The sequence below is a fragment of the Tasmannia lanceolata genome, unplaced genomic scaffold, assembly GCF_043159265.1.
Source record: "Tasmannia lanceolata isolate RefF3 unplaced genomic scaffold, GAP_Taslan_0.1 ptg000008l, whole genome shotgun sequence".
Taxonomy (NCBI): Eukaryota; Viridiplantae; Streptophyta; class Magnoliopsida; order Canellales; family Winteraceae; genus Tasmannia; species Tasmannia lanceolata.
This window is the reverse complement of record NW_027518685.1, coordinates 5,760,131-5,864,217: the sequence shown is the minus strand read 5'-3', so window position 1 is coordinate 5,864,217 and position 104,087 is coordinate 5,760,131. Positions and strand designations below refer to the sequence as shown.

Here is a 104,087-nt window from a genome sequence, read left to right as displayed (position 1 = left end):
CATCTCGGTCTGTCTCGGAATCATTCCTAGAATGACCCAGAGTTTTACCAGGATAAATGGTGACCTTGAGAGCGACCGAGATGACCTCGATCCGACCCGGACGACATTGAGTTGACCATGCTGACCCCGAGTCAGAACGGCCGAGATGACAAAGACTTAGACGAGGATGATCCAAGTTTTTCTTGTTCCTCTTTCCTATTTTTCCGTTGTCTTACATTTTTCTAGCATTGATTCATCTTTTGTTCATTTTCCCCGTCATTTTCCGTTGCTTTCCATTTTTTGTGGTGTTAGACTCGTCTTTTTCCCCTTCTTCCTCTTCCTTTTTCCCTTATTATTCTTCATCCTCCTTTACCCTTATTCTAGCTCTTACTACTCCTCTTTTTTTTTCCCGTTTCTCTCTTATTTTTTCTTCATATTATTAATCCTCGTCTTCTTATGGTTATTTTGAGAACATTAGAAGAAATGCAAGGAGAAGAAGAAAACATTTCTTTGTGTTTTGTTTGCGCTCGAGAGCAAAATTGTCTTTTGAATTGTATGGCGCAACTTTTCAAGTACCTCAGTTTTTAGTGCCACTCACCAAATATTCCAGATCTTTTACTCAACCCTATCGCAAAAAGGCATCTCGTTGGTGGCTGTTGTATGAGAGACCAGCCATGCAGCCTTATGTTTCATGATGTTGTTTTATTTAACTAAGCGAAATGATATCTTCACAAATATTTAAGCAGCAGTCAACATTTTACTATATCAAGGTTTTAAATTACAGTTTCAGAATGCGTTTAGTTCCTCACTGGAAATTTCGAAATTTCGGATGAAACCCAACGAAATTGAATAAAATAATATTTTATCTTGTACAAAATTTCGATCGAAATTTTGGCTGAAATTTTGGAAAAATATTAATTAAATAAAAAATCTAGATTTTTTAAGAGATTTTCCTTAAATTTCGGACTGAAATTTGAGGGAGAATGAAATTTCAACCAAAATTTCAATCAAAATTTTGTAACGTTTCGACTTTACCCAATTTCAATTTCAGGGTTGGCCGAAAACCGAAATTTCGGTCGAAATTTAAAACCTTGTACTGTATTTCCAAGAAAGCTCTAACCAGCCAGCCCATTGAAAAAGAAAAGATATATGGGTTTGTGCAAGTATCAAAATATAGTTGTGTTGATTAAATTTCCCAAAAACATTCAACTCAGAAAAAAAGGTCAACCGGTCAATCCCTCTCTAGTTAGATGCCATTTTAGTAATTTTGTTTGTAACCAGGGTTATTTCATCCTCTCAAGTCACACCCTTTCAAAAATAAGCGTTTGTAGTACGCCCTCTCCACGTGTAGAGTAATTGCTCATTTATTTAACGATATCATAAGGTGCATTAATCACCATGGAGGCTAATCACGGCTCTACAATAGCTTATTATGCAAATGAAACCATTAACCTGGTGGGCCCTACGACTGCGCAAAACAGTAAGTCCCGGTCCAGCTATTCTCATCCACAAGGCCCCATAAATAATCATGTTCGTAACTATGAAATTCATGTTTGGCTGTCTCCAGCTAAAAAAATTGCATGATCAAGGCGGGGCCGAATTGACTTTTGATCAACGAACAGTAGCATACGTAGAGGTGGGACCGACAACTATGGTTGGATTGCAACGAACCTCTAGATCGACGGACAGGATCATCTAGTTCAGTCGCTTAACCCAAACGCTATTCACTTTCATTTATATAGAAATCCCACGTTTGTCAGAGCAGAGGTCGATTTTCCGTATCTGTTTCTTCTAGATGGAGTGGCATTTTCGAAAATTAGTAAGAAACCCTGGGCATTTCCTCCGCTGTGTCTCCTAATCTTTCTATATTCGAGGACCCGGACATAACAATGCCCGTATGTTTTTGCGGCCACCGTAGAGAAAAGAGAGGGAAAGGGGGGAAAATCGCTTCAAAGTCTTCTGCTATTTGAAGCAATCTCTTTCTAAAACCCTTTATTCCTCCAACCAAAAACTAGGGTTTCAAAACGCTCTTCCTTAATTCCCCTTCTTTCTCCTTTTCTCGATCCCTAACTCAGACTCTCCGTACATTTCCCTAGGGTTTTGAAGCTCCATTTCAAAGTAAAACCCTCTTTGTTCCATGGCGGCAGAAAAACTCAGAGACTTGAGCCAGCCGATCGATGTCCCTCTCCTCGATGCCACTGTTTCCGCGTTCTACGGCACTGGATCTAAAGACGAGGTGAGTTTTTGATTCTTTTCGTATCTGTTTCATCTCTGTTCTTTATATGTCTGAGTGAGTTCGAGATCTCTGTTTCTATTTCCTTCAAACGAAACTGCAAGGGATATATATATATTTTTTTTGTAGTTCTACCTAATCGGCGTTTTTTGGTGTTTTTTTTCATGTTTGTTTGGGGTTTCTTCACTTGGTTTCTACTTTTTGTTTTGAATGGTTTCTGCTATTTTAAAAACATTTTCATCTGAATTTACTTATTTTTTTATTGTTTTCCATTGTGAAGTTATTCTGGAGTGCATTTGCATTTATTAATCACTTACAATTCTTTGAACTGACTCCTCAAATCAGTGGTTTTGGAATCTTCTGTTGTATGCTTTGCTTTTTTTTTCCCCCCCTTTTTTGGAGATTTTCGGGTTGATTGATGGAGGGAGAGGGAATGTGATTCTGATTTGGGAAATAAACCATGCGAAATCTTTGGAAATGTAGCGATAGTACTACTCTTTGTTCGATAATACTTTGTGTTCTTTTCCAAGTGTAGAGAATTCCATTGGTGAATTTGTTTATATAGTGAAACTTTATTATTTTGTTTTCCAAATTATGAACTCTTTTAACTTTCAAGTTATCTGAAAGCTGAAAGCTTCGCATTTTGTCAATTTCAATGGTTGTTCGCATTTGCCATGTTTCTGTTGGCATTTGTGGTACTCTTTGGTTATTATGGTGGGTTGATCATGCCTTGTCTGTTTTTTTTTTTCTGAATGGCAAAAAAAAAAGTCTTCTTGTTCTGTCTTGTTTATGCAAACAATATTAACGTTTGGTACTCCTTTTCAATTCCTCGAAACATGTTCGTGGGATTGCATCAGCTAACAACTTTGGTACTTGTTTTATGGTAACAGAGGACAGCTGCAGACCAGATATTGCGCGAGTTGCAGAACAACCCAGATACATGGCTGCAAGTAGTTCACATTCTACAAAATTCACAGAACCTGAATACCAAGTTCTTTGCACTGCAGGTCAGTTTCCATGTTCCCTTTTGCTGAAATAGAAAAGTAGCTTATTTTTACCTGCCATACATTTAAACTAAATTTTCGACATTTATAATTTGGTTGTATCTTTCTGAAATGAACATGCTATTTTGATTTCTGAAAGTATTTTTGTTCATTTAGCTTTGCAAGAAATGCCTTTTCCCCCCTTTCCCTCTTTATTTATATACCCACATTTATTTAAAAACAAAAATCTCATATTGATTTCTCCAAAAAAGTCTAATAGAGCTACCCATAACCCTTTTCGCTCTAAGCAGAGATAAGGTGCCTGGGCCTGATGCCTTTTGCTTGGCTTTCTTTTAGTATTGTTGGGAAGAAGTGAAAAGTGATATATTCGACTTCTTCAAGCCTTTCTATGATGGGTTGGAGCTGGATAGGAGTACCGGTGCTACTTTCATTGACCTAATCCCAAAAATTAAGGGGCTCTCAATATATCAACTATAAGACCTTTCAGCTTCGTGGGATATTTATATATGGTATTGGCTAAAGTATTTTCGGATTGCCTGAAAAAGGTCCTTCCCAAGGTCATATCCAATACCCAATTAGCTTTCATCCAAGCTAGGCAATTCCTTTGACAGTTTAATTACTAATAAGATGGTGGGCTATTACAGGGGAAAAGAGGCATAGTGTGCAAATTGAATATGAAAAAAGCTTATGATAGGGTAAAATAGAGTTGTGTAGATTATCTAAAGGAGCAGATGAAATTCGGTGATCGATGGCGAGCATGGAATATGGATGATGAGATGTGTGTCTTGAGCTTGATTCTCTATTTTGTTAACTGGCTCTCGAAAAAGATTTTTCAAATCATCTCGAGGATTGAGGTAGGGAGATTCCCTCTCCTCCTTTTTATTCTTAGTAGTTGCTGAAACTCTTAGTAGAATGATTAATAAAGGCAAAAGGTGTGCTATCATAGAATGTTTAAGATTGGTATCCAAGGGGCGGGAGTATCCCGCCTTCGTTCACATATGGCACTCTATTCAGTGAGGTTGACGAGGGAAAAGTTATGAATCTTAAAGCCGTTCTTCGTTGTTACGAAGTGATGACAGGGCAAAGATCCAATTTTCAGAAGTGAAGGCTGCTCGCTGTTCACATTTTTGACATTGAGAGTGAGGATGGCAGACCTCATTGGGTTCTCATTGGATCACATTTTTTACAATGAAAGTGAGGATGGCAGACCTCCTTGGGTTCTCATTGGATCCTTTTCTAAGGATCTATCTGGGATTATTGTTATGTGAGAGGAGATACAGGAAGCTGGTTTGGGATCCGATTGTTGAAAGGGTGGATAGATGTCTAGCTACCTGGAATTGAGGTCTAGTGTTGCTGGGACCTGGGAGTTAGAATTACTCTCATCAAGGTGGTTTTTGCAAACATTACTATTTACTATCAGTCGCTTTTCAGATGTCCCATGTGTGTGGTTAACCAAATTGAGCAGATTCAGAGGAACTTCTTGTGGGTGGAATTGAGGACAAAAGAAAGTTTCATTTTGTTACTTAGGAGGTCTACAAACTTATCAAAGCTAGAGGCTTAGGCTTTTAGAGGCGAAGAGGTGTTAACAATGCTGTTCTTGGGAAGTGGTTATGGAGATTTGGGGAGGAGAGTCATCATCTTTGGACTAAAGTTATAGAGATCAAGTATGGTTCCTGCCCAGGAAGGTGGATCACTGATGACCGGTTCTAGAGCAGTGATATGACTGTGTGTAGGGTTATTCGAAGGCTAAAGATGAGGGGATGAGGTTCAGAATTTACACGGGATAAAATAAAAGTTTTGGCATTATAAATCTTGGGAAGGGATGGTGTTGGCTGTGGTGTTCCCTGATCCGTTTGCGATGGCTTCATAAAATGATGCTTTCGTCTAAGACTCTTGACTTTGTAACAAGTCATATGCTAATGGTAAAAAACTAATAGATCCCACATGCCCGTATGATGACCAACATTTTTTCCCCGGATAGAAAAGAAAGCCGCATCTGGGGTTTTAACGTGGAGAGCTTTTTTTTTTTGAATGATTTAACCTGGAAAACTTAGGAAGAAAAATGAGTGTTTTCATTTCCTCTCACAACCAAACAAAAGAAAGTTGTGGAAACTTGGAAAAGTATAAGTGGAAACACTTCTCTATCTGTTGTAATTTGATAGATTATTTAGACCTAGAAAGTAATGTTAAGCAGATTTTTTAGTTCAGCAGTGGAAATATTTTTCCAAATCTTTGATTTTAAGGATCCTCACTTTTTACCTGACAGAAGAATGTGGGACGTTATATGTGTATCCTTACTTTTATACGACAAAGGGATGTGGTTCTTTATCTATCTGAATCCTAGTATTTTTTGTTTATGGGTTCCACATTTGATCCTGATCCTTTATTTCGTCAGATACTGGTATCCAAGTAGGCATAGTTTTCCACAATTAGAAATGCATCTACTGACACACATAATATCTTGTAATTCCTGTGGTAGCTGATTCACTGCTTATTTGAAACTAAGATCTTATATTCTTAGTTGTTTTCCTTAAAATTCAAAAGCCACAATCAAAATGGAATTGTTTTGTATTTGAAATCCTATATAAAACATTTAAAAAGAGTGATGAATGCATGCATCTTAAAGTATGCAATTAAAAATGGAAAATTCGCTCGAGTCAGTGTACTTCCTTTTAGAACGTATGTGAGTTCAATACCTTTAGCTTGCATGAAGAATCTGTAAGCTTGCTATTCTTTTCTCATCTTTTCAACTGGGAATCTGTAACTTGAATATATATTTTTTTGAATGGTAATCTGTAACTTGAATTTTTCCCCTCATCTATGTTGAGATTCTGAATTTAGTGGATAATGGCTTGGATTTCAGTGTTACTATTCAAAAATAAAAATAAAAAATGGCTTGGATTTCATGCACAGGTCCTTGAAGGCGTCATCAAGTATCGGTGGAATGCTTTGCCAGTTGAACAACGAGATGGTATTAAAAATTATATATCTGATATTATTGTGCAGGTATTTATTGTAGACTTCATCTCTTTGTACTGTATACTTATTTTAATTTCTATTCTTTTACATTAACCATGCATCATATTGCTGATGCTTTTATCTTGTAAAGCTTTCAAGTAATGAAGTCTCTTTTCGTCGAGAAAGACTCTATGTCAACAAACTCAATATTATATTGGTACAGGTAATTCAAAATTCTACTGGTTCCATGTTCTGCAGTTTTTTTATTGGCCTTTTTCCGTTTTAGCACTTATGGCAAACTTTGCGAACTTGGGAAAATGAGCTTGTGATTTTGTCGGCCATTTTTAAATTTCCTGAGGCAATTTTTTGGTTATACCAGTAGTTGCTTGAACAGATATTGTTCCAGCTTCTGGCGTAGTTTTTGCGTGCCCCCCTTGGAACATTGGTCAATTTTGAGTTTAGGTAGCTAGGGGGCTACAGTTTTAAGTCTTCTTCCGGTGAAGTTGTTTCAGCAGATATTGTTCCAGCTTCTGGTGTAGTTCTTGGGTGCCCCCCTTGCAACATTGGCCAATTTTGAGTTTAAGTAGCTAGGGCTACAGTTTTAAGTTTACTTCCCGTGTTTCTACCCATTTTAACTAATCCATTTTTAGACTTCTGTGCTCTGTCAATTATGTTGACATTCAGCTTTAGATTTGATGAACTCTTAACTTGTGTTCGAGTATCATTTTCCCCCTTTTTGGAAGCAAGTTTTGTATGAAGTTTGATCTTTGCTTTTCAACATACAGGTTTTGAAGCATGAGTGGCCCACTAGATGGAGAACCTTTATTCCGGATCTTGTTTCAGCTGCAAAAAGTAGTGAAACAATATGTGAGAATTGCATGGCTATATTGAAGGTATTTTTTCCCTTGGTGTTCTTCATTTTTCCTTTGAATCTTATGCTTTGTGGCTATCTGGTTTGAATTATTATGAGGGGATAATGTAAAACATAAATTATCCAGCTGCTTAGTGAAGAAGTTTTTGATTTTTCAAGAGGAGAGATGACCCAGCAGAAGATAAAAGACCTGAAACAGTCGTTAAACAGGTAATTATGATGTTGTGAAATCCTCATGGATTATGCTATTTTTTGTTATTGGCTTGCTATGTAATAGTTAGTCCAGTGCCAAGTGCTGTGCCTGTTATTTTTCATTTTTGAAAGTACATTATATGGTTTTGTATTATAATTGCAGGAGCTGAAAAAAATTCATATTTTAAGTGCTTCTTTTGTCTCTTTGCCCTCCCCTTTTCTTATTGGTGGTACAAACCTAGATAGCTTTAATAAGTTGAGTGTCCTTGTGGCTAGGATTTGTTGGAGCCTTTTATTTATTGAATTTTAACCAAGTTACCTTTTATTTCTGAGACAATATGCAACTGAAAGGTGCGCTTCTAAATCTAGCTAGCTGTGAGCCATGAATATCTAAGAACTAAAGCATCTCTTTGTCACATAAAATGCTACGTGGGATTTTGATTTCCCTTGTTGCCATTGAGTGCTCTGGTCCCCCCTTTTTATAATGTATAGATAGATAAATATGTACATCCTCCAGAAGATGAGATGCCTGCCTTTTCTCTTAAAAACTTGCCCTTCTTGGCAAGAAAAAAACTCTCTGTTTCCTAACTTCTACCAGTGAATATTTTCATCCTAATTATGCAAGCATCATCATCATCATCATCATCATTATTATTATTATTATTATTTTTTGAATGATAGCATTATTATTTTTTAGATGTGGGAAACTTGTTCTCGCTCCTGGGTGCTTTCAATGTACCAACGGCATTTTCATTCTCTAAATTTCATTAACTCTATTAAGTTTAAATAGTAGCTGGCAAGATGATTCCAATGCCCTTTAAAGTGACATAATTTACACACCCAATTAATACCAATTTACATAACATCCTCTTCAAATTAGAAAGTGGAGGTTAATCGGATGAAGCTTGAAAGTTTTGTGCAAGTGGTAGTTGTGGTTATGCAATGAGACCTGATGTTTGATGCAAGAAGACATGGTTGTTGGGCATTGGTGTGGCCTTTCTGTCAAATTTTACTTAAATATGTTGCATGCATGCTACTTTAACTCTTTAAGCATACCGACAAATATGGTTGTGTTTGCTTAATCGATGAAAGTTGTTATTGCTTATTATTGCATTCTTGTGGTGATGATGTTAATGAACTTGGATAATTAGTTAATTTAATGTGTAATTGATTAATGATCGTCCATAGGCTATTCTGTTGCTCGCACAACGAGACCAACCCTGCTGAGCGAGATGAGGCTGATCATGCGTAAGTGATAAGCCACGTTGATTCCTCAAGAGATCATGAGGAATGAATACCCCATCCTATTAATATGCTAGGATGGGGTATACCCCAGTCAATGCCTCTGCTCAGAAGATAGAAGCCCCCCCGGGCTCAAGATCTCATATCAATCTTCGACTGTTGGGAAACAATTGGGGTGCGGCAGGAAGAAATGGAATTCGATAAGTATCAACTGGTCTTTCTAACTGCTGAGGACTTATGTTGTGTGGTGTGATTGGGCTGATACCTAGTTCGAGATTGCTTGTAGCTTTGTAGAATTACACTATGATGTGTGTATCACACCACATACTGTAGATCATTACCTACAGGGATGAGGTTGACCCCTGTTCTTGTTACCATACGAGGAGCCGGTCTTGTAGGTGGCCCTTGTGCCCTTAGGGACCCTTCACCTTTTGTTAGAAAGGTGAAGCTTGATGATCGTTACTTTGCAATGCTTACCTATGGTTGTGACAGATTTGACTGATTGCGGCATTGCTAGGAAACCTTCTAAACTGGTATAGAAATGACATGTGTGGTTGGGAGAGATTCCGTAATGTTATTTTATGACCTTTGCGGATCTGATTGTCGATCTGCGATTTTGATTAGATGGTCATGTCGCACACTTATGTTTACTTATCCCACCGTGCTGTTGAGTGTTTTATTGGAAATTTACAAACTGTTTTCTAAATATATTTATTTAGCTAAATATGTTTATATTTGGGAAAAAAGAAGTGTGTGAAACGTTTATTTACTTGATGAACTGATAAGTGATCAGTGTGTCCTGGAGTGGATGGAGGCTCTAAGCTATCAACTTGTGTGGGATTAGAATTGATTCATTAATTTCATTTCGATATGAATATCATGCGGGTCTAGGACAGGCTAGATGGAGTTGGGATGTTGCCGTGCTGCTCTCGGTGTTGTGAGGAATGAGGATGCTCCATTCTGCCAATCCAGACTTCTTCTCACATGTTTAGGTCTCAGAATGAGAGATCGGAGTTAGATGCTACTTGGGGGTTATTTGGGTTTAGTTTGTGCCATCAGTTTGATTAGAACGTAACGAATCATGCCATTATTTTGAATATGTTCAATATTCAGGGTATTTGTTCATTGGTGGAATACTTGTAATTATTGAGGAGAAGAAGGATTTATTCGTATAATGCCCTTGTAAGCCTAATGGTTTCCACCTTGGCATTCCCATCTTATTTTGATGATTCCAATACACAAGTGATTTATGATCACTAATGTGTTTGATTGTCTAAGTTGTAGATCACATTGGTGCTAAGACAACATTGCTTGGATTGAGGCCAAGAAGCACTCATTGGACCACTTCAGGAAGGCCAAAGACATCAAAATCCAAGACAAATGAAGACTTGAAGAATCCATTGAAGATCAAGTTATATTAGATTGTATTAAGATCCAATCTTAGTTTTAGATTTGAAAGGCATAATTAAGTAAATAAACACACACCCTAAAAATATAAGTGATTGTATTTGTGGAGGTCCAACACCTTGGAACCCTCATAGCAATCCCATCTTGGTGTTAAGTTGGAAGCCCAAAAACAGAAATGAAAATCTGCTCAGACATAGGCTTCTCGGAACTCCGAGAGTTTTTCTCGGAACTCCGAGAATTATTCTCGGAACTCCGAGAAATGGTCCAGTAGACATTTTTTCATCTTCTGTTTGAATTCCCGGAACTCCGAGAAATATTCTCGGAACTCCGAGAACACTGTAACGGTCATATTTTGAGCCGTTGGGAATTTTGCTGGAATTACCACAATGCCATTGAACGGTCATATTTTGGTTTTCCTATATATATGGGCATTCTAAACTTCCAAACCATCAATCCTAACACTCTTAAACTTCATTTGAACATCCAAAGAGTGAATCAAACTTGATTATGCCTCTCATCCTCTAAGATTAGGATTTGGATCCATAGGCTCAATTTGTACATCTTCTACATTTTGTAAACCCTTGTGAGGGATTGTTTTTTGTTCTTTCTCTCTTTTCAAGAACTTGTATTGGGCGAGTGTTCGGAGAAGCGTAGCCCACTCTCCGTGGTGAAGATCGCCACCAAGGTTAAAGGCGGTTGGAATTTGTAATCGGCACCGATCTTCGCCGAAGTTAAGAAGATCACATAGTGAAGCCATCAACGAGTTTGGTTGGTGGAGTGGAGTAGGCCTCACGTCTGGAGGACCGAACCACTTTAAATCTCGGGTGCAATCTCTCTTACTCTTGCTCTTTATTTTGCATTTGCACTTTAGATTTAACTTGCGTACTTGAATTTAATTGTTGATCTCTTAATTTCTAAAATTGGGTTTGAGTTTTCAAAAGAATTAAAACTTGTTATCAACCTAATTTCGTACTCCTCATAAGTTGCCGTACTCGGGACCACCCTTGGAATTTCAGCCCTCAATGTGTTGAGATTTTGGGAGTATAGTTGGAATTACAAATATTTTGAGTTTTAGCGACTAGGATCAGGGATTATTTCTTTTCTATAAATATGGGTTATGAGATTCATTCAAGAGATAACATACAACTAGAGAAAAACTCGTCTCTTCCTCTCCTTCTTCTTAAGCTCCCATTAACATTCAACTTTGACCTCGACTGTTCATCTTCATATGGCCTGAGATTTAACGGGTGTATCGCTACAAACACCCACAAAACCCCCTTGGAGTATCGATCATCTTTCACTCCATCCGATCGTGGTCTACTCGTGACTGTCTACTTGATTACACGCCTAGTTCAAAGCTCCCTTGGGGGGGGGGGGGGGGGATTTCAAAGTCCACTTCCGCCCAATGGATCAATGGTATTAGAGCTTCGTTTATTTTAATTGTGAAGTTCATCATCAGTGCTAGAAACGAGGAGGTTTCGACAACTCAAAATTGCATTGAGATTTTTTTGTGATTTTTTGGGATTTTAGAGATTTTCGGTGATAATTAATCCACCCCTATTTTGATAACAACACCTCTACGCGTCTTCCTATTTTTATCACTGGCCATTGTCCACGGATCGACAACATTCCACTGATTCGAACGGCCGATGGCAGATGATGTTCGGCCATTGTCTATTGAAGAAGAGAGGAGAGGAAAGACTTGATAAAAGATAAAAATGAGGGGGAAATAAAAACAAGCAAATTAAAAGACAACAGGAAATAGTGTCTCAAGTAGGACTCTCGGCCGAATCTTGAGCTGCCTGTTTCCGCCTACCAGAGGTTGATAAGTTAGTTGCCGTTTGTCGCGCAATCATCCCCATTGGTGCTGACCCACAGTGACCGGCTGATGTGGAAAACCAATAGCAAGAAGAACAACAAATTTGTTTTATCTTCCTTTTCGGCCACCGGCAATTTTGCCGGTTTTTCAGCCATTGACAACGGATCGTGACATCCCTCACCACCACTGGTCGTTTTGGCGGTTGTATTGCGACTGTGGTGCTGCATCAACAACATAGAGGTGATTTCAAGGAGTCGTTATGGGTCCTTTTACCATCGCGTTTTGGGCCGGAATCAGACCACTAAAGGCCAGCCGAATAGTGTTATGGAATCACCTGACTAGGGGCGATATGATCCCCGCCAGTTGCCAACAATTTCGTTGACTTAGCATATGTCTGCAATGCATCTCAAGGAAAAAAAATGTTGTTTTTTTTTTCTTTTGGCCGACGGTGATCATGCCTTTCATTGGCCGATGGATACTGCCCAGAAGGGGATCATGTCGCCCAGCCATGACTGATGATCCCACCTCGTCTTCGGCTATTTTCAGATGGCGGAATACAGCCGGTGGCAATGGCAGCCTGCAACACTCAGAAAATGGGCATTTTCTGGGTCATTTTCATCATCTTTTTAACCGGATTCCGGCTGCCAAGTTCCATTCGAGTAGAAGTCCAGTATCGCACACCCTTGCTAATCTAATCCTTGTTGGGATTGGTGTGTCGCAGTTGATGCCAGACTTTGTCTGACGAAGGACTCTTGATCTCAGTAACTTCATATGGAAGGAGATAGAGATTTTTGATAAAAGCCCACCGTTACCCTTTGATATATAAACGCATTTTAAACTAAAACAAATCTGGAAAGTCGTGTCATACACGGCAGTTGTATGAGAGTTAGTGTTTTGAATCACTCTAGGTTGGTTTTGATAATGGCACCAACATAAGTATTAAAACCTCCTATCTTGCAGCACTAAAATCACATGATTTTCACCCTTATAAAATGTGGTTTCATTTGTTTTTTGTTGTGCAGATGCCTTGTATTATGGCATTATACATGACCCTGACGGACTAATGTGTGCGACGCACACGGGGCCGAGCTACGCGGTCAGCTTGCTGATGGTGCTGGGGCAACGCGCCTTGAAAGGAAAATTTAATTTTCGTGTTTGACTAAAGGGTATTTTGATAAATTTCTCAGGGTTTTAAATTTCTGTCCTCACCGAAACCAAAATTTCGGCCGAAATTCGGTAAAGGGACTCAAAATGTCAGTTTTTTGGGCTGAAATTTTGTAAAGGAATAAAAAATTAATATTTTCTTTGAAATTTTGCCGAAATTTGGTAGGTTTCTGTCATTTCGGTTTTGGTGTTGACCGAAATCCACCGAAATTTAAGATTTCGGTCGAAATTTAAAAACTTGAAATTTCTTCATGTAGTGGCATTGATATATAAGCTACATGTTAGGGTTACAGGTTGAGATTTTTCTTTGTGTTTGCTTGGCCAAGAAGAAGAGAGTTTGTAACCCTAGACCTAAGTATTGGAAAATCTTCCCTCGTGGATGTAGGCACTAGGCACTGCCAAAATTCAGATCAGCGAGCTGCTGCACTCTTTGTAGGATGGAGGAGGAATCTTTGGATCATCTGTGATAGCAATGTCCATTCTCTTATAGCCTTTGGCAGGATACTATAAAACCTTTTGGCGTTTCATGGGTTTTCCAAAAGACTATGTAGAATGTCTTAATGCATTGGGTTGGGGGACCTTTTGAATGTGCGGGTCACTCTATGTTGAAGCTGGCCCCCTTATGTATTGATTTGACACATTTGGAAAGAGAGAAATGACAGGATTTTTAAAGAGAAGGAGAAGAAGTGGGGTCAAGTAGTTCTTGAGGTTAAATTAGACTCACATGATAGCATGGGCAAGAGAAAAGGTTGGACTTGGCTATTGTGTCAGAGACATTTTTAGAAATTGGAGTGCAGCTCTATGGGAAAAAAGTACAGACAAAATCTCTTCAAAGTGGAAACCACCTCGGTGGGTTGGGTCAAGTTGAATTTTGATGGAAGTACATTAGGCAACTCGGGTCATGCCGCTGGTATGGGAGGTTTGATTCGTGACTGGGCGTAGTTTTGATGTCCTTTTCAGGCCTGGTTGGTGTATGTGATGCGTATGAAGCTGAAATTAGGACCTTGCTTTGTGGTTTAAGATGGTATGCAGAGCATAACTTGGGCCCTCTTATCATTGTAGGAGACTCCTCGAATGCGTTGGCTTGGGCGTCAAACAAGAGTAGAGGGCCTAGCCGCCTAGGTAGCTTGAAGATACAGTTGCTGAGATAAGGGATTTGGTGTGCTTCATTGGCCCACAATTCCAGCACATGAGAAGATCAGCCAATGAGCAGGGTGATCGTTTGGCGAAGGAAGGGGTGGAGAAGACAAGCGCAGTGGTGGTCCAATGCCTTCCTCAAAAGGGTATTGGATTATCTGTTTCTGGCCTTTCTTTCTTGATATGACGTTGAATTTCTCTCTCCTTGATTGTGTTTTTACTTTCTTGGAGCTTGATGTCGAGTTCATTGTCTTTAATGGCCAGACTGGGTATTGTTCCCTGTTGTTATCAGTTTGACTAGGGATGTAATCGTTGGGGACAGCTTGTCCCCTTCTTGTACTTCTGTTTCTTTTGGAATAAAATCTGGTACCTTTCCAACAAAAAAGTATAATATCTGGTGAATCACCCTTCTTTGCTTTACCATTTATTTTTTCTGGGCATGATATTTTAGGTTCTGTAATTGGTTACTGTTTTTACATTAAATTTGTTTACAATATTATCATCTTATGGAAACTCCTATAATTCATTTTTCTAAATTGCAATATATTCTGATAACATAAATTGTGAGATGTGTTTTGTTCTGTTATATAATGTTGCTCAACAGTTTACTGTACCTGGCTTACAAAAGGGTCTCTTGATTTATTGACAGCGAGTTTCAACTCATTCACGAGTTATGCTTATATGTACTATCAGCATCACAAAGGACAGAGCTTATTCGGGCGACACTGGCAACACTGCATGCATTCCTATCATGGATTCCTCTGGGCTATATTTTTGAATCTCCATTGGTTCGTACTTTAACAAATTTAGGAATTTGTTGTCTTATTGGGTTAATAACACACACACACACATATATATATTTATAGATGCATATATGTTTTGTAGTCTGGATTTCCTATTTGTCAACACTATTTGGCTGTTTATGTTACGATGTCACACTAGTCTTATACATCTATTGCTGGATGTGATAGCTGGAAACACTCCTAAATTTCTTTCCGGCGGGGTCATATAGGAATCTTACTCTTCAGTGTTTAACAGAGGTAAGGATCTGTTCTTCGATTCTGTCGTATATTTTATTATCGTGCTACATGGATACTAAATATTCTACATTATACCACGTCATGCTATTCACAGGTTGCAGCCCTTCAATTTGGAGACTTCTATGATATGCAATATGTGAAGATGTATACTATTTTCATGGTTCAATTACAGGTACTTTGTGGTCCTTATATATTTAGATATGCCGATAGACCTATATCTGAACTTATTATGTTAGCTGGCTTTTATCTTTGCAACAAATCTTTTTCTGCCAATTATTGATTTCATCCTTGTTAAATTGCTGCTGTTTCTCTCTATTCCACCTTTGAATTAAATTCTGAAACTATGTTATTTGTTCTTTAGGGTATTCTCCCACCTGGAACAAATATTCCGGATGCTTATGCAAATGGCTCCAGTGAAGAGCAGGTAAGCCAGTAATTCCACAAAATTGATGCCTTGGTCAATGATTTATGTATGTTCATACCAAATCTCGGACATGCACTGATAGTTTCTTTTGCTTGTTTAGGCATTTATTCAGAACCTGGCACTATTTTTCACTTCATTTTACAAGGCAAGTTTCTTCTCTTAGTCACACAGGTTGAAATGCCTTAACGAACACATGCTTTAATAGTAATACCATGAAGTTTTATAATGACTTCATTTTTAAGTTTAATGTTGTGAAGTAATATGCATTTATCCCACATGTACATTGATTACCATTTTGGTTTCCCTGTTAACTGTCATTTATACTGTTTTTAGTTTGAATTGCATGTAAAACTGAGGAAATTGTGTGGCATCTCTGATAATTCTTTTCCTGCTGTAGTCTCATATTCGAGTCCTCGAATCTACTCCAGAGAATAGATCTGCTCTTTTGATGGGTCTTGAATATCTGATTAGTATTTCATATGTCGATGACACGGAAGTTTTCAAGGTTAGGACATTGTTATCTACTTGTCTTTGTTTCTGGTTAATTGATTTTTTGTAGATGGGGGAATGGTTTTTTTTTTTTCTTGAATGGGCAATGGTGTGCTTAATATTGGTTGTATTGAATGGATGGGCAGGTCTGCTTGGACTATTGGAATTCACTAGTCCTAGAACTGTTTGAGGCACACCATAACCTGGACAACCCCGCGGCTGCTGCAAGCATGATGGGTCTTCAGGTATTTTAGATTTGATGGTTTTTACTGCTATTACGGTATCGTCATTGACTAGAGCTTTATAATTTCATTTTCTTATGGCATTTCCTATTTATCCCTTTTGGGTTTCATTGGTTTCTTATTCACTGCCTTCTCAAGTGGTGGCTGGCATGCACGGACCGAACGAAATGTTCACACCGTCCCGTACAACTGTACCAAAGATTGTTTCTTCCTATTCCAGTCTATTTTTTTTGTTTCGTTCCTAAGGAGGACAAAATAGGACGAAATGCCTTTCTCCGGACTAAACCGATCGAGAAATCTAGAAAATTCTAGATTTGTAATTTTTTAATATTTTTTAATCCTTTTCCCATTTAGACTTATCTGGTGATAGTTTTATAGTTTTTTATAAGGCATTACCATTCAAACAAAAGTTGTTTATTGGGCATTTGATGTATTTTACCCTCCCAAATGCCCTAATTTCTTCACCATTTGAAAATTCTTTTCCCTCCCAAATGCCCTAGTTTACCCGACTTTGGCATATGGTACATTGGTGTTGGGTCAACAGAATAAAACGATTTGCATATTTTACATAAACTTTTTTCTAGTGGAGGTATTGCCTCTATTAAAACAACATCTAACTGGCGCTTCGACCGAAGCTAGAACATATAAAAAGGTTCCATTGAACATTAAATGGAGAGTTGAGAAGCTTTGGGAAGATGACAAAAAGAAAAATCTAGAAGAATATTGTTATGACAGAGATTAGTAATCCATATTTTACACCATTGGAAGCTGAAGGGGATGTTGTTGTTGGTATTAGTGGCCCCAGTTGCTAAATCGAGCATATGTGGGAAAAATCTCAAAAGGTAGTTCAAATAATTTTTTTGCACCACGAACGTCCATAGTGAAGAATTCTGATGCTTTATTTTTCATTTTTGATTCCATCGTTATATACATTGGTGCAGTAAATATTGTGCAATTTATAACTGTCAGTGAGCCTAATTACAAAGCTATATGGAATAAGTTGGAGATTAAATATGAAACTTCGTATTGGACCTCGTCTACGGCCTATTGGATAGATATTATGCTAGAAAACCTTGCCAATCTAGAAGAGTTCTCAATTGATGCTGACACAACATGTGGAGTTGTTGCACTAGACGAGGAATAAGCTTACAAATGTGATGTAGTTGTGTCGTCCCTTCTTGGACGAGTTTTGTGACACATTTGCTGACCATTCATGAGTCTTATGGTATATAAGAAAGCTCAGTAACAAATGTTTTTGTAGACGATTGTTATTCCAGTAGGCATATCAGTTATTCACTTAGTTGGTACATTATAAGTGCACTGCTCGTTAATGCTTTATTTTCAAACTATAAATTCATTCTCAATGTGGGTGAGCACTTGGTCATAGTATTTCATTTGGTAGATTGCCAAGAAAAACCTGACATCGTTTTTTTGTATAAGGCTATGGATTTGGCCAAGGAAGCCTTTAGAGAGAGGTTGAAGAATAGAAATTCAGAGTACATGAAGTTTCTGAAAATCGGAATTGAATCGTAAATCGTAACAGGATTCGAATCGTAACAGGAAAAAAGAAGTTTAGATTGGTGTTTTCCCTGTAGGATCTCTACTTTAGGCATTCTCAAAATTATGATTTGTTAATTTCTATTTCTCTGCAACATTTTTTTATTTGATGTTGGAATGCTGAGATAAGGAACTTCTATTACACTTCTTATGCAGTACACAATTTTTGGGCTTAACCATTCTGAACTAATCTTTTTGAATCTTCTGTACTGAACCTGTAGATGCCCTTGCTTTCTGGAATGGTTGATGGCATTGGTTCACAGCTTTCACAAAGGCGGCATTTATATTCTGCTCCAATGTCAAAATTAAGAATGCTCATGATCTGTCGTATGGCTAAGCCTGAAGAGGTTTTGATTGTGGAAGATGAAAATGGCAATATTGTGCGTGAAACTATGAAAGATAATGATGTCCTTGTACAGTACAAGGTGTGTTGTTCATTATTTGATGTTTCAGTTCCTGGAGCTTGTTATCTATATTGATCAATCAAAGCATTTAATTTCATTAGCGACTGCTTAATTTATGATATTTGCTTGTGAAGCAGTCTTTCCCTTGCCTTAATGGTTTCTGATGCCTGAACAAGTTCACATTACACTCTTTTGTTTTATTATAAAATGCATTACAATTTACACCATAGTTTGCAAGCTTATCTGCCTTAGAATCTGCATCCTTGTTTATTTTGCAGTGTTAGAAAACTAATACTTGAATGAAGGCTCCCTAATGTAAAACTGAGTCGACTCTGGCGTCTCAGTGATTGACACAGGCCGTTTTTTAATGCATCCAGTCAGTCAGAAGAGTTTTCTGATTGACCCGGTAGAGGCAAAGCCGAGTCGGCTTGTGTTAGTCAATTATTGACTCCAGGTGTTTTAAATATTGCTATTTTGTACGTGTCATCAATGTGACTTTCAATGTATCGGGCACAAGGAATTTAAACATTTTCTCCAAAATTTAAGATCTACATAGCTTAAACCAAAGATTTGAACTGTTTGCAGAATTTGATGTGGTTGGCTTTCCTATTAGGTGACTACAATGGGCTGAAAAGATCTAACGTTGATCACAAATGAAGGTCCTTCCTTGGTTCAATGTTAAGGAGAACACACAAGTTTAACTTTAAAAAACTGAATTATGAAGCGCCTTTTGTTAAAAATAGTTTTCGCTTGAATAGAGTTCATTCGTCGATGTTTTGTTCTCTAGGTTTGGATGTTCATCTGCTGTTGATTTTAATTTTATTTTTTGTTTGGTTATGCTGAAACATTTTGCAATGGTACAGATCATGAGGGAAACACTGATCTACTTGTCACACCTTGATCACGAGGATACTGAACAGCAGGTATGATCTTTACATTGACACTTTTTTTTTTTGTATGTAAACCGCAGTATTCCAGTTTAGCTTGGTGTTGCTTTGTCTAGAAATGTTTTTTTGAATAGCTGTCTCTACAAAGATATGCCTCACTCATTCTTCTGTGCGTGTTGTACTTTTGTTTTGAAACATGGAGCCATTTTTTTTTAATCATTGGAGAATTTAAGTAACAAATAAGTTGAACCAGATTATCTTGCAGTGTCTGTTGTTTTCTTTGTGTTTTTTTTTGAATGGCAAAGTTGGTTTTATGTGTAAGCTATAAATGATATTTTTTCTACAATCTTCCTGATTTGATGTGTCAAGGATGTTTGTATTTATTTGTGATTAACTTCAGATAGTTCTTGGATGTTTGTCTTGTCTGTGGTTAACTTCAGGATGGCTCTTGCGGCATCATTTGTAATTTTTAAGGCTTTCTCGTAGCATGAAGTGCGAAAATATTGAATAAATAGAAGGGAGAGTTGTTGGCATTTATGGAAAGAGGGGTGCAACTCGGGTTGGTTTGAGGCCAACCCGAACCCATTCCGAGTGACAATTTCACCTACTCGAACCTGACCCGACCTGAGCCTCAACCCGACCAAACCCGAATAAAATTTCTCAACCCGAACCTGACTCGAGTTGTTGAAAACAAAAGAAAAATCTGGAAAAGAAGCACGAAAATGAAGAAAAGAAGACATCAGGGACACTCAGATATTGTGGGAGAGAGTTCATTGTAGAGATAGGAGAAGAGGAAGGGGTGGTTCTCGTGATTTGATGCATGTGCTTTCACTAGCAAAACCCACGCCAGAAATCAACAGAAGTCCAAAACCATTTTCTAGTTTTGGATGTTGGTGAGTCTTAGGGGAGGGGAGAGACGAGAGAAGGAAGGTGGGTTGGGGAGATGGGATTGATGGGGAAAGCCTACACATGTTCGTATACCTCTAAAAGAAACCAAGAAAAAAACATTAAACAACAATGGAAGAAGACACATACGCTGCTTCTTCTACTCGAGGGACATAGGTGAGACGCAAACCCTTCCATTTTCACAACCTCTTTGCTCCACTGCCCATCCCTCACCTGCTTGATGCTGGCCGTCCTCTCTGTGTGAAGAAGACTGAATGCAGTGGCGTGTGTGTGCATATATATATATATATATATATATATATATATATATATATATAGAGAGAGAGAGAGAGAGAGAGAGAGAGAGAGAGAGAGAGAGAGAGAGAGAGAGAGAGAGAGAGAGAGAGAGAGATGTTTGCAAATATTATTTTCTTGGTTTTATTTGCATTTGGGTTTGCAAATATTCACCCTAAAACTCAATCGTTCATGCATTTGGGTCCTGCATTCCTCCCCGCGGTAGCAGCAGAACCCGGGATGGTATACAAAAAAGACAAGTTTTTTTTATATTATATTAGTAAATGAATTAGTCTTTCCACGGAGGTAAATCTTTGCCTGCTGATACCTTTCTCTGATTCCAGAACAAGATCATTTCATATCCATATAGGATATAGATATCAGGGGCGTCATGTACCAAATATTCCTTGACATAATTTTCTGATTGATTAGTCATAAGAAAATTCAGGGTTCAGCCTCTATTGCCAAAGCTGTAGATATAGGTATTTTGAGAATACGCCTCAATGACCAATGGTTAGCGATGGCTCTGATTGGTGGGAATAGGCAATAATTAAATCCCCATTTTAGTAAATGATGCAGAGATGCGTAGTGGCATTGATCCGCCAGAAGCTCGGCTAACTCTTAAAATGCAGCATTTTAAATTTTTTATTACTGTCTTTATATTGTGTCTGAGATTTGCTCTTTTACCCCTTCATTTTTATAACTGATCTTCTGGAATAACAGCATTTGCAAATATTGCTTTGTTATATGTTCACGCTTCTATCTGATGATGTTTGAATATTGTGTCTGAGATTTGTTCTTTTACTCCTTCATTTTTATAACTCATCTTCTGGAATAACAGCATTTGCAAATATTGCTTTGTTATATGTTCACGCTTCTATCTGATGATGTTTGAATTTATGACTCTGATATTTGTAACATGAATCAGTCAGGTTTCTATGATTTGGCTAACATAAATTATCTTTTGGCTATCAGATGTTGAAGAAGTTAAGTAAGCAATTGAATGGGGAAGATTGGACGTGGAACAACTTAAACACGTTATGCTGGGCGATAGGATCAATATCTGGGTCCATGATGGATGAGCAGGTATCCCGTTAGGCTTTGAGAATGGATACTCATAAACTATAGAAACCTGCTAGGAAGCCACGCCTGTTTCAGGGAACTCCCTAAGTCTCCTCCATATTGCAATACATATCCGTCACCAAGTTAGTACCTTATGTTTTCTTGACAAAATACCCGTCTGTGTTGATAAAATGAATAACCTGCCCATTCTTTTAGCCGCGTTTGTTGTTAAAATGAAGAACTTACCCCATCTTTGCTACACATGACAGCAGTTAAGAGGCTGCTGACAATCCTAAAAAAGCGTGTCATCTTATCATTTTCCTCAAACTTTCCTACACATGTTTCAACTAGTGACTAGCACTATTGACATATAATTTTTTCATTATTTGTTGGTTTGTCGCTCGTCAAACATATTTTTTGCGCCATTGATCATCTGATCTCTATAGTGGAGGCTATGTCTTGAAAATTGAAATCGGATCTTAACTCGTAATAGGGGTAGAATCGTATCGTAAGATTTATTCACACACACACACACACACACACACACACACACACACACATATATATATATATATATATATATATATATATATATATATTTGAAAATGATAGCCAAATTTATTAATGGAAAAGAAGACCGAGATGGTCAAATTACAAGGTAAGTAAGAGAATACATCACTACTCTAGAATCTACAAATATATTTGATTATGGCGGAAGAGAGTCGAAGAGAGCTAAAGACTGCTTGGAAACTCCCTCTCTAGCTAAACTATCGGCTACCTGATTTGCAGAGCGTTGAACATGATGAAACTCAACCTCTAAGAACCTCACCCAATGAAATTTTTCATCAAACCACCTATCAAATCTCCAGGGAGGATTTTGAGGACCTTTGAGCCAATTAATGACATTCAATGAAATCTCCTTCGACCACAACATTATTGTGGCGGTTCTTCATAACTAGCTCCAAACCCTGATATATTGCACACACCTCCGCCTTCGTAGCAGCCAGCAATCCAATTATTAAATGGAAAATCCAAGAGTTCCTCTTATTTATTTATAAAGGTGATTGCTATAGTGATATCATGGGTGAAATCTCTCCCTTATTCACATTTGTGCATGCCTATGACTAATGGGAAAGATGGAGGGATATTTGCAATAGTGCAGAGATTAAACAGAGAACCGTTCAAGAATGGTAGCCCCACCTCCTGGTTCCTTAAAGCTCAACTTTTATGGATCTAGCTTGGGGAATCCAGGTTTAGCAGGTGTTGGAGGCGCCTTATTCATATATTTGTTAGAAAAATATAAAAAATTTAAACAAATTAGAAACAATAAGAAAATTCCTAATTGTTTATTTCTCATCCAAATCCAATAAGCTATCATGATTATTCAATGTCATAATACGAATTGTTTGCTTATAGATGTGTTACATACTAATCATCCATTTTCCATCCAAACTCATGCTATTGGTTACTAATCATAAAATAATAAGATACAAATCAATATCAATTCTCATAGTCTTAAACATCAAATGAAAAATATTAATTATCAATTCACTTCTATGATGTTTCTCACTTGTTTCCTCTTTTACTTTCCCTGGTTGGAATCTTGTTTCAGAAGCTAAATTATTCCCGTTTCCAAAATTTAGTAGAAGCATGCTTCCATTACGCTTCCTATTTAGGTATTATTTTTTAAAAAGTTTTCGCCCTTTCTCTAATGTCAAAGGAGTGTATTTAAAACTTGAACCACTCTTTTTAGTTATATTCTAAATGAGTGTATTTAAACTTAAAAAAACTCAATTGTAAGTTTCAAATGAAACTTGTGAATTATTTTTCATAAACTTAATAAAATGAATAATAATCAAACTTGTAATTCATATCACACATGAAGCCCTCTCTAATTACTTGTAACCCTAGCCTCCATTATCCCCTCCTCCATTACCTATTATATTCCTATCTTTTTTTATGGGCTTTTCGTTCGCTTTCAATGAGGTTTTCTACGTTTCATATTCACTTCCGTGATGCATTTTACTTGTTTGCTCTTTACTTTCCCCATTGATTACTTCGTGTTTTTCGCTTCCCACGTTTTCTCTTTTTTTAGACCATTCTATTCATGCTTCTGCTTCCCCCATTGCTTCTCACATTCTCTTCATACTTTGGGAGCTATACTACGAACTGCAAACTGATTCTGAACAATATCGAACCAAGAACTGCACAAAGTTGGTAAAACATGTCAATGAGCTAGCGATACGGAGATGTAAAGATACCCTTCAGATAGTAGAACTCTGCACAAGGCCACTTGTTTAGTTGGTACGTCGGTGGGAGTGGGTAATTTGAAGAATGCACATTTTGAAGCAAAGTAGCTCTTATGCTCCATTGTGTAATTTGAAGAATACACATCTTGGAGCAATGGAGCTCTTGAGCTATGTTGTGTAAGGGCTCTTGAGATATCTGATTTCATCTCATTTTCCTTGGTATTGCGGTCCAGGTTATTAATTGCTTGATAGGTATTCATTTGCTTGATATATATATATATATATATATATATATATATATATATATATATATATATATAGTGATTTGACTAAATCTCATTCTCCATAATAATTTTTCCTGAATGATTGTTGTCCATAACCATTTCTTTCGTTCTCTTTTTTAATATTCTTATCTAAACCATGAGTGGAAATTTTGTGCAATTAAGTGTTCATTTTTGCGTTAATGACATTTGTGTTATCATTTCCTGGTGGTCTTTGCTTGTAATTTGGCAGGAAAATAGGTTTCTGGTGATGGTCATTCGCGACTTACTCAACTTATGTGAAATCACAAAAGGGAAAGATAACAAAGCTGTTATTGCAAGTAACATAATGTAAAAATTACTGCCATATTTTTTTTCATTTAACCTGTAATTTTATTCTCTTCTTTAATTATTTGCTGGCTGAATTGGCAGGTATGTTGTGGGACAGTATCCGAAGTTCTTAAGGGCCCATTGGAAGTTTTTAAAAACTGTTGTCAATAAGTTGTTCGAGTTCATGCATGAAACACATCCAGGGGTTCAGGTCAATTTTTTGTTTTTCAACTTGTTGCATAAAATGTATCACACTAGTCATATATGGTGCTATGATTTGACAATTTGTTGGATAGAAATTATGCATTTCTTTTATCATATATCGCGCTCATGGTAGTATTAATAAGAGGGCGAGCCTTGGTGCAACGGTAAGGTTGCTTCATTGTGACCTCACGGGTTCGAGTCACAGAAACAGCCTCTCTGCAAAGCAGGGGTAAGGCTGTTTACATCTAGCACTCCCCAGACCCTGCAATGGCGGGAGCCTTATGCACTGGGCTGCCCTTTATGGTAGTATTAATAAGCATGTTTCATCACATAGAACTGGTGATGTTGTTTGGATTGAATGTGCATCTTTAGGGATGTGTTTCTCATTTATGCCAATGCCGGTGAATGATTATTTTATTTGCTTGCTTGGGATAAAATATCTCCGTCCATGGTTTAAGAGTTAAGACACTCCAGAAATATTAGTGCTTACTACATGCCAGATACTTTCCGGTTGTATCTCGCATCTCTTAAATGGGAGTTGGGTGGTTGTCAATTTATTGTAAATGCCTTAGGCCCATCAACTTATGTATGAATGAAAAAAACCCTTTTGCTTGCGTAACTTTTAGGGAGTCCTTTTCTATCTTGGTGTTATGCCTTGATCAACCGTATGGTATGTTGACCTAGGTTAACTTAGCGAGATGATATTTCTATATTATTCTATCTCTTCTTCAATGGTATTTTTGAATCTTTTGTCATGTTTTCCTGTTCTTCTCGTATTTATTTATTCTCTGTTTTTTGTGATTCTTAGATTTAATTGTTCTTGTGAGATATGTTTTTATTTTATTTTATTTTGATCATAATAAAGTTTAGAAATACACCTTTAAAACCCTAGATTTGATTCGAATGGAATGAAGTTCCACTTCATCGAAAATCGGTCTTTTAGTTTCCTGGCTGTTAGTTCTGCATCATATGGGTATGTTAGTGGAGTTTGAGACATTGAGTTTTGCGAGCAATAAACCCTAAAAGGATAAGTTTGTGGATTTGGCATTATAATTTAATTTTAAAATGCTATAAGTTACCGGGTTATGTAATGATACGCCTCACAGACACACACACACACGCATATCTATATAATTGTAATTCAATGTTTTTTTTTTCTTATAAAAGCTTTGTAAAGAGAAGAGTTGTACTCAAACTTATGGCAAGTTTGGATTTGTGTAATATGCAAATTCATGAAAACCTCAGGGAAAAAATTGGAGATCCAGAAGGGTGACGTCCAAACCCGTGGAGTGTCACATGTGCAACACTGTCGAGACTGTTGTTTTACTCACATGTGTATATTAAGTACAATAAGAAAACAAAACCAAGACACCTTGAACTATGTTAAAAGGGCGTACATTAAATACAATAAGAAAATGAATCCAAGACACATTGAACTACGATAGAAGGATATGTCTTGATACATCCATAATTACAAGAATACGTAAGAACAGTTAACTGAACATATACCATACATAATTTTTTTAATGCAGCTAGAATATGCACAAGACCTGAAAAGGAAAATTCAAAAAGCCAAGTTAACTAGATGTACATCGTGAAGTGCATTTTACACTTATGAACAAGTAAGAGTAAAAGAAATGCCTCCAAAACTACTGAATTTAATACACAAGTACATGCATATAATATTACATGAAAGCCTAAGTACATGGATGCTTGTGACTATCAACCAAGGAAAATAAGAAAAGTAAAATTGCAATTGAAAAAGGATAAAAAGGTGGAAAAGGCCAGGAAAATGCACATACATCATGGAGTGCCACAGGCGTAACACTCTCGAGACTGGTGTTTTACTCACAAGCAAGCAATAAATATATCAGAAAGGAAAACCAGAACACATGAGAGTGTGACAAAAATGTAAGAAGTCTAAATACATCCATAGTTACAAAAATAGATAAAACAGTTAACAAAACAGATAACTCAACTCAACTCAACTAAGCCTTTGTCCCAAACTAGTTGGGTCGGCTAATGAATCAGTTAACAAAACAGATAACATACATAAATTACTGAAAGGAAATTTCCAACAAGCCAAACTAAAACAGATATACATGCATATTGCCAGAACTTTAGAAAAGCCTATGTACATGCATGTGTTGCTGTGCGTCAATTGTTTTCATTGCTCAATCTCATTTCATGTACTCCATTTGATTTGTGGATCGGAGGGGACTTCCTAGCATAATGAAATGGTTAAATGCTGATGCCAAACTTTTACTGAATTTCCAAAAAGTTCATCACATTTTCTCATGGTCCCAATGTGACATTTTATACGCTCATTGCAATGAATATCTCAAGTTATCTCTTTTGTTTTGGCACTACATTTTTTTCATTTTGCTTTTAACATTTTCTTTAGTTGTCATTTGGATGACGGCCAAGTTTTATGTGTGGCTTCTCCAAGTCACATATAACTCAACACCATATTGATATTTTTTGGACTAGAACTGACTTATTCAAGATAAACGTGCTTCCATAGTGACATTTTTTGGACTTGGACTGACTTTTCCAAGCCTCCAGGGCCTTACAATTTTGGTCAAGCCTTTTCTATTCATTTACAAAAAATTGGATCTTCTTGCCTTGGATATTGACTTGAATGGGTTTTTTATCCTTGACTTCAGGAATATCTTTCTTGCTTTAGTGCTCTTCTTTGGTTTAACTACTCTCATGTTACTTGCTTTATTGTTCACATGATTTAGTTTATGCATTTTTTTGAATGGTTTAGTTTATGCATTTATTGGCACTTATATATAATGGTAAACCTGTTTTTTTCTTCTTTTTTTTCCGCTTTCAGGATATGGCGTGTGATACATTTTTAAAAATTGTTCAAAAATGCAAGCGTAAATTTGTAATCACACAGGTAATGCTCCCCCTTTCTTTCTCTTGCTTCTTTTTTTTTTGTTTTCTTTATAGTTAAAATTGAAACTGATTTTTAATTAATATTTTATTTTTGGTAGTGGTTGCTACTTATGGATAGAGTAATGACTTCTAATACTTTTATGATGCTCAGATCTACTGTTGCTTTAGTATCCATTTATAGTTGTGTTCCATAATTTCATTTGTTATCCCTATAGCTTCTTGCTTCTGGCCTCTATGCTCAACTTCATGTGGCCTTTCCTTTGACTATGCAATAGTATAAGGAGCATGGGCTTTTTTTATTAACCTTTGGTAGGAACCTTCATGCGAGAATTGAAGGGAAGAGTAAATCGTAGATTGGGGTGATGATGAAAAAGTAGATGGAGGACTTTCTTCCTCACGATTATGCTTGTCTCATGTATGCATAAAAACTCAAATGTGATGCGAAACACGGCCACGAAAATTCTTGTCGACTCGGGCGAGTTCCTTGTCCTGTCAACCAGTTTTTTAACACTGGTATAAATGTTTGCAACATCTCTGATTGGGTGAGGGTACTTTTGATGCCTATCTGAAGTAATTTTGCCACTTTGTGGTGAGCTACGACTTGGAAAAGATTGACCAGCAGTTAGTGGCTTATTATCTTGGAGGCTTACAAATGAACATAGGACATCTTCAACCTGTTTAACATATTTTCTGTATCAGAAGCACACCAACGGGCCCTAATCCTAGAGAGAATTTTCAAAAAGGCAAGCCAATAGCTTGGTGTGAAGGTGGGATGGAGTGGAGGTGCACTTGTGGGCTTTGGGTCGGCAGCCATGTCTCTCCCTGAACAAGCCGGGGGCGTGCAACATGGCCCCCTTTTCAAGCAACCTTGAACGGCGATGACGGGGACAACCGGACTGAAGTGCTTCATTTGTGGGGACTCGAGGCATAGTGCTGCGGATAGTAGAAAAAATTTCTGCCGATCCGAGCAGCAATTGTTCATGGAGGAAGAAGAGTTTGACATTTCAGACGAGGTCGACCATTGCCCCTTTTTTTGACGTTTTGAGGATGATGATTCGTAGGAGTTGGTGCTATCGAGTGATGTTGGAGGTGCCCTAGTTTCTCTGGGAGCGTGTTTTACACCCAAGGAAGCCGGGGGTGACATGTACCTTCGAAAGCAAAATTTGTGCCGGGTAGCATAGTTACAAATATCTCAGATTTTTTATGAAAATATTATGTTATTTTGTGATTTTTTGATAAAACGACGAACTCTTGAAGTTTTTTTTTTCAAGATTCTTAAAAATGATAGAGATATCATATTTTATTTTTTACCTAATAATAATGGTGAAAATATCGCATTAAATTCATGATATTATTTGTGTTCCTAATTTTGTTTGTAAATTTTAAAATTTAAAATTTTCAAAATTTCTCGATATCAGCTCAAAAACAACTATAAAATTTGAAATATCACGTGATACACTTTTGCCGTGAAAAATATTTTTGTGTTTGTCAAATAGCGACCGATTCGGGAAATTGTGAGAAAATGTTGTATCTGAGGAGGGCTGTTACATAACTTCCGTTGAATATACAACACACGTGTACTAGCTAGCACGGCTCTGTAAGGGGCATGGTTTAACAATTTCGGAACAATGCCTTGTTTTTTTCTCATGGACAAAACTGTATGGATAGAGTGTGGTGTGTCGTAGTTGGTATGGATGCATATCACGCACTTTTGGGATGTCAATGGTTGTATGATGAGTATTGTGCAGTATGGAAGATGAAATACCTACTTCCTGTTCAACCAAATTTGAATCGTACTTGCGCCATTGAAGGAAGTTGGGCATAAATCATATGGAGGGTACTAGTTTACTTATGATGGCTAAGTTCACACAGACACCATGAAAGAGTCAGGAGTAGGTTTTGTTCTCTCCGGGAAAGTTGGAACCATTTGGTGTGAAATGCAAGTTCTTGTATGTGTTATCAGATGATTTGCCGATGGGTTTACCCTTGTGAGGAATATCCAACATCAGATAGATTTGGTGCTGGATGCAAGGTTACCTAGTTGAGGTCACTTTAGGATGAGCCATAAGGGCTCACAAAGAGCTCAATCAGCAAGTAAATGAGCTCTTAAAGAGGGGGTTTATACGAGAGTGCCTAGCCCTTTTGTAGTCCTTGCATTGTTGACACTGAAGAAAGATTGGCGTATGTAGGATGCGTGGACACTAGGGCAATCAATAAAATTACTCTGAAGTATCATTTCCCCATTCGACTCATGGCGTGTTGGACCAACTGTCATGGACTAATATATTTTGAATTTGGATTTGATGAGCAGATATCACCGGATTAGTATCAAGCCAGGGCACAAGTGGAAAACAGCCATGAAGAGGAGGAGGAGGAGGAGGAGGGAGAAGGAGAGGGGAGGGAGGCCTGTAGTCATGCTGTTTGAGCTTTTTTATTCCACTAGCATGTTTATGAGGGCCATGAATAACGTGCTTAGGCTGTTCAAGAGGCACTTTGTAGTAGTATATTTTAGGGGTGCAACTCGGGTCGGTTGGGTCGGGTTAAGACATCGGGTTGGGTTAGGGTTGGAAAAAATCAACCCGAATTGAAAATCGGGTTGGGGTGTCGCGCAACCCGACCCGACCCAACCCGAATTGGAAATTTCAAATTCCCATTCAGAAGTGCTGTTAATTCCAACATATACATATGATCCTAGCTTATATTAATATTACTGTATTCCATCTGATGAAGTTCTGTGTGTGTTTTTCTTTTTCAACATTGAAATAGTCTCCACAGTGCACAATGGACGGTTTGGATAATCCTATGGTGCGGGCGGCAGGCCATACCTTACTTTAATGAAGTGAGGAGTGTCATCATCAGAATATAGTAGTGCGGATAACATTTCCCTTTGTTAATTGTTAGTCCCTGTTTGTTTTGGATTTTGAGAACCGATTGTGAGTCAAAAACTGATTATTGGTGACTCACTATTGGTTCTCAAAATCCAAAAGAACCCGGCTTGAGTTGAGGTGCTCAACTGTTGGTACCATATCAAATTGGGTCAACTCGACCCAACCCAACCCGAATTCGATATTAGGTTGGGTCGGGTAGAGGAAATTGCAAATCGGGTTGGGTTGGGTTGAACCCAGGCAGGTTGGAAATCGGGTTGGGTTGGAAAAATGGGTTCCTCGGGTTGGGTTGGGTTGGCCTCAACCCGAGTTGCACCCCTAGTATATTTTGATGATATCCTTATCTACACTGCCAACCCAGTATCCTACTTTTTTTCCCGGTTTTGGTTGGTGGATTTTTTTTTTTTTTGGGGGGAGGGTGGGGATCGGGCTTGAAATATGGGCCTAAGCCTCACACGGTATCCCACTTGCCACATTTACGTGGTATTTTGTCCGTTCTGCGTAGGAAGTAGATATTTGCGGCATTGAAGAATTGCTACTTTATGCATGCGAGAGTGGTATTTCTGGGATATGAAATCTTGAGTGACGGTATTTCTGTGGACCACATGAAAATACAAAGTATATTGGAGTGGTCACTCCCTCAGAACATGCACTTGGCTCAAAGATTTTATTGCTTCGCTTCATTGTATCATCAATTCATCTTGCAGTTCATTACATAGTACTTGTTATACTCAATTTCAATCAACCTTTTTAAGGTTTATTGTGACACATCATATGTGGAGATAGAGGCAGTTCTTCGTCAAAGTAGTCAAGAAGTGAGAAATTAAACATGTCGAAATTGAAATGCATCATTTATGATGTGAAGTTTTATGTAGCGATATATAATGTCACCGCTCAGGCTTTGGCGAGATTCTCGTTGCACGGAGTTTGTCTTATATTCTGACTTCGGGGCACTGAAATACACCAACAATTAGCAGTGGCTTAATAGTCGGCAAGCTAAGTGGGCAAGTTATTTGCAAGAATTCTCATTTTTCCTAAAGCACAAGGCTGGCGAGCTGAATCAAGTCGTGGATCCCTTTGGCCGGAAGATTTCTTTAGTGACCACCATGCGAGCACAGATAGTACGTTTTGATGTTTTCCGTGATTTATACACATATGGTCCTCTCTTCTCTAAAACAGTGGAAGAGTTACAGGGCAGAAATCAGTTGATGATTTACTCTTTCGGGATACGAGGCCGTGCATTCCAGAGAGTTATCCATGGTTGAAGATAGCGAATGAATTGCATGGTGAAGGATATTCTGAGTGTGTCAAGGCCTTACAGTTGGTTACCACGTTGTACTTTTGGCCTCAGGTGCAGCGGGATGCATTCAGGTTTTTGGATCGTTGTCACATATTCCAGGTGCCCAAAGTTACAACAAGTGATGCTGGGTTATATTTACCCTTGCCAATTCCGGAGTTTTAGTGTTTCAACATCAATATGAGTTATGTTTTGGGGTAGTCATGTAGGGAGGGTCTAGATACAATATTTGTAGTGGTGGGCAATATATCCCATTTTTTTGCTTGTCGAAAGACGATGAATGCGTCATATTGCCCATTTTTTTTTAGAGATTTGTACCATTTGCTTGGAGTTCCCTATTCAATTGCCTTTGTGAAACAACTAGTTACTCCAAAAGCTTAAGCTGTTGGAGAAGGCTTTATTTATTCTTTTATACTTTTTTAACACTCCCCCTCACGTCCTCGTTCTTTGGGTAGACCATTACATGCGGATTTTTGACGTCAAGGAGGAACTCGGGACCTTTGGTCCGATACAATGTGAAAGAACCAGTTACTCCAAAAGCTTAAGCTGTTGGAGAAGGCTTTATTTATTCTTTTATACTTTAACATTTTAACAGCCTTTGACAGGGATTTCAAGTTCGTGAGTCACATTTGGCAGAGCTTGTTGAAGAATTTGGGTACATCACTCATTTTCAGTAGTGCACACCATCAATATACCAATGGGCAAACGGAGGCCGTTGACATGAGTTTGAGTACTGTGCCGTATAGTTTGGTGGGAAGTAGCCCGAAGTAGTGGGATGATGCATTTTTTCAGACTGAATTTTTCATTAACCATTCAGTCAATCAATCTATCTACGGAATTTCGCCCAATTGAAGAAATAATTGGGGAAAATTCGAGGTTTGCATTGGATTTTGCTTCTATATCACGCGGGCCGGCTAGGGTGAAAGCTGATGATGTGTTGAGCACATTGCGAGAAAGTCGTGAGATGGTGTTTTTGAAGCTACAAGAGCCATCCACAAAGTACAAAACGGCAACAGATAATCCTCATCTCATCATCGATGAGTCATCTTTGAGGTGGGGGACTTTGTTTGGGTCATTCTTACTGAATATCGGTTGCCTTTGGGAACACAACGAAAGTTGAGCCAGAGGAAGTTCGGTCCGTTTGAGATCACTCAGTTCATTAATGATGATGCCTACTGTGTGAAGTAAAATATGTATTCAATGTCAAGCACTTGGTACCATATCATGGTGACTTGACGAATGAAGTCCTCATGAATTCAAGGGTGAATTGTTCCCAACTCGGGAGTATGATGGAGTGTGGGTCATAGATTCATAGTAGATGATTATGCGGAGGAACATGATTTTTAGAAACAACCAAGTAGGAGCAAGAGGCTGCAGGGTCCATGACATTTAGGTGCCCACACATAGGAGAAAGCTATTTGGTCATAACTTTTGACCGAAATGTTGGATCATGGGGAATTTTATATTGATACAAGGCTACTTGAGACCTATGTCACAAATGTCGTTCTCGGGAATTTCTCGGCAAGGGAAAATCACGGGATATATTAATTTTTATTATTTTTTCGGGTTTATATCGGGAAATAAACCGTAAAAATAAAATTATGTAAAAAATATATAAAAATATTAAATTTAAGAAAAAAATATAAAATAAAAATATCGTAAAAATATTGGGATAATATCGCGATATTATCAGGATATTTGATAAAAACGAAAATATCGCTATATTCTTAAAATCTCGGGATTCATTTGGGATTTTGTCGTTTTATCAAAATGTCGCGATAAAAACGCTATATTTTGAAAATAGTGACATTGCTTGAGACGACTCAGACGAGGAATATAGTCATGACAGCTCTGCCATCATATGCCGTCTCGAGGCTGTGGTTGTCGATCCGACATTGTTTGATAAGAGCGTTTTACCTTTTAGCTTCTATGCATTATTTTATTTCTTAGTTATTGTTTATATCTGCTCGTAACCCGATTTTGTGGACATTTTAGAATAGGCTATTGATTTCAGCACAACTATGTTTTGATACATGCGCTCATGTATCTTGTCTTTTAGTATTTAATTGTGTGGAAAGTGTTTTTTGGGAACCGCATGTATACTAAAAGATAAGATACATGAGCGCATGTATCAACTATCAAAACATGTTTGTGCTAAAACCATTTCCCTTTAGAATATTGTTTTATGTACAATTTTTGGAGTGCTAGCCCACAACTTTTGGATTCTCTTTTTGTTTCTTTTGTATTGAAACTTTAGGTCGATCAGAGATCGTTTTGACATAGTTCTTAGTTGGATTCCTCCGTACTCAACATTGTTCCGGCATTCTCGCTTGCATCACAGTTGAGCTCGAGGCAGATATGACTACTTATCTATGTGTATTAGTGTATGCATTTATATTATGTACATGCATACATTTTCTTAAAAAAAGCTCTGGGAACTTTCCTTTTGTTCAACCAGGGAACAAATACTCTTTAAGGTCAAAGGAGTAATGTCCAACTGTTATGTATATATATAATCCAAGCGCTCTGTGTGTAATACATATTGACTAACTAAAATATTAGAATTCAGAGGTCTTCTTACTCTGATTCAACTAAGGCATGGAATATGTTGGGTATGACCTTAAAATAAACTTGTTGTTCGATTACTGTAGTTGACTTAATTGATTTTAAAGGTCAGGTAGCAAAGTTCTTTTTTACCTAATGTCACATGTGGCAGTCTTCTAGCCAATCATTATATATTGTGAATCAACTACGATCATCTTTGTTTTGGCAAACACAATTGTAATTTTTGTTCAATGAATATTCGCTGGGAGTTTCATATTGTAGATCTTGAATGTTCAGTAATTATTCAATTATTTTGCAGGTAGGGGAAAACGAACCGTTTGTATCTGAACTTTTATCTGGTCTTCCGGTAACTGTGGCAGATCTAGAGCCTCACCAGATTCATACATTTTATGAATCGGTACGTTGATAGTCTTTTGCCTTGAGATGTTTCTTTCGTGTATTTATTTAGGAAGCAAAGCAGTTAGGGTTGAGCCTGTAGCTCAGTTTTATGAGACTAATTGTCTCAGCATTGAGGGCACATGTTCAAATCCAACTTGCCTATCAAAAGAAAGTTAAGTTATGGGTCTGCATGTGTGTAGGTGGGCCATATGATTCAAGCAGAATCTGATCCTCAGAAGAGGGATGAGTATCTCCAGAGATTGATGGAACTTCCAAATCAGGTATTGAATTTTTCATTTTTTTAAAATTTTGTTTCATTAATGTCAGTAGGTAATTCCTGACATCTTTAACTTTTGAGCATATTTTTTGATGCAGAAATGGGCTGAAATTATTGGACAGGCACGCCTCAGTGTTGATTTTCTGAAGGATCAAGATGTAATCCGAACTGTACTTAACATATTGCAGGTATTACTGTCTAACCACTTGTATGATATGCTCTAAATTATCACAAAAAGATGTAAATGTTGAGGTCCATTCTGTCCCGCCTTTGAATAACAATAAACTCTAAAAATTCTTGCATCAAATCACATTGGACTTTATTGGATTTTCCTGTAAAAAAAACTGCTTGGTTTTTTTGTTCCATGAAATTTGCAATCTGCCACAGCCCCAAGCCCTATCCATTTTAAAATGGGTTAGACCTGTTTTAAAATCAATCCTACCTTTTGTTATTATCTGTTCGTTATACCTAGAAGGCTACAATAATGTGTCCCTGTACTTGATTTTGCAATCTCCTTCAACCCCATTTTTATTGCTATCTCAACCTATGATATCTAGATACCTCTGTGGGCCTAACTCAACGTACTCGACATGATATGACACTAATGCTCGTAGTAGATGCTTTTTGGATCCTTTTGGTGGTCATAGTAGTTGTGAATGTATCAGGCATATTCTATTCTCTTCAAGCTAATTCTCTTGCTTGCTGCTTGTTGATGTCACATATTTGCAAGTATGTTTTGCTATCTGAGCATTATAGATTCTATTTTGGATTGATTATTTATTCCGTCTTCTAAGCTAAATCTGGTTAAATTTGATGGAATTTTATTTCTGTATCACTTGGGGTCTTATGGTATGTTATGGGATACCCGTGTACTACATTTCGGAAAATGCCGGGCCGAAAGGCTTATACCATAGAGCCGACCGATGGAATATGATCATCTTTTGTGGTTGGGTCAATGCCAATTGGCCAATTGTATGTTCTTCTCTATATGCTGGTTGTAGGATTATAGGGTGTTGGCAAAAGGGGAAGTAGGTTGGGTGCTGGAAAAAGTAGATCGGTAGGGGTTATTTCAAAATTCTTGGGTGGTTCAAATTGGTTTAAAGTTCATAATCAATCTTGCAAGTCCTTCAAGGGAGAGGTGCCATCAGAATTGTTTTGTTTCAGCAATTAGTGTTCTTGGATTTGGGTCGAAATCGGATTTTTTGGGAAGTTTAATGAGAAAATTAGAAATCTTTTGAATCTAGTTTATTTTGGTATATCCTTCAATGGGAATTATAGGGTTATTTTGGATGTTATATATATATATATATATATATATATATATATATATATAAGTTAGCTAAATTTTCTTTTACCTCTTACAATTTGATAGGCCCATTTGCAACTCTCTTTTATTTTTTTCGTCTGCTCAGTGCATGAAATAATTTAACAAGAAACCATTATTGGTAGCTTACTCGGGTAGTAACACTGAAAGTCAGTCCCAACATGATTTTCTCTTGGGCTTGAAAAATACGGCAAACCCAATCCAGATGAGCAATAGTTAACCCAAATATCATAAACAAAAAAAGAACTCATCAATACTTCATAAGTAACATGAAAAAAGAATCCCATAATCACAATTGAGATAGATGAATAAGGCCCTGCTCTCCCCATAGGGTCATTGTGTTTTGTTGGACGACATGTATGAACAAGATTCTGACCATCGTTCATCTCCATGTTAGATGAAAGATTATTGTGAATCACCGTTCTTTATACTTAGAAGATGCCTAGAATTTTCTGGAATGTTTCTTTCCCTGCAACCCTTTGGGTAGTCTGGAAGGAAAGAAATGCTAGAAATTTCAAAGGTAAAGCTAAGAGTTCGTCATATTTATTTGTTAAAGCGATTGCTTTAACTATTTCATGGGTAAAGTCTCTTCATTCAAGTTTGTGCCTGCATATGATCTTTGGAAAAGATGGAGGGATATTTACATCAGTATTGAGAACAAAGTCAAACAGACGATTGTTCAAGATTGGGTTCCTCCTCCACCCGGTTTCTTAAAGCTTAACTTTGATGGATCTAGCTTTTGGAACCCTAGCCCAGCAGGAGTTGGGGGAGCTCTCAGGGATGAATACATTGAGGTCTAGGAAGCACGGGTACTCTCCCGGGGCTCCCGTACCCTACCCGACACTTATTGGGTGCGGGTACGTCTTGGGTACATACCCCAATTATTTTTTTTAAAAAAATCCCAATTTTGGTTGCTGGGTGCGTGTCAGGTGCGCACCCACGCGCACCCGACACCTCCTGCTTCTCTTATCTGGTTTAAATCCTTCCTGTGCTTCTTCTCTCTCCTCTCCTGTACTTAGTATTTACATGTAAAGTATTTAAGTAAATGTCTTTACTATTTTATTGTCCATCTTAAGATTTACATGTAAATAACGGAATACCTCCCATTTGGATTTATTAAAAATAGTTTCAAGACCCAAATCCAAAAGGAAAAATAAGTCAACTCTCCTGTTCTAGTACAAAATCTGAAGAAAAATGGTTGGGTCAAAATTCTAACTTTATTAACTTCCAAACGGTGGGATATTTTTCAAATTTTAAAAATTCATAAAATCTATCATGTCCAAACATTATTAAATTCCAAAAGTCCAGTATAAAAAATCTCATAATTTGGTCTCTAAAAATTATTCATCTTGTCAGGCACTGGTCAACACACTGGTGACAAACTTTTTTTCTCTAAGGAATGATGTATTGATGCCTCATGTTATGAAATATGGAACTTAATCAATTATGAAATGAAGAGTAATATTAGAATTTTCCATTTTGGTGATGTTATTGTTATTTGATTGCTCTCCAATTATTTTTTTTAATTTTTATAAATATATATTAAAATATTAAAAATATCCGAATGTACCCGCACCTTTTTTTTTTTTGGAAAATCGCGTACCCACGTACCCGTGTCGTGTCGTACCCGCACCCGTATCCGTGCTTCATAGATTGAGGTACTGTGCGCTTATGCGAGGCCTATTGGAACGGCGGATGCCTCGGAGGCTGAGGTGCGTGCAATATATCATGGTTTAGAGCTTGTCATGAGAAACCATATAGTTACAAGTAGTGGTAGAATGAGACTCATCTATGTCATCCGTTGGCTAAATGGATCTCATAAGCCTCCTTGGAGATTTGATTGGTTGTTTGATGAAATTTTTGATTGGATGAGGTCCTTGGAGGTTGGGTTTCTTCATGGTCGATCTGGGAATCAGGTGGCTGGTAGGTTAGCTAGAGATGGGATTTCCAAGGAATCTCTAGCTCTCTTCAATTCCCTTCCGTTGTGACCTTATTCATGTGCTTTATGTTATATTGTTTTATTCTCTTCCTATGGATGTATTTTGACCGTCTCGGTCCTATTTCTTAATAAAATTGGCTACCTTGTTTCAAAAAAAAAGATGCCTAGTCTTTTGATCACTTGATGCTCCACGATAACTTGATGCATATGATATCATATTTTATTTTTGATCTCTTCAACACAAGTTTAGTTTTTTCTAGTCATATAGCCGATCATTTCGGTGTTTGGCCTTTGCTCCATGGCTTATTTGAGGCAGAACTCTTTGGAGCCCTTTTTTTACCTGCAATGCTATGGCCCGTCTGTGGGGAAAGGTACAAGTGATTCTTTGAAGGCGTTACTATTCACAGCGTTTCGAGGCAAATCTTCTCGACGACGATCCTATGGGTGACAACCCCTCTGTGTTTCTAGGGATTATTATGACATCCATTCATGGTTCTTGGCCGGAAATTTGGGCGAGCAAGTGTCGTAAGCAACGTCATATCCCTAGGTGGTATCCTCTCCTTCCCGGGTTTTATAAGCTAAACGTTGATGGGTTGAGCCATAGTAATTTGGGCTCGATAGACAAACCACCCCCCCACCCACCCACAGAGAGAGAGAGAGAGAGAGAGAGAGAGAGAGAGAGAGAGAGAGAGAGAGAGAGAGAGAGAGAGAGAGAGAGAGAGAGAGAGAGAGAGAGAGAGAGACTCCTTTGGTGTGGTTAGGTGGGTCAGACTCGGATTGATCTTCTCTAATTGGTATATGTTAATATTTTGCTGTTGGTAGTTAAAAGACTCGGATTGATCATCAGGCAGGAAATCTTGCTAGTACATTTTCGTCCATGTTAGTGGAAGGAGAATAAGCATCGGCTATTGATTATTGAGATGTGCTTCCCCATCCACTTTTAAGGTAGTTACTTTGTTTATATCGCATCCATTTGCAAACTTCAGTCTAGGTGAGGTTTTGAGCCTTGGGAGTCCTTCAAAGAATTAGTTTATGCATTTTGTGCATTTGTTGTGTCCACATGAACTAGAGCTTGATCCATTACTTGAGGACCCTTTAGGGTATTATGGTTGACAAAATCATATTAAAGGGACTCTGGAAAATGTTATTTTTCGGGCTATGGATGTAGGCTGAGGGTAACTTGCTCTCTCTTGGCTTGAAATTTGTTTCAAATTTGTTGCTGGTTTCTTTCATAGTTGATTATTTCTATTGATTTCATCTTATTCTCTACTTCTTTCAGCTCCTTTTCAACTTTTTGGATGTGATAATCAATTTCTGCATTTACTTATTGATTAATGACATTGTTGACAGTCATTGATTTTATTGTTCCTTTTTCAAAACTGAACATAGTTAATGCTAAGGTTTTCTACTATACATTTTTATTCTATTCTCATCTCCTTCAGCCTGTTGTGTTGTGATATGCGCCATGCACGCTAAGAGATTGTAGGATTGCTTCATGTGTTTGTTGACATCTCTATTGGTTTATCAAATCTGCTGCCTTTTTGGGTGTGAAATTCAAGTGATACATGTTGCTGTTTGGCAGACAAACACCAGTGCAGCTTGCTCGCTTGGAACATACTTCTTATCACAAATATCCTTGATCTTTTTGGACATGCTTAATGTGTACAGGTATGAATTTTGGATAAAAAAATCGTAATAATTATCAGGTTTCTTATGTGTAGGCTTCAGGAATCCCCTTCTTTCTCTCTCTCTTTTTAATTAATTGGATTCTTGTTGGATACTTCGTACTTTTTTCATGACTGCCTGTTGCTTGCTACAGAATGTACAGCGAGCTTATATCAAATAGTATCGCAGGAGGGGGGCCATTTGCCTCTAAATCATCTTATGTAAAACTTCTGAGGTAGGCTCAAACTTTGGGAATTCCATTTTATTCTTGCCCCGTATGTCGACTACCTTTCAATGAGGTCATGAGAAAATGGAACTATCGTTGTAATATTGATACCATGTACCTGCAAACAGATCAGTTAAGCGGGAGACTCTCAAGCTAATTGAAACATTTGTGGACAAGGCTGAAGATCAACCACAAATTGGAAAACAGTTTGTTCCACCAATGATGGATCCTATTCTTGGTGACTATGCTAGGAATTTGCCTGATGCCAGGGAGTCTGAAGTTTTGTCACTTTTTGCCACAATTATAAACAAGTAAGTTTGGATTGTGCCACTTATCCCATCTTTTCTTTTGTTATAAATTAATTATCAGAAGAATGTAGAACTACATATGGCAATGCAACATGTCCATTATTGGAGTTGATCGTCTCTTAATTGATGCATCTTGAGTGCTAATTCATTGACAGGCTGCTTTTGTACTTGAGCGCAAAATATTCTTATATTACTCTATTTAGTTGCTGACTTGCGGTCAAACTCAGCCATCCACTCTTATTAGTAGGGGCACTTGTTATTGCTTTTATGCTTAAGTTGACGTGTCTTATATTCCCAAGCCGATCCCATTATTAACGATCTTTGGTCTTATGCAGTCATATGTGAACCCTTATTATGCTTGGTTAAAATAAATAGTTTGTTAAAATAAGTCTAGCCTTGTTTTGAACAACTATGAATGTCATCTAATCGATAGTTGTTTTAAACAAAGCATCAACTTCTTTTAACAAACAGTGGCCAGGTGAGGTACATTTTGTTAGAACCGTCGCATAATTTTTAAATGTCTGTTATATGAGGAAATGGTTTGTGTGCAGCTGCACAAACCATGGGGGGCCACATTTTTGGGGGGATCCAAAGCATTCATTTGGAAGGCGCTTCCATGGATAGGGTGTGTACCAAAAATCAGTCCTTTAGGATTATCCTAACCCTGCCATTTGTGGAGGGAAAAAATGGGCAGGAACATTGTCTGTCCATTTTCCCCTCCAACTTTGATTGGGTTAGGATGATCCTATAGGGCTGATTTTTGGTACACACCCTATCCATGGAAGGGCCTTCCAAATTAATGCTTTGGATCCCCCCAAAAATGTGGCCCCCACTATGGTTTGTGCAGCCATGCAGAGGTGGCTTATCTGTGCAGCTGCACATAAACCATTTCCTCCTGTTATATATGGTATAGTGCTTCATATTTTGGATCACTGAAATAGCACATTATGGTTATGGACCACTGAAATATCACTCGAGGAAGTTAGTTTCATAATTTATTGATGATTTTTGCATACTGACAGACAGGGGACACAGTCCAGTTTCTGCATATGTGCGTATTTCTCAATTGATATTGCTTATGGGATGCTTCCAATTCCTATTTCGTGAAACATCATTTCCTGTTTTATTCTTATTTCTTGAAACTCTTGGTTACAGGTATAAGGGTGCGATGACAGAGGATGTGCCTCACATATTTGAATCTGTCTTTGAATGCACACTTGAGGTGGGGATTGTAAGTTTTTGTTGTTTGGCAATATCTTCTCCACTTTTTCTAATTATGAAGGTGGAAAAAACAACCTTTCTGCAGATGATAACAAAGAACTTCGAAGATTATCCAGAGCATCGCCTCAAATTCTTTTCTTTATTACGTGCAATTGCAACGCATTGTTTCCATGCATTGTTTCATTTGTCAAGCCAGGTTAGTTTAGAACTTTGTCGGTGACATGTACACTTAGCTGCAGGCATAGATATTTTTCTGCATATTGAAAAATTTCACCATAAGCTCTATTCCCAGTTTTGTTATAGATACTTATATGTTTAACTGTCCCACCCCAGCAACTCAAGCTAGTCATGGATTCTATAAACTGGGCGTTCCGACACACTGAAAGGAATATTGCCGAAACTGGCCTCAACCTTTTATTGGAGATGCTTAAGAACTTTCAGGTCTGGATTGCTTTATTGTTTTGTGTGTTTTAATCAGAATGCCTTTTTCCTATTCTCTGATGTGGTCTTTTCGCAGGTCTCGGAGTTCTGTAATTTTTTCATGGAACTTACTTTCTCACAATTGTTCTCTGATGTGTTCTTTTCGCAGGTCTCGGAGTTCTGTAACCAGTTTCACAAGACTTACTTTCTCACAATTGTGCAAGAGATTTTTGCTGTCTTGACAGACACGTTTCACAAGCCCGGTTTCAAACTGCACGTGTTAGTGCTTCAGCACTTGTTCTGCCTGGTAATAGTGTGTTCCAGCCTTTTCTGTTGGGAAATGATATCAGCACAACCATATTTTGTTATATGCATTAATGCATCTTGTCTTTTAATTTTAATATTTAAAGGGCTGTCAAATGGGTGTTAGAGTTCCCAAAAAGCTCTTAAAATCCATTTATTCAAGAAAAAGATAAGCTAGGACCGTCCAATTATTAAAACATGGTTGTGCTGATATCATTTCCCTTTTTGTTATGCACCTGTTATTTAGTAATGAGGTTGCTGAAACTGGCTCGTTTTCAGGTGGATTCTGGGTCACTGACGGAACCTTTATGGGATGCGTCTACAGTTCCATATCCATATCCAAATAATGCAATTTTTGTTCGTGAGTACACTATAAAACTCTTGGGGACATCATTTCCCAACATGACAACGACAGAGGTAGCACTTCGATTTTCAAACCTGGTTTCCTTATTACCTTTCTTCTTTTCCTAATCTCTTTGTTGTTGGGGCTTTTGTAGGTGACTCAATTTGTCAATGGGCTTTTTGAGTCAAGAAATGACCTTTCAACATTCAAGGATCACATCCGTGACTTTCTTGTGCAGTCAAAAGAATTTTCAGCTCAGGTAACACGATTAATATAAAATAATGCCTCTACTTCTGAGATGGGCTTAGAAACATGCTAAATGATCTTCCCTTAAGTGATTCATTAGCTCTGTTCAAAATCCTATTCTGGTTGGTGGTGAAGGAAATTGTTGCTCTATTGTTGCCCATATCCTTGCTTCCTTGGAATGTTGATTCCTTCCTCTGAAGCTTTTATGCTCTTGCCTTGGTTAAGTCCTTTTTACAGAAGTTGAAGAAAGTCTTTTATTTAATTGTGCCACATGACAACCCGGACGTTTTATTTTTCCGATCTGGGAGTTTTCTGTGCTTCAGAGTTTCGAAGACATCGCCAAATTGTTTAGAAGTTTGGACAGCCCTACTCCCACAATGTCTTTACTAATAAGCACAGCCCTGAAACCCTTATCCAGTTTATTTACATTCCTTAGATTGGCTGAAGTTCTTCTGAATAATAAATAACTGCTAAAGCATTTTGTGAGCAAACATAACCGCTATATTTCCTGCTTGGCCAAATATTTTTTTGGTTTAACTGGTTGTGCCATTCGGCAATTCTGTCGGTATTCCAACATTGGTATTGTGAAATCTCTTGCTAGTTATTCATGTATGATCAGGTTACTTGCATAAAACAGCATTTGCTCAGTCTTTTATCGCTCTAATTCTTTCACAAATTTTGAATAAATGACTACTCATTGATCCCTGGAACAAAATTAACATTTTATTGTAACATAGTTTCAAAACTCCTCCACGTCATCGTTGACTCCCATGAGTCGACTTCCTTTTACCTTGGCCGTGTTCTTGTCCGGGAGTCGACTTCCTTTTACCTTGGCCGCGTTCTTGTCCAATTCTGTATTTTTTCTCTACAAAGTCCATCAAAAGTACTTTGACTCGTGAGTTATGACCGCGTCAACCGAGTCCTCAGCTGCATCAACTGAGTATTCGACTTTCATGCCGAGTCGACTAGGATTTTCTTTGGCCATGTTTTGACTCGCATTCATATTTTGAAACACTGATTGCAACCATATCCTTAGTGTGAGAATACTTTCTTTCTTTATTTTTTGAGCTTGTAAATTTGGTTTTGAGTGTTCAACCCTCACCTGCAGGACAACAAAGATCTGTATGCTGAAGAAGCTGCAGTTCAGAGAGAAAGAGAACGCCAGCGGATGCTAACCATTCCTGGGCTTATTGCCCCGAGTGAGCTACAGGATGAGATGGTGGATTCGTAATTGACATCCTCGGGATGCTAATCTTCATCTTCTTCAAAATCTCGGCAGCGCTTCAGAGTGATAACCAGATTTTCGATAGAGGTGACTAGATAATCACCCAAAATTTCTTCTATTTTTGTTAAATTGGAGGGTTGTAAAGACGCCACCTCGGTGCAAGAGCTCTCTGGTGATAGTTGCAGGATGATGCTGTTGTTGGTCGAAGTAGAGGACAGCTCTTCGTCTGGGTAGAAAATACTAATATAGGGATAGTGGGTCATTTTTGGGCGATCTGGGATCCGGCATGTTTGTGAGTTGGTGCTTCCCCAGGGGCCACTTAGAATGATGATGTGTGTAGTGTATTCTAACTTAGGTGGGGTTTACAGAAATGGGTTTAGTTTCTGTTTAAACCTGTATTGTATTTTTGTGAGGGTTGAAATAGCTTCATCCATTTTTTTTCTCTATATTTTTTGTTCTGTTTTATTTCGATTGACCAAATAGCGTGGTTGAAGAACAATGTGTGAGCGGTGGAAAATGATATGTAGACAGTTTCTGCGCTGAGACATGTACAAGTGAAAACTTGCCATCTTCAAATATTCAATTTCTTCAAGTGGTGGTCCTTTTTTTTTTAATGAAACTTGAAAATGTATTTACAAAAAGTTTAATGCTTGCAGGAAATTTTGTGGGTGTTACTGTTTGCGGATGGTGATTTTCTGCGTAGTGGGATGTAATTTCCCAATTTTGTACTTGTCTTTTGCTTAGTCTCTGTTTCTTTTGACGTAAAAATGGAGTTACAATATGTTTTATGCTCATTTTTACAACATAAAACAAATTTTACATCCAATTTTAATCTGAAAGAAACGTAGCCTCACTGAAAAGTGCTAAGAGGGAGGAATGATAAACTGAAGCTCGCCCATGCAAAAAGCTCTGGAAAACGGTGCCCCGTTGGATTGAAGTCTTGTGCCAGCTCTCTAGAAAACCGGATTTTTGGGGCAACCAGCAGGACAGGCAGGAAAAAAATAACTATATATGGTAGAAGTGGCTGGGGATTGTAAAATCCTCTCGTTTCCCCTTAACTTTCCATGGGAATGTCAATTTTTCTGGAAACCAAATTGAGCCTATTAGGAAATATTGTGGTCTTTGAGTAGTCCAAAAGTCCTATTGAAACTGGCTGGACTTCCACAAAAAAGGAAGTGCTCTTTAGGAAATTCTCAAACTCAAAAGTTCAAAGAGCTGCTTAACTCTGATATATGGAGAATAAAAGATAACTTTGAACAACAAGAGCCTAAGTTTTCACTATGGTGATAGCAAGCTGGTGGGGATGACTGGCTATCCTTGTTTTCATTTCGACCTTTATTCTTAGATGAGATATTACCAAAACAAAATTGATGAACAGGGAACAACATAATTTGAAGACAAAATTATCCAAGCGAGATAGCCAATCCCAGATTCAGCTTATCAAAAAAGGGAAAATTACATATACACTCTTTGTGGTTTGGCCATTTTCCGCTTTAAACCCAGTGGTTTGGAAGTTACCAAAGACTCAACTTCCTGACATTTTTAAGTAGACCCCCTCCGTTGACGGTCCGTTAGTTTAACCTGATGGAATGCTAAAACTAACGATGGTTAATATTTTGAGGACAAAAATACCCTTTATCACTAGTTTTAAGCTATTTGCAAAGGGATTAGGGTTATGCCATTTCCCAATGTCGCCGCCTCCACGTCCGGCTACCGCCATCTCCACAGACAATGAAACCCCACCCCATGGCTACATCAAACTCACATTTCAAGAAAAAAATTGATATATAAAAAAAAAACCCTAAAATATTAGGGTTTATGTTCAAATCATGATAATGATGTGAATGAAGACAAATAAAACTCCTAAATCGAGGGTTTATGTTTATAAATATACAAGGGTTTGCATCAAACCCTAATTTTCAGTTTTAAAGTATGAAAACCCTAATTTCAGCTGAGGAAGACGAGGGCATAACAGTCATTTCCTCATTTCCGTCCACTCCGTCATGTTAAAAAAACCCACGGAAAGTTAGGGGATGTCGTTGGTAACTTCCAAACCACAAGGTTTAAAGCTGAAAATGGCCAAACCACATGGGGGTGTATATGTGATTTTCCCATCAAGAAATTTCTAGCCCCGAGTTGAAAAAGCCTGACCCAAATATAACTGGGTAGGAAAGGGCAACCAGATCCAATTGTTGGCACTACAAAAGTTGTAAATGGGGTGTTGAAAATTCCCAGCCCAAAAAAGGTATACCAAAAAGTCAGAACCCCTTTCAGTGCCCACAGATAAAAGTAATTTGAAAAGATAATAGAGAATCTAAGTATGTTTATTATTAGGGTTGGAAAAGTTAGGAAGGCCCAACATTGGAGAAATTGCATCTCAAATATATAAAGGGCAGTGAAATGACATATCTGAACGAAAATATAAAGGATATGTTCATATATTAGAACCCTACACTCGGATCTAGGACGCTCCATTGGATTTTGTGGCTAAGTCGAGATCAAGATCCAAAACAATTCTAAACCTTATTACACAGATCCAACGGTCATGGTTCAGTTCTAGCTATATTTCCCAAATCCTGTCCATTGATGTTCTGATCGTTTAGATCAATCGGATTTCCATTAACATGGTTTTCCTTTTTGAAGGGGCCACCTATACAAATGACGGGTTGGAGTCATCATACACGTCCACGTGTAGGTTCAAGATCAAGTGGGCCCCAAGGTTTTACCACCAAATTGTGACCAAGTAAAAGGATATTTTGGCAGTGCCCAACTTCCTCTAATAAAATATCAAAAGAGACCCCGATATTCATCCACAATTTCTTAAACACCATTAAATGGACCTCTCTGTAATTCGTCCATCTCCATATCCCTTCTTCATATCCCCACAAAACTACGTCCACTGGGCTGAAACACCCCAATCTCACCTCTTCTCTGTTGACCTCCCTGGTAATTTCCGACTTTTCTCCTACCCTTATCTGGGTTTTGTACTTTTGTAATCCTTGCTAGCTATATTTTAATTTTGGTGTCCTTACAGGTGTGAGAAAAGAGGAGATTAGAGTAGAACTCGAGGATTCACACTACCTGATAATCCGAACAGAACGTGATGAGGAGTCAACAGAGGCCATGAGGAAATTCATGAGAAAATTTCGCCTTCCTGAGAGAGTGAATCTAGATGGTATTTCTGCCACATATGAAAACGGGGTTTTGACTGTTACCGTTCCAAGATCATTTGTTAGATGGAATCTCCGAATCAATTCTTCTGATTTGATTCACAGTAACGGAAATCTTTCTGCACGTGCTGCTTGAAATTCGTGTAACTCTTAAGTTTTTCTTGTGTTGGTATTTTAGAATTTTAATTAGCTGGTGTATCTATTTTGTGGGAGATTATGATTTGAAGAAAACCCATGTTACGGTTGTGCAGAGTTTCTCTACTAATTAATGGATTCTCTTTAATTTCAAGAAAACCCATTTGAAATCAAAGATAGAAGGAAAAGGATAGCCCTCTAGGAGGATGCATCAGGCTATCTCTACTCTCTGTCACTTCCTAACAAATGAAAAGGCTAACAGGTTTTTTATTTTTTCCAAATGACATTGATAGAGGCCACTAATAAGGAATCAGAGTATGCAGCAAGATTCAAGGCCTTTTTTTAGGCTGCAGAAAAGGACAAGGAAAAGTGGGGTCTCGTGTATTTTAGACCTTTCCTCTTAAAATATCTATGATTTCTCTTCCACTCTTTAAAGACAACATTATGATTCAATGAATCAGGCCTCCCTGCTACTTATGAATTATCTTTGATTTGATGCCACCTTTTCTCTTTCCTCTCACATACGGACACGGAATGGGTACTCTGATTCCTGGAAACGGAATGGAAAAAAATTAAAAGAAAAAAAAAGAGACTAGAGCAGAATCAGAATACCACCTCTTGGGGTGGAAAACAAGTTCCAGCATTTTTCATCTTTATTCTGCCAGGCATTTCCCCCCTATAATTCTTCCCCGGTGTCAATTCTACCCTATTTGGTTTTTTTTTTTTTTTATCTATTATTATACAATGGTGGCTAAACCAGTTTCAGATTTAAAACCAGTTTCAGATTTAGGAAAGCGTGCTCTTGAGGTTTTGCAAATTGCAAAGGACGGAGCGCGAAGGTACTTATGCGAAGGAGGCTAGCAAATCCCCAAAAAAATACATTTATAATTGGAAATTGCTAGCATCCATAGCAAAAGGCATTTGTGACAACCAGCCACCTCGTGAATGAAAACAACACCTGTAATTTACAAAACTTAGTGGGGTTAAAGTTGGAAAGTTGGCCAAAAAATGGGTTTAATAAGATTTAAAACATCTTTGAAATGTTTTCCTCGAAAAAGCTTCTTTTTTTTGGGAAATGATAAATGAGCTCCTTTTCATCATATGGAACACCCAATTGCAGAGTGTACGTGGGAATCAAATCCGTTGAATCGTTCTGACGTGAATTACATCAGCCCCTCTGTAGTCATTGTTACACTGTTGCTTGCTGGGTGTGCCTAGTGATGAAAAGGTGCGCATTTATCATTTTCCTTGTAAAATTTTTAAACGGAGTGATAAAACGCATTTTAAAAAAGGGAAATGATTTATATGCTCCAATGTTTTGATAAACATGCGCTTCTATTTTTGTCTTGTAGTATTTAAAGGGCTGTCAGAGGAATATTACGGTTCTTAAGAAGCTACACGACAAAACATGTGGAGCGCATGTTTATCAAAACGTTGGAGCGCTGAAATCATTTTCCTAAAAAAATGCCATTTAAAATGAGGTTTTGCTAACTATGCACTGCTCATGACTAAAATCATTCTGAATATGGTTAGTATCACTTGGTTACTGTGTCTCTTTTAAGTTTTAACTACGACTGATATATATATATATATATATATGGTGAGGTTCCAAAATGGCCGGTCTAGATCTGTATGTATATTTTAGTGGGGCCCACTTTATTGGATGATCCAAACCGTTCAATTGTTGAGCTGCAATCCATAAATCATCTCCATATGATGATCCTAACCCTTATAGGCGTTTCTATTATGTGGAGTCCCTATACTGATCCGAGGGTTAGGATCATCATCATATGGAGATGATCTACGAGGTACAACCTATTTACGCTTAAATCAAGTGTGAACTCGTCATACTTCACTTCCCAAACGAAGTGTGAACATGTGTACTTTTTGAAACATACTAAATGAAGGAAGTGTGAACATGTTAATACTTTGACATACTCGTTCTTCTGAAAAGGACAAACATTCTCACATGACTGAGTACACTATTACAGAATTAAGATAAGCCATAGTTTAAAAGGCAAGGTTGGAACCCGATGACCTCGTTCTGCAATCTAATTATGAAAATACCATTATTTTTCTTTGCCCGAAATACCCTTACCAATCAATATATGCCGATGAATGCACACTATAGAAAGCCAAACCGATGATTTTTTTTAAGGGAGCGTTGGATCTATTTTGGGTTGCAATTTTCCTTAAAAATAAGGAGCATTTTGGATTTTATAAAAAAAAATATCTATGGCCCAAAATTTAGGTTTTTGGACCTCCACTTTTGCCTTGTTCATGTGATTTGGATCCGTTGATGAGAATGACGACCCTAAGGCGGGTCAAATGGCATCGAGATCACCTTGATAAGATGATCCTAGGTCCTTGCTCCATCATTCCTCATTTAGGGTTCCACCAAGAAAAACATAATTGTTGATTTTTGTAGACTTTTTTTAATGTATGAGTGGCCTATTTGGGAGGGACTAATGATGGATAGTATATCGATGATCTTCATGTTTACAACCCCAAATATGAATTGCACATCGCCTCATGCATTGACTTTTAAATTATATCACAATTATTATTTTGTATAAAAATCAATTTCCAAATGGGCGCCTTTATCAATTCCATGGCACTTGCATTGGGGACTTTTGGAGAGGATGAAAATGCCGCATTAGTAGATGAAACATAGATGGCTCATCAGGTGATTAACAATATCCCACTTATTGTAAGAAGGTAGTGTTGTCTTACGCGTGCGTGATTGGCTAATATTAGAGATTATAAGGTTCTGGGTTGGAGATGAAAAAGTCTCTCCAACGAGTTGTTGCATATGAGCAAGGTGCCACCAATGAAATTTAAATCCGATAAAATCTAGACAAATCATTTTTGTATGAAAACTGAAAGTATACACCCATTTGAAAACAAAAGTGTTTCCAATGGAAGACCAGCACCCTAACTAAAACCATGTTGGTCGCCTCAAACTATTCAATAAGATCAACGGTCTTGATCTCATGCCCCCAAGCCCGCTTGTAGAATCCAAAAAAATCTCTTTTACAAGCGGTTAATGATGGCTCAAAAATAAATAAATTTCGACATATTATTTAGGACTATAGGCAATTTGGCACAAAGCCATTTTGAGGCGACTCTTTTTCAATATAGAGGAGCCACATCATGGCTGAATTCGTCTTATTCATTTAATTCTTATGAGGGGCAATTTCGTCATTTTACCAAATCTAATACAAAAGCCGCATTTCGAAGGGGTGTTTTCGGTAGTTTGATGAAGACCTAAAGGGTATTTTTGGTATTTCGGGAACCTCAAGATGAATATAAGCCCAAACCAGCATTCCAGTGAAATCCATCGTGCTGACAATAGGGGAAAAAAATGAAGCTTAAGATCGTTTTAATGGCTATTTTTCTGATCTCTGCAACATCCATGGCGGAATATGTTCGCCCAAAGCCTCGAAAAACCCTAACTTTCCCGTGGAAGCCGAGGCATTCTTCTTATCCTCAACAGGTAAAAGCTTCTCTTCTCCGCTGATCTTTGTTTCCCTAAGCCGTAATTGTTCTTTCTAGGGTTTCACTTTCCAATTTTTCTATTAATCTCTGTTTTTAACGCTTTTCTCCTGTTGGAATGAAAGATCTGGATCATTTCTTGACGTTTTCTTTTTTGTATGATCGGATGTCAACCTATTGTTGAGATCTCGATGCATTTCTCGATTTATGATACACTTTTTCTTAATTTAGTTGCATTTCAGATAATCGTGTTTTATTAGTGAAATGTGTTTGGATTGTTTTATGAACTGGAGAAGTTCAATTCGATTAGTGGCTAGTTTGATATCTGATATTTGATGTCTTGTTTATGATGGAGAAGTATTTTATAATAAATCTGCATTTTCCATGATTATATTAATTTGTTAATTTTTCCTGTTCCTGTTCAACCTGGAATTCACATTAAGTAAATACTTATGACGGCAAGAGGAGGGGCTAGAGAGGGATGTAGGCATCTTGGTCCAATGACGTAAATCTTAGTGTTCGTCTTGTTTTCTTATTTTACTTTTTCGTTTATTTGTGCAAGGTTGGATCTGATTTGTCCGGTGGATTTTCTCAACAGATACTTTGGAGTAGAATAGGCAAATATGTTGCAAATCAATTCATCTTTCTTATGTTGTAGGATAAATATGTATTTTCCATAGTTATGTGTATATATACACTGTATATAGAGTAGTGGGAAACCCCGTGCGATGCACTGCATCGGGGCGACAAAGAAAAAAGTAGATAGATGAGAGGGATAGAGGGCAAAAGACCAAATCCATGAAAAATCTCATCTCGGTACCAAATAATGTAGAATTTTTTATGATAAGATAATAATTATACATATGAATAAAAAATACATAAACTGGTGGTATGACTTGTGGCAATTTTTTCTTTTTTTTCTTTTTTTGGAATGGTAATAACATATTCATTCAAGAGAAGCTAAGACCGAGGAGGTCTACACAAGAGTGATAAGAGAGAATTAAAAAAAAACACAAAAATACAGAAGAAAACCCCTATGGGGCAAGGAAAATGCGGTCAAGGAGGGAGGAAATCAAAGAGTTCCACCTCCGCCCTCGACACACCCTCTCTAGCTAGTCTATCGGCAACCTCATTTGCCGGCCTCCTAATGTGAACGAAGGAAATATTAGGTCTGCCCACCCTATCCCGAATCTCGTAAAAAATGGGGCAAATCTCCGAGGGTATGAATGGGAACCTTCAAGCGATCTTACATTAAGCAAGCCTTCAATCACCACATTATTGAGGTCAATATTTTCCAGGAACTTTATTCCTTGGTAAATAGCCCGCACTTCCTCTTCATTGGCATCTGCAATACCAATGGGCCCGGAAAATACCCAACGCACAATGCCATGCTCATCCCTTAGAACTCCTCCAGTACGTGAAGGTCTAGGGTTCCCCAAGCTAGATTCATCAAAATTCAGTTTCAAGAATCCAGAACCAGGTGGCTCCCAATTTTGGGCAATCTTGGGTTCCCTTACCGAATATTGCAGATCTCTTTCCATCCATGACTAAGGCAAATATGCATGCATTAAACATTTCATCATAAATATAAAAAATGGGCCTGATATAGAGTTGGAACCCAGAAGTCCATAACTGCTACATAATGCAATAGAATGTGACACTAAGGTAGGAAGACCAGCTGCTTAGAAGATCACATTCGTGCTTGCCATATGCTGTTAATTGACCACTATGCCCTATGCATTTGTCAAGAAAATATGTTGATCCCATATTCCTTCATTGCAAAGTGGCAACTGAGATATGGGGCAGTCTGCTTAGTAGATTTGGTATGTCGTGCGTTTGCCCATCCAAGCTTTGGGATCTCTTGGAGTGTTGGTCCTCTGCTCCATGGCCAAAGAAAAGAAAGATTCTTTAGTGTTTATCATTGCTAGTTGTAATCTGGGTATTATGGAAGGAAAGAAACGCCAGAGTGTTCAGAGGAATGGTAAGGAGCCCCCACCTCTTATTCGGGAAGGTGATAGCCCTTGTTATATCTTGTGCGGATCTGCCCGCTTTCCGGTTTGGCTCTGCTTATGATTTATGCTATGGATGCAGGGTGATATGTGCTAGCTCGGAGCCTTCTTCAGTGCAAATGCCACAGTGGGAATCCTCGAGTCCTGGATTCCTGAAGCTTAACTTTGATGGTTCTAGCTTGGGAAACCCGGGTTCAGCCAGGGTAGGCGGAGTGCTAAGAGACGTTCATGAGCTATGGTGTGGGCCTTCTCAGGGCCCATTGGCGTCACGAATTTGAATGAAGCAAAGGTTAGAGTGGTGATTCAGGGTCTTAGGTTTCTCGACACTTCCCTCATGGATCGAGTGATTGTAGAGAGAGAGAGAGAGAGAGAGAGAGAGAGAGAGAGAGAGAGAGAGAGAGAGAGAGAGAGAGAGAGAGAGAGACTCTCTATCATTGTCATCAGATGGCGGAGGGGGAGTCATCCCATTCCCTGGAGATTCACTCAGTGGTTTGATGAGATCCAAGAAAGAGTGGGGAGCTCATCCATTTCATTCTAGCACGTCAGAAGATAGGCTAATAGTGAATTGGATAGAATGGCTAGATTAGGAACATTGACGGAGAGAAATAGACGAAAGGGGATAGAAGAAGAAGAAGAGAATAGAAGGAGAAGAATAGAAGAAGAATAAGAAGAGAAGAAGAGACGAAATTGGGGGAGAAGAGAAGAATATGAGAGGAGGAGGAGAAGAGAAGAATATGAGAGGAGGAGGAGAAGAAGAAAACAGTAGAGGGAGAATCAATCTTTATTCAATATCAATCAAAGTTACAAAATAAATTGTAAAGAGGCCTATATATAGGCAAATAAACAACCTAGGAAATAGTAACCTACTAAAACATGAACTCTTAAAGAAGCCTACTAAAATAAGAACTTAAATAACCAAATGACTAAAATACCCCTAATAAAATACTAATTGGCAAATATGCCACTTATTTAGGCCTAATATTTGCATCATTCTCCCCCAGTTGAAAAGAACTCGCCCTCGAGTTCTAGTCCGCCTGGGTCAAATATGAAAATAATCCAATAAAGCAGAACGAGGCGCAATCCGTCTGAAGCAATCCTGATGGCTAATGCTCGAGACAGCAATGAAAGTGGTCTGAAAGGCTGGCGGTGGAATATGGAAGAAAACATCCATGCAAAATCATCAAAATACAAGTCTTTCGTGAGAATCAGGGAAGCTGGGAAGATGGCAATGTACCCGTCATGGATCGGCGTGATCGGCAAAACAGCTATGGGTGGTACCGATCGGTGAACATCCTCCACATAATCAACATCAACTGGTAGCTCAGTAGGCCCTTGATCGGCAAATATGCCACTTATTTAGGCCTAATATTTGCATCAGATAGGCTAGAGTTTTTTTGACTTCCACCCCCCTCCTTGAGTCTTTCTCATGCTATTGTTCATAGGAGAGAGAGAGAGACCTTATTCATCACCATCGAAAACATAAGGAACATAGGAGACATTTTGGAAGGGAAAAGGATGGGGAAGAATGCCGGCCTATAGAATTCACATGTAGCATATTGGACGAAGGGGAGGGATGACACGGTACCGTGCTGCATTTCTTAGTGGAAGGCTGGCAAATGAAATGATTTTTTTCTTGGTTTTATACGGGATATGCACGATTTTTAGGAGGAAGTATGGTAAATGGGATTCGAGAGAAAATCCTGGAGAAACGAACGTGGTTTGTGCCTTTTTGGAGTTTTTATTTTTTATTTTTCTTTTTTGCCTTCATTGCCATGCATATTGCCACATTGGATTTGGTGGAAGGAGAGCCTTCCCACATGGGTGTGAACAGTAAAACTCCTCTCCCTCCCTCCCCCCCCCCCCCTCTCTCTCTCTCTCTCTCTATATATATATATATATATATATATATATATATATATATATATATATATATATATATATATGAGAAAAGAGTTCCTACACCCTAGTGTAAATAATTTATCTACACCCTAGCTTAAAATACAGTGGGGGTCACATTGTTTGGGATCCAAAGCATTCATATAATATAAAACGCAGAATTTATCTAGGAACCCAGGGCGGTACCTTAACTTTTATTAATAAGAAGAAACATTTTCCTTGATTATATTAATTTTTTTATTTTCCTGTTTATGCTCAACTTGGAATTTGCAATAATTGTGTTTTCCATGATTATATTAATTCATTAATTTTCCGGTTTCTTTGCTCAACCTGGAATTCACATCAAGTAAATACTTCTAGTTATTTGGTTATCTATAGCCTCACCAGAGAAGAATTGTAAGGATACTTTGGAGTAGAGTAATTAAATATTTTGTAAAATTAATTCATCTTTCTATGAAGCACGTATTTTATTTTCAAGTCATGCAATGCAAGATAAAAAAATGTACTTATCTCCAAGTCTAAATCATGTGTGAAAGAACTTTGACTGCAAATTATTTACATATTTCTTAGATGCCCTACGGACTATCTTTATGTAAAATCGTTGGTCCATACTTCATCTTTATGTAGCATGGAAGATTGAAGCTCCAAACAATTGAGGTTTATCTTTCAGTGCCATATAATATAGTAAACTTCCTTTCCAAGAAGAATTCTGTACTGAATAGAAACGGCAAACACCATTCAAAAGAGATAAACTATTACACCTGTTGGGTCAACCATTTGAAAGATAAAATGATTGAAATTCTGGATCTTATAGTACGTGAATGGCACTTATAGTACATATCTTATGATTCGTTTCCATTATGGATCATCAAATTTCTATCTTAATTCACTGGAAACATGCGTAAGGGCTTTTGCAGGTTCACATTTCTTTGGCGGGGGATAAACAAATGCGAATCACATGGATCACGGATGATGATGATGACGATGATTCCCCTTCAGTTGTCGAATATGGAACATCACCTGGAAAATACACGTCGTCATCTCAAGGAGAAAGCACATCCTACAGTTACTTATTCTACAGTTCTGGAACGATACATCATGTTGTCATTGGACCTCTGGAAGATGACACAATTTACTTTTATCGATGCGGGGGACTAGGTCCAGAGTTCAACCTCAAGACCCCTCCCTCTCAATTCCCAATTACTTTTGCTGTGGCCGGTGATCTTGGTCAATCCGGCTGGACTTCATCAACTCTAGACCATATAGGCAAGTGCAAATACGATGTACATATGCTCCCTGGAGACCTCTCCTATGCTGATTACATGCAACACCTGTGGGACTCGTTTGGCGAGCTGGTGCAACCACTTGCAAGTGCAAGACCATGGATGGTAACTGAAGGGAACCATGAAAAAGAGAACATACCTTTAATTAAAGCTGGGTTTGAATCCTATAATGCACGGTGGAAGATGCCTTTTGAAGAGAGCGGATCCAGTTCAAATTTGTATTACTCCTTTGAAGTTGCAGGAGTGCATATTGTCATGCTTGGTTCTTATGCAGATTATGATGAGTACTCAGATCAGTATAGTTGGCTTAAGGTTAGTTCTTTATTGTGGAGCCAAGTTATCTATGATCCTTTACTTGACCACATTCAAGTATGGATTTCTATGGTACTTGGGGTTTACCTGTTTTCTAAAAAGTAACATGAATAGATTAATTTTTCTGAAGGTCAATTACTGTTTTCTGCATGATGGAATTTTTTTTTTGTTTCTTTCTTCCAAAATTTCTTGATGGGCACTGAACTAACCGAATGATGCCTACAAAGTCTTGCAACATTGATCTGTTGCTGAGGTTTTATGGTTAGTTTTTTAGTAGATGAGCTAGGTCCAAAGAAACAAAGTTTTGGAATTCTGATACTCACATATAAAATATTTGGAATTCAAAATTGGGCCATTTTAGTATGGTTGTCATGCCATTACAACACTTAAAAATCTGCAGATATGTTCAGACAAAGAAATTAGCTGTCATTTCATTTAAACACCAGTGACATGTTTTCACAAATTTTTTATGAACCATGAGCTACAAAAGATGAGAAATGAATCTTCATTTTTTCCATATGCTAGAAGTATTCTTCTGTGCTTGGTTTTGTAGGCCGATCTCTCGAAGGTAAACCGTCAAAGGACACCCTGGCTGCTAGTGTTTTTTCATGTGCCGTGGTATAACAGTAACAGAGCTCATCAAGGTGAAGGAAACAAGATGATGGCTTCCATGGAGCCATTGCTTTATGAGGCCAGTGTGGATATTGTACTTGCTGGCCATGTACATGCTTATGAGCGCTCGGTAATCCAGCACTGTTGCGGACTATAGTTTTTGGATTCTCTCTCTCTCTCTCTCTCTCTCTTTTCTTTAAAAAAAAAAAAAAAAAAAAAAAACTCTATAGGGCTTACTTACAATATGGTGCATTTTTTGTTTGCATTATCAGAAACGCGTCAACAATGGAAAAGTAGATCCTTGCGGTCCTGTCCACATTACCATCGGTGATGGAGGTAACAGGGAAGGTTTAGCTCAAAGGTAAGACTCTCCTTATTTACCTAGCACATGTTTATTTGGTCAGGTAGGAAATGAGAAGTTTTTTTCTGTTTATTTGATCTCTTAATGAAGAAACCGCCAAATCTTGCTTTTAGATTTTGCCCAGATTCCACCAATCTCCAACATACTCCAGTGGTTTGATTGGGGTCAAGATTTTGCCCAGATTCCTGATTCTAGTCAATAACTCAATTCAGACCAGAACTCTTCAAGTTCTCTCTTAAGTTCTTTGGGTGGAAACTCATAACTCTCCTGTTAGTGAAACCCTAGAAGGCACAAAACTTCAACAACAACAGCAAAAAAACAGTGGGTGTCATTACAGATGACAAGGACCCTGTTATCATTCAACCTTTTTTACACCTTATGAAATCACAATTTTGCAAATGAACGAGGTCATTTTCCATTTTCCAAGTGAATTGGAAAGGTACCTATGTATGTGTTTTAGAGTTCAGGACATCACATAATATATTGTCGATCAGGCTTCTTATCTAGTGATGAATGAATTGGCAGTTACATTCAACCAAAGCCAGATTGGTCTGTCTTTCGAGAAGCGAGTTTCGGTCACGGTGAACTCAAGATTGTGAATTCAACTCACGCATTCTGGAGCTGGCATAGGAACGACGACGATGAGCCAGTACAGTCAGATCGGGTGTGGATAAATTCATTGGCCAGTACTAGGTGTGTTGCTAATTAGAAGCCCATGACCGGGAGGGTCTTCATGGCTCCTTAGAACAGGCCTTTCTGGTTCTGTTGGTAAAAGCTCTGCAAGGATATAATGCTATGTAAATATACATGATAAACACATCAGGAGACCTTATATTTGAGTGGTTTCTTGATGTTGTTTGAAGAGAAGTAATATATACTGTTCTGCTTCCACTTTGAGCTAGTGAATGAAGTACTGGAATCAAGGAAGTAGCATTGTTTGCATTTTGAACCTATCTGTATGAATGCAAGAATGGGATTTTCATCTTTGATTTCTTCTTAATGGGATCTAAAATATATCTGTTAAAAAGCTGTACACATTGGATGAAGTAAGCGATATTTGAAATTTGTCCAAGCATATTACAGATAACTTGGTCAGTAGTTTCTGCTTGCAGTCCACTGTATTTTATTTGTTATGTTCTTACTGAAATTAAGGAAATGTTTTGGATTTGCTTATCTCATTTTTTCCATTGAAATAACCAAGTTTAATTGCTTATGGCAGGCCTTATTTTTTCCAACTATGATGTACTAAGAAATGATGATTATTGGTAAGAAATGCGGTACTAACCCTTTTTTAGAACACTACCTTTGTCTTTTGGTTTGCATGTTACAAAAACATGAATAAGGCTTTGTTTGGCCACCATGAAAAATTGTGTGCAAAATGATTGGGAGATGCAGAGACTACTAAGGTTAGGAGTGAGGGGAGCATGAAAAGGCCCTGAAAACCGGGAAAATTGAAAACCAATTCTTAATATTTTTTCACTAGTATTTAGGGATTTTTGATGCGATCTCTACTAGTTTAGGAATTTTCTTTTCACTAGACTTTTCACAAGTTATTAAAAAAAACTTAATTCTCTCCCTCCCCTTTCTTCTTTTATACTCTCATACAACTGGGTCCACAAATATTCCATGGAATAATTTTTCATGGTTGCCAAACATGGCCTAAATGTTGGTTTATATTGTGGGAGGGATAAGGAGAGTGGGTAAAGGAGAGATTTGAGAGGGCAGGAGAGGTGAAAAAGTGCTAAAAAAACAGAGAAAAGATAAATCACATCTTGAATAGTTTTTTTTTCCTTTGTTTTTAGCCATCCCTCAACCTCTCATAATTGAGACATTGAGGCCTTCTCACGTCTCCATCTCCCGCCCTCCCTCACCACCGTTGAATTAACTAATTTTCCATGGAAAAAACAATCATGGTTGTTAAAAATGACCTAATGTTGTCATGTTTCAGACGTTTGGGACATACCTTATGTAAACATGTCATGTTTATCTTCTATGAGACGTTTGGCCACATGGTCGGGTTTATTTTACAAAACGTACTCGTTCCTTTGTTGGGCCACAGCATAAATAGGTCTTGTACCAAAAAATAAACATTTTCATAGAATCATGTACGGCCCAATTGATAATAATTCTATGAAAATGTGTTTATTTTAAGGGCAGTGCTATTCCTCCCTCTGATGGCTATTTCTCCCCGCTAACGATTTCTGTTAAAGGGGGGAAATAGCGAATTGGGGGCCGGGGGGGGGGGGGGGGGGGATACCAATTCCCTATTTTAAATCTCTGCAATGTTTTTTCAAAAATCTCTTTGAAGATTTGCTGGATTCAAAAAATTATGGTGTTGAATTTACAAATTTAAATGGAATCAGAGGTCTACAAATGACACCAGGGCGGAATTAAAGGGGGAGGATGACGGAATCTGTTTCCTGCCCCAAGAGGTGGTACTTTGATTCTGCACAGGTCGGAATGAGATTTTTATTGAACTTTTTTCATTAATTTTTTTCTATTCCATTTCCGGGAGAATCAGAATAGGAAACAATTAGGATGCCGATTCCTGATTCCGGCATTCCAAACACAGCCTTAGTGCATCCAATCCATGAGTCTCTTTAGCCACATCAATTGGCATGAATGCCAATTAGACAATAGAGACGGTTTCTACACTGAACTTCTGTGTGTAGTTCACAGAGATGGAGTCATTCAAAGTCATGAGTTTTTCCACTTCAGTTGGGTTGAAACTAGAAACATGCAGTATTTTTTTCTCTGGAAAACTAGGTGCTTTCACAAGGCAGAGGCAATTTAACAGAGAACTTATCAACATTACTTCTTTAAGTAACAGTTGGTAAATTTTGGCATTGAAAAGATTCATGAATAAACAGATCATAGTTAAGCTCAGTTTGGTGAAAATTTTCCTTTTCTAGCATTTGGGATGTGTAGGAAGTTCCCAATTCCAGGAGTAGTTACTGACCTCAAAATTAAAGAACAATTTTAAGTCCAATAATCAGTTTTGGACTCAAAATCAATCCTCAAAATCCAAAACCAACATGGCCTTAATTTTGTTGAGAATTGACTTTACATCTATTTCACATGTTGATTCCAACCATTGCATATGGGGCTCTTTATAAATTAGCTAAATGAAGTGCATCTATTTCACACATTACATGAGCCAAAAAGTCTTGAAGTAATAAGATGTAAAGGGTTGCTGAGTCCCTGTCATACTAAATTCAAATAGAACATAGTTTATGTAATGGAAAGAAAATGCGATGCCGCATATTACCCAGTTTTTCTTTAAAAATAGAAAGGAAAGGAAAGGAAACTTACAAATTGAATGGCAACTCCTAAAAAGAAGTTGGAGGCGTGACATGATGCTTTCGTCCTCCCACTCCAACATTTGAGGAGCTAAAGAGTTGATGTTCTCCAATGTATAAGCAAGGGAATACTGAGGAGCTAAAGAGTTGATGTTTGTGGTGGAAAGGAAACTTACAAATTGAATGACTATGAATATGTTTAGATTGGAGTTATTAAGAGATCAGATTGTGATGGATGAGCACTTTGGGCAGATCATGGCAGCAATTGATACTGATAGTAATCTGAATAGGACTAATATTGGTCAGGTGATGGTTGGATTCCTCGTCTTCTATTGAACAACATGGTTGTTTTGACACTGTCAGAACCTCATCAGTCTCAGAATCTCCTCAGTCTCATGGCGGTTAGATGAACACGAGGGAACCTCATCCAGTTGTCCCCAATTCCTCAAGCTCAACTCCCTGTTTAAACTATATTAAATGCAGATAGACCCAATAATATATCAAATGCAAGCTCAACTTCCTATTGGATGAAAAATGGTGAGATTTTATTCACATTACAGATAGACCTAACAATATATTAAATGCAAAAAACGCATTATTTTGATGCTAATAAATCCAGGAAATGGCTAAAATACAGTGGTAACAAAGCTCTGAAGAAACAACATTGTTTCCATTTCAAAAGAAAAGAAAAGAACAATGCTCTGAGAGAAATTAATCTTCAAAGGAAGCTTGCGTCAGCGTCAACATAGACGACCTGGAGGAGCTATGGATAGGGATGATCGACAGATCTGCTAGGTGAAGGAGCCACTCGATGGTCCGATTATCGAATTTGTGGCTGCGAATCGGATCAGCAGTCGGGGGTGTATCTTCAGGGTTGCGGCGGACAACAGAGACATAATCTTCTATCCAAATGGAGAAGAGGGTGAGGGGAAGAAGTGATGGAAAATATCAATGGATTATCAAGTCTACCCGCATGATATCAATGTACTTACGTTGGGATTTCAATTATGTCCTCTTAGGAAAAGAGTACCTGCAAGAAAGGGAATGCAAAAGGCAGAACTCATTATTAGATAAGAAGGAAAAGGAATTGAAACTTCTCTCATACTGATGATGTGGTTACGGTCACTTACGGGATACAAAAAGAGGTTGGATGCGTGACATGATGCTTTCGTCCTCCCACTCCAACCTTTCAAACCATACTTCTTCTCCCATAATTTTTTTCAAGTTTAGGTGAGCTTTGGGGCCCTACCGGAAGCTTCTTCAAATTCTCACAATCATATACATAAATAGTTTGCAAGGAAGGGAAATCGAGAAATATGTGGGACCCTCCTCCTCCTCTATTGTGACGCCGCAGACACTCCTAAGCTTTGGGAGCCTGGTTAAGTGTATAGTCTTTAATCGAGGGAGCAGACTCTCCCTATCCACCACTCCCAATTCCTCTGCTTCACTTATTATCTCCTCTATTTGTACACGCGTAAATACTTTGAGATGTTCTAGGTGTTGGAGGCCTCGTGCTAAGTTCCAAGAGAGAAGATTCTTTAAATTGTGGCACCCTTCGATGTTTAGGTGTCATAGGTTTTGGAAGGTTAAAGGAGGTGGCAAAGAAGATTCGGATGAGAAACTGTGTCCTCATATTCGCCACAACCACCTCCTCATCCGATAAAATTTTCTCCAATTTTGAGCAATCTGTAATAGAAAGTACCTTCAATTGTTGAAGGCTCTGTGCAAGAATAGGGGAGAAGAGACATCTCAAGTTCCCGCAATCAAATACACGGAGCTTCTTTACGTTTTGGAGGGTTCCAGTTGGTGGCATGACCCCCTTCCATAAACTACTCAGTTTGTGCAGAGATATTAATTCAATTTCTTCCAATGTAGAGAGAGGTGGTGTAGGAATAGCATGGCTCATTTCTATGATCCCCTCCTCCTCATAGTGAAATACCTCCTCCAACTTATCCGCATGACTGATTTTCAAATATTGCAATCTCCCAAAAGCATTTGGTCGTACGGTGATATGTTCCAATTCATCGCAGCGGTAGACAACTAGAAGGTGTGTAATATTGGTGCAAACCCCCTTCAAGACAATATCTTGACTTCTTCCCAGTAACACCTTTACCCACTTACAAATAGGGTACGCCATTATCTTAATATTCATATAATTCCCGAAATCATCCATATCCGCTTTATCATCCAACTCGCAGACACCAAATTTCTTTAGATTCTCCAAAGGGAGTCTAGAAATACATTTTAAGTCTGCAACATCAATGTATAGAACGCTTAGCCAAGACAAAGATGCCACGTCATCAAACCTAGCATTACTTCCATCACCACTGATACCTCTCACCTCCCACTTATTAAAGCTATTTATCACATATAATTCTTCTAATTTGCGCAACTTTGATATCACATTGGGCGGCACCCTTTTCAGTCCCCTGGTGCCTTTAAGATCCAAAAGCTTCAGATTTGCCAAATCCCCTATTTCTATTGGTAGTTCTTCGATCCCAGTTCCTCTTAGGCTAAGGATTTCGAGCTTCACCAATTCCTTTATTAGAGATATGTTATATAAACTATCGCATCCATCTAAACACAAAGTCCTGATGTTGGATAAGAATGGTAGTGACGGTGGCAGTGACGAAATAGCAGTCCCACTTAGATCCAAAAGTAAAAGTTCTGTCATTAGTTTGAAGAAATTACTTGAGACTTTCTCCAAAATGTGATACTTTGTACATGGTAAGAAGGTTTGGAGAAGTGGACATATTGGCTGTTCAGGGAGCACAAGAATATAGCTTTGCATCAGTGAAAGCCTCTTGCATTGTTCCAACTTTTCTGGCCATTCCTCCAATTTTACCCCACTTTTCTGGCCATTCTCTCCCACCAAGTATCTCATCAAATAATGTACTTCGATGTCATAATCTTCAGGAAAGAGACAACAAAACAAGAAACAGGATTTGGCTTCCTCACCTTCTATGTAGTTGTAACTTAGCTCCTGATGAGAGTATAACTCTTTATCCACATTTTCTATGTTCTCAGGACAAGACGTTTGTAATTCTCGCAATGCATTTTTCCAAACATGTGAGCCCTTGCCTTTTAGTGCCCTTGCAACCGTGACAATTGCAAGAGGCAACCCCTTGCATTCTTCAGCAACATCCTTTGCCAAACTCTGCACTTCATCAGTTTCAACGACACGGGCTTTCTCTCTGAACAGATTCCATGAATCTTGTTTAGATAAGACTCTGACTTCAATCATTTTCTGGCAATTCATCTTGGAACATACATCTAATCTTCGTGTTGTCATTATAATTTGGCAGCCCTTATGGCTATCTCCGTAGGGGATTCCTACCTTAGTTAAGTCCAATCTATCCCATAGATCGTCCAAGATTAAGAGTATCTTTTTTTCTTGCTTTAATCTATCCAACTACCGACCCGCTCTTACTTCAACATTCTCTTCTTTAAGTCACATGCCTAATTTCTCAACAAGTTCACCTTGGATCCTCTTTTAAGTCTTGGTTCTGGGACACAGTCACCTTTACAACCACATCATAGAGCTTTTCGCTATTAGACTGCTTTACGCCCATTTTACTTCGAAAGAAACAGAGCCTAAGTTAAGAATATAAATGAACAGAAATTGGAATTACCAGACCTTGTGGGAAAATGACTTAAAAAAGAATCCAGTTTTATGATGGGAACATTCTCATGGCAGCTAATATGTTCCTCTGTTGCAGTATTTCAACTATATGGGGATGCTCGCTGTTGAGGGATCATACGATAAGATGGAAACTCTCTTAAAACAGAACATACACCCAGTAGATATCTTGTTGATGATGGGCTGCCTCAGAGGGTGACAAACCAAAAATTGAGGAGCTATTGAGATCTGAAAACAGTGTCAGAGATGATATGGAAGGACCGCGCAATTCATAGAGAAGAAAGTGATGATATAAAAGAATTCATCCTTGGGTTTTCTGTTCAGAGTGCATGACTTTCAAGTTTCAGCTTCTATAGTTTAGAGTTTCCTTCTTATTTCTTCTCTTGAGATTACTCTTGTACCATGTAATTAATGCTGGGTAAAATGTAGCTGAGATTTTCTTATACATTCCCACTCTAAATACCAATGTTTCCATTTGTTGTGGAAGGGTAAGAATCTTGAAGTTGTTGTTTCTTCAGGAATGAAATGCATTGAGAAAAGGTTTGTGTTTAGTTTTTGTTGGCTAAGATGTAGGGAATCCCTTTTACTTGCTAAAGTGGGATGGGGCTACAAGCACATTGTAGGTTTATGACCCACATGGTTTCTTCGGATCAGATTTGAAATGCTATTCAGATCCTACTTCAGAGTGTCATAGTAGGTCCAACATATCGCAGGCATGGTAAGAGGGAATCAATTGGGTGAGTCTACGATGACACAGGAGAGTTTTCACACTATGTTTAAAAGAAGAGGGTGACTCGAGATAGATGACAAAATAAGAATAGTTTGAAAAAGAAAAAAATACTTAGATGACTTATTTTACTAAAATACGTCTCAAATAATACTTGAAGTTAGAAAAAATTGGAGGGAATTTTGTAACATGGAAAAATAAAATTGGATTTTGTCAGGAGTTTTACATACATAATTTCAGATCCTATGATAATGATCCGGAATGTGTCCATGGATACTGCTCTCGAGTCTAGATCCCATACATTGAAGTTCGGATTCAGATGGTCCATCGGACAATTTGGGGCCATTGACACCCCTAATCTAGACGGCACTTGTGCCCTGTTCCACGCAGCAACTAATTTACTGCATGAGCTCCAGCGCTGAGTATTAAGTCCAATGCTCGGATTCTGACTATGGTAACCTTGCTATTTGCTTGGGTTTATATTGCAATTGGATTTGTTGGACATGCATGTCCATATGGATGCCTTGTTGGTGATGTTAGCAGGCATCGTATGGGTTTAGTTTCATTAGATTTCAGACCATATTGCGCCGTTTAAAACTACACAATATTCATGGTTATATTCTCCCATTTGATGCTACTGTACTTGTAACAGAGCATTGCTTCTTTGTTTTCTCATTGTCCATTTCATGGCCACAAATTGGAAGGTTTGAATCTTTAGATGATGCATGTACCATCCATACAAAGACCTTAACAGATAAAAGATTTAGATCATTGAACAAGTGAGCCCCACGTGTATTTCTGCCCACTCGAATTCTTTCTATGCTCATGCACCCCATAAACTGATAGTGAAGATCCAAAATCTTAAGTCTTTATTTTTACTTCATGACAGTTTATTTCTTGGATAAATGCTTCTGAAAGAGGAAACATCCATACACCAAAAATTGGATCAATTAGATGATCCTCACTGTTAATTAATAGACCTTTGCCTGCTTGATTTGAACTGTTAGCCACTTCTGTAATGCTAGAATTTGGCTCTCATAGTTGAATCATGGTCTAAGTAAACAGCACAGCTTCAAGAGAAGGAACTTGTAAGAAGCAACTTACTAAGCTTGCATAGTTTGTGTTCTAAGAGAGTATTACTTGGTGTTGTCTATCTAGTCTTTAAACCTTTTTTTTTGGAAGGTAACAAAATTTTATTCCATAGTCGAAACAGCGGTATAAAAGGGGACAAGTTGGTCCCAACAAAAATAAGGATTTAAAAAGAAAGTCAACAATACATTCAATGGACACAAAAAATCCCTCATAGTGGTTCCCCCATTGGGACGGGACCACAACGTGAGTGTGAGGAAGATCAACACCTGCCTTCGCCAATCCGGCAGCCACGTCATTAGCAGATCTTCTCATATGTGTAAGTTGTTGGTGAAGAACACAAACCAGGTCCTGAATTTCTTCAAGGCCTGCAGCACCGATTTGAGGCCCAAGCGATGGTATTGGCAGAATCCCCCTCAACAATTAAAAGCCCCAAGTCATGTTTCTCATACCACCGCAATCCAAAGAGTAAAGCGAACGCCTCAGCTTCAATAGAATCACACCCCCCAGCTGGGCCCGAGTAAGACATGATGAGATGGCAGTTTGCATCGTGAACAGACCACCGAATCCCGCCCGACCTAGATTGCTGAGAGAACTCCCATCAAAATTCAATTTGAACCAGCCGTCTGGCAGCGGGGACCATCTCGGAGCTCGAAGCAATGGGTGTGCGAGTTTTCTACTCCGATATAACCGAACGCCAATGTCGCAGTATGACCTTCTTATGCTTGCTGTAGCCCATGCTTAAATGGACTATTGTGTTTGAGAAACAGTAAATTATATTCCCATTAATTAGTTGCATTCAGATGGTTTGTGCTCTGCCTCAGGTGGGATGCTTTCCTTTCACGATTTTTTATACGGTGCCCGATTGGGCATGCTCTTGGAAAAGGCGCCACCCTATATTTGATCCAACATCAGCCCACTTTTTCATCTTTTTAAGGGGCTGCTGTTGGATCAAATATCAAGGAAGCCACTCTTTTACAAGAGCATGGCTGATCGGCCACCATATAATTTCCCTCCTATCACAATCTTGTTTGGAGAAATAGGCCTGTGAAGCTATAGCAATAGAGGGCTGTTGGGTAGACAATTGGGACAGACTCAATGTAGTATGATGGACGCACAGAATCAAGTATTTCATAGAGATTTCACTAGTCTTCTGTAGAGATATATAAAAACAAAAGCATGAGAGAGGCTCTCATTCTTCCCTCCTATAAGGAAGCTAACATAATGACATTAGAGCTTGGCTTACCAGCACAATGAGTTGCCCAGTTTTTGTATATGACACTCAACTCGCTGGATGGTATTAAGATTGGCCATTCAAACCCATACATTTAAAAATCATCAAAAAACAAAATAATGACATACTGGTCCTGCTTTATAATATAATCAACACTTTGCTAATGAAAATCTTCCACTGACTGGAACAATAAAAACGCATTGCAAATTGGCAGACATAAGAAATATACATAAAATAAAGTTGGACAAGCTTCTTCAAGGTGAGAAATAGGGAGTCAAGTTCAATGGGTCTCTCTAATTTTGGATCAGGAAACTGATTTGTTAGTCATGGTTTGCAGAGATTTCTAATATCTGCAAAAGATTGGATGAATGAAGAGGAAGAGCATTGGATTTTATTCCAACAACAAAATCATTGTTCGTCCTACAATGGCAGGAGACCGGAGGGGATTTTATTATTCGGATGATCCAATTCAGACATGAAGGGGTTGTTCTTATAAAACAACCCCATGGACTGTTTGGCCTCTATAGCCTGTCACAATGTATCTTCATTTACAACAGTAGAAAATCGTTTTACAGCTATAGTTAGAGCCTCTTTCATTCCAGACACAGACATCATCAGAGCTAGGTTGTTAGATGACACCGGTCTTGTGGAGAGTCTTTGGTCTTACTATTTTGCACTGAAATTTGTCAATTAGGTTTGTATTTTTCCATGAAGCCACATCCAGGAAAAGGGAAAAGGGATCTGTGACTAATTCTGAAAGATGAATGCCATTGGTTATTCAACAATGTTAACATAACATGGTGCTCCATAAATCATTTTGCTACAAAACGCTAAGATCATGAAAAATGCTAAAAGAGAGGTTTGTATTCCACAAACTCAACTCCCTGTCTATGATACAACACAATTCCAATCCCTTCTCTCTCAAAAGTCAAAACATAAAAACTGGTGACACTTTATTCAAATTTCAGATAGACCAAACAATATATTAAGGCTACTGATGTTGGCACTACCATGTTTTTATAATTGCACTAACCCATCTTGACTTTTATTATTTAAACAGGTGACAAAGATTATCACAGTTCCTCAAAAGTACTGATAAGCCAATTAAAAAAGAAAAAGAAAAGCTGAATTTGTGCAATTATTAAAACATAGGGGTGCAAAAATCAGTAGCCTATATTAAAAAAAAAAACCATTATTTTGATGGGAAATAAATACAGGAAAATGGTAGATATAGAGGTGTAAGAAAGCTGTGAAGAAGTTGCTCATCCGATTACCGAATTTGTGGAGGCGAGAGTAGACGACCCTGGAGGATGGAGATGATCGGAAGATCTACTGGCGAAAGGGACCCAACCAGTTACCTATAAAAAAAAAAGTGATGAAACATATCAATGGGTTAGATCGCTCAGTAAGCACCACCCTGCAAGGAAGGGAATGCAAAAGGAATAAGACATGATTAGATAAGAAAGGAAACGAAATGAAATTTATCCATAATGTCATTACCATCACTTATCGGGGATGAAAAAGAGGTCGGAGGCGTGACTTGACGACTTCGTCCTCCCACTCCAACCCTTCAAACCATGCTTCTTCTCCATAAATGCTTCCAAGTTTAGGTGCCCTTTGGGGCCCAAATGGAAGCCTCTTTAAATTGAAGCAACGAACTACCCGAATAGATTCCAAGGAAGGGAAATCGAGAGATACATGGGACCCGCCTCCTCCTCCTCCTCCTCCTCCTCCTCCTCCTCTATTGTTGCGGTGGTAGCAGAGACTCCAAAGCTTTGGCAGATTATATAGCATTAGATCCTTTAATCGAGGGAGCAGGAGGTGCTCCTTGTTTACCACTCCCAATTCCTGCTCTTCTTCCGATGCACTTATCACCATCTCCTCATCGCAGATTATTTTCTCCATTTTTAAGCACGATTGAATATCAAGTTCCTCTAATTGTTGAAGGTTCTGTGCAAGAACAGGGGAGAAGAGAAATGACAAGCTGTCGCAGCTGGAGACAGAGAGCTTCTTTAGGTTGTGGAGGGTTCCAGTTGGTGGCATCATCTCCTCATCGCAGATTATTTTCTCCATTTTTGAGCATCCATCAATAGAAAGTTCCTCCAATTGTTTAAGGTTTTGTGCAAGAACAGGGGAGAAGAGAAATGACAAGCTGTCGCAGCAGGCGACAGAGAGCTTCTTTAGGTTGTGGAGGGTTCCAGTTGGTGGCATCATCTCCTCATCGCAGATTATTTTCTCCATTTTTGAGCATGCAAAAATATCAAGTTCCTCCAATTGTTGAAGGTTTTGTGCAAGAACATGGGATAAGAGAAATGACAAGCTGTAGCAGTACCCGAGCTTGAGCTTCTTTAGGTTGTGGAGGGTTCCAGTTGGTGGCATCACCCCCTTCCATAAACTCGTCAGTTTGGGCAGAGAGTTTAATTCAATTTCTTCCAAAGTAGAGAGAGGTGGTGTAGGAATAATAGCATGGCTTTTTTCTATAATCCCCTCCTCATACTCAAATACCTCCTCCAACTTATTCATACCCGAGATCTTCAATCGTTGCAATCTCCCGAAAGCAATTGGTGGAAAGGCGATATCCATTTCGTCGCAAAGGTTGAGTGTGAGGCTCTTCAAGTTGTTGAAACCACGACCTTCATCATCCAGGAGGTGGGTAATATTGGTGCAAACCCCCTCCAAGACAATACCTTCGCTTCTTCCCAGTAAAACCTTTACCCACTTACAAATTGGGTACGACTTTATCTTAATATCCATATAATTCCCCAAATCACCCACATACGCTTTATTATCCGACACGGAAATACCAAATTTCATTAGATTCTCCCAAGGGCCAGAGAAGTCTTGAGAAATACATTTTGAGTCTTTAACATCAATGTATAGAACGGTTAGCCGAGACAAAGATGCCACCTCATCAAAGCTAGCATTACTTCCATCACCACCGCTGCTACCTCTCACCTCCCACATACTAAAGCTGTAGCTCATATATAATTCTTCTAATTTACGCAACTTTGATATCACATTGGGCGGCACCCTTTCCAGTCCAAGAGTGTATGTGAGATCCAAAAGCTTCAGATTTGCCAAATCCCCTATTTCTATTGGTAGTTCTTCGATCAGATTTTTTTTTAGGCTAAGGATTTCGAGATTCACCAATTCCTTCAGTGGAGATAAGTTATTTAAATACAAACATCCATCTAAACACAAAGTCCTGAGGTTGGATGAGCATGGTAGTGAAGGCGGCAGTGATGAAATAGCAGTCCAACTAAGATCCAAAACTAAAAGTTCTGTCATTTGTTGGAAGAAATTATTTGGGATTTCTTCCATAGAGTAATTTCCTTGTAGTAATAAGGTTTGGAGATGTGGGCATATTGGCTGTTTAGGGAGCACACTAAATGTGTTTCCCATCAGTGAAAGCCTCTTGCACTGTTCCAACTTTTCTGGCCATTCTTCCAATTTCACTGGAGCGTTAACTTGAAATCCATGCTCTCTTCTTAATGCGATCGATATGGCCACATCTCTAACCACATCATGCATTTTTACCCAGCCCTCTTCGTCACTGTTTAACAGCAAGCATGAATCCTTAAGTTTGTCAACCAAGGAATTCATTCTATCCCTTGCTTCCTTGAAATTGTTGACATCCTTGAAAACCCTCTCCCCCGTCATGTATAAGAACAATATATTCACATCGATGTGATAATCTTCAGGAAAGACACAACAAAACAAGAAGCACAACTTTGCTTCCTCACTTTCTATGTAGTTGTAACTCAGCTCAAGACTAGAGTACACCTTTTTATCAACGTCCTTTATGTTCTTTGGACTAGAACTTCTTAGTTCTTGTAGTGCATTAGCCCAAACTGATGAGCCCTTTCCTTTTAGTGCCCTTGCAACCGTGACAATTGCAAGAGGCAACCCCTTGCATTCTTCAGCAACATCCTTTGCCAAACTCTGCACTTCATCAGTTTCAACAACACCGGCTTTCTCTTTGAACAGATTCCATGAATCGTGACTAGATAAGACTCTGACTTCAATCTTTTCCTGGCAATTCATCGCCAAACATGTATCTTTGTTTCGTGTTGTCACTATAATTTGGCAGCCCTTATGACTACCTCCGCAGGGGATTCCTACCTGTTTTAAGTCCAATATGTCCCACAAATCGTCCAAGATTATGAGTATCTTTTTTTCTTGCTTTAATCTATCCAACAATCGACCCGCTCTTACTTCAACATTCTCTTCTTTAAGTTGCATGCCTAATTTCTCCGCAAGTTCACCTTGGATCCTCTTTAAGTCTTGGTTATGGGACACAGTCACCTTTACAACCACATCATAGAGCTTTTCGCTCTTAGACTGCTTCGCTATGTGTTCCACTAGGGTCGTCTTGCCAACACCTCCCATCCCATATACCCCGATGATGTTGATTCTCTCGTCTTTTAATGCCTTTTTGACCTGATCCATAACTGATTTTGCAGATTCAAAAGCCTCAAATTCCCCAACGGGCATGGATTCTAAGCTTGGAGGAGGGCGAGGAATTGATACGCGATTGAAATTCCCTCGTGCTAGGATCTCCTCAACATCAGCCATCTTCTTCTTTGCTTGTTTGCTAAGAGAATAACGGGAGCCCAAATCAGGACACCACCCCTTGAAACATCTCTTGTTCTCTTTCACTCCATCATCGAATCTCGACACCTCTCCTTCAGTGTTAGCTACGTCTTGTAGCCACAGTTGCACTTCAACACTCATTTCTTCTCCTCTCCTACGCGCATCATCTACTAACATTTGTGTATCGTTTCTCCTCGCCTCCAATATTTTCACTCTGTTCGTAAGATTCTTAACATTCGTTTTATAATGAACAAGATAACCAATATGCCGTGCAATTGGAGTGTATAATTTACTTCCAATATCTATAATTGAAGACAAAAATTCCATGGCGTGTGTTGCTTTTGGGGGGAAATCGAATTAAAGAAATGAAAGCAGCAAGAAACGATGCAAAGAACAGAAGATAGACAGCAAAGAGTAAAATAATGGTGGAAGGAATCGCAGCAGGTAAATCAGGAACTAACAAAACGAAAGATGAAAGAAGAAAAGGAAGAAAGGTTTTGGCGTACCTATTGTCGTAGCTCAACAGAAGAGAATCTTAGAGCATGAGATATAAGAAGAAATACCCGAATTCCACTAGCAATGGAGAACGGTCACAGGAATCCAAATTGGCTAGAAGAGTCTTGCACCATGTGAGAGAATGCATGGAGGATGGGATGCTTATATAATACGAGAGGTTCACCAAGAGGACTTTACGTATCTTCAATTGCTCTAAGAACAAGTAAAGAACTCCATAAAGAGGAAATCTTCCATGAAGTGCAAGTAAAGAACAAAATAAAGAGAAGAGAAGGTAATCTTCCACGTGGTGCAAGCATAGAACAACGTAAAGAGAAGGAAATAGTCTAACGACTGCAAGTATAGAACAATTTGTGTTGATCTATTAAAGTGTACTTTTTGGAAACATATTTTGTTTAGTTTACTTTTATTTTATATTTACTTCTGAGAGATGCAGTGAGGATGATACTGTAATTTTGTGTCCAAGGGCATTTGGTCATTTGTTGACCTATCTCGCACATGTGTGAGGCACACATGTTTGCTCCATCCTTTCCCACGTTCCTCTTATTTCAAATTCAAACCCTACTTGAAACTCTAAACCCACCACCACTTCCCTAAGTATTAAGGGTGTGTTCTTTAACCATTCTCATGATTCTCATTCAAAAAGGCAGAATCAATTCTGATTCTTTGGAGTGCTTCTATAATTAGAATCATGTTTCTTAACTTATTTCTAAAAATCATTTTTTCTGTTTTTTGGAATACAGTTCTATTCTCTTATAACAGGAAAAATTGATTCTAGAGCCCCATACTTTTCACAATTACAAGGTTATAAAGACTAAAAACTTCCATCTTTTCAATGACCACAAGGCTACATTGACATCTATCTGAACTGTTGCCAGCTTCTCTTATAATAAAATTTCTTCCCAAAGACATCACCATTAAGATACCTATGTATTCTTGCTCTCCTAAGATGTCCCACCCTCTAAGTCATTGATCATAACATTTTCTAAGGAGGATATTTATATGATGAACGAGCAGACATGCTCGTATTCAGCGTATGACAGATGTACTGCCATTGATATTTGATCCAACAGCAGCATCTTAAAAGTTGTACTGCTTTCGGATCAAATATCAACGGCCGGATGATGAATACTAGCATCTTAAAAAGTATACTGCTGGGACCAATGCGGGTGTATGATGCTTGTAGCGTATGGATTATGTTTAAATATACTCTGTTCTAATTAGTTTTGTTTTCTGAACTCCTAACAATTTTCTTATTAACATCTTCATATAAAGACCATGAAAATCAGTTTGATTAAGCTATACATTGTTGGAATGGTGTAAGTTTCCCTAGTTAAAATCGCTGCTAAATACGAATGGGATGTAACAGATGGGATACTTGTGACCATATACATGCTCTAGATTTTGGTGGGGAAAAATAGTTTTACTAAGGCTTTGTATATTGGACATAAAACATATTTTACTCCCATTTTCCCATTTGAAAATGGGTGTAAAATTTGTGTAACGCCCATTTTACTTTGAAAGAAACAGAGCCTAAGTGAAGAATATAAATCAACAGAAATTGAAATTACCAGACCTCGTGGGAAAATGACTTCAAAAAGTGTCCAGTTTCACGATGGGAACATTCTCATGGCAGCTAATATGTTCCTCTTTTGCAGTATTTCAACCATATGGGGATTCTCGCTGTTGAGGGATCATACGATAAGATGGAGACTCTCTTAAAAGAGAACATACACCCAGTAGATATCTAGTTGATGCTGGCTGCCTCAGAGGATGACAAACCAAAAATTGAGGACCGGAGATCTGGAAAAAATTACAGTGTCAAAGATGAATATGGAAGGACCGCAATTCATAGAGAAGAAAGTGATGATATAAAAGAATTCATCCTTGGATTTTCGGTTCAGAGTGCCTGACTTTCAGCTTCTTTAGTTTAGACTTTAGAGTTTCCTTCGTATTTCTTCTCTTGAGATTACTTGCTAAAGTGGGATGGGGCTACAAGCACATCGTGACCCTTAAGTCTTACTTGGACAACTCTGATGCCTAAGTGGAACCTGTTTTTACAGTCAAATGGAAGTAGGTGAAAAAGATCTGTTTGTGAAAAAGGACCTTTCCTAATTATAGGTTTATCCCCCACATGGTTTCTTCGGATCAGATTTGAAGTGTTATTCAGATCCTACTTCAGACTGTCAAAGTAGGTTATCGCAGGCATGGTAAGAGAGAGTCACTTGGGTGAGTCCATGATGACACAGGAGAGTTTTCAAACTATGGTTAAAAGAAGAGGGTGACTCGAGAGAGATGACAAAATAAGAATAGTTTGAAAAAAAAAATACTTAATGACTTATTTTGCTAAAATATTTTCCAAATAATACTTGAAGTTAGAAAAAATTGGAGGGAATTTTGTAAAATGGAAATATAAAATTGGATTTAGACAAAAATAATTTCAGATCCTATGATAACGATCCCAAATGTGTCCATGGATCCGGCTATTGAGTCTAGATCCCATACATTTAAGTTCGGATACAGATGGTCCATCGGAGAATTTAGGGTCATTGACACCCCTAATCTAGACGGCACTTGTGCCCTGTTCCCCGCACCAACTAATTTACTGCATGAGCTCCAGCACTGAATATTAAGTCCGCTGCTCGGATTCCGACTATGTTAACCTTGATATTTGCTTGGGTTTATATTGCAATTCGATTTGTTGGACATGCATGTCCATATGGATGCCTTGTTGGTGATGTTAGCAGGCATCGTATGGGTTTAGTTTCATTAGATTTCAGACCATATTGTGTTGTTTAAAACTACACAATATTCATGGTTTTATTCTTCCATTTGATGCTACTGTACTTGTAGTTTAGGCTGAGAGGACATGCATATTTCTCCTCTTTGTTTATTTATTGGTATGTATTTTTTTTCTTGGTTACAACAGGTCAGGTGGTGCCCCGAAATTAGGACAAAACCTGGTTCCTAACACTGTATAGGTGGTCCCAAAAGTCTCAAGTACATAATGGATGGTTAGGATTGTCCGATTCGCATTGAACCACGGCCATTTACAGCCAATCCAGCATAATGAAGAGTCTGGGTTGTCCAACTATATAGCTAGGTATAAGCTGGTTAAGGACAACAAATCCATGGTGGTTAGTCAAATATGAAATCTTACCTTATCAAAGAAAATATGATTGACTTGTATAAAATGTTGAGTAATGCTCAATTTGTTTCCATTTTATGTACCGAAGTTCTCATTGTAGGGTTTACAGAAGCTGGGCAAACGTAATGTTTGGCTACTTAATCTTTCCCTTGCAATGGAACTGCACTCCCTTAGTCCCTTATAATCAAGATTTTCCATTTCTCTCATTCTCGTTCCAAACATCAAGCAAGTCCTGTTAAAAAATAAGGAATAATTCGAATTGGGGCAAAGATGATCTGTGGCATTGCCAAGCAAACTGTGATTGACCATAATCCAATGGCAATAGGGCTCAATGACTTGGTTGTGTTGCCCTCAACCATTGAAGGCCCCAGATCCATGAAAAACCATCGACCGTGAGCATTATTTTCAACCATTGGATAAGTTTTTCCATTAATGATTGAGAACAACCCACAATGAGAAGACATATAACACAACCTTTAAGAGCGGAATTCTCATCAAAAGTTGAGATTCAAACCCTCCAATTTGTGGCCTTGAGTAACAGAGCATTGCTTCTTCGTTTTCTCATTGTCCATTTCATGGCCAAGACCTTAAACAGAAAAAAGATTTAGATCATTGAACAAGTGAGCCCCACGTGTATTTCTGCCCACTCGAATTCTTTCTACACTGACACACCCCATAAACAGATAGTGAAGATCCAAAATCTTAGTCTTTATTTTTACTTCATGACAGTTTCTTTCTTGTATAAATGCTTCTGAAAGAGGAAACATCCATACACCAAAAATTGGATCAATTAGATGATCCTCACTGTTTATTAATAGACCTTTGCCTGTTTAATTTGAACTGTTGGCCACTTCTGCAATGCTAGAATTTGGCTCTCATAGTTGAATCATGGTCTAAGTAAACAGCACAGCTTCAAGAGAAGGAACTTGTAAGAAGCAACTTGCTAAGCTTGCATTGTCTTTTATCAGAGTTTAAGCAACTAAGGTAGCATTGTGTTCTAAGAGAATATTACCTGGTGTTGTCTATCTAGTTTTTTTGAAAGGTAACAAAATTTTATTCCACAGTCGAAATTTTGAGAAACAGTAAATTGTATTCCCATTAATTAATTGCATTCAGATCGTTTGTGCTTTGCCTCAGGTGGGATGTTTTCCTTTCACAATCTTGTTTGGAGAAATAGGCCTGTGAAGCTATAGCAATAGAGGGCTGTTGGGTAGATAATTGGGACAGACTCAATGTAGTATGATGGACACACAGAATCAAGTATTTCATACCAGAACAATGAGTTGCCCATTTTTTTTGTTTATGGCACTCAACCCTCTAGATGGCATTAAGATTGTCCATTCAAACCAACACATTTCAAAATCATCAAGAAGCAAAATAATGACATACTGGTCCTGATTTATAATATAATCAACACTTTGCTAATGAAAATCATCCACTGACTGGAACAGTAAAAACACATTGCAAATTGACAGACATAAGAATTTTACGTAAAATAAAGTTGGACAAGCTTCTTCAAGGTGAGAAATAGGGGCATTGGATTTTAGTCCAACAACAAAATCATTGTTCGTCTTACAATGGCAGGAGACCGGAGGGGATTTTATTATTCGGATGATCCAATTCAGAGATGAAGGGGTTGTTCTTAGAAAACAACCCCATGGACTGTTTGGTCTCTATAGCCCTCCACAATGTATCTTCATTTATAACAGTAGAAAATCATTTTACACAGCTATAGTTAGCCTCTTTCATTCCAGACATAGACATCATCAAAGCTAGGTTGTTAGATGACTTCAGTCTTGTGGAGTGTCTTTGGTCTTACTATTTTGCACTCAAATTTGACCTCTATAGCCTTCCACAATGTATCTTCATTTACAACAGTAGAAAATCATTTTACACAGCTATAGTTAGCCTCTTTCATTCCAGACATAGACATCATCAAAGCTAGGTTGTTAGATGACATCAGTCTTGTGGAGTGTCTTTGGTCTTACTATTTTGCACTCAAATTTGTCAATTAGGGTTTGTATTTCTCCATGAAGCCACATCCAGGAAAAGGGAAAAGGGATCTATGACTAATTCTGAAAGATAAGTGCCATTGGTTATTCAACAATGTTAACATAACAAGGTGCTCCATAAATCATTTTACTTAAAAAGGCTAAGATAGTGGAAAATGCTAAAAGGGAGAACCTTTTAGATTGATTTCAGGAGCAGAATAATGAGAAATTGAAGAGAAAGATCATTTTCCCTACTCAAGCTAAGTGCTCTGAAAGCACAGAATCATCTAGTCAAGTTGATTCAAACTCAGGATATCGTTGCATTCCAAGAGTGCCATAAGTACCATAATAAGATTGGTATGGATAAGATAGATTATTTGGTTCACCTGAATTGGAAATCTGATCAATATTGAACATGGGCTATATAAAACTGCAGACCATTTTCAAGGAAATGAATGATGATGGAAGTCTTAGCGTGCAACTTATACATAATGATTTCTTTCAAATCAGAATTTGCATTTTAGCGAGAAAATTAAACCAAATAATATTGACATGATTCCCCATATCATCAATGAATTCAGTTGATGCACATTCGAAGATACAACCAAAGTTAAATCTCAGAAAGAAAATGAATTCGGTTGATTAAATGAACAACATAGATTGTTTTGACTCAGATTCAGAACCACATCAGTCCAGTTCCAAGGAGATTAAATGAACAAAAAGGGAAATCTATAATAACAACTCATTGAGTTTCTTAGAGCCAGATAAGTAATAATCCAGTTTTCCCATATTCCACAAACTCAACTCCCTGTTTATGATACAACACAATTCCAATCCCTTCTCTGAAGAAGTTGATCATCCGATTACCAAATTTGTAGATGACCCTGTAGGAGCCATGGACTACAGCATCCTACGTTTAGGAGGAGACATAGAGTGAGGGGAAGAAACATATCAATGAGTTAGATCGATCAGTAAACATCTTCCTCCTCTACAAACACCCTGCAAGGAAGGGAATGCAAAAGGAATAAGACATGATTAGATAAGAATGGAAACGAAATGAAATTGATCCATAATGTCATTACCATCACTTACCAGGATGAAAAAGAGGTTCGAGGCGTGACTTGATGATGCCTTCGTCCTCCCACTCCAACCCTTCAAACCATGCATTTACTCCATCAATCCTTTTGAGTTTAGGTGCGCTTTGGGGCCCTAATGGAAGCCTCTTTAAATTGAAGCAATTAGATACCCAAATAGATTCCAAGGAAGGGAAATTGAGAGATACATGGGACCCTCCTCCTCTATTGTTGCGGTGGTAGCAGAGACTCCAAAGCTCTGGCAGCTCCCATAAAAAAATCTCATAAAGAAAATGAATTCAGTTGATCATTTTCTTCTAGTGTACAGCATTAGATTGTTTTGACTCAGATTCAGAACCACATCAGTCCCACAGCGATTAAATGAACAAAAAGTGAACTCTTCAATAACAACTCATTGAGTTTGTTAGAGCCAGATAACTAATAACCCAGTTTTCCCATATTCTAGTAGCTCAACTTACTGCTTACAACACAACACAATCCCAATCCCTTCTCTTTCAAAACATGAAAAATGGTGACACTCCATTCACATGCAAGACAGAACAACAATATATTAAGGCGACTGATGTTGGCACTACCATGTTTTGATAATTGCACTAACCCATTTTGACTTTTATTATTTAAACAGCTGACAAATTTTATCACAGTTCCCCAAAAGCACTGATAAGCCAATTAAAAAAGAAAAAGAAAAGCTGAGTTTGTGCAATTATTAAAACATGGGGGTGCAAAAATCAGCAGCCTATAGTAAATGCCAAAAAAAAAAACCCATTATTTTGATGCAAATAAATACAGGAAAATGGTAGAAATACAGATGTAAGAAAGCTGTAAAGAAGTTGATAATTCGATTACCGAATTTGTCGAGGCAAGAGTAGACGACCCTGGTGAAGGGGAGCACAGCATGGTAGGTTTAGAAGGAGACGACAGTGAGGGGAAGAAGTGATGAAACATATCAATGGGTTAGATCTTCCTCGTCTACCACCGCACTGCAAGGAAGGGAATGCAAAAGGAATAACACATCAATAGATAAGAATGGAAATGAAATGAAATTTATCCATAATGTCATTACCATCACTTACTGGGATGAAAAAGAGGTTGGAGGCGTGACTTGATGCCTTGGTCCTCCCACTCCAACACTTCAAACCATGCTTCTGCTCCTTTAATCCTTTCAAGTTTAGGTGCGCTTTGGGACCCTAATGGAAGCCTCTTTAAATTGAAGCAATCATATACCTCAATAGATTCCAAGGAAGGGAAATCGAGAGATACATGGGACCCTCCTCCTCCTCCTCCTCTATTGTTGCAGAGACTCCAAAGCTTTGGCAGTTTCAATAATTTTATAGCCTTTAATAGAGGGAGCAACAGGTGCTCCTTGTTTACCACTCCCAATTCCTGCTCTTCTTTCGATGCACTTATCATCATCTCCTCATCCGAGATTATTTTCTCCATTTTTGAGCATCCAACAATATCAAGTTCCTCCAATTGTTGAAGGTTTTGTGCAAGAACAGGGGAGAAGAGACATGTCAAGCTGTCGCAACATCAATGTATAGAACGGTTAGCCGAGACAAAGATGCCACCTCATCAAAGCTAGCATTACTTCCATCACCACCGCTGCTACCTCTCACCTCCCACATACTAAAGCTGTCGCTCATATATAATTCTTCTAATTTATGCAACTTTGATATCACATTGGGCGGCACCCTTTTCAGTCTACTAGTGCCTGTAAGATCCAAAAGCTTTAGATTTGCGAAATCCCCTATTTCTATTGGTAGTTCTTCGATCGCAGTATCTTGTAGCCTAAGGATTTCGAGATTCACCAATTCCTTCAGTGGAGATATGTTATTTAAATACCAACATCCATCTAAACACAAAGTCCTGAGGTTGGATGAGCATGGTAGTGAAGGCGGCAGTGATGAAATAGCAGTCCAACTAAGATCCAAAACTAAAAGTTCTGTCATTTGTTGAAAGAAATTATTTGGGATTTCTTTCAAATAGCCATTATTTTGTTGTAGTAATAAGGTTTGGAGATGTGGACATATTGGCTGTTCAGGGAGCACACGAATTGTGCTTCTCATCAGTGAAAGCCATTTGCATTGTTCCAACTTTTCTGGCCATTCTTCCAAATCTACCCCAGCTTTAACTAGAGATCCATGCTCTAATCTTGATGCGATCCATATGGCCACATCTCTAACCACATCATGCATTTTTACATGACCCTCTTTGTCACCGTTTAACAGCAAGCACGAATTCTTAAGTTTCTTAACCAAAGTTTGTGTTAGATGCCACGCATCTTTCAAGTTGCTTACATTTTCGAAAACCATCTCTCCCACCAAGTATCTCATCAAATGACGTACTTCGATGTCATAATCTTCAGGAAAGAGACAACAAAACAAGAAGCAGGATTTGGCTTCCTCACCTTCTATGTAGTTGTAGCTCAGCTCCAGACAAGAGTATAGATCTTTATACACATTATCTATGTTCTTAGGACAAGATGCTCGTAATTCTCTCCCTGCATTCTCCCAAGCATCTGAGTCCTTGCCGTTTAGTGCCCTTGCAACCGTGACAATTGCAAGAGGCAACCCCTTGCATTCTTTAGCAACATCCTTTGCCACTTCATCAGTTTCATCAACACCGGCTTTGTCTTTGAACAGATTCCATGAATCCTGTGGAGATAATTCTTTGACTTTGATAATTTCCTGGCAGTTCATCTTGGATTTGGAACATACATCTTCGTTTCGTGTTGTCATTATAATTTGGCAGCCCTCATGGTTACCTGCGGAGGGGATTCCTACCTGAGTTAAGTCCAATCTATCCTATAGATCGTCCAAGATTATGAGTATCTTCTTCTCTTGCTTTAATCTATCCAACAACCGGCCCGCTCTTACTTCTACGTTCTCTTCTGTAAGTTGCATGCCTAATTTCTCAGCAAGTTCACTTTGGATCTTTTTCAAGTCTTGTTTCTGGGAAACAGTCACCTTTACAACCTCATCGCACCACTTTTCTATCTTAGCTTTCTTTCCCAATTGTTCCACTAGGGTCGTCTTGCCAACGCCTCCCATCCCGTATACCCCGATGATGTTGATTCTTTCATATTTTAATGCCTTGATGACCTTCTCCATAGCTAATCCTGTGGATTCAAAAGCCTCAAATTCACCCGCCGGCAAGGATTCTATGCTTGGAGGTGGGCGAGGATTTGATACATGAGTGAAATTCCCTCTTGTTAGTAGGCCATCAACATCAACCATCTTCTTCTTTGCTTCTTTACCAAGAGAATAGCGCGAGCACAAATCGGGACAACACTTGAAACATCTCTTGTTCTCCGTCACTCCATGATCCAATCTCTTCACGACTGCTTCAATTGCATCTATTTGTTTTAGCCATCCTTGAACTTCACCAGTCATTTCTTCTCCTCTCCTACGCGCAGCATCGACTAATTGTTGCACAGCATCTCTCCTCAACCCCAAAATTTCAACTTTGTTTTTATGATTTTCAACAAGCTTTTTATAATGAACAAGGTAATCATAGCGGCTCTTAATATAAGCGAATGAAAGGTTCACAGTTTGAACGATAACACCAATAGTAGGCACAGCAGTACACATGACGAGGATTGCAAAGAGGAAACTAATGGTGGAAGGAATAGCAATTAGAAATGTGTGTGCACCTGCTTTGTCTTGCTTCTTCTTGCAAGAGATGGCCTTTCTGAATGTAGTAATGCAATAGGATAGCGGGTGCAGAACTAAGAGAATTTTAGAAGGTTTAATTGACCTTTTGAAAGGCAATACACAGCAAAGAATAAAAAAAGAAACGAGAGAAAATGTCTCATAAGGTGTGCTAGGCAATTACTATGTCTACCTTAGCTATGTTGGACGATTTTTGTACGTTGATCTAGTGGGCCACCCTGTTAGAAGACTATCTCAGGCGTATAATGTATAATGCAAAGATAGACAGCCTCTTATAAAGTTAGTTGTTGTTGGATTAAATACCATGGCATGTTTGGATTGCTGGAATCAGGCACTGAAATTGGGATCTGATTCTAATCCCACCCTATTCCAGCATTTGGTTCCAAAAAAAGAATTGGAATCAAAAGAGGTAGAATTGACAGTGATGAAGAATTAGAGGGGGGAAATGGCAGAATCTCATTCCCAGCCCAAGAGGTGGTATTCTGATTCTGTCTTGGAGAGAATGGAATTTTTATTAGAATTTCTTGAATTAAAATTTTAACTTGATTTTTTTCTCATTCCAGAGAAGTGGACAAGAGTGCCGCCCTAGATACGTGGGCTGTTTTGAATCAAGTAAGGGTGGGGCCTGGATTACGTGTTGTATGGCAGCCTCAATGTATAGAAATTTCTGTTCACTTGTTTTCCCGAGAAAGGAAAAGAAAAGGTTTCCCGGGAATCTGACGTGGCATTAAGGAAAAGAAATCCAGGAAAACTGTGTAGAAAAAGGTTTCCCGCGCCTGTTCACGTGCGCAGGAAAAGGTTTCCCGAGAAATTGCTTGCCCACCTTTTTTCACTAGTTTTCCCGGGAAAGCAAATCCGACCAAAATAGTGGGATTTGGTTTCCCACACTTGTGAGAAAAGAGACATTTCCATATATTTTTGGCAATTTTCATGTCATTAATTGACATTTTCCACCTAGGCTTGTTACTTTCTCAGGAAAGCAAGTGAACACCAGAATTCTGTCTTGTCAAGGTCTTGTCAAGGAAAAAAGAGACTGTTTTCCAAGGATTTGCTTTCTCGGGAACGCAAGTGAATAGAGCCTTAGAGTACTCTCTTATTCTTCTGTCTAATGAAAGTCTCTTTTTTTTTCTTTCACCTAATACTTTGCTTTAATGGTTTATTACCTAGTTTAATCAACAAACAAAAAAGAAAACTATGTTGGTATTTCGAAGAGAAATGCTTATATGTGGATTTTTTATTCTTGCATTTTTAAAGTGGATCGAATCTTTCCACAAGGCATTCTTCGGTGGGGCACCACCTAGCCTTGACAAATGGGGTATGTCTACCATGGCATTGTGGGTCCCACCTTTGATTGATCTGAACCCTCCATTGAATAAGCCTTAGCTTTGATCTCCCATTTCCTATAAACTTGGTGTTCTTCTCCATTCTCTAAATCTCTAGTAGTACTCTTCTTTTCTCTTGTTTCAGCCTTTAACTTTCTTCTTTTTGCCTTTTCCATTCAATCTCTACACAGATGAATACATACTTATAGACACAAGCCACTTCCTAAAATAGCTAACCACATTAAACACAATTGTAGTCCCATAAGTGCAAGGACTCTTCGAGAAACAACCTAGCATAAAGGACCCTAGAAAACATACTCGGACTCTTTCATTTTCAATACATAATAACTACCTTAGAACACATGTACACTGATTATCTCGATTGTCGGATTGATCCACAAGTTCCAGAGCTGATGGAACGATGTTAGACTGTATGCCCTCTGAACATAAGCCATACCAGGTTAGGTCCCACCCAGTCCCATACCTAGGTGGCCCCCACTCGGAACCGTAACATTCCACCCCACTTCTGCATTTGCCGTCCTCAGTCGCCAATTATGTGACGCCTTTCACCCTGCCTATGATCAATTACTGTAAACAAAAAATGCAAAGACCCACCACAGCCTCCTTTAAACTCGGCTGTTCTTTGATCAAATACCGAGGCATGTTTGGATTGACGGAATCAGGTACTAAAATTGGGAACTGACTCCAATCTGTTAGATACCTAACCCACACCAAAAGTTCAAGAGCTGATGGAACGCGTTAGGTTAGGCCCTTTGAACCTGTCTCATACCAGGTTAGGTCCCACCCAATTCCATACCTAGGTGGGTCCCCACTCAAGACGGCAACATAATCCCGTCTGATTCCCACATTTGGTTCCAAAAAAAAGAATGGAATCAAAAGGGTAGAGTTGACTGGGCGGAATTAGAGGGGGAAATGGAAGAATCTGTTTCCAATCACAAGAGGTGGTGTTCTGATTCTGCCTTGGTCAGGATGGAAGTTTTATTAGAATTTTTTGAATTAAAATTCAAATTAATTTTCCTTCAATCCTAGGGGAATTGGAATAGAAATTTGAATATGATGTGATTGTGATTCTTGGGCAATCAATTGACTCTAACTCATTTGGTGAAACTATATTGGGAGGTACCACAAAAGTAAACGCTCTATACTTAATGGGCTGTTGTTGAATCAGATATCAAGGGGACCTGAATCAAACACCTTTATAATAACTCTCTTTTTTGGTAGGGCGTCACACCATTCTCTTTTTTTATTGTTCCGCCTAATGTTTCACTCCATTGGTTGATTCCCTAATTTAATTAACAATTAAAAGAGAAAACGATGTTTGTCTTCCCCTTAAATGCATAGAATCTTTCAAAGAGGAATGCTTATATGTATGTCCTCTCCTTGCATTTTTTTAAAGGAGATCAAATTGATCAAATCTTTCCAGGAGGAATTCTTCGATAGGGTGCGCTTCATCTTAACAAGTGAGGTATGTCCACTATGGCTTTCTGGGTCCCACATTTGATTGATCTTAACCACCCCCACCCCCCTGAATAGACCTTAGTTTGGATCTCACATGGCCCATAAATCATGACAATCAGGCCATCCGCATGATGAAGATAAGGAATGCCTGAAAATTAGAATAAATGATGAAGCTCAACCTCATTGTAATACAGTAGAAAAAAGCTCAACCTCATTGTATTTAAGATCTGCAACAGTAAGTAATGCGTGGGGTCCATTTTTTATCAACCAAGACTCAATTTGCCCACAACCCAAACTCATGTGAGAATCCCTAAACTGCTAGATCAAGATCTTACAGATGGGTTCCATATCTACTGTTGCAGATAAAAGTAGAAAAAAGTGAAGGAAAAAAAGACATTATTTTTAAAATGAATCAATCCCTTTTACGGTTTAGGAGTGCAATTCGGGTTAGGTTGAGTCGAGCTGAGGTAATGCTACATTGGGCTAGGTGAGGGTTGACCTCAATCCTAACCCGACCCAACTAGGGGTGTAACTCGAACTGGGTTGGGTCAGGTTGAGGTCAACCCTAGCCCAACCCTATGTAGTGCATTGCCCCAACTGTAACCCAACCAAGCTTGGGCCTCAAATTGTGGAAGGGCAGCCCTAACCAAGCACACCTCAATAAAATCACAATAAAATTAGGACGGTTGGGTTCGGGTCGGATTTCCCGAGGCCTCATTCCTCACTCGACATGAAATTAAATCGGGTTGGCTTTTTGCAACCCTTATTGAACCCACCCCGAGAACATGCGAACTCAACACGAGCTGGAATTGGGTTGAGCCTCGCTCAATTTTCACGCCTACTATAGGTGAAGCTAGATACAAATGATTGGACTGAATAGATTAATACTTGCATTTACATTTCAGAGATCGACCAGCAAGGCAGATAGTCTTGATTAACAAAAAGGGGCCTATATTGCACCCAGCCTTTAGCACACATTTAGAGAACACCAGTCGTTTGTATGGCAGGACTTGTGACCATACATTACATGTAGTCGTGAGTTCCTGGTGTACATTGCCAATTTTCCCTGAGCTCTGTTTCTATGACGTAAAATGGGCATAAAACAAATGCTTAATGCCTATTTTTCACTTTAAAATGGACATAAAATTTGTTTTACCCTTATTTTTAGTCAAAAGAAACAGAGCCTAAAGGAAAATGTAGACTGGCTAAACAAACTTTCTGAAAATTTTACAGGAATGTAGTGCAAGGTCTGCAGATGCACCTCAAGCATGCAGAGATGTCTATATTGAGTGACCTCAACCCAAAATGCAGTAGTTAGGGAGAATTTGATCCTCTGTTTGGCCTGAACTGCAGGAAGCAATCCCAAAATTTTTATTAGGAACATGGCTTTAGATCTGTATCAACTGTTGAGCCCAGCCATTGAATGTGGAGTTCATGGTAAATAAGCTAAATGGGTGCAGAGAGAATGGTTTCCAAGGATAGAGGGGAATGTACTCAGTTCCTGTTAACTCGAATTTCATATGCTTCATTTTTTTTTTAAACTGTAGTGGGTTAGATTAAAAGATATACAACTGGCCTCACAATGCCTTACAATTGACTGCCTCATATTGCATTAAACAAGATATACACAAACTGAGCTAACAGTTTAACAACCTGGAATGGTATGGACAGAATATCAAACAGCTTCAGCAATTCTTCAACCTGTCGTACTTTGGAAGTAGAGAGGGGGCACCTTTTGGTCATGTGTGGGTACGGATACATGGTATTGTATTGCGGCAATTCCATCTGATACTTGCCCCGAATTTGACAGAAAGGAAGCTCGACATTGTCACCTTGGTTGCACCATTCTGGCAGGCTGGTCGGTTATCCTCGAATAACTTGAGCATATAAGCATCTTTTATCTGCATTTTTTTTACAATAGTGTTGCGAATGGACAGTGAACAGTGCAAATTAGGGGTCACGCAAATGACCCAAAGAATCTATTGTTCTATAATAGACATGACCATTACTCTTCCCAAAATTCTCGGTTTCTAGGAACAATCAGGACAGCTGAATTTTCCAGTATATTTTTTTCAGCGACTCTTTCCATTCTAAAATATGGAAAATAAAGCACAATTGTTGAACAAAATCACCAGCAAGACGTCAAAAATATCTGACCCACTTAAGCCCGTATTGTTTTTGGATTTTGAGAACCAATTGCAAGTCCAAAACTGATTATTGGACTCAAATTTACATTTAATTTTGACTCCAACCATCAGTTTTCAACTCACAATCGGTTCTTAAAATCCAAAGTAAACAGGGCCATGACTGACATAGCTACTCAGGTAAAAAGAACCCTGTATAAACATTTATACCTTTCCTAGGTCTGTTGCAGAGGCATTAACTCATCTAGGTTGGAGTTCTGCCCTGGAGACTAAGATGAAGCCTCTTTATTCTAATCACATGGGAGCTGGTTCCTCTCCCTAGGGTGCCCAAGCCGCCATTCGGTGTTAACTGCCAAGTACTTGCCAGATGATACAATGGGCTGTTTGAAAAAGCCCGTATGGTCGCCAAGGCCTATACTGACATTTGGTGTCTACACACAAGAGACCTTTTCTCCAGGAAGAATCATGAAAACTGAATTTTCCAATCTATTTTTTTTTGGGAAAATGACCAAATGAAAGGACTTTCTACTGACTATGACATATGAAGAGGGGAGACTTGAAAATAACCAATCTATAGTGATGGTGACTAGTTTGCAAGGGTTTAGGACAAAAATACCCTCATTTTTAAAATACCGTCACCTCTCTCTCTCTCTCATGGGATGATCCCAACCATCAATTAGAGGGTCACAATTCCTCTCTCTTTCTCTCTCATGGGATGATCCCAACAGTCCATTAGAGGGCTCTCTCTCTCTCTCTCTCTCTCTCTCTCTCTCTCTCTCTCTCTCTCTCTCTCTCGCGTGGGATGATCCCAACCGTCCATTAGAGGGCCCCAATGCCCCCCTCTCTCTCATGGGATGATCCCAACCGTCCATTAAAGGGCCACAATGCCCCCCTCTCTCTCATGGGAAGATCCCAACCGTCTATTAGAGGGCCACAATTCCTCTCTCTTTCTCTCTCATGGGATGATCCCAACAGTCCATTAGAGGGCCACAATGCCCCCCCTCTCTCTCTCTCTCTCGTGGGATGATCCCAACCGTCCATTAGAGGGCCCCAATGCCCCCCTCTCTCTCATGGGATGATCCCAACCGTCCATTAAAGGGCCACAATGGCCCCCTCTCTCTCATGGGATGATCCCAACCGTCTATTAGAGGGTCACAATGCCCCTCTCTCTCTCATGGGATGATCCCAACCGTCCATTAGAGGGCCACAATGCCCTCTTTCTCTCATGGGATGATCCCAACCGTCCATTAGAGGGTCACAATGCCCCTCAGGTTCGTGCACCTCTCTCCGGTATTCTCTTATTCTGAGTGAACCTCCTCTCACAGGTTGGTAGTCTCTCCCTTTCAGTTGTTTAAACTAGGGCTGCAACTCGAGCCGGGTTTTACCCGACCCACATCGACCCGACCCGAAAATAGCTTGGGTTGGGTTCAGGTTTCATGGGTTTTGGGTTGAGCCTGGTTCAGCATTCAAAAGCCCGCATGAATCTTGGCTCGAGCCGGGTTTGAAGGAGCCCGACCCGACCCGACCCGAGTTACATAAGTTATAGTATGTACATTTTTTTCTATTGTTAGTTAAAAGTGAAAACCCACGCACCCACTGTTATTGTATGTGAGTGTAATTTCTACTTCTATGAGATGAGTTGATTCAAGTGTTTGATTCAACATTGTTTGATTGTAATTACAACATTGTTTGATTACAGCATTGCTTGATTCAAGTGTAATGTGAGTGTAATTTCTGCTTCTATGAGTTGAGTTGCCTTGCTAGACAAGAATTTTCCTTAAAAAATTGCGTCAACGTGAAAAAACCCGACCCGACCCGAGATTTATCATGGGTAGGGCCGGGTTTGGGAATCGTGGGTTTTCCGAAAATAAACCCGACCCGACCCGAGATATTTCTCGGGTAGGGTTGGGTTCTCCAAAACCCGACCCGCCCGACCCGAGTTGCAGCCCTAGTTTAAACCCCTAATTTTTTTAGAAATCTATGGTTTAAAGCCTTAAAGTTTGGTTTAAATCCCTAATTTTCCCCAAATTTTTCACAGATTATTGGTTTAAACCTCCAAGTTTGGTTTAGAAATTTAGTTTAGAAAACCCTATATTTTCCCAAATTAGTTGAGAAAACCGTATATTTTGGAAAATCGGTTTAGAAAACTCTATAATTTTCCCAAATCAGTTTAGACTCAAACTAATAAGTTAGGGTTGGTACTCTCTCTCTTTCAGTTTGGAAAATCAGCAACTAAAACCCGAATTTTTTTTTAGAAATCTATGGTTTAAAGCCCTAAAGTTTGGTTATGTTTTTTAGAAATATATGGTTTAAAGCCGTAAAGTTTTGTTTGAACCCCTAATTTCTTAGAATTGTATGGTTTAGAGCCCTAAAGTTTGGTTTAAACCCCTAATTGCTTCCAATTTTTTCTCGACCCACAATTACGGGCAACTTCTTCCCGCCGATGTATTCAAATGATACCGCATCCTTTACAAAGCCGTCGACGTGTAAGATAAAAGAAGCTCTTCGTTCTACCGTTCTTCTGTTTACACAAAATTAAACCATTGTCAAAATAACCAATTGAAAAAAAATCATTCCAATTAACAAGTAAAGCAGACATTTTAGAATTATGCACAACTTCAACCACTACTAAATCTCCATAAAACAACATAAACCACTACTAAGACAATTCGGGCCACTTTTAAACACTCTAGACCACTACTAAGTCATGACAAGGAAATATGAACCACTGCTTACCCTATATAAACCACTTATAAATTCTATAAACCACTGTTAAGCCAATATAAACCACTTATAAACACTCTAAACCATTGGTAATCCTAAATAAACAACTTATAAACACTCTAAAACCACTGGTAAGTCTATATAAACCACTTATAAACACTCTAAACCACTGATAGGGTTATATAAACCACTTATAAACACTATAAACCACTGATAAGCCACTCTAAAACCACTGGTAAGTCTATATAAGCCACTTCTTACCCTGTATAAACCATGTATAAACACTCTAAACCACTGATAAGCCTACATAAACCACTTATAAACAGTCTAAACCACTGATAGGCTTATATAAACCACTGTTTACCCTATATAAACCAGTTGTAAAAACTCTAAACTACTGATAAACCTATATAAACCACTTACAAACACTATAAACTACTTCTTACCCTGTATAAACCATGTATAAACACTCTAAACCACTGATAAGCCTACATAAACCACTTATAAACAGTCTAAACCACTGATAGGCTTATATAAGCCACTGTTTACCCTATATAAACCAGTTGTAAACACTCTAAACCACTGATAAGCTTATATAAACCACTTATAAACACTATAAACTACTTCTTACCCTGTATAAACCAATGATAAACACTCTAAACCACTGATAAGCCTACATAAACCACTTATAAACACTCTAAATCACTGATAGGCTTATATAAACCACTGTTTACCCTATATAAACCAGTTGTAAACACTCTAAACCACTTATAAGCCTATATAAACCACTTATAAACACTATAAACTACTGCTCACCCTGTATAAATCATTTATAAATCCTTATAAACCAATTATAAACACTCTAAACCACTGGTAAGCCTTAATAAACCACTAATTACGATTATAAACCACTACGGATGATTCTTAACCAAAGAAGCTATATAAACCACTTATAAACACCCGCTTCAGTACCGGTTTATGGTAGTGAAATACTGGTTAAACTTAAGAAATTAGTGGTTTACAGAAAAATAACAATGATTATAAAGTATTTAAAGTAATTTAAATAAGATTAAATAGTGATTGAAGGCTTTCTGCAATGGAAGACAGTAGTTTAACATGGAAAACTTTCATTCAAGTTTATAAACATGCCTTATAATGGAAAGAGAGGGGAGAGGGGTAAAAATACACACCTTTCCATTAAATGGAAGCTTTCTACAATGGAATTGTGGTTTCTAGTGAAGATTTTTAAGATTTCCAAATCCAATAACGTTTTTTTCCAATATTTGTTGAAAATGGAGGCGTTGTGCAATGCAATGAAAGGTTAGGAAGGCTTTCACATCTAAAAATGAGGTTTTCAGCAATAGAATGGAGCTTTTGGCATCTAACAATGGAGGTTTTTGGGTTTCAAAAATGGAGGTTTTTGGGATTTTCATACGTACGTTTTTTTGGTAGGTGGGAGGAAGAAGAAGAAGAGGGAAAAAGGTGGGTTTTGGGATTTGTTTTTCTCTAAATGTAATCATTTCAAAAAGGTGATTTGATAGGGGGAGAGAGAGTCAAGGGCATTTTAGTCATATGCACTTGCTGATTTAGAAAACACCCCTCTTGAAATGTCATAGTCAGTAGAAACCCCTTCTATTTGGTCATTTTCCCTTTTTTTTCCAATGAGTTTCTTTTCTAAAATATGGAAAATAAAGCACAAGTTGTTGAACAAAATCACCAGTAAGTAGGGGTGCAACTCGGGCGGGTCGGGTCGGGTCGACCCAACCCGAAATTTTAAGCTTAAAAACTAAAAACATTATTAAAAATTTCGGGTTTAACTCGGGTTGGTTTGCCCAAGCCCTCAACCCAAACTCAATCCGGGTTGAGAATACCCGAACCCAAACCCGACTTGAACACAACCCAACCCGAGCTTTTCCCGGGATGAACCCGCTGGGTTCGGGTTGAGCCCGGCCGAGTTGCACCCCAACCAGTAAGACCTCAAAAATATCTAACACACTCGGGCCCTGTTTGTTTCGGATTTTGAGAACCAATCGAGTCCGAAACTGATTATTGGACCCAAATTTATGTTTAATTTTGAGTGCAATCATCAATTTTAGACTCACAATCGGTTCTAAAAATCCAAAGCAAACAGAGTATAAACTTCGCTACTTCCTGTGGTTTTCCTTTTTTGAAGGGGCCACCTATACAAATGACGGGTTGGAGTCATCATACACGTCCAGGTGTAGGTTCAAGATCAAGTGGGCCACAAAGTTTTGTAGTCTGACGAGTATTAGCACCAAATTGTGACCAAGTAAAAGGATATTTTGGCAGTGCCCAACTTCCTCTAATAAAATATCAAAAGAGACCCCAATTTTCATCCACAATTTCTTTAACACCATTAAATGGACCTCTCTGTAATTCGTCCATCTCCATATCCCTTCTTCATATCCCCACAAAACTACGTCCACTGGGTTGAAACACCCCAATCTCACCTCTTCTCTGTTGACCTACCTGGTAATTTCCGACTTTTCTCCTACCCTTATCTGGGTTTTGTACTTTTGTAATCCTTGCTACCTATATTTTAATTTTGGTGTCCTCCTTACAGGTGTGAGAAAAGAGGAGATTAGAGTAGAACTCGAGGATTCACACTACCTGATAATCCGAACAGAACGTGATGAGGAGTCAACAGAGGCCATGAGGAAATTCATGAGAAAATTTCGCCTTCCTGAGAGAGTGAATCTAGATGGTATTTCTGCCACATATGAAAACGGGGTTTTGACTGTTACCGTTCCAAGATCATTTGTTAGATGGAATCTCCGAATCAATTCTTCTGATTTGATTCTCAGTAACGGAAATCTTTCTGCACGTGCTGCTTGAAATTCGTGTAACTCTTAAGTTTTTCTTGTGTTGGTATTTTAGAATTTTAATTAGCTGGTGTATCTATTTTGTGGGAGATTATGATTTGAAGAAAACCCATGTTACGGTTGTGCAGAGTTTCTCTACTAATTAATGGATTCTCTTTAATTTCAAGAAAACCCATTTGAAATCAAAGATAGAAGGCAAAAGTATAGCCCTCTAGGAGGATGCATCAGGCTATCTCTACTCTCTGTCACTTCCTAACAAATGAAAAGGCTAACAGGTTTTTTATTTTTTCCAAATGACATTGATAAAGGTCACTAATAAGGAATCAGAGTATGCAGCAAGATTCAAGGCCTTTTTTGAGGCTGCAGAAAACGAGAAGGAAAAGTGGGGTCTCGTGTATTTTAGACCTTTCCTCTTAAAATATCTTGGAATCTATGATTTCTCTTCCACTCTTTAAAGACAACATTAAGATTCAATAAATCAGGCCTTCCTGCTGCTTATGAACTATCTTTGATTTGATGTTATAAACCACCCACCTTTTCTCTTTCCTCTCACATACGGAAACGGAATCGGTACTCCTACTCTGATTCCTGGAAACGGAACGGAAAAAAAAAAAAAAATTTAAAAAGAGACTCGAGCAGAATCAGATTCAGAATACCACCTCTTGGTTAATTTTGTTTCCAACCAAATGTCAGAATCAGGCGGAATCAGATCAGAATAGGATGCCAATTCCATGGCCTGATTCCAGCAATCCTAAGACTCTAATGTTTCTAGGCATGGGAATGAAAATCAAGGCTCAAAGCCACTTTCTACTTTTATAGCTCCTAAGCATCCCTAACCCCTAACATGTTTCATAACATCTGGCTCGTTCAGCCCCCATCATCTGTGTGATGTAAGATCAAACGATTAAACACACCATTTGGCTTTGTTCAATTTTTGTCTATGTGACGCTCTGGATTGAAAGAGGACTTTTAGGATGGGTTCTTTTGGGGTTGGGCCCGTAGCTCAATGGTTCAATGGGTAATCAAACAATGGAATCGGGTTTTTGTGGGCCCTAAAATGACTGTAGGCTCATTCTATGGAGGGTTAAGATCATCCTATGGAAATGACTTTTGGGGCACAACCTATTTACGTTGTGGCCCAACAAATGGACAGTTTGGATCATCCTATAATGTCAGCCATACCATATTATTTGAAAACTACAGGTTTAACAGCCCACACATCATAAAAACTCTAGATAAGGTACAAAAAAATGCATTATTAGTGCCGACACCACCACATAGTTAGCAAAATGTGATTAGGCAGTAGAAAAACAGGATGGGGAAAAAGCATTGGTTAAAAAAGGCGTAGTAAAAAAAAGTCATTTATAATTGGGAAATGATAAATGTGCCCCTTTTCATCACAAGGGACACCCAACTACACTGTATGTGACAATCAAATCCGTTGAATCCTTATGACGTAAATACATCAACTCCTCTGCACTGCTGTTGGGTGCCCCAAGTGATGAAAAGGGGCGCATTTGCCATTTCCCTTATAATTTTGTAATTTACAAAATATAGCAGGGTTAAAGTTGAAAAGTTGGCCAAAAAATGAGTTTAATAAGATCTAAAACAGGTTTGAAGTGTTTTCCTTAAAAAAGCTTTTTCATTGTAAATTTTTTAAACAGAGCGATAAAACACATTTAAAAAAAGAAGCCATTTAAAATGGCTTTTTGCTAACTATGCTCTGCCCATGACTAAAATCATTCTGAATATGGTGAGTGTGTCTCTTTTAACTACAGCTGATATAAGGCGAGGTTCCAAAATGGCCGGTCTAGATCCTGTATGCGTATTTCTCAAAGAGTTTAGTGGGGGCCATTTTACGGGATGATCCAAACCTTAATTGTTCTTTCTAGGGCTTCAATTTACCATTTTTCTATTTATTTATTTTCTCCTGTTGGAATGAAAGATCTGGATCGTTTCTTGACGTTTTCTGTTTTGTATGATCGAATGGCAATCTATTGTTTATGATACACTTTTCCTAATTAGTTGCATTTCAGATAATCGTGTTTTATTAGTGAAATGTGTTTTTATTGTTTTATGAACTGGAGAAGTTCAATTCGAGTATTGGCTAGTTTGATATCTGATATCTGATGTCTTGTTTATGATGGAGAAGTATTTTATAATAAATCTTCATTTTCCATGATTATATTAATTTGTTATTTTTTCCTGTTCCTGTTCAACCTGGAATTCACATTAAGTAAATGCTTATGGCGGCAGAGGCACCTTGGTCTAATGACGTAAATCTTAGTGTTCATCTTGTTTTCTTATTTTACTTTTCCGTTTATTTGTGCAAGATAGATGAGAGGGATAGAGGGCAAAAGACCAAATCCATGAAAAATCTCATCTCGGTACCAAATAATGTAAATTTTTTTATGATAAGATAATAATTATACATATGAATAAAAAATACATAAACTGGTAGTATGACTTGTGGCAATTTTTTTTTTTTTTTTTTGGAATGGTAATATCATATTCATTCAAGAGAAGCTAAGACCGAGGAGGTCTACACAAGAGTGATAAGAGAGAATTTAAGAAAAACACAAAATACAGAAGAAAACCCCTATGGGGCAAGGAAAATGCGGTCAAGGAGTGAGGAAATCAAAGAGTTCCACCTCTGCCCTCGACACACCCTCTCTAGCTAGTCTATTGGCAACCTCATTTGCCGGCCTCCTAATGTGAACGAAGGAAATATTAGCTCTGCCCACCCTATCCTGAATCTCATAAAAAATGGGGCAAATCTCCAAGGGTATGAATGGGAACCTTCAAGCGATCTTACATTAAGCAAGTCGCCTTCAATCACCACATTGTTGAGGTCAATGTTTTTCGGGAACTTTGTTCCTTGGTAAATAGCCCGCACTTCATCTTCATTGGCATCTGCAATACCAATGGGCCCGGAAAATGCCCAACACACAATGCCATGCTCATCCCTTAGAACTCCTCCAGTACCTAAAGGTCTAGGGTTCCCCAAGCTAGATTCATCACAATTCACTTTCAAGAATCCAGAACCAGACGGCTCCCAATTTTGGGCAATCTTGGGTTCCCTTACTGAATCATTGCAGGTCTCCTTCCATCCATGACTTTCGGCAAATATGCATGCATTATACATTTCATCATAAATATAAAAAATGGGCCTGATATAGATTTGGAACCCAGAAGTCCATAACTGCTACATAATGCAATAGAATGTGACACTAAGGTAGGAAGACCAGCTGCTTAGCGGATCACATTCATTCTTGCCATATGCTGTTAATTGACCACTATGCCCTATGCATTTGTCAAGAGAATATGTTGATCACATATTCCTTCATTGCAAAGTGGCAAGTGAGATATGGGGCAGTCTGCTTAGTAGATTTGGTAGGTCGTGGGTTTGCCCATCCAAGCTTTTTGATCTCTTGGAGTGTTGGTCCTCTGCTCCATGGCCAAAGAAAAGAATGATTCTTTAGTGTTTATCATTGCTAGCTGTAATCTGGGTATTATGGAAGGAAAAAAGTAATCTGGGTATTATGGAAGGAAAGAAACGCCAGAGTGTTCAGAGGAATGGTAAGGAGCCCCCATCTCTTATTCGGGAAGGTGATAGCCCCTGTTATATCTTGGGCAGATTTGTCTGCTTTCCGGTTTGTCTCTGCTTATGATTTATGCTATGGATGCAGGGTGATATGGCCTTCTCAGGGCCCATTGGGGTCACAAATTTGAATGAAGCAGAGGTTGGAGTGATGATTTAGGGTCTTAGGTTCCTCGACACTTCCCTCATGGATTGAGTGATTGTAGAGAGAGAGAGAGAGAGAGAGAGAGAGAGAGAGAGAGAGAGAGAGAGAGAGAGAGAGAGAGAGAGAGACTCCCCCATTCCTTGGAGATTCACTCAGTGGTTTGATGAGATCCAAGAAAGAGTGGGGAGCTCATCCATTTCATTCTAGCACGTCAGAAGATAAGCTAATAGTGAATTGGATAGGATGGCTAGATGAGGAACATTGAGGGATAGGCTAGAGTTTTTTGACTTCCTCCCTCCTTGAGTATTTCTCATGCTGTTGTTCATAGGAGAGAGAGAGAGAGAGAGAGAGAGAGAGAGAGAGAGAGAGAGAGAGAGAGACCTTATTCATCAAACATAGGAGATATTTTGGAAGGGGAAAGGATGGGGAAGATTGCCGACCTATGGAATTCACATGTAGGATATTGGATGAAGGGGTAAAGGAGAGGGACGATGTGGTACCGTGCTGCGTTTCTTAGAGGAAGGCTGGCAAATGAAAGGATTTTTTTTATTGGTTTTATACGGGATATGAACGGTTTTTAGGAGGAAGTACGATAAATGGGATTCGAGAGAAAATCCTGGAGAAACGAACGTGGTTTGTGCCTTTTGGGATTTTTTTTTCTTTTTTGCCTTCGTTGCCATGCATATTGCCACGTTGGATTTGGTGGAAGGAGAGCCTTCCCACATGGGTGTGAACAGTAAAACTCCCCTCCCTCTCTCTCTCTCTCTATATATATATATATATATATATATATATATATGAGAAAAGAGTTCCTACACCCTAGTGTAGATAACTTATCTACACCCTAGCTTAAAATACAGTGGGGGTCACATTGTTTGGGTGATCCAAAGCATTCATATAATATAAAACTCAGAATTTATCTAGGAACCTAGGGCAGCACCTTAACTTTTATTAATAAGAAGAAACGCTTTCCTTGATTATATTAATTTTTTAATTTTCCTGTTTATGCTCAACTTGGAATTTGCAATAAATGTGTTTTCCATGATTATATTAATTTGTTAATTTTCCGGTTTCTTTACTCAACCTGGAATTCACATCAAGTAAATACTTCTAGTTATTTGGTTATCTATAGCCTCACCAGAGAAGAATTGTAAGGATACTTTGGAGTAGAGTAATTAAATATGTTGTAAAATTAATTCATCTTTCTAATAAGCACGTATTTTATTTTCAAGTCATGCAATGCAAGATAAAAAAATGTACTTATCTTCTAATAAGCATGCTGATTATCCAAAATATCCACGACAGCAGATTTTTGAATCTCTAGTGTATATCATATCTCCAAGTCTAAATCATGTGTGAAAGAACTTTGACTGCAAATTATTTCCATATTTCTTAGATGCCCTACGGACTATCTTTATGTAAAATCGTTGGTCCATACTTCATCTTTATGTAGCATGGAAGATTGAAGCTCCAAACAATTGAGGTATATCTTTCAGTGCCATATAATATAGTAAACTTCCTTTCCGAGAAGAATTCTGTACTGAATAGAAACGGCAAACACCATTCAAAAGAGATAAACTATTACACCTGTTGGGTCAACCATTTGAAAGATAAAATGATTGAAATTCTGGATCTTATAGTATGTGAATGGCACTTATAGTACATATCTTATGATTCGTTTCCATTATGGATCATCAAATTTCTATCTTAATTCACTGGAAACATGCGTAAGGGCTTTTGCAGGTTCACATTTCTTTGGCGGGGGATAAACAAATGTGAATCACATGGATCACGGATGATGATGATGACGATGATTCCCCTTCAGTTGTCGAATATGGAACATCACCTGGAAAATACACGTCGTCATCTCAAGGGAAAATCACATCCTACAGTTACTTATTCTATAGTTCTGGAACGATACATCATGTTGTCATTGGACCTCTGGAAGATGACACAATTTACTTTTATCGATGCGGGGGACAAGGTCCAGAGTTCAACCTCAAGACCCCTCCCTCTCAATTCCCGATTACTTTTGCTGTGGCTGGTGATCTTGGTCAATCCGGCTGGACTTCATCAACTCTAGACCATATAGGCAAGTGCAAATACGATGTACATATGCTCCCTGGAGACCTCTCCTATGCTGATTACATGCAACACCTGTGGGACTCGTTTGGCGAGCTGGTGCAACCACTTGCAAGTGCAAGACCATGGATGGTAACTGAAGGGAACCATGAAAAAGAGAACATACCTTTAATTAAAGCTGGGTTTGAATCCTATAATGCACGGTGGATGATGCCTTTTGAAGAGAGCGGATCTGGTTCAAATCTGTATTACTCTTTTGAAGTTGCCGGAGTGCATATTGTCATGCTTGGTTCTTATGCAGATTATGATGAGTACTCTGATCAGTATAGTTGGCTCAAGGTTAGTTCTTTATTGTGAAGCCAAGTTATCTATGATCCTTTCCTTGACCACATTCAAATATGGATTTCTTTGATACTTGGGGTTTACCTGTTTTCCAAAAAGTAACATGAATAGACTGACATTTCTAAAGTAGCTAGCAGATCAGATTCTTTAAATTGTTGGACGAGTCACTGAAAAATGTTGCCCTGTTCTTAGAAAATGGTTAAATTTCTGCAAAGTGATGGTTAGGTTAAAAAGAAAAGAGGATGACTGCTGTTTTGTGCATATATGGTTAATAACTGTTTTCTGTATGATGGAAAAGTTGTTTTTGTTTCTTTCTTCCAAAATTTCTTGATGTGCTGAACTAACCAAGTTATATCTAGGAAATTTTGCAACATTCATCCCTTGCTAAGGTTTTATGGTTATTTTTTAGTAGATGAGCTAGGGCAAAAGAACCAAAGTTTCGTTTATAAAAGATTTGGAACTCAGAATTGGGCCATTTTAGTATGGTTGTCATGTCATTACAACACTTAAAAATCTGCAGATATGTTCAGCCAAAGAAATTAGTTGCCATTTCATTTAAACAGTATTGACATGTTTTTCCAAATTTTTTGTGAACCATGAGCTACAAAAGATGAGAAATGAATCTTCATTGTTGTCACATGGTAAGAGTATGCGTTTGTGCTTGGCTTTGTAGGCCGATCTCTCGAAGGTAAACCGTCAAAGGACACCCTGGCTGCTAGTGCTTTTTCATGTGCCGTGGTATAACAGTAATAAAGCTCATCAAGGCGAAGGAAACAACATGATGGCTGCCATGGAGCCATTGCTTTATGAGGCCAGTGTGGATATTGTACTTGCTGGCCATGTACATGCTTATGAGCGCTCGGTAATCCAGCTCTGTTGTGGACTGTTGTTTTTGGATTCACTTCAACTCTATAGCGCTTAGTTACAATTTGTTGCATTTTTGTTTGGTTATCAGAAACGCGTCAACAATGGAAAAGTAGATCCTTGCGGTCCTGTCCACATTACCATCGGTGATGGAGGTAACAGGGAAGGTTTAGCTCAAAGGTAAGACTCTCCTTATTTACCTAGCACATGTTTATCTGGTCAGGTAGGAAATGAGAAGTTTTTTTCTGTTTATTTGATCTCTTAATGAAGAAACCGCCAAATCTTGCTTTTAGATTTTGCCCAGATTCCACCAATCTCCAACATACTCTAGTGGTTTGATTGGGGTCAAGATTTTGCCCAGATTCCTGATTCTAGTCAATAACTCAATTCAAACCTACAAAATATTCATGGTTCTATTCTCCCATTTGATGCTACTGTACTTGTAACAGAGCATTGCTTCTTTGTTTTCTCATTGTCCATTTCATGGCCACGAATTGGAAGGTTTGAATCTTTAGATGATGCATGTACCATCCATACAAAGACCTTACAGATAAAAGATTTAGATCATTGAACAAGTGAGCCCCACGTGTATTTCTGCCGACTCGAATTTTTTCTACGCTCATGCACCCCATAAACTGATAGTGAAGATCCAAAATCTTAGTCTTTATTTTTACTTCATGACAGTTTATTTCTTGTATAAATGCTTCTGAAAGAGGAAACATCCATACACCAAAAATTGGATCAATTAGATGATCCTCACTGTTGATTAATAGACCTTTGCCTGTTTGATTTGAACTGTTGGCCACTTCTGTAATGCTAGAATTTGGCTCTCATAGTTGAATCATGGTCTAAGTAAACAGCACAGCTTCAAGAGAAGGAACTTGTAAGAAGCAACTTACTAAGCTTGCATAGTTTGTGTTCTAAGAGAGTATTACTTGGTGTTGTCTATCTAGTCTTTAAACCTTTTTTTTTTTTTTTTGGAAGGTAACAAAATTTTATTCCATAGTCGAAACAGCGGTACAAAAGGGGACAAGTTGGCCCCAACAAAAATAAGGATTTAAAAAGAAAGTCAACAATACATTCAATGGACACAAAAAATCCCTCATAGTGGTTCCCCCATAGGGACGGGACCACAACGTGAGTGTGAGGAAGATCAACACCTGCCTTCGCCAATCCATCAGCCACGTCATTAGCAGTTCTTCTCATATGTGTAAGTTGTTGGTGAAGAACACAAACCAGGTCCTGAATTTCTTCAAGGCCTGCAGCACCGATTCGAGGCCCAAGCGATGGTATTGGCAGAATCCCCCTCAACAATTAAAGGCCCCAAGTCATGTTTCTCATACCACCGCAATCCAAAGAGTAAAGCGAACGCCTCAGCTTCAATAGAATCACACCCCCAGCTGGGCCCGAGTAAGACATGATGAGATGGCAGTTTGCATCGTGAACAGACTACCGAATCCCGCCCCACCTAGATTGCCGAGAGAACTCCCATCAAAATTCAATTTGAACCAGCCGTCCGGCAGCGGGGACCATCTCGGAGCTCGAAGCAATGCGTGTGTGAGTTTTCTTCTCCGATATAACCGAACGCCAATGTTGCAGTATGAACTTCTTATGCTTGCTGTAGCCCATGCTTAAATGGACTATTGTGTTTGAGAAACAGTAAATTATATTCCCATTAATTAGTTGCATTCAGATCGTTTGTGCTCTGCATCAGGCGGGATGCTTACCTTTCACGATTTTTTATACGGTGCCCGATTGGGTATGCTCCTGGAAAAGGCGCCACCCTATATTTGATCCAACATCAGCCCACGTTTTCATCTTTTTAAGGGGCTGCTGTTGGATCAAATATCAAGGAAGCCACTCTTTTACAAGAGCATGGCTGATCGGCCACCATATAATTTCCCTCCTATCACAATCTTGTTTGGAGAAATAGGCTTGTGAAGCTATAGCAATAGAGGGCTGTTGGGTAGATAATTGGGACAGACTCAATGTAGTATGATGACGCACAGAATCAAGTATTTCATAGAGATTTCACTAGTCTTCTGTAGAGATAATATATAAAAACAAAAGCATGAGAGAGGTTCTCATTCTTCCCTCCTATAAGGAAGCTAACATAATGACATTAGAGCTTGGCTTACCAGCACAATGAGTTGCCCAGTTTTTGTATATGACACTCAACTCTCTGGAAGGTATTAAGATTGGCCATTCAAACCCATACATTTAAAAATCATCAAAAAACAAAATAATCACATACTGGTCCTGCTTTATAATATAATCAACACTTTGCTATTGAAAATCTTCCACTGCCTGGAACAATAAAAACGCATTGCAAATTGGCAGACATAAGAAATATACATAAAATAAAGTTGGACAAGCTTCTTCAAGGTGAGAAATAGGGAGTCAAGTTCAATGGGTCTCTCTAATTTTGGATCAGGTAACTGATTTGTTAGTCATGGTTTGCAGAGATTTATAATTTCTGCAAAAGATTGGATGAATGAAGAGGAAGAGCATTGGATTTTATTCCAACAACAAAATCATTGTTCGTCTTACAATGGCAGGAGACCGGAGGGGATTTTATTATTCGGATCATCCAATTCAGACATGAAGGGGTTGTTCTTATAAAACAACCCCATGGACTGTTTGGCCTCTATAGCCTGTCACAATGTATCTTCATTTACAACAGTAGAAAATTGTTTTACAGCTATAGTTAGAGCCTCTTTCATTCCAGACATAGACATCATCAAAGCTAGGTTGTTAGATGACACCAGTCTTGTGGAGTGTCTTTGGTCTTACTATTTTGCACGGAAATTTGTCAATTAGGTTTGTATTTCTCCATGAAGCCACATCCAGTAAAAGGGAAAAGGGATCTGTGACTAATTCTGAAAGATCAATGCCATTGGTTATTCAACAATGTTAACATAACATGGTGCTCCATAAATCATTTTGCTACAAAACGCTAAGATCATGAAAAATGCTAAAAGAGAGGTTTGTATTCCACAAACTCAACTCCCTGTTTATGATACAACACAATTCCAATCCCTTCTCTCTCAAAAGTCCAAACATAAAAACTGGTGACACTTTATTCACATTCCAGATAGACCAAACAATATATTAAGGCTACTGATGTTGGCACTACCATGTTTTGATAATTGCACTAACCCATCTTGACTTTTATAATTTAAACAGCTGACAAATATTATCACAGTTCCTCAAAAGTACTGATAAGCCAATTAAAAAAGAAAAAGAAAAGCTGAGTTTGTGCAATTATTAAAACATAGGGGTGCAAAAATCAGTAGCCTATATTAAAAAAAAAAACCATTATTTTGATGGGAAATAAATACAGGAAAATGGTAGAAATAGAGGTGTAAGAAAGCTGTGAAGAAGTTGCTCATCCGATTACCGAATTTGTGGAGGAGGATGGAGATGATCGGAAAATCTACGGTGGCGAATGGGACGGTGACGGTTACCTATAAAAAAGAAGTGATGAAACATATCAATGGGTTAGATCGCTCAGTAAGCACCACCCTGCAAGGAAGGGAATGCAAAAGTAATAAGACATGATTAGATAAGAATGGAAACGAAATGAAATTTATCCATAATGTCATTACCATCACTTACCGGGATGAAAAAGAGGTCGGAGGCGTGACTTGATGACTTCGTCCTCCCACTCCAACCCTTCAAACCATGCTTCTTCTCCCTCAATCCTTCCAAGTTTAGGTGCCCTTTGGGGCCCAAATGGAAGCCTCTTTAAATTGACGCATTTAGATACCCAAATAGATTCTAAGGAAGGGAAATCGAGAGATACATGGGACCCTCCTCCTCCTCCTCCTCCTCCTCTATTGTTGCGGTGGTAGCAGAGACTCCAAAGCTTTGGCAGATCCTCTAAATGTAGTTCCTTTAATCGAGGGAGCAGCAGGTGCTCCTTGTTTACCACTCCCAATTCCTGCTCTTCTTCCAATGCACTTATCACCATCTCCTCATCGCAGATTATTTTCTCCATTTTTGAGCAGAATTGAATATACAGTATCTCCAATTGTTGAAGGTTTAGTGCAAGAACAGGGGAGAAGAGAAATGACAAGCTGTCGCAGCTGGAGACAAAGAGCTTCTTTAGGTTGTGGAGGGTTCCAGTTGGTGGTATCATCTCCTCATCGCAGATTATTTTCTCCATTTTTAAGCACGATCGAATATCAAGTTCCTCCAATTGTTGAAGGTTTTGTGCAAGAACAGGGGAGAAGAGACATGTCAAGCTGTCGCAGCTGGAGACAAGGAGCTTCTTTAGGTTGTGGAGGGTTCCAGTTGGTGGCATCATCTCCTCATCGCAGATTATTTTCTCCATTTTTGAGGATTCATCAATATGAAGTTTCTCCAATTGTTGAAGGTTTTGTGCAAGAACAGGGGAGAAGAGACATG

The 104,087-nt window shown here is 38.5% G+C and overlaps 6 protein-coding genes, 1 long non-coding RNA gene and 2 pseudogenes across 10 annotated transcripts in view; 5 read left to right on the top strand and 4 right to left on the bottom strand.

Annotated features, from left to right (window-relative positions):
• The first annotated feature begins 1,857 nt into the window (after positions 1-1,857).
• On the top strand, positions 1,858-44,451 carry LOC143884095 (protein EXPORTIN 1A). 2 transcript variants are annotated; one of them, XR_013252733.1, is made up of 32 exons: positions 1,858-2,215; positions 3,103-3,219; positions 6,130-6,222; positions 6,326-6,397; positions 6,960-7,067; positions 7,173-7,255; positions 14,656-14,794; positions 14,978-15,046; positions 15,141-15,218; positions 15,408-15,470; positions 15,571-15,615; positions 15,868-15,975; positions 16,106-16,204; positions 17,980-18,183; positions 19,026-19,085; positions 21,204-21,314; positions 24,053-24,150; positions 24,232-24,340; positions 27,173-27,238; positions 34,283-34,381; positions 34,563-34,643; positions 34,738-34,827; positions 39,485-39,570; positions 39,722-39,802; positions 39,922-40,104; positions 41,257-41,323; positions 41,408-41,518; positions 41,656-41,763; positions 41,912-42,049; positions 42,325-42,406; positions 42,543-42,647; positions 43,743-44,451. XR_013252733.1 is itself a non-coding variant. In XM_077387483.1 (32 exons), exons 1-32 carry the CDS (start codon positions 2,117-2,119, stop codon positions 43,863-43,865), a joined length of 3,231 nt encoding a protein of 1,076 aa, XP_077243598.1. In that variant the 5' UTR covers positions 1,858-2,116; the 3' UTR covers positions 43,866-44,451. The 2 variants fall into 2 exon arrangements, 1 of the variants encoding a protein (XP_077243598.1); XM_077387483.1 differs by having other exon boundaries at positions 42,325-42,462.
• A 2,242-nt stretch (positions 44,452-46,693) lies between these two features.
• On the top strand, positions 46,694-47,165 carry LOC143882488 (15.4 kDa class V heat shock protein-like). Its single transcript, XM_077385965.1, has 2 exons — positions 46,694-46,805; positions 46,894-47,165. The coding sequence occupies exons 1-2, from the start codon at positions 46,694-46,696 to the stop codon at positions 47,163-47,165; spliced, it is 384 nt and encodes a 127-aa protein (XP_077242080.1).
• A 3,325-nt stretch (positions 47,166-50,490) lies between these two features.
• LOC143884094 (purple acid phosphatase 18-like) lies at positions 50,491-58,119 on the top strand. The gene is made up of 5 exons (XM_077387482.1): positions 50,491-50,660; positions 55,482-56,159; positions 56,713-56,901; positions 57,044-57,132; positions 57,658-58,119. The coding sequence occupies exons 1-5, from the start codon at positions 50,529-50,531 to the stop codon at positions 57,839-57,841; spliced, it is 1,272 nt and encodes a 423-aa protein (XP_077243597.1). The 5' UTR covers positions 50,491-50,528; the 3' UTR covers positions 57,842-58,119.
• Positions 58,120-61,875: 3,756 nt separating this feature from the next.
• On the bottom strand, positions 61,876-82,173 carry LOC143882487 (putative disease resistance protein At4g27220; annotated as a pseudogene).
• Positions 67,966-72,043, bottom strand: LOC143884092 (putative disease resistance protein At4g27220). Its single transcript, XM_077387478.1, has 2 exons — positions 68,622-72,043; positions 67,966-68,479 (listed from the first exon to the last, which is right to left on the bottom strand). Exon 1 carries the CDS (start codon positions 72,039-72,041, stop codon positions 68,628-68,630), a length of 3,414 nt encoding a protein of 1,137 aa, XP_077243593.1. The 5' UTR covers positions 72,042-72,043; the 3' UTR covers positions 67,966-68,479; positions 68,622-68,627.
• Positions 77,982-81,284, bottom strand: LOC143884093 (putative disease resistance protein At4g27220). Of its 2 annotated transcripts, XM_077387480.1 has the most exons (4): positions 79,534-81,284; positions 79,307-79,440; positions 78,459-78,698; positions 77,982-78,365 (listed from the first exon to the last, which is right to left on the bottom strand). In XM_077387480.1, the coding sequence occupies exon 1, from the start codon at positions 81,196-81,198 to the stop codon at positions 79,975-79,977; it is 1,224 nt and encodes a 407-aa protein (XP_077243595.1). In that variant the 5' UTR covers positions 81,199-81,284; the 3' UTR covers positions 77,982-78,365; positions 78,459-78,698; positions 79,307-79,440; positions 79,534-79,974. The 2 variants fall into 2 exon arrangements, with proteins under 2 accessions (XP_077243595.1, XP_077243594.1); XM_077387479.1 differs by having other exon boundaries at positions 78,459-79,440.
• Positions 82,174-92,103: 9,930 nt separating the features above from the next.
• LOC143882606 (uncharacterized) lies at positions 92,104-92,772 on the top strand. Its single transcript, XR_013252280.1, has 2 exons — positions 92,104-92,293; positions 92,385-92,772. It is a non-coding gene; the product is annotated as an uncharacterized LOC143882606 (long non-coding RNA).
• A 5,390-nt stretch (positions 92,773-98,162) lies between these two features.
• On the top strand, positions 98,163-101,369 carry LOC143884090 (purple acid phosphatase 18-like; annotated as a pseudogene). The gene is made up of 4 exons (XR_013252732.1): positions 98,163-98,810; positions 99,487-99,675; positions 99,769-99,857; positions 100,662-101,369. The product of XR_013252732.1 is annotated as a purple acid phosphatase 18-like (transcript).
• Positions 101,370-103,180: 1,811 nt separating this feature from the next.
• The window catches only part of LOC143884085 (putative disease resistance protein At4g27220), a 4,530-nt gene continuing 3,623 nt past the window's right edge, over positions 103,181-104,087 (bottom strand). Inside the window, exon 1 of the mRNA XM_077387473.1 lies at positions 103,181-104,087. This exon is cut by the window's right edge and continues 3,623 nt beyond it. Within this exon, the coding sequence (XP_077243588.1) occupies positions 103,288-104,087 (800 nt within the window). The 3' untranslated portion in view covers positions 103,181-103,287.

Coding starts and splice junctions, on each gene's coding strand:
- LOC143884095 (XM_077387483.1), top strand. CDS start 2,117: ATGGCGGCAGAAAAACTCAGAGACTTGAGCCAGCCGATCGATGTCCCT. Junction 15,976..16,105: donor ATGACACGGAAGTTTTCAAG/GTTAGGACATTG, acceptor ATGGATGGGCAG/GTCTGCTTGGACTATTGGAA. Junction 24,341..27,172: donor AAACACATCCAGGGGTTCAG/GTCAATTTTTTG, acceptor TTCCGCTTTCAG/GATATGGCGTGTGATACATT.
- LOC143884092 (XM_077387478.1), bottom strand. CDS start 72,041: ATGGAATTTTTGTCTTCAATTATAGATATTGGAAGTAAATTATACACT.
- LOC143882488 (XM_077385965.1), top strand. CDS start 46,694: ATGGACCTCTCTGTAATTCGTCCATCTCCATATCCCTTCTTCATATCC. Junction 46,806..46,893: donor CTTCTCTGTTGACCTCCCTG/GTAATTTCCGAC, acceptor GTGTCCTTACAG/GTGTGAGAAAAGAGGAGATT.
- LOC143884094 (XM_077387482.1), top strand. CDS start 50,529: ATGAAGCTTAAGATCGTTTTAATGGCTATTTTTCTGATCTCTGCAACA. Junction 50,661..55,481: donor ATTCTTCTTATCCTCAACAG/GTAAAAGCTTCT, acceptor GGGCTTTTGCAG/GTTCACATTTCTTTGGCGGG. Junction 56,160..56,712: donor ATCAGTATAGTTGGCTTAAG/GTTAGTTCTTTA, acceptor TTGGTTTTGTAG/GCCGATCTCTCGAAGGTAAA.
- LOC143884093 (XM_077387479.1), bottom strand. CDS start 81,198: ATGACAACACGAAACGAAGATGTATGTTCCAAATCCAAGATGAACTGC.